Source organism: Lepidochelys olivacea (assembly GCF_965140295.1).
Source record: "Lepidochelys olivacea isolate rLepOli2 genome assembly, chromosome: 2".
Classification (NCBI taxonomy): domain Eukaryota; kingdom Metazoa; phylum Chordata; order Testudines; family Cheloniidae; genus Lepidochelys; species Lepidochelys olivacea.
The window spans coordinates 735,281-876,791 of NC_140412.1; the positions used below are offsets into that span (position 1 = coordinate 735,281).

A 141,511-nucleotide genomic window follows, 5' to 3' on the forward strand; every position below is an offset into this window, starting at 1 on the left:
TCTTTCTAGGAATTGTGTAGAGATTAGCTAACAAAATACACCACTGCAGAGCACAGCAAAGTCATTGGGAGGAAAAATCTCTGGAGAAATCAAGCTGTGACGTGTTGGTTATACAAAGAAATCACCAAGGGGGGAAAACCTAGGGGCCGAACTAAAGCTAATTGCTCCATCAGGGATATGAAGTAGGCACCGCACAAAGAAAGCTTTCAGCATTTCCATAGACTCAAGCCCAGACTTGCCCTGGCTTAAGTGGAAAGAGTGAGAAGCCCAGCTGAACTAAGCGTCCAGAGAAAGTTTCTCCATCTAATTTGTTCAGCGTTTCAGTGTACCTGACGTTCTGGATAAGCCACTTGGAACATAGAGGAAGCTACCTTACCCCTTCTTTGTGTAATGGGGAGAGCAGACAATCCACAAGGACTCTGAATGGGTCACTCAGTCATCATGTTTCGCAATGGAGTTTGTTCTTTTCAATCCATTTATTGAAACGTCAGTGTCCACAAAGTTAGCACAATATCAGCGCTTGGAAAACTCACGTAATTAAACAGCCAGGACAGCGTGGCAAAGCAGCTTAGCATGGCAAGCCCAGCACACCAGGGTACAGTCTGCACTGCGTGGCAAAGCATACGCAGCCAGTACTAGACAGGGAATCAGGCACGGTGTAAAAAAGTCAGCATGGCCCGTATGGCACAGTGTGAACTGTACACTCAGAGCAGCGAGGTGCAGGCAGAGCAGCATGGCACAGCTTTTGATACACAATTCCTATTTGCATAATATTCCAATCTTGAACCTGACAAAGCAGCAGCTATATTTGCCCCCATTCTTCCATCTAATGATGGAAATTCTACAGGAGAAATGGAAGGAAGAGACATCGAGGCTTTTCCCTACGACATAGCAAAATTTTGGAAGGCTAAGAGACAAACTCGGAAATGACAGAGGCTGTGCTCAGCACCAGGGGTTCTTCTGTTTTTCCATATTTTATGAACCACCTGATGGTTCTGGATTCCTGCAATTTCTTCCCATGCCATGTCAGTCAAGCTCACAATGTCCTCTCCTCAGCCTAGCAGAGGGAGTCCGGTTCTTATAAGGCATTGCAATGGCTCCTTTGCCCTGGGAGAACCCAGCAGAGCAGGAGGAATCAGGCCTGGAAAAGGGGTGGAATGTGGCAGACAAGAAACTACTCAAGATCCTCCCAAACCTGCACTCCCCCCAACCCGACTCACTCCCTGCTGTGACCATTTCCAGCTGAGGAAGCGAAGTGATGGCCCACAGTGAAGGTGCTTCTTGCTCCCAGAGGTAAATTTACCGATTGTGAGCTCTTGCAGCAGCTTTGCCTCTTCAAAAACCCGCCAGCCAGAAGCTTCCTGCATGATCCTCCACTCCTTAAACCACCTCACTGCTCGCCCTGGCTCCTTCAGAAGTGGGGACTAAAGAGCACGTTCTTGGCGGGTTCTTGGTAACAATGACGCATGTCTAATGCCTCATGTTTGCTGGTTCTTTCTCTTCTTGCCATTGTCTTTCTGAATCACAGGCCAGATGGACAGTAGAGATACAGACAGGAACAAATGGCGAGGTCACCTCTGCAGCAGAAAGTCTGATCAAGAGCCCCTTCTGGCCTGGGACAGTTCCCATCCTCCTTTGGGGGGCACCTGTCTGCCCAGAACTCATCGGGGTGACTCACAAGGGAGGAGACCGGTGCTTATGGAAAGCATTTTCTAGGAAGTTGGCCAGCATTTCACAGTCATCCTAGGAGAAAGGAATCAGCAGGTTAATTAGGCTTGGTGTAGCTGAGAGCACTCCCCACGTCTAACCCTCACCATCACCTCTCATGTCTCTGTGTTAGCAAGGAGAAGAGCAGGGCTGTGGAGATCCAGAGAGGCAAAGGTCAGATAGGCAGAGCAGCTGATGCTGTAGAGGGGTCATCAGTTTGCCAGGAGCCGCATAGTAACATTCTCCTACCCAAGCGAAGGAAGGGTTGGTTAATTTCCCTGCCGCGGAGGGTCACACACACCTCGACACCCACAAAATCTCCAGCTTGTGAAAGACATTTCTCTCTGCTTCTTAACAGAAAATTGTTTGACTTTGGAATCAACAGATTGTACCAGGAGCCATGTATTTTCCAGAAATGCTCTATCGGCGGGGACTCTTGTTCTCTCCCAAGTCTTCCCTGTTCATTTTGGCAGATGACCTCTGTGCTATATGGTCCATGTGCTTAAGAGGCCGTCCAGGAACGAAGTATAAATGCATCATCTTGTAAGTGCCCGGCAGATAAAGCTGTTTGCCAAAGGAGCTGACTAACTGCTCGGGTAGGGTCAGGATTCAGCTTGAGGAATTCTCCCAGACTTCACTTACGGTTTCCAAATTCCCAACTCATGGCCAAAACGCGACACCGTTTTTTGGCAAAAATAAGTGTGTCCGCTTCCTCCTAGCCAGGCTTCCTCCAGGATGCTCTGCTACTCGAAGCATCTGCATTCCCCTGGCTCTGGACTGCTGAACTAGCTGGACCCTTCCTAGCTCTGGGGCCACTGAAGAGAAATGTGCTGTGCACAAGTTTGGTGGTGCGGGAACTAATTCCATCTTCTGGCCAGGTAGAAAGCTGCAGTGTAGGCCAGTGACTGCTTTTTGGGGCAGCAGCAGGCTTGGATGCTTCTCTGGGGGAGGCAGGAGGTGGCAGAGAGTCTCATCTGGGCTCTTTGATCTAGGCAGCTTTTCTGGTTTCATACTTCAGAATCATTTTTAAATTTGGTCCCACTCAGTGTGTGACTTGTGCCATGACAGTATGGCTACTCCTGTCATTGCAGCAGCCTGGGGCCAGGCCTGAGCGAAGCAGATAGGCAAAGAATGGCATCATGGTAAAAAGCAGTGGGTTCATCATGCAGCCATAAACTGGCCCTGTCTGACCCTGGCCACAGTCATCAGAAAAAGCTTCTTTAAATGGGACAGTAAGTGAGTGGACTCCCCAGGCCTAGGTGCGCCCCCTCGGCAGCCCTCATGCCCCTGAGGCTTAGGGTGTTGTGGAGAATTAGAGAGCCCTGTGTTAATGTATTGGCAGCAGATCCCTGCCCGAGGGAGTCATGCAGATTCTAAAGGAGAGGGGAGGAGGCTCACCTCATGGATGAATCCGTAGTGCACCAACTCTGAGGCCAAGCCCTTGGAACTGTCAGCTGCAGAAACAGGGTTAACTGTGAGAAAAGGAAATTCGTGCAGCTCGCATTCCCTCCAGAGAGCGCTGCTCCTGGCACACAGCCCAGCTGGAAGCTTTTGCTGACGCATTTGGCTTTGGGAACATAGATGGAGTGAGCCTAGGGCTGGCTGAGCACTAGCCCATGTGATTATGGGGCAGACAGAGCATGTAGGTGAGCACTGAGTGGGCCTCACGCCAAGGGCCGGGTGGAATGAGCTTTGCAAGGTTCCACTCCCAAACCAGGCAAAGTGTAGTCATCTCAGCAGAACGCCCTTCTGACATTCTTGGCTCATTTCGCCTCAGAAACCAAAAAGGGCCTTTTATGATACCAAGCCCTGTGCAGGGAGATCCCTGGCCCTGGGCTTTTTGGCTGTCTGTGAGGCTGGGTAAAGACCTCTGACTGCAGGGTGCTAGATAAAGATGGCTGCACTTTCCTCCAGAGGGCTCCTGTCTTCCCCATGAGTTAGGCTGGGACTGGGCGTGCTCTGAAGAGAACCACCTCTGGGCTCTGCAGCAGAGCCAGGATGAATGGCCAGGAACTTCCACACCCTGCAAGGGCAGCTCACTCAGCCATGGACTTTCCTTTACTAAAGCTGCAGAAAAAGGCTGCTGTCTCAGGGGAGAAACGACCTATGGCTTCCCCTTCTCTTGACAGGTGTCACAGTATTGGGGTGCAGGGGTGAAATTCTAATCAGGATAACGTGAACCTTCCTAATGGCCATTCCACTATGCTCCCAGAGGCTGTGAGCTCTGGACACCCACTGCTCTGGGGGCTCAGGTGGGCAGGACCCTACACCTGGCTGGCAGGGTTCAATCTGCCTCTTCCAGTACAGAGAGGAAAGGAAACCAGGTTGTAAACAGACTGTGAGCTCTTTGGAGTAAGGACCACGTCCTCCTGTAAGTCTGAGCGTGGCCTTGTGCCATGGGGGCCCAACCCTGCTCAGGGCCCTCAAGCACGACTACTAGATCAATCATAGGTAATGGTAATTATAAATAAACCTACTTGGCAGCAGGTCATAGCTTAACTGTCGGTGCAGCTTGTCCTCCAGGGTTAGCAAGAGCGTGAGCTGCAGCAGGAAGAGAGAGCGTATTAGAAAAGAGCATCAGCTCCTCCTTAGGAAACAAAGGTGCAGCTCGCTCAGCCAGCACCAGAGGCTGCTCGGAGGAGCGGGCAGCCAGTCAGACGTGCCCTTTGAAGGCCCTGCCTGGAATGAATGTGCCCTTTCCTCTATCACGGCTAAAATGGTACATTACACTGGGAGAAGGGTAGGGTCGGAGGCACCCCACCCAGTGCAACAATCCCAAGTCTTTCCCTCTCCAGCCTCGCTCCAGGCTGCAGCGAGTGCTCTGGGAGTTCCCTGCAGAGGATAAAGGGCTCAGGATCCCTCCAAGGATCCCCCAGGAGAATGTTAGTCGAATTTATATGCTGGGGTTCATTTATAGAGCTACAAAGCCAAAAGCAAACATCTCTGTTTGTGAAACATTGATCTGTGTGGCTGTCTCCCTCCCCTCACACCCCATGGCCCAGCTGTCTTCCTAAAAATAGGGAGCTCTTTGGGGCACCCTGCTGCAACTCACTAGCTGGGACTGTTTCTGCACCACCCCACACCGTGGACCCCTGCCTGCTGCTGTAACAAACGTCCTACCGACCTTTGTTCTAGGGACAAGGGGAAGGACAGACCAAGAGGGTCAAGCTCTGGTACTGGCCCAGTGCTGGGCTCATGGCTTACATGCCACTGGGCCTTCTCTTCATTCATCTCCATGCTGCACTGCATCTGCACTACCTAGGAGAGACCAAGACAAACATCAGCCTGGGAGCAGCACTGGGGCACATGCAGTCTCCCCTCCTTCAGCTCGGCCGTATCCCTGGCCAGGCAGCTTGACTCCCCCCCTCTGACTTACATCCCACAACCCCAGCTGCCTATCTGCCACCTAAAACCTTTTCCCTTCCCTCCCCCATTTCTGTCCCATAGGAACTGCCAGACTGGGCCAGCCCAGGGTCCATCTGAGCTGGGCCCCTGCACAAACACACCCAGTCATGGTTGTGGGCCTGGCCAAGGAGCCCACAGTTCCAGTGGTCCCCAGAGGTTGAGGGGAGAGGCGAACAACGATACAATATCTGTCAACACAGAGACACCGGCACATTTGTCCCCTCCTGACTGTTATAAAGCAGCTATAGGTGCTGACTCCGTGGGTGCTGCATCCCTGGAGCACCCACGGGAGAAAATTAGTGGGTGCTTAGCACCCACCGGCAGCCACGTTCCCACCCCCCAGCGCCTCCTGCCCACCGGTGGCCCCACGCTGACCAGCTCCTCCTCCTCCCGCCCAGCGCCTTCTGCCTGCCACAGATCAGCTGTTCCGTGGCATGCAGGAGGGGGAGGAGCGGGGATGGGGCGCACTTGGGGGAGGGCGTGGAACCGGGCGGGAAGAGGCAGGGTGGGGGCAGAGTGGGGATGGGAAAAGGTGGGGGTGGGGACTTGGGGGAAGGGGTGGAGTGGGGGCAGGGCCAGGGGTGGGGAGAGGAGGGTTGGAGGTGGGGGCTAGGTAAGGCCTGGGGCAGAGCAGGGTTTGCGGAAGGGGTGGAGCGGGGGCAGGAAGAGGCAAGGCAGAGGTGGAGGCTTGGGGGAAGGGGTCGGGTGGGGCAGGACCTGGGGTGGAGCAGGGGGTTGAGCACCCCTGGGGCGCGGAGGAAACCAGCGCTTAGTGAAAGCAGCAATTATTTAGGCCCTAAAACTCCGATTGACTCACCACCCACAAATTGTTCCAAGCTCTTAATCGTTCCCCCCATCTCCGCCTCTCCTGCCTCCTTTCTCAATCGCTGTGGACAACACTTCCATCCTCCCCGTCACTCATGTCTGTAAGATGGGTGTCACCTTCCACTCAGCCCTCCCTCAGATCCTCACATCCAGGCCGGGTTCTAATCCTGCCACTTCTTTCTGCAAAACACCATTATGATCTGGCCTTTCCAGCTGCCCGATGCCCCATTCTCAGACAGGAAACAACGTTCAGCACCAGCTTATACTTGGGGCGGACTCCCACTCCTGACTGGGGTGTGACATGATGGCTGATCTCTTTGACCCACTTTGCTGTGGCCGCTCGTGCACTCCGGGACAAAAGCGCTACTGGCCCTTTGGCATGCATGGATGGTCCATGCCGCCAAGGAGCTGAAAACTATGTTCTTACACAATGGAAGCATCTGTGGGAAAGAGTCTGACGCCCTAGGGGCTTGTCTACACATGCAACACAGCAGTGGTGCAGTTGCGCCGCTGTAGGGCTTCAGTGTAGACACGAGCTATGCCAAGGGAACTCTATCTCCCAGAGAGGCAGTAGCTAGGCTAACGGCAGAATTCTCCCGGTCACCTAGCGCTGTCCACACCAGGAGGTAGGTCGGTTTAATTGCATCACTCAGGGGTAGATTTTTTCACATCCCTCAGCAACGGTTATACTTTCCTAGTGTAGGCCGGGCCTAAATAAATTCAGGAATCCATGAGTGAACCTGCCTCCTTGTCCATAGATACTAGAGCAGGCTCAGTAGACTACTCTCTGGGTCGTTCACAGGTGCCGCGGCCGTAAGAAGGGCCATACTGGGTCAGACCAAAGGTCCAGACCAGACCGTGCATCGGCTTGGCCTGGTTTCCTCCCCATGCCGTGTCCCTGGGGCAACATCGCAGACAATAACCTGTGGTAGAAGAGTGCCCAACCTGACAACTGGAGTCTGGTGTACAATGTCTGGCCTCCCTCAGGACAGAGGCTATCCCCTGGTGGCTGAACTCCACATAGAAGAGGAGGCGGAGGCCTCTAATCTCTGCCCACACAGCTAAATCTCTCATCCAGGCCCTCATCATCTCACTTACCTGCCACCTCCTCTTCTCTGGCCTTGACAGATGCCGTCTAGACTCACTTGTAGCCCTTAAAAACACGGCTACTTAGATTGTCAGCTCTTTGAGGCCAGGCCCTCTCTCTGGTCTGTGTTTGTCCCATGCCTAGCGCTGTTCTCAGTGGCTCGTAGGCAGGACGGCTTTACAAACAATAAGCACAGAAGTCCTCTTCCCGGCTTCTCGTTTTGATTCCCCGCTTTGTGTCCCTCTGCTAGTGCCTCTTCCACTTCAAAGACATGCACTATCTGTGCCTTCACTGCAGAGCAGCGGTGGGCAAACTACGGCCTGGGGGCCGCATCCGGCTCTTCAGACATTCTAATCAGGCCCTCAAGCTCCTGCCAGGGAGCAGGGTTCGGGGCTTGTCCTGCTCCAGCGCTTCAGCCAGGGAGCGAGGTTGGGGGCTTTCCCCGCCCCACGCGTGCCATGCCTCTGCACGGCTCCCAGAAGCAACAGCACGTCCCCCCTCCAGCTCCTACGTGTAGGGGCAGGCAGGGGGCTCCACACACTGCCCACAGCCCTGCCCCAAGCACCACCCCCGCCGCTCTGCAGTGAAGGCACATATAGTGCATGTGGCCGGGAACCATGGCCAATGGGAGCTGCAGGGGTGGCACCTGCGGACGGAGCCGTGCACAGAGCTGCCTGGCTGCGCCTCCGCATAGGAGCTGGAGGGCGGATGTGCCGCTGCTTCTGGGAGCTGCTTGAGGTAAGCGCCGCCCAGAGCCTGCACCCCCTGACCCCTCCCATGCCCCAACCCCCTGCCCGTGCCCCAGCCCTGATCCCCCTCCTGCCCTCCAAACCCCTTGGTCCCAGCCCGGAGCACCCTCCTGCACCCCCAACCCCTCATCTCCAGCCCCATCCCAGAGCCCTCACCCCCACCCCTGCACCCCAACCCCTCATCCCCAGCCCCATCCCAGAGCCCTCACCCCCACCCCTGCACCCCAACCCCCTGCCCCAGCCCGAAGCCCCCTCCCACATCCTGAACTCTTCATTTCTGGCTCCACCCCAGAGCCTGCCCTCCCAGCCAGAGCCCTCACCCCCTCCCACACCCCAACCCCCAATTTCATGAGGGGGCCCGCAATATAATTTCCATAGCCAGATGTGGCCCACCCCTGCTGTAGAGTCTTTGATGGCCTATCCCCAATTGCCCCATCTTTTTCATGTGCCATAGACATGTCGACTCCTTCATTCATTCAGGAAATGATGCCAGTCTTGATTGCCCATTTTAGCAATTTCCCCACAAGCCATCTCTCATTACACCCACTGTGCATGAGAGAAGCTCCCCGAAACACCTCTGCAAAGCCACCTCATTGTCCTCTTTCAAATCCCTCCTTAGCACTCCCCCTGCTGCCAGGCCCACAAAAACCTTAGCACTGCTTAGGCAGCTGGTGCGCTGTGACCTCTGCTTTTCATCCTGACCCGTATAGTCTCACTGTTTCCTTGTGCCTGCTCTGCCTGTTATATCCACCTACTGTCTACAGTCTTACACTTGGCCTGTAAGTGTTCTGGGGCAGGGGCTGTCTCTGTTACACATTTCTACAGCACCCAGTACAGCAGGGTCCTGGATCCAGAGCTACCGTAATACAAAGAATAGAGAGGAGTAAGAAAGAGAGTGTCTGTAACCATGCATCCACTCATGCTTGCCCCACTCCCCTTCTCCCTTCAACTGTTTGCTCTGCCCAGTTGGCAAGACTGTACCTTCCACTGGAGCATAAGCCACGTGGGGCAGGGATTTTTCTCCCTTTCTGTGCAGCACCCTGCACAACAGGGGCCTGATCTCAGCTGGGGTCTCACTGTAAAGTCAGTATCAAACAATAATCAATCCCTACCTCCCATCATGCCCTGGGCTTTAGTGCTGTCTGTGGACCTCCTGGGAAATGTACCGGAGACCAGCCCCAGCCCCAGCCCCAGCCTGGCTGCTCTGATGGGTCAAGGCTGAGAACAAAGTGCATTAGCTCGATCCCAAGTGGGGAGCCCACAGCACTCACTGTGGGCACTGGAAACGTCTCTCCCGTGCCGGCTGGAGACCTTGCAGCTGGGCTGGGGGGCCGCGCCAGACCAGTGGGAGGGGAGTCCACAGGGCAAGAGCGTAGCAGAAAAGGGCACTGTCTGCCTAGTTCCAGCAGGGGGTGCTGTCCCCAGGGTGGCATTTGAAATCGTCCCACTTTTGCCCTTACCTTCCTCGTCTCCACATCGAAGGGCTCCGGGGTGGGAGTCTTGGCTTTCTGGGGGTCCTCCTGAGGCTGGGAGAGCGCACGCGGGAGCAGCACGGGCCTGGTGGCCGCGAAGTTCATCAGGGGATAGATCCCGTTCCTGCCACAGAGAGACAGGTCAGGCGGAACAAGCCATGCCCAGGCCCAGCTAGCAAGGGGCGAGGGAGGGGTCATGGCCCCGGGGGAGCTGTGCTCTGCAGGGGGAGGAGAAGCCGGGCCCTGTTGATGTGGGGGAGGCAGCAGGGCACAAGCCCTTCCCCCTCACTCCAGACATGGCTGCCCTACGGCAGCCCAGGGCTTTAGCCTTGGGGGCCCCCGCAGTCCAGGGGCCGTGGACAGAACAGCAGCCAGCTCGGGTCGACCATGGGGAGGGGGACAAATCAGGAACTGACCCAGAAACCACTCAGCAGAAAGGAAACATTTCTGCAAAAGCTTCCCTGCAGTGTTCGAGAGGCTGGCAGCTCCATGCAGCCCAGGGACGAGGCATTGTCTGGCATCCAGGGGTCAGGACTGAACGAAGCCAGCCACCCCACTGGTGCTTGCACTAGGGAGCCTGAGCTGAGGCCCTGTCTGTCCAAGCCTCGCTGGCAGCATGTTATCCACACAAGGAGCGTCTGAACAGGCCTGGATGGTGTCCCACGGATCCCTCAGCCAACCCCAGCTCACCTGACGTCCTCCAGGAACTTATCTAGCTCCAGGAAGGAGACTTCTGAGTATCTGGAAGAGAAACAGGAGTGGAGAGGTTACTGGGGACAGTGGGGCAAGGAGGGGCGGAAAGAGGGGCTGGGGGAGAGGTGGGGCAGTGACACTAGGAGCACCAAGCCATGGTTGCTGGGTGTGGAGGTTGCAGGGTTTCCTGCCCATCCACACTCCCCGCTGCTGCTGCTGCCCCAAGATCCCCCTCCCCAGGGGTCTCACCTCCACTGCACTGCAGGCAGCCCCTCTCGCCGGATCTCCGCCATCACCATGTTCAGGTCCAGCTCCTTCGTCTTCTCCTCCACCACGTTCTCCGGCATCAGGTCTACAGCAAAGGCAAGAGAAGAACCTGTCAGCTGGGAGCACGGCACAAACTCTCCCCGCAGGTAGGGGCCAGAGACTGCCCCTTCCCCAAGGAGGGGCCCAGAGAGCCTCTCCCATGCCCTCGGCTGCGCTGGGGCAGGGATTTGGGTGGCTGCATCTGGTACCGCTCTGCTCAAGGCTCAGCTGAGTGCCAGGGTGCTGCGGCTGAGCGTCCCCATTCCTCGTCCCCGCTCACTCACATTGGCCGTTGATGAAGCAGTGCGCTGCCAGCAGTTTGAGGGAGTGGACCTCAAAGAGCACCTGGTGGAAGAGCAGGTTATGGGCTGTTGGCCGCTTGTCCGGGTTGAGGAGCAGGCACCCCAGAATGAAGTCCTGAGGGGCAAAACGGGGGGGGCATGAGTCCGCGGCAATGCAGAGACCTCCCCCCGCTGCAGCCCCACCACAGCGGCCCAGGAGAGCCAACGCATGCCCGTCCTCTGAGGGCTCCAGGAGCCTCGTGCCAGTTGGCAGCGACACCAGAGGGCTGTAGAGTGCGCAGACTTTGGTGCAATGATCGTGGGATTCGTGGTACCACCTTAAGGTGACGATGTTCCTGGGGGCCCTATTGCAACAGGAGTCTGGGCTCCCAGGAGCGCTGGCTCCTGGTGCTGCTGCGCAATGTGCAGGTGGAGGATGCAGGGGAAATTCAGCAAGCAGACTGCGAAAAGAGTGGGCGGGGGGTGTCTAACAGCCCGTCAGAATCAGCACCTGAGAGCCCTTCCTCTGCGCTCACAGGCTGGGAGACATCCTGGGGTTGGGACGAGAGGAGGATTCAAGACACAGCTGGACGGGGGAGCTGGAAACGCTTAATGGTGGCCTGCAGAGGGGAAAGGCTGGACGCGCGCCCTTTCCTGCTCCTCGGTGGAAAAGAAAGGCTGCGGAGGCGCTCTGCTCGGCGGCACTCTATGACCTCCCTGCTCTGCCCCTCTCCAGCTCCCCTCTCCCCAGAAACTTCTCTGCTGCTTTATCACCATAGGGAAGTCAGGAATGGCAGGTCCTACCTCCCGTTTCTGCTGGAGACCTGCGGGGAAGAGCAGGAGCAGGAGCTCTCAGCCCTAGGTGGAGGAGCATCTGAATCGCTCACAAAGAGCTTTGTACTGAACAGGTGTCAATAAAAGCCGATCAAAAACACCACCTTGAACTGAGCTCCACGGGGTGGCTCGGCGCTGCGTGAAGCAATGCTTCTGTTGGTTTGTTTTAAACCTGCTGCCTGCTCATGTCGCTGGGTGACCCCTGGCTCTTGTGTTCTGTGAAGGGGTAAATCACACTGCCCTGGTCACTTTCTCACCAGCAGTCATGATTGATAGACCCTCTGTCACATCCCCTGTTAATTGTCTCCTTTTTAAAATTGAAGTCCCAGTCTTTCAACTCTCTCCTTCTGCAGAAGCTGTTTCATACCCCTGTCATTGTCTGCACTTTTTCCCATTCTAATATATCTTTCTTGAGATGGGGCAACCAGAATGCACGCAGTATTCAAGGTGTGGGTGTACCATGAATTTATATAGTGGCATTATCATAGAACCATAGAAGATCGGGGTTGGAAGGAACCTCAGGAGGTCATCTCGTCCAACCCCTGCTCAAAGCAGGACCAAGCCCCAGTTTTTGCCCCAGATCTCTAAATGGCCCCCTCAAGGATTGAACTCACAACCCTGGGTTTAGCAGGCCAATGCTCAAACCACTGAGCTATCCCTCCCCCAATTATGATATTTTCTGTCTTATTATCTATCCCTTTCCTAATGGTTCCTAATATTCTTTTCACTTTTTTGACTGCCGCTGCACTAGGGTGACCAGATGTCCCGATTTTATAGGGACAGTCCTGATAGTCTGGGCTTTTTCTTATATAGATGCCTATTACCCCCCAGCCCAGTCCGGATTTTTCACATATGCTATCTGGTCACCCTATGCTGCACATTGCATGGATGTTTTCAGAGAACTATCCACAATGACTGCAAGATCTCTTTCTTGAGGGGTAACAGCTAATTTCGACCTCATCATTTTATACGTATAGTTGGGATGATGTTTTCCAATGTGCGTTACTTTGCACCTATCAACACTGAATTTCATCTGCCATTTTGTTGCCCAGTTCCTGAGTATCCCTTTTGTGAGATCCCTTTGTAATTCTTCACATTCAGCTTTGGACTTAACTATCTTGAGTCGTTCTGTATCATCTGCAAACTTTATCACCTCACTGTTCACCCCCTTTTTTCAGATCATTTATGAATATGTTGAACAGCACTGGTCCCAGTATAGATCCTTGGGGAACCCTGGTATTTACCTCTCTCCATTTTGAAAACTAACCATTCATTCCTACCCTGTTTCCTATCTTTCAACCCATTACTGATCCATGAGAGGACCTTCCCTCTTATCCCTTGCTTTGCTTAGGAGCCTTTGGTGAGGGACCTTGTCAGAGGCTTTCTGAAAGTCCAAATACACTATATCCACTTGTCCACATGTGTGTTGAAACCCCCAAAGAATTCTAATAAATTGGTGAGGCAGGATTTCCCTTTACAAAAGCCGGGAAAAGCTGGCTCTTTCCCAACATACTGTGTTTATCTACACCTCTAATAATTCTGTTCTTTACTATAGTTTCAAGCAGTTACCTGGTACTGAAGTCAGGCTTACTGGCCTCTAATTCCCAGGAGCCTTTTTTTAAAAATTGGCTTCACAGTAGCTGCCCTCCAGTCACCTGGTCCAGAGGCTGATTTAAGTGATCGGTTACACCCCACCGTTAGTAAGTTCTGCAGTTTCATATCAGAGTTCCTGCAGAACTCTTGGATGAATCCCATCTGGTTCTGATGATAAATTAAACAGTAATAAGTCAATTTGCTCCCAAACCTCTTCTATTGAGACCTCAATCTGGGATAGTTCCTCAGACTGGCCACCTAAAAAGAATGGCTCAGGTGTGGGGATTTCCCCCATATCCTCTGCAGTGAAGACCAATGAAAAAAATTCACTTAGCTTCTCCACAATGACCTTATCTTTTCTGAGTGCATTTTTAGCTCCTCAATTGTCCAGTGGCTCCACTGACTGCTAGGCATGCTTCCTGCTTCTGATGTATTTAAAAAAAATTGCTGTTAATTTTTGTGTCCTTAGCTAGTTGCTCTTCACATTCTTTCTTGGCCTGCTTTATATACTTTTATACTTGCCTTGACAGAGTTTCTGCTCCTTTCTATCTTCCTCACTAGGATTTGACTTACAATTTTTGAAGGATGCCCTTTTACCTCTAACTGCCTCTTTTACTCTGCTGTTTAGCCATGGTGGCATTTTTTGGTCCTCTTACTGTTTTTATTTGGGGTACACATTTAGTTTGAGCTTCTATTATGTGTTTTAAATAATCTCCATGCAGTTTGCAGGCATTTCACCCTTGTGACTCTTCCTTTTAATCTCCATGTAACTAGCCTCCTCACTTTTGTATGGTTCTCCTTTTTGAAGTTAATGCTACCGTAGTGGGTTTCTTTGGCATTTCCCCCACCCTCCAAGGATGTTCAATTTAATTATGTTATGGTTGCTATTACCAAGCACTTCAGCTATATTCACCTCTTGGACCACATCTTTGATCTATTTAGGATTAAATCAAGAATTGCCTCTCCCCTTGTGGGTTCCAGGACAAGCTGCTTCAAGAAGTAGTAATTTATGCTGTCTAGAAAATTTATTTTTGCATCCCATCCTGAGGTGACATGTACCCAATCAATTTGAGGATGATTTATTAATTAATTATTATTATTGCATTTTCTCCCTTTGTAGACTTTCTGATCTCCCTGAGCATTTCACAATCACCCTCACCATTCTGGCCACGTAGTCAGTAGTATATTCCTTCTGCTATACTCTTATTATTCAAACACGGAATTTCTATCCATTGAGATTCTATGGTATAGTTTGATTCACTAAAGATTTTTACTAATTTGACTCCATGCTTTCTCCACGCCCCCACCAGCACAACCTACTCTGTCATTCCTGTATATTTTGTACCCTGGTATTACCGTGCTCAACTGGAATATTGTGTCCAGTTCTGGGCACCATATTTCAGGAAAGATGTGGCCAAACTGGAAAAAATCCAGAGAAGAAACAAAAATGACCACAGGTCTAGAAAACATGACCTATGACGGAACACTGAAAAAATTGGGTTTGTTTAGTCTGGAGAAAAGAAGACCGAGAGGGGACATGAGAACAGTTTTCAAGTACATAAAAGGTTGATATACGGAGGAGGGAGAAAAAATTGTTCTCCTTAACCTCTGAGAATAGGACAAGAAACAATGGGCTTAAATGCAGCAAGGTTGGACATTATGAAAAACTTTCTAACTGTCAGGGAAGTTAAGCACTGGAATAAATTGCCCAGGGAGCTTAGGGAATCTCCATCATGGGAGGTTTTTAAAAGCAGGTTAGACAGACGCCTGTCAGGGATGGTCTAGATAATACTTAATCCTGCCATGACTGTGGGGGACTGGACTAGATGACCTCTCGAGGTCCCTTCCAGTCCTGCGATTCTATGTCCAATGAAGTGGGTTTTAGCCCATGAAAGCTTATGCTCAAATACATTTGTTAGTCTCTGAGGTGCCACAAGTCCTCCTGTTCTTTTTGCGGATACGGACTAACACAGCTGCTACTCTGAAATATGTTCCATTGATTATCCTCATTCCACCAAGTTTCTGTGATGGCTTTTGTATCAATATTCTCATTTAATACCAGGCACTTTAGTTCACCCATCTTAGTATTTAGACTTCTACCATTTATATATTTTGTCAATATTCATGTGTTACATTTAAATGTGATACTTGTATGTTTGACTGTTCCTCACTAGCTCCTGCCTGGACTTTACCAACTTCTTTCCTATACTCTTTTCTAGGATACAGAGTTTCCCCTTTGATAAACTCATCCCTAAGAGATGTCTCTGCTTGAACTGCATGCTCCTCTGCGCCTATCAGCTTTCCTCCTGTCCTTAATTTAAAACATCCTCTCCAACCTTTTTAATTTTACGTGCCAGCAATCTGGTTCCATTTTGGTTTACGTGGAGCCCATCCTTCCTGTATAAGCTCCTCCTTTCCCAAAACGTTCCCCAGTTCCTAATAAACCTAAAACCCTCCTCCCTGCACCAATGTCTCATCCGTGCATTGAGACCCTGCAGTTCTGCCTGCCTAATGGCCCTGTGCGTGGAACTGGAAGCATTTCAGGTCCTGGGCTTTAATCTCTTATCTAGCATCCTAAAGTTGGTCTCCAGCATCTCTCTCCTAGCCTTCAGGACCTGCCGCACCGAGCTTGGGGACTCTATATATAATCTCCCTCCATTCAGAGGGTTGGGCTGTAGGGAGATTGGGGCAATGGGGGGACCTGAGCCCCATGGACCCTTAGAAGGAGACTGCAGTGGGGATTGGGAGCCCCATAGTTCCTGAGAGGGAGATTTGGACTGCGAGGGCATGTGGGGGATTCCCAAGCTCTGCAGAGCCTGAGAAGGAAACTGAAGTGGGGGGAGCCCCAAGTCCTGTATGTGTAAGATGGAGGGTTGGGGAGCCCCAAGCCCCATAACAGGTGACTGAGGGGAGCCCTGAGCCCATCAGCGTGTGGGGCGTTGTGGCCAGGACTCTTTGCAATGTCCTTGGTGTTCCCTGGTGGGGCTCAGCCCGCCTTGCTCACCCGCATGTTGGGATCATCCAAGGAGTGCCTTGCCCGAGCAATCGCCTCCTCTGAGACTCGGCTGTCCCCATTGGGCTGGATCTCCAGCACCGCCATCTGCCGGGGAGATCAGAGCTTAGCCCCCGCCCCAACACGGATCCCCAGCCAGACTGGCCAAGCCGCAGCCCCTCTGCTCTCACAAGGGAGCTCCTACTCAAGACATTCTCAGGGCAGGAGGACGGTGCTCTGGTGCCCCTCTGGTGGGATGGGAACAGGTGTCAGGCCAGGTCAGTGACGGTCTCTCAGGCTGGAAGTCTGGGTTCCCCCTAGCTCCACACAAGCTGTAGTCATAATGAACAGGTCGGATTATGAACAGGAGGCTGCCAGGCAGCTCTCCAACACCACATTCTACAGGCCACTATCCTCCAATCTCACTGAGGAGTACCAAAAGAAACTACACCATCTGCTCAAGAAACTCCCTGCTACAGCACGGGAACAAATCTACACAGACACACTCCCAGAGCCCCGACCAGGTGTATTCTGTCTGCTACCCAGGATCCATAAACCTGGAAACCCTGGGCGCCCCATCATCTCAGGCATTGGCACCCTGACAGCAGGATTATCTGGCTATTTGGACTCTCTCTTCAGACCCCACACTACCAGCACTCCCAGCTATCTTCGAGACACCACAGACTTCCTGAGGCAACTACAATGCATCGGTGATCTTCCTGAAAACACCATCCTGGCCACCATGGATGTAGAAGCCCTCTGCACCAACATTCCACACAAAGATGGACTACAAGCCGTCAGGAATGGTATCCCCGATAATGTCACGGCTAACCTGGTGGCTGAACTTTGTGACTTTGTCCTCACCCATAACTATTTCACATTTGGGGACAATGTATACCTTCAGATCAGCGGCACTGCTATGGGTACCCGCATGACCCCACAGTAAGCCAACATTTTTATGGCTGACTTAGAACAACGCTTCCTCAGCTCTCGTCCCCTAACGCCCCTACTCTACTTGAGCTACATTGATGACATCTTCATCATCTGGACCCATGGAAAAGAAGCCCTTGAGGAATTCCACCGGGATTTCAACAATTTCCACCACACCATCAACCTCAGACTGGACCACAGTGCAAATAAGTGATAGTCACATAAACACCACCCTATACCAGAAACCTACTGACCGCTCTACTTACCTACATGCCTCCAGCTTTCATCCAGGACACATCACACGATCCATTGTCTACAGCCAAGCTCTATGATACAACCGCATTTGCTCCAATCCCTCAGACAGAGATAAACACCTACAAGATCTCTATCAAGCATTCTTACAACTACAATACCTACCTGGGGAAGTGAGGAAACAGATTGACAGAACGAGATGGGCACCCAGAAGTAACCTACTACAAGTCAGGCCCAACAAGGAAAATAACAGAACACCACTGGCCATCACATACTGCCCCCAGCTAAAACCTCTCCAACACATTATCAACGATCTACAACCTATTCTGGAAAATGATCACTCACTCTCACAGTCCTTGGGAGACAGGCCAGTCCTCCCTTACAGGCAGCCCCCCAACCTGAAGCAAATACTCACCAGCAACCAAATACCACACCACAGAAACACTAACCCAGGAACAAATCCCTATAACAAACACCGTTGCCTACTCTGTCCCCATATCTACTCTAGTGACACCATCAGAGGACCCAACCACATCAGCCACACCAGCAGGGGCTCGTTCACCTGCACGTCTACTAATGTGAAGATGCCATCATGTGCCAGCAATGCCCCTCTGCCACGTACATTGGCCAAACCGGACAGTCTCTATGCAAAAGAATAAATGGGGACAAATCAGACATCAGGAATGGTAACATACAAAAGCCAGTCGGAGAACACTTCAATCTCCCTGGACATTCAATAGCAGATTGAAAAGTAGCCATCCTTCAACAAAAAAACTTCAAAAACAGACTTCAGAGAGAAACTGCAGAGCTACAATTCATTTGCAGACTTAACACCATCAATTTGGGCTTGACCAGGGACTGGGCGTGGCTGGCTCACTACAAACACAATTTTCCCTCTCTTGGTATTGACACCTCCTCATCAATTATTGGGAGTGGACCACATCCACCCTGACCGAATTGGCCCTGTCAATACTGGTTCTCCACTTGTAGGATAACTCCCTTCTCTTCATGTGTCCGTATATCTGTGCCTGCATCTGTAATTTTCACTCCATGCATCTGAAGAAGTGGGGTTTTACCCACGAAAGCTTATGCCCAAATAAATCTGTTAGTCTTAACGGTGCCACCGGACTCCTGGTTGTTTCTGTGGCTACAGACTAACACAGCGACCCCATAATACTATTTCCAGTCAGGGCTCCGGGTCCTCTCTCCACCCCATTGTGGGGAGGATGACGCGCTCGATCTGTTCCTGAAGCTGGTTTGTGGGGCCGGGGTCAGGGGGTGGGGCTGCAGTGGGAGGCATTTGCAGCCCTGCTCCCTGGGGCCCCGAGCTCACCAGTACAGGTTGCAGTGGACAGCCACTCCCTGGGTACATCCCCTGGTGGGTGCAGCAGTGCAAGTCCCCCTGGTGAGCAGCTTCTCCCACTGGCCAAGGGAAACCTCACACCCATGTGTGTAACAGGCCCTAAGGGGTAAGACCAGTATCAACCGTGCCCTCGGGCCAGGCAGGGCCTCAGTCTGGACAGAGATGGCTGAGGGAGGCGTCTCACTCTGAGAAGGGGAGTCATAAGTGGGTGGGGCCAGTTCTCCCACCGCTCCCCAGGGCGGGTAGCCGGGACAGCAGGAAATGGTCACCCCAGGAGCAGAGCCTCCATCACAGCCACGGGGGATGGCAGGTCCACAGAGCCTTCATCAGAGAAGAGAGGGCACAGAGCTGCCCTCACAGGGGCAAGTGGAGGGCACCCAGACTCCATTCGACAGGGAGCTCCTGGACTGAGCTGAGATCCCCTTCTTCCTGAAGGGTCAGGGGAATGAATTCACTCTGCCCCAAGCAAGGGAGGACTAGACAACCCTTCGGGGAGTTCCTGGGATCTGTAGGGGGGGTCTTCTGGCTCCTTACCTCCAGGGCGCACATTCCAAAGGAGAAAATGTCCACAGCTGTCCCATCAGCTACATCTGCAAAACCAAACCAGAAACAAACCAGACTGGTGTTCCAAGCCACCACCGCTGCTGGGAACACCCCAATACACACCTGCCCTGTGCCCCACACACACACACATACCCCTGCCCCATGCATCAGCATGCCTCCCACATCTTCCCCATTTCCCCCTCCGCCATGAATCTGCCCTGTGGTCCCCTTTTTCACCCTACACACCTGTCCCATGCCCCTCCCCAATACCTACTCCATGCTACCCCTCTGCCCTCTGCTGCAGAGGGGATCTGAACTTACGGCCATACTCTGGGGGGAAGAAATGCAAGTTGCGCTGCTCCTCTCTCTCAATCCTGATGGGGCTTCGGAGGTCATCAGGGATGGCTGCATGAGGAGGACAGAGTGTTCGGCGTAAGAAACCCCTAGCCCACAGCTTGTCCCCCAAGCTGTATTCAAAGATCTAGATACAGGGAAAGAACAGGAGACTGCAGGGGTCTCTGCATTTGCTCCTCACTGCAGCCTGCCCAGCTCCCAGGCAGCCAGAGCCCCCATGGCTCCTGCTCCCTTGGAGAGATTCCTCTCCCGTATCTGCAGGGGCAGAAAGGTCCATGACAGAAAAACCAACTCTCACAAGGAAGAAGATCTTCCCCAAAGGCCTTCAGAGACGTCCCTCCACACACAGTATCAGTACAGGCCCCTCTTGTCTATTGTGCTTAATGGACCTAAATACTTAACCCCAATTGTAAGATCAAATGCAAAAGATACGTGCCAGTTCATAAAATGTCACAATAACCCACTGTGACATTCTATATCTTGGGGGAGCGTGCTGTAACCCCCATAGTCCTCATTTTCAAATAATCATGATCTTATGTATAAAGCAGGCCTTGTAAGGTCTCAGAGGAAAGGTTATGATCTGCTGGAAGTCATTTCTCTGTCCATAGATGTGTGTCATTCATGCATATTGTGACAGGGTCGGGCCGGGTGGCTACAGGAGAGTAATAGAAGGCAGATATATTAGCCCCAGGTTAAGTAGGTCCCTTTTCCCTTGGTAAGGTAACAGGGAAGGTTTTTTTTTTTTTTTTTTGAAACAGAAAGGAAATTTATTTGTAACAGTTACAAAGAATACAAAAGGATAAAAAAAACTTAGCAACAAAACAACGCAATCAAAAGGTATAACACAACAGCTTTCAGGAGGGAGAGGTGTTCAGGTTAGCCCAGGCCCAGAGCGGGGGGGCTTCCTCGACACTCGTGGTCTTCCACCCTCCTGAGTTACCTGGTGGCCTAGAGCGGGGGGGCTTCCTCGACACTCGTGGTCTTCCACCCTCTCGAGTTACCTAGTGCCGCGCCCAGGGTCACCGACCCTCCCTCTCCTGAGAGTGCCCGACAAGATGGGCACGGCTGCGGGGTGGGTGGTTGGGAGGGAGGGGGGTACACCCATGTATTATAGGACCCCTCCTAGAAGACAGTAATGATGGTATTCACAGCAACTAACGGCTGTGACTGGCGGCTCTCGCTCTTTCCCTCAATCAGAGGGTCAGACGGAGGGAACCGGACGGGGTCACCGAGCAGAGAACCCCGGACAGCGCCCACCGCTCCTCGAAGGTGTCAAGGGAGTCGGTGGACGCTGCCCAGAGGAACTCCGCCCGGATACGTGAATGTACTGAGAGTCGGAAAACGGCCTCACAATCGCAGGACGCCTCATGAGCCAACCTCCGCTCTCTGGTCTTATAAATGGCTGTTTTAGCCAAGGCTAGGAGGAGGCTAACCAGGAGATCCCGCGACTTGGTGGGGCCACGGATGGGGAGTGTATAGATAAAGAGGTGGGGAGAAAAATGAAGCCAAAAGCGCAAAAGAATATTTGTGAGGAGCCGAAAAAGAGGCTGCAATCTGGCACACTCTAAATAGACGTGCGCCAGGGTTTCCCTCACGTTGCAAAAAGGGCAAGTCTCCGGAAGGGAGGTAAAACGTGTCAAAAACACGCCCGTGCTCACAGCCCCGTGAAGGAGCCGCCAACTGATGTCCCCGACGGGCCTCGGGACCAAGGTGGAGTACAGGCTGGCCCACCGAGGTTGCTCACCCTCCAAAGGTGGTAAAAGATCTCGCCACTTTGTATCGGGGCGGGACACCAGGGTGCGGGCATGAAGGGTATGGAGCGTGAGTGTATATAAATATTTCCGTGATGCAACTTGAAAACCGACCGGTTGCAGTTCATGCAGCCGGCTCGCAGTGAAAGGATGAGGGGTGTGTTGGGATCGGCAGGGTAGGGGCCCGATGGAAAGGTCCGGCGGGCCTGGGGTAAGGGATGGGCGGGGCGCGCCCTCGCACAAGGCTCGGCTAACATAAGCCCGAGCGGCGGGGGTCAAAGCGGCCCCCACCTCCTGAAGCACGCGCCGGGGGGTGCGAAGGCTGGAGAGCCCCATGCGTCGAGCGAGCGTCAGGGGATCCAGCCAGTCCCCCCGGTCGTAGTCCAGGAGGTCCCCGACCCTCGTAACTCCCGCCAGGACCAACCTCTGGCGCACCGTGCGGGACTCCGCCGCCTGCACACAAAGTTGGGGGTTGTGTAGCAGGGGCTCCGTGAGGAGATCTGCCCCCACGATGGCCGCCACGGACCTGGTCGTTGAGAACAGTTTCCAGGCCCGGAGGAGGTCCTGGTAGAAATCCGGTAGCCCAGAGAGGTCTCGCGGAAAACCTCTCGGACAAAGATAAAAGAGCTGTCGGTCATATCGGAGCCCATGGAAGCGGCGTAAAAAGGCATGCGCCAATATGCTCCACGTCGAACTACCTGCACTATAAAGGAGCCTCTGCAGGGCCTGGAGGCGGAAAACGCGGACCTGAGTGTACAGACACTTCAGGCCCTGCCCTCCTTCCTTCAGGGGCAAGTGGAGAACTCCAACAGGGGCCCAGTGCAATCCTGACCAAAAGAACTCCAGAATCAATCTCCGGAGGTGGGACAGGAAACCCGGGGCCGGGGCTAGGGTGTTGAGCCGGTACCAGAGCGTGGACAGGACTAGTTGGTTAAGCACCAGTGCTCTCCCCCGAAGGGAGAGACATCGGAGTAGCCTCGTCCATTTCCTGATCCGCTCAATCACACCGCCTTCCAAATTTTGCCAGTTCTCCGGCGGAGAAGGGTGCGTGGCAGAAAGGTAAACGCCGAGATAGAGCAGAGGGCCGGCACTCCACCGGATGGTCTGAAGCGCGGGTGGGAGGGGGCTTACCTGCCGCCAGCCCCCCACCGCCAAGCCAGAGCTCTTGACCCAGTTGACTCGGGCGGAGGAGGCTGCCGAAAAGATGGCTTGGCATGCCTCCACTCGCGCCAAGTCGCCCGGGTCCTGGACCACGAGGAGGACGTCATCGGCGTACGCCGACAGGACCAGTCGCAGCTCCGGCTCCCGCAGCACCAACCCCGTCAACCTCCTGCGGAGGAGACAGAGGAAAGGCTCGATCGCCAGAGCGTACAGCTGGCCTGAGAGGGGACACCCCTGCCGCACCCCTCGCCCGAAGCTGACCGGTTCGGTCAGGGTCCAGTTGAGCCTAACCAGACACTCCGCGGAGGCGTACAGCACCCGGAGAAAACTCACAAACTGAGGTCCGAATCCAAACGCTCGCAGGGTGCTCAGGAGGTACCCATGATCCACCCTATCGAACGCCTTCTCTTGATCGAGAGACAGGAGGGCGAACGACAGACCGTCTCTCCGCCCGAGTTCCAAAAGGTCTCGGACTAAAAAGAGGTTGTCAAAAATGCTGCGACCCGGGACAGTATAGGTCTGGTCTGGGTGAATCACGTCCGCCATCACGGACCCTAGCCGCAGCGAGATTGCTTTCGCTACGATTTTGTAATCCGTGCTAAGGAGTGAGAGGGGACGCCAGTTTCGTAAATCGCGGAGGTCCCCCTTCTTCGGCAGCAAGGCGAGCACCGCTCGTCTGCACGAGAGAGGGAGGGCCCCGCTCTGCAAGGACTCAGCCCAGACAGTGACTAGGTCTGGGCCAAGGATGTCCCAGAACGCGCGGTAAAACTCCACGGTCAGCCCGTCCATGCCCGGAGATTTATTGGTGGGCATGCGACGGAGGGCGTCCGAGAACTCGGCCAGGGTGAGAGGCAGCTCTAGCCGGTCTCGGTCGCCCACGCTGACCGTGGGGAGTTCCTCCCAGAGCACCCCGCAAGCGCCAGGATCGGTCGGATCCGGGGAGAAAAGATTTGCGTAGAAGTCACGGGCCCTCCCACACATCTCCTCCGGATCCGTGAGGGGGGTGCCGTCTTCCGCTAGAAGGCAGGTGACGTGTTTTTTGGCCCCCCTCGTTTTCTCCAGGGCGTAGAAGAAGCGGGAGCCGCGATCCATCTCCTGAAGGAGGCGGATGCGGGACCGGACAAAGGCACCTCGGGCCCGGTGGTCCTCGAGGGCTCGAAGTTCCTCCCGCTTCTCCCGGCACGCTCCGCAGAGGGACGGGTCCCCGGGGCTGGCGGCCAGGCGCCTCTCTAGCTCTAAGACCTCCCGTTCCAACTGCTCTATCGCCGCATTTCTCCGTCGGCTGGTGCCCCGAGTGTAGTTGCGGCAGAAGAGCTTGGCGCGCACCTTCCCTAAATCCCACCAGCGCCGCACCGAGGGAAAGGCACGCCACTGCTCCCGCCAGGCCAGCCAAAACTCCCGGAAGGACATCACAAAGCTCTCGTCCTCCAACAGGCTGTTGTTAAAATGCCAGTAGGCCGGCCCCGGTCCCTCTGCACGGAGGGAGACCGTGACGGCAACCAAATGATGGTCGGAAAAAGGGGCCGGCCGAATGGTGGAGGAGTGGGCCTGTGAAAGATGGAGACGGGATAGATAAATACGGTCTAACCGAGAGTGGTGCGACCGACGGGCCTCCACCCGAACGAAGGTAAACGTGGAAGTATCATCTGGGTGATGGTCACGCCAGACGTCCACTAGGGAGTGATAATCGACTATGTCTCGAAGAATGGTCGCGGCGGCCGGGCTCGGCTCGGCCCCCGAGCGGTCCCGTTCCTCGAGGGTGGTGTTAAAGTCCCCTCCCAGGATCAGGCACTCGTGTGAATCCAGGGTGTCGAGAAATTCGGACACCTGCTGGTAAAATTGCGGCCGCTGTGAGCTCACTTGCGGGGCATAGATATTAACAAAATTGACCACAAGCCCCTCCAAACGAACTCGGAGGTGCAACAAGTGGCCCGGCACGGCCTCAGTGACTCCGAGCACCTCGGGCCGCAGGGTGGGGGAGAACAGGGTCGCCACTCCAGCTTGCCAAGCCGTGCAGTGGCTAAAGTATACCCCGTCCCCCCATTCCAGCCGCCACCTATCCTCGGCGGTTGGGTCCGTGTGGGTCTCCTGCAGGAAAACCACAGAGTACCTCCCCTCCCGAAGGTAGGAGAGCACCTGGGACCTGCGGAGAGCCATCCTACAGCCCCTGGTGTTCAGGGTTACAATGATGAGAGGTGTCATGCGGAGGGCTGGGGGGGTGGGGAATTCTCAGGGGTGGGGGTACTCATGGCCCCCGGCGGGTCGCGTAGCAACCCGTGTCCCATCCCGTGAGTAAGTAACTCTTTCCGGAAGCTGCGGGCCCGCTCGTAGGCCGCGGCACCGCCCTTCCCTTGCCCTCTACCCTCCCTCATAAGGGCTCTCGCGGCCCGAAGGAGTCGATCAAAGTCCCCCCATTGCTGGAGAGCCAGCTGTGCCCTATCGCGGGCACCACGGCATCGTTTCAAGAACTCCCGTAATGCATGCTGCAGCTCATGGGGGGGTAGGGTTACAACTCCCAGAGCAGTCCCTGGTGGGGCTTTTGATGCAGCGTCGTGGTCCGCTAAGGCGGGTAGGCAGGGTGCGGACCGCCGACGGGGTGTCTGACAGGCTGGGGTTACTAACTCCATCTCGTGCCTTGGGGCGGACGGGGATGGCAGGGGGAAAGGTGCAACTCCTGGGGAGTCGCAACTAGAAAACATAAAGACTGCTCCCTGGGGGGAATCTGCAAAAGGCGGAAAAGAAATAACCCCAGGGGCGGCGGTAGCCTTGCAGGAGGAGGGAGACTGAACCGGAATAGGGGTGGGGGCAGGGGCAGAGGTAAGGCCCTGGGCTTCAGGAGGCGCACAGCGAAAAGAAGGCGCCTCCCGAGCAGGGTCGGGGGTGAAGGGGCAAGGGAGGGGGCTCCGAGGAAAGCTAGGTACCGGCTCCGGGGTGGTCGTGGCAGCCATGGCCCCAGGCGGTAAACCACTTTCCGTGGGGTGCTCACCCGGAAAGGCAGTCAGGGGGAAAGGGCATGGGGAGAGGGGGCCTGGGGTGAGATTGCCCAAATCGAGGCCGGCCGGCAGTAAATCATCCCCTCCCTGGGTGACCGGGGTCAAATCCAAGGCTTCAATCTCTGCGTACACAGAGGAGAGGCCGACTCCCACCACCCCAGGGGCCTCTCCGCTAGGGCCCGCCTCGGCGGTCACGTCGGGGTTCGTTGGGAGTTCAGGTGGTATCTGGTTAGAAGGGGCTTCCCCCGGGGCTTCGGAGGGGAGGGTCCCCCGCGGAGGGGGGATTCCACCCTCCAATGCTGGTCTATCTTCACCTCCCGACACCAGCGAATGGATCTCACTCGTGGCCGAGGCGGGAGGCTCAGGGTCGGTACCTCCCTTCCTGGTCTTCCGGGGGGCTTCCGCGTCAGATGAATGCAGCGGAGCTCGAGCCCTCCGCTTGCCTCGCTTCCCCTGGACTACAGTCCAGCCCTCCATGGCATCGTCCGGGGGTGGAGTAGCAGGGGACGGAGCGGGGCGCGGAGGCAGAGGTTCAGGGGTTTGGGGGGGTAGCGGTAAGGCAGCATTAGGGGCGGGGGGTTCTCCTTGGGGCGAGCCCTCTCCTGCACCCGGTAAAAGCTCTGCCACACCCCCCTCCATAGGCTCTGCCGAGGTGGTTACGGCAAGAGTGGGACTCCCGTGGTCGCCCGGGCGTTGTTGGAGGGGTGCCTCTTGGGCCCGGACGGGGGCAGCGGTGGATCGGGTGGGAGGGGGGGTGGTATCGGGTGCCGGGTGGCCAGGGGTGTCGGCAACAACAGGGCCGATATCCCGCCGGGTCTCGGGGGTCTCAGGTGCCCCTCTCCCCCGGGCCAAAGGGCAGTCCCTGCGGACATGCCCTGCCGAGCGGCAGAGGTAGCACCGGGCCTCTCCGGTGGAATAAAAGACCCTATAGCGGGCTCCTTGGTAGGGAACTAGGAAGGACCCCTCGAGCGCCTCTCCGTCACGCACCCCCGCCGGCAGTAAAATCTGCACTTGCCGGCGGAACGATAGGACGTGACGGAGGGCGGGGTCCTTGCAGCCTAACGGGAGTGGGCTAATAACAGAAACAAGCTTCCCCAGGGCAGAAAGAGCAGGTAACAGGGCAACATTAGGTAAAAAGGGAGGAACGGAGGTGAGGACGAAGCGAACGCCCAGATCTTCTAGCGGTTCCAGGGGGAGAAACACCCCCCCCACCACTAGGCCCGTCTCCACCGCCTCCTGGGCGGCAGTCTCCGAGGCCAGAAAGAGAACGACCTTCCCATACATCTTGGAGGCCGCCACAATGGCCATGGGTCCTACCACTTTCGCCAACGCCTGCACGTATGCCTCCACGTGGGGCGAGGCGGGTACTAGGAGGCAACGAACACCGTGCTTCCTGGTCAGGGCGGGAAGAGGGCCCCGACTACTAGTAATGGCAGCGGAGGCAGTGGGAGGGCGAGATGAGGAGGCGGCAGGTGAGGGGGGGCCTGTCGCCACCCGGGCATACGTCCTGGGGGCCGGGGGAGGGATGGTCGCAGAGCTGGTGGAGGGAACAGCTGGGAGGGGTGCCGCGATCGATGACGAGGCCACTGTGGTGGGGGCGGCCTCTGCCACGAAGGGTCCAGCGGCATTTGCGGGGCCCTTCCCTTTTGGCCCGCTTCGATTTTTCCGTCTAACTGGGGGGGGGTTCCTAGAATCTAGTGGGGCAGGAACCAGAGCAGCAGTAGTAATCGCCCCGGTGCCTCCCACTGCCGATGCCCCAGCGGGGGCGGTGGCAGGGGTTCTAACAATGGAGGCGGTGGGGAAATCTTGAGGGGTGGGCAGGAGGGTAGATGGGGAAGGGGCAACCAATTTCGGTGGAGGGGCCTTGCGTCCCTCCTTCTCTGCCATTGTAAGCAGGGAGAGACAGGGAAACACTGGGAGGGGGGGGGGGGCAAAAATCGGGGTCCGGTAGTAGGGGTAGGCTATGGGGTAAACAATCCGGGGGGGGGGGTGGGGGGAGGACAACCCACCACAAGTGTCCAAAGAGTCTCGCTTGGTTGGGTGTTATGCCTGGTCCAAAAGGCAAAGTCCAAAGCAAACAGCTGGATCCGAAGGCAGATGGCAGATTGCCAGCAGGGACGAAGCAGCGGGGGCCGTGATAGTTGTAATAGTGGTGGGGGGGTTGGGGGCACCGATGGATCCGGGGGTAGCTCCCTGCTACACCCCTGTGCCGCCGCAGGCGCAGCTGAAATGCAGTCAACTCCCCCCCCCGAGGGTAGAAATTCAAAAGAAATCCCTCAGTCTTACGGCCTCTCTCCACGATGATTCATAGCTGCCCGGGAGTTCTCCGGCCTCTGGCGTCTGCTACAGCTGTTGGCTCTGTCCCAAGGCTCTCGGAAAAAGTCCAGGCAAAAAGCAAAACAGCTGGGTCTGGGGGGGTCCACTCCCCTCTCCGGACAGCAGGTTGGCAGTCCTCCCCCCCTCCTCCGGGGGTTTCAAGTAAGCAAGGAGCAAAGTCCAAAAGCAGGCATCGGGGGGGGGGGGGGGGGTGCTGGCGACTGGCCAGCACACTGACGCAGCTCAAAAGAACGAAAAAAAACGAAACCAAAAAAACAAAGCGTCCGGCCCAAACGCGGGGGGGGAAACTAAGCAAAAGGAAAAGTGTGAAAAATCCGGGCCGGGGGGCTTTAGGAAAGAAAGGAAAGCAAATAGCTCAGGAGCGAGTGAAGAACGATTCCGGCTCCTTAACAGGGAAGGGTCCAGAACAATCAGAAACCTTCTGGAGACAATTAAGACAGGCTGATTAGAACACCTGCAGACAATCAAGAAGCTGCTAGAATCAATTAAGGCAGGCTAATCAGGGCACCTGGGTTTAGAAAGGAGCTCACTTCAGTTTGTGGTGCGCGTGTAAGGAGCTGGTAGCAAGAGGCACTAGGACCTAGAGTGAGAATGCGGACTGTTGGAGGACTGAGGTGTACAAGCATTATCAGACACCAGGAGGAAGGTCCTGTGGTGAGGATAAAGAAGGGGTTGGGAGGAGGCCATGGGGGAGGCCAGGGAGTTGTAGCTGTCACACAGCTGTTCCAGGAGGCACTCTAGACAGCTGCATTCCACAGGGCCCTGGGCTGGAACCCGGAGTAGAGAGCGGGCCCGGGTTCCCCCCAAACCTCCCAACTCCTGGTCAGACAGAGGAGGAGTCGACCTGGACTGTGGGTTCATGAAAACAGCCAAGCTGAGGGCTGCTGAGAATCTCCAAGGTGAGCAAATCCGCCAGTAAGTGCAAGACCCACCAAGGTAGAGGAGGAACTTTGTCACAATATGAAGTTATGAGATTGTGTTGTATGGTGGTCACTAAAACATGCTGTAAATTGGGGAATCAGGCAGATATTAGCTTCCCAGGGGCAACAGCAAGAAAAGTCACCAATACCTGGGCAGGGTGTCAATCAACCCACCAAGAGCCATTGTCCAGCAAGGGAGTGACAATGCAGTGACTCACCTGCGTAAGGTCACACCAGGGGAATTGCTCAACCTTGCTGGGAGAGACTCAGGCTACGTCTACACTAGAAACTTCAAAGCACAGTCACGGGAGCGCTCCCACAGCAGTGTTTTGAAGTATGAGTGTGGTCACACGCAAGCACTGGGAGAGAGCTCTCCCAGCGTGCCTGGTAATACACCTCCACGAGGGGAATAGCTCCCAGTACTCAGAGCTTATCCACACTAGCAATTTAAAGCGTTCCAACTTGCTGCACTCGGGCAGGGTGATTTTTCACACCCCTGAGCCAGCAAGTTAGAGCACTATAAAATTTAAGTGTAGACAAGTCCTAAGTAATGCTCACCTGACACTCAAGGGGCGGGGGTGGGCAAAGCCAAGAGGGAAGAAAAGACCTGATAAAAGGGAGAGACATTTGGCATCTTCTCTCTCTCTTCCACCTACATCTACAGATACCACATCAAGTGACTGAAGTGCTGATCAAAGGGGAGAATTGGAGTTGCAACTAGCAAGGGATGTAGATGTAGGTGGAAGAGAGAGAGAGAGAGAGGATGGCAAATGTCTCTCCCTTTTATCAGGTCCTTTCTTCCCTCTTGGCTTTGCCCACCCCCACATCAGTGTCAGGTGAGCATTACTTAGGACTTGTCTACACTTACATTTTATAGTGCTCTAACTTACTGGCCCTCAGCAAGTTTGCAGATGACAATAAACTGGGAGGAGTGGTAGATACACTGGAGGGTAAGGATAGGGGCCAAAGGGACTGAGACAAATTAGAGGATTGGGCCAAAAGAAATCTGATGAGGTTCAACAAGGACAAGTGCAGAGTCCTGCACTTAGGAACGGAAGAATCCCATGCACCGCTACAGACTAGGGACCGAGTGGCTCGGCAGCAGTTCTGCAAAAAAGGACCTAGGGGTTACAGTGGACGAGAAGCTGGATAGGAGTCAACAGTGTGCCCTTGTTGCCAAGAAGGCCAATGGCATTTTGAGCTGTATAAATAGGGGCATTGCCAGCAGATTGAGGGACGTGATTGTTCCCCTCTATTCGACATTGGTGAGGCCTCACCTGGAGTACTGTGTCCAGTTTTGGGCCCCACACTACAAGAAGGATGTGAAAAAATTGTAAAGCGTCCAGCGGAGGGCAACAAAAATGATTAGGGGACTGGAACACATGATTTAAGAGGAGAGGCTGAGGGAACTGGGATTATTTAGTCTGCAGAAGAGAAGAATGAGGGGGGATTTGATAGCTGCTTTCAACTACCTGAAAGGGGGTTCCAAAGAGGATGGATCTAGGCTGTTCTCAGTGGTAGCACATGACAGAACAAGAAGCAATTGTCTCAAGTTGCAGTGGGGGAGGTTTAGGTTGGATATTAGGAAAAACTTTTTCACTAGGAGGGTGGTGAAGCACTGGACTGGGTTACCTAGGGAGGTGGTAGAATCTCCTTCCTTTGAGGTTTTTAAGGTCAGGCTTGACAAAGCCCTGGCTGGGATGATTTAGTTGGGGATTGGTCCTGCTTTGAGCAGGGGGTTGGACTAGATGACCTCCTAAGGTCCCTTCCAACCCTGATATTCTATGATTCTATGATTCTAAGAGCAACCAGCCAGCCTGTGGTGGGAAGCATCGGAGTTTGTAAGGGCACTGAAAGTGTTACCATCAGCTTAGAATGCGTTTTGCTTTTATTTCAATTGACCAAATCTGACTTGTTGTGCTTTGACTTATAATCACTTAAAATCTATCTTTATAGTTAATAAATTTGTTTGTTTATTCTACCTGAAGCAGGGCATTTGGTTTGAAGTGTATCAGAGGTTCCCCTTGGGACAACAAGCCTGGTACATATCAATTTCTTTGTTAAATTGATTAACTCATATAAGCTTGCAGCATTCAGTGGGCATAACTGGACACTGCAAGATGGAGGTTCCTAGGGTTGTGTCTGGGACTGGAGATATTGGCTAGTGTCATTCGCTTGCAAGTAGCTGGGAGCAGCTTACATGACAGAGGCTGTGCGTGAACAGCCCAGGAGTGGAGGTTCTCACAGCAGTGCATGGTAAGGCTGGCTCCCAGAGTCAATGATTGGAGTGGCCTAGCAGATCACCGGTCCAGATAACACCAGAGGGGAACGTCACAGTGGCGCAGCGAGCAGGGTATATGTATGGCTTGTTACTCCAAGTGAAGTTCACACTTTAAGCACTGATATTTGTGATTGTAAGTGAGTCTTAAGTGCAGTGGCTAAGAACAGTCAGGAGGAGGTCACAGTTTTGTTATTTTCTGTTTGTGTATTTCGGGTGAGGGAAATAAGCATAAGAAAGCAGAAAAATGACTACCAGTGAGGCAGCTACAAAACTAGAGCTGGCCAGACTGGAAGCAGAAGAGAACGCAAAGGACCGCGAGTTTCAAATGTGGCAGGCAGAAATGAGGCTCAAAGAAGAGGAGGCTGCACACAGAAGAGCCATGGAAGAAAAAGAGCATGAAGAAAGAGTAAGAGAGCGGGAAGAAAGAGAAAGAGAGAGAGTGAAAACACCAACTGGACCTGCTAGACAAGCAGAACCAGAGCTCCCTGACCCCAATGACTCCCATCACTGCAAAAATCCACAAATGGGAACACTTATGTAGGGGCAAGGTTGCGGAAGATTGGCGAGGAGCTAAGTGGTGGACTGAGTATGTGACTGGATGTAAGCGGAGGATGCAGGCAGTTTCAATTAACTTTGTCCGACAGATCCTGCCAAAAGACATTGTAGCATAGCTCAGCATATTTTTGCCTGTAAACGAGTCAGTTTATGTAATAAGCATAAATCGTACATATAAGAATGTAGCCAGCTGTTGACCCCATGTAGCCCTGAGATAAGAGCAGAGAATATAGTGCTGCAGAGGACTCCCCCCCCGGCGGAGTCCTGCCTGGTCAGCTGTCCCGAACAGCTAGAGTCCCCTGCAGCCCCTCTGCGCATCCTAGGGGCTCCCCGCGCAGATTGGAGCGTAAGTTCTTCCTTCCTTCAATAAAGCATAGTTTACTATTCTTAGGCCTGAGTGTCCTCCTTTCACTGGTATCTTCCCCCCTAGCCATTGCGGGCACAACTTATGTCCTGCATACAGTGAAGAGGATGTTGTTGCTGAATATCTGACCACCATCAAAAGGCTGTGTGTAATACATGAAATCCCTGATGATGAGAGAGTTCCTACCCTGATTGCGAAATTAACTGGTAAAGCTCAAAACGTATTCAATGGAATGCCTACTGAAGATGCTTTAGACTGTTGTAAATTTAAAGATACTGTTTTGCGAAGTTTTCAGTTTACCCGTTAATCATATCAAGTTAAATTTAGGAATCTTAAGCATATTGGTATCAGTAATGGGGAGTATGTAAACAAAATGAAAGATTTGTTGGGAAAACGGGTGAGGGGTAAAGAGGTGGCAGGTTTGAGGGAATGCTGGATCTTGTTGCTCAAGAGCATTTCCTAGGTGTGTGTCAGGTGGATGTGAAGCAGTGTCTGTGGGACAAAGATGTAAAGTCTGGGGATGAGCTGGCCCTTTTAGCTGACGCCTTTGAACAGAATCAGGCATCTATTGAGGGCAGGCCACGGAAAAAGGGGTTTAAAACTGGTGGGAAGGGAGAATCCCATTTTATCCCTGGGAAGAGAGAAGGGGGCTAGAAGCCTAAACATTCCCTTCCCAAAAACACTTTTCTACTGGTAACTCCTATCCCAAATCTCCTGTAAAAGCAGAAGAGCCCAACAGGTGCTATCAGTGTAATTCCATTGATCACCTGAGAATAAATGCCCTGTTCTAGGAGGAAGCAGGCAACCAATAGCTCATCTGAGTTCTGCTGCCCTCACCACAGAACCCCCCAGGCAATTGGAACCGATCATATTGGTTTGGTGAGGTTAGCCTTTGCAGAACCAGATATGGAGCATGTTAAGGCTGTCCAAATTAATGGCAGGGAGTACTTGGGGCAGAAGGGGCCCAGATCTCTCTGGTTAAGCAGAGTGTGGTCCCAAAGGCCAGTAAGTCGCCTGGCCAAATGGCAGAGATTGTGAGGCTGGGCGAAAGCAGATTCCTCATACCACTAGCTAAAATCCATGTGGTGTGGGAAGGTTTGGAAAGTGTTCTGACTGTGGGGGTAATGGAACATCTCCTATTCAACCTGCTCCTTGATTACGATTTTTTCCGTGTAGCTCAGGTTAAAGTATTTGCCTGCAGCAGGAGGGAGTTTTATGCTGGGACCCCCGAGGGAAAGGGGAAGGTCTCAGGAACTGCTAAGAGAATGGGAGGGAGTCTCCTTGATTCTTCTGCAGCTGGGCGAAGCCACACGCTTACAGGCGGGAGGGTGAGACCAACTCCTGCATTGCAGCTGGAGGCAACACCACATCAGGAAGGGACGGGGTGTGATGCCTGCCAGGGAGAGAACTACCCAGGTTAACTGCCAGCAGGTTGCAGCTGAACCAGAATTCTGCAGCTGAACAAAGGATAGAACCCTTCCCAGGGAGCACAGAGAAATGTGTCTTCGGAGGGAGCCCAGAGGAGGAAACTGTGGAAGGAATAGTGGGGGTACAGGAACGTCTCCTCCCTAGTCACTCGGGGCAGGATGCCCAGGACACTCGGAGGATGGCTGGCTCAGCGTCTGTGCACCCAGGCACTCAGCCTGTGACCCAGATTTTGAGAGGGAACTGTGTAACTGACCTCGTGGAGGGGAGCAGTCACACCGCTGACTTCTGAGGGACAGAGAAAGGGTGGCGGAGGGCGCCCCAATCCAGGTCCCATTTTTCAGGATGCTATTTCTGATAAGTTTTTGGAAAGTAACTGTGTCTCCTTACATCAAGATGCAGCTCCAATGCCTGTGATAACAGAGGAGTTGGGACCAGGAAGTTGCCAGGGGGTCGTTTGTGAGAATACAAATAGCCCAACTGAGGGGGGGGGGTGTTTTCCCACAGGCTGGTGAGAGGCAGGGAGCAGTTATGGGAAAGCTGCTGGGAAAAGGTGAATCTGATCAAAGGTTAAACACTCCTAGCCCAGAGAGCACAGATCACAGCTCTCTAGGGGGCGGGGAGGACTCAGTGCTGGGAGGCGGAAACACAGGGTAACCCCTAAAGGGGAGCTGGATTTCTACATTTGTACAGTCCTGGGGTTGGGAGACCACTCCCCAAAGGGCCAGACAATGTGCAAGATCCCCTGAACACCTACATTGCCGGACCCAGAGGCACCAAAATTCCAGAAACATGATTAAATTAAGAGCCCACACAGAGGGGAACACTGGGGGGAAGGAAAAGCCAGTGACTGATTAAATGGGAGAGAGTCAAAGGACACCATGGGTAATGAACAAACTAAACTCAAACTACACTATCTGAACAGAGGGCGTGGTATCATAAAGATACTTGTAAATGCACATCTGAGATAGACATTTTAGTATTAATGTTAAGTTTTGGGGATAAGAATTTTGACACAGATGTTCAACCTTATGATAATACTACTAGATCGCATGCCCTGATTCTCATGGGTGACTTTAATTTTCCTGATATCTGCTGGGAGAGCAATACAGCGGTGCATAGACAATCCAGGAAGATTTTGGAAAGCGTAGGGGACAATTTCCTGGCGCAAGTGCTAGAGGAGCCAACTGGGGGGGGCGCTTTTCTTGACCTGCTGCTCACAAACCTGGTAGAATTAGTGGGGGAAGCAAAAGTGGATGGGAATCTGGGAGGCAGTGACCATGAGTTGGTTGAGTTCAGGATCCTGACGCAGGGAAGAAAGGTAAGCAGCAGGATACGGACCCTGGACTTCAGGAAAGCAGACTTCGACTCCCTCAGGGAACGGATGGCCAGGATCCCCTGGGGACTAACTTGAAGGGGAAAGGAGTCCAGGAGAGCTGGCTGTATTTCAAGGAATCCCTGTTCAGGTTACAGGGACAAACCATCCCAATGAGTCGAAAGAATAGTAAATATGGCAGGTGACCAGCTTGGCTTAATGGTGAAATCCTAGCGGATCTTAAGCATAAAAAAGAAGCTTACAAGAAGTGTAAGGTTGGACATATGACCAGGGAAGAGTATAAAAATATTGCTCGGGCATGTAGGAATGATATCAGGAGGGCCAAATCGCACCTGGAGCTGCAGCTAGCAAGAGATGTCAAGAGTAACAAGAAGGGTTTCTTCAGGTATGTTGGCAACAAGAAGAAAGCCAAGGAAAGTGTGGGCCCCTTACTGAATGAGGGAGGCAACCTAGTGACAGAGGATGTGGAAAAAGCTAATGTACTCAATGCTTTTTTTGCCTCTGTTTTCACTAACAAGGTCAGCTCCCAGACTGCTGCGCTGGGCATCACAAAATGGGGAAGAGATGGCCAGCCCTCTGTGGAGATAGAGGTCGTTAGGGACTATTTAGAAAAGCTGGACGTGCACAAGTCCATGGGGCCGGACGAGTTGCATCCGAGAGTGCTGAAGGAATTGGCGGCTGTGATTGCAGAGCCATTGGCCATTATCTTTGAAAACTCGTGGCGAACGGGGGAAGTCCCGGATGACTGGAAAAAGGCTAATGTAGTGCCAATCTTTAAAAAAGGGAAGAAGGAGGATCCTGGGAACTACAGGCCAGTCAGCCTCACCTCAGTCCCTGGAAAAATCATGGAGAAGGTCCTCAAAGAATCAATCCTGAAGCACTTGCATGAGAGGAAAGTGATCAGGAACAGCCAGCATGGATTCACCAAGGGAAGGTCATGCCTGACTAATCTAATCGCCTTTTATGATGAGATTACTGGTTCTGTGGATGAAGGGAAAGCAGTGGATGTATTGTTTCTTGACTTTAGCAAAGCTTTTCACACGGTCTCCCACAGTATTCTTGTCAGCAAGTTAAGGAAGTATGGGCTGGATGAATGCACTATAAGGTGGGTAAAAAGCTGGCTAGATTGTCGGGCTCAACGGGTAGTGATCAATGGCTCCATGTCTAGTTGGCAGCCGGTATCAAGTGGAGTGCCCCAAGGGTCGGTCCTGGGGCCGCTTTTGTTCAATATCTTCATAAATGATCTGGAGGATGGTGTGGATTGCACTCTCAGCAAATTTGCGGATGATACTAAACTGGGAGGAGTAGTAGATATGCTGGAGGGGAGGGATAGGATACAGAAGGACCTAGACAAATTGGAGGATTGGGCCAAAAGAAATCTGATGAGGTTCAATAAGGATAAGTGCAGGGTCCTGCACTTAGGATGGAAGAATCCAATGCACCGCTACAGACTAGGGACCGAATGGCTAGGCAGCAGTTCTGCGGAAAAGGACCTAGGGGTGACAGTGGACGAGAAGCTGGATATGAGTCAGCAGTGTGCCCTTGTTGCCAAGAAGGCCAATGGCATTTTGGGATGTATAAGTAGGGGCATAGCGAGCAGATCGAGGGACGTGATCGTTCCCCTCTATTCGACATTGGTGAGGCCTCATCTGCAGTACTGTGTCCAGTTTTGGGCCCCACACTACAAGAAGGATGTGGATAAATTGGAGAGAGTCCAGCGAAGGGCAACAAAAATGATTAGGGGTCTAGAACACATGACTTATGAGGAGAGGCTGAGGGAGCTGGGATGTTTAGCCTGCAGAAGAGAAGAATGAGGTGGGATTTGATAGCTGCTTTCAACTACCTGAAAGGGGGTTCCAAAGAGGATGGCTCTAGACTGTTCTCAATGGTAGCAGATGACAGAACGAGGAGTAATCGTCTCAAGTTGCAGTGGGGGAGGTTTAGATTGGATATTAGGAAAAACTTTTTCACTAAGAGGGTGGTGAAACACTGGAATGCGTTACCTAGGGAGGTGGTAGAATCTCCTTCCTTAGAGTTTTTTAAGGTCAGGCTTGACAAAGCCCTGGCTGGGATGATTTAACTGGGAATTGGTCCTGCTTCGAGCAGGGGGTTGGACTAGATGACCTTCAGGGGTCCCTTCCAACCCTGATATTCTATGATTCTATGATTCTACTTTTCAATTAATAGCTGTAAACAGGTTTAAAACTTATAGCAGAAAAACCTGGTTTGCTGTGTGTGAATGGGGAAACTGAGACATGCTGCCTCATGGCTTGATGGCTGGGTGCCTAGAGAACTATAACATAAACTGCCTTTGAGCTAGTCAGTGAGTAACCTGCTTCCAGTAAACTAAGGGGGGAGGTGTGACATTATATACCTTGGGGGAGCGTGCTGTAACCCCCATAGTGCTCATTTTCATATAATCATGATCTTACATATAAAGCATGCCTTGTAAGGGATCAGGGGAAAGGTTATGATCTGCTGGAAGTGATTTCTCTGTCCATAGATGTGTATATCTTTAGTGCATATGAAGTTACTAAAACATGCTGTAAGTTGGGGAAATCAGCCAGATATTAGCTCCCCAGAGGCAACAGCAAGGAAAGTAACCAACGCCCGGACAGGGTGTGAAACAACCCATCCACAGCCCTTGTCCAGCAACGGAGCGACAATGCAATGACTCACCTGCATGAGGCCACACCAGGGGAATTGCTCAACCTTGCTTGGAGAGACTCAGTAATGCTCACCTGACTCTGAAAGGGGGGGAGGGGCAAAGCCAAGAGGGAAGAAAAGACCTGATAAAAGGGAGAGACATTTGCCATCCTCTCTCTCTCTTCCACCTACATCTACAGCCACCACCACCAAGCGACTGAAGCGCTGATCAAAGGGAAGAGCCTGGCTGAAGAGCAACCAGCCAGCCTGTGGTGAGAAGCATCGGAGTTTGTAAGGGCACTGAAAGTGTTACCATCAGCTTAGAATGCGTTTTGCTTTTATTTCATTTGACCAAATCTGACTTGTTGTGCTTTGACTTATAATCACTTAAAATCTATCTTTATAGTTAATAAATTTGTTTGTTTATTCTACCTGAAGCAGGGCATTTGGTTTGAAGTGTATCAGAGGTTCCCCTTGGGACAACAAGCCTGGTACATATCAATTTCTTTGTTAAATTGATTAACTCATATAAGCTTGCAGCATTCAGTGGGCATAACTGGACACTGCAAGATGGAGGTTCCTAGGGTTGTGTCTGGGACCGGAGATATTGGCTAGTGTCATTTACTTGCAAGTAGCTGGGAACAGCTTACATGCCAGAGGCTGTGCGTGAACAGCCCAGGAGTGGAGGTTCTCACAGCAGAGCAGGTTAAGGCTGGCCCCAGAGTCAAGGATTGGAGTTGCCTAGCAGATCATCTGTCCAGATAACACCAGAGAGGAACGTGACATCCATCACTTTTTATCTACTTGGAAATTAACCATGGAAAACAAGTCGAATTGTTTTCAACAAATGAATGATATGAACAAGTGCAAGAGAATCAGACAGAAATTGGATTAGTCCAAACAAAAAGGACCCACTGATATGATTCAAGAACTGCTGAAATCATGCTTGCTAACAATAGAGGATGTGGAGCCAGAAATTAATGAACCAGAATTGGTGTGGTGGATATTAGGCCTAATTGGTGAACAAAATAATGAGGGGATGGGCTATGCCACCCCCTTTTTCCCTTTGTGGGGTTCTTAAAAGGAGATTTTGAAAAAAAACCCAAAACCTCATCGCCCATCCCACCTAGTATCCCAGCTCATCTTGTCTCACCTAGGGTTTCTATATTTCAGGTCCCCAAGGGTAAAACGGCCGCCCCCATTCCACCTCTTCCCCCAGTGACCCCGCACTCACCAGCAGCAGCGGGAATCGGAGCAACGCGGCCCCAGCCTGCTCCATTCCACCAGCTCCCAGCCACGTCACTCCGCTTCCCGCCACCGGTGAGTGCAGGGAGGTTGGGGAAAGGATGCCCCCGGCACTCACCGGCGGCGGGAAGTGGAGCGCCGCAGCTGGGAGCTGGCGGAGTGGAGCGGGCTGGGGCCGGGCTGCTTTGCTTCCCGCCGCTGCTGGTGGGTGGGGGAGGGATCCCTTCCCCAAGCCCCCTCCCCCGAGCAACACAGCTGGGGCCAGGGCGAGGGAGGCGGAGCAGGCTGCTCCCGGTGCCCCGCTAATCCCCCGGGCCATTCTGGGCCTGTGGGGCCCCCAAAAGTGCCCCCTCACAGCTCCTGCCTCCCAGACCCTGGGCAGAGGGGAGGCCTGGGGCCCCACATAGCCCCCCAGCGAGGGAGGGGGCTGCATAGGGCACCCAAATGGCTAGGAACGGCCCTGGCCACAGCACTGTGTTGGCACCAAGCAATGACCTGTCCACCAGCCTGCCCTGGATCAGGAGAAAAGACCCAGCCAAATGACATTTCTGACTGGTGGGAACCAGGGTCCAAGCACCAGACTCTGTGGGCCACCCATGGCTGACCAGCCATCCCGAGTTAGTTCCACAGACATCAACAAAAGCCGGATTCCCCCCCTTTGCTATCATAGAATCATATCGAACCACAGGGTTAAAAGGGACTGCAGGGGTCACCCAGTCTAACCCCCTGCCACAGTGCAGCATTCGTTGGGTCTAAGCTATCCCAGACAGACGGCTCTCCAGCCTCCTTTTGAAAACCTCCAGCGAAAGAGCTTCCACAACCTCCCTTTCCTACTTCTCCTCCAACTTGTATCAGTCTGTCTGTTAGAAGCAGGAGAAGTGCATACCCTTCCCACATCAGGGCAGAGTAAAGTTAGCCCTTCCTTTTCATCAAGGAAAGATTATTCTGGAAATAAGACGCTCTGATATTTTACTTCCAAAAGGAGAGAGACATTTGATTGTTTTGCATAATCACTCAATTTCAGCTTCAATATGAAATGCTTGTTTAAATTTCTTGTTCTTTCTTGTGTTTGACCAAATAAATGTTCAACTTTAGAATGAACACTTTTGGGTGTTTGGCAAGCAGCCGAGTAAAACCAAAGCCTCCGTAGAACTCCTCCCCCAAACCTGAATATCACTATTTTCATGTTGGACAGTGAAAAAGTTCATAAACACCTCTAACTCTTCTGGCCCTTGAGATTAATACAACATGTCCCACCTGTGGGGTCATGCCCCATCGGGGGGTCAGATTTGAGAAGAGGGACACTCAGGATCTAAAGCTGAAGGGATGGACAGGCTAGGAGAGATGACAGGGGAGATACTCACCATTTGCAAATACCCTGTGCCAGACTGCAGGGTGGGAGCAGGTCCAGACCAGGAAGAGCAGAGAGATGGCAGGAGGGGAGACAGGCGGAAGGGAGATGTTAACTCCAAATAATATCATTCAGTGATGCACCCAGGTCACCCCCCTCACCCACCCAGGGTAGAGCCAGCCAGCCACCCACCCTGCCTGCAGGTCACTCCCCTCACCCACCCGGGCCAGAGCCACCCACCCACCCTGCCTACAGGTCACTGCCTTCACCTGCCCAGGCCAGAGCCACCCACCCACCTGCCTGCAGGTCACTGCCTTCACCTGCCCAGGCCAGAGCCAGCCAGCCAGCCACCCAGCTGCCTATGGGTCACTCCCCCACCACCACCTGGGGCAGAGCCATCTAACACACCTGCCTACAGAACACCCCATGCACCCACCTACCTGGCTTCCTGCTGGTCACACACCCCCACTCCTACCCGGGCCAGAGGTCCCCCCCCGACCTGGCTCCCTGTGGGTCACCTGTGACGGGGTCGTCACCTCACACAAGCCAGAAAAGACCAATTTACCTCACATGCTGGAGATGAAGCCCAGGATTATTAAGCTGATGTGAAAGCGGTAGGCAGCTGCAGAAAGGGAGCTGGTCAGGAGGAAGGGGGAAGTCCAGGGGAGAGATAGCCCTGGCCTCATGCCTTGAACTAGAGCAGTGTTTCTCCACCGGGAGGCCTGGGGGTGGCGGGAGAGGTTTGAGGAGCGGAGTCGCAAGCAGGGCTGGCATTAGGGGGTAGGAAGCAGGGCAATTGCCAGGGGCCCCATGCCACAGGGGGCCCTGCAAAGCTAACTTACAGGTTTCAGCCCGAAGCCCCAAGCTTAAGGTAGGGGTAGCAATTTTTTTCTAGTAGGGGGTCACGAGTTTTTTTAAGTCCTCAGGGGGTCACCAGCACAAAATGATGAGAAACACTGGACTAGAGAATCTGGCAAGAGGTTGAGAGGGGAGAAGTAGCCGCAGGGAGCAAGGGAAGCTGCAGTGGCAAACCCCGAGATAGACCAGGAGATAGAGAGGTGGGGTAGGAAGGAGCTCAGGGAAACAGCAAGAAGGACTGAGACTGAGCAGACCTGGATTGCTAGTCAAAGAGTCCTGGGGCTGGAACCTGGAGTTGTGGGTGGGCCCAGGTTCCCCTACCAGCCAATGGGATACAACTGAGGTCTGTAAAATCACAAACAGTATATGGAGAAAGTGAACAAGGAAGTGTTATTCACCCTTTCGCATAACACAAGAACCTGGGGTCACCCAGTAAAATTAACAGGTTTAAAAGAAACAAAGTGTTTCTTCACACACCACACAGTCAAGCTGTGGAATTCGCTGCCAGGGGATATTGTGAAGGCCAAAAGTATAACTGGGTTCAAAAGAGAATTAGATAAATTCATAGAGGACAGGTCCATCAATGGTTATTAGCCAAGATGGGCAGGGATGCAACCCCATGCTCTGGGGTCTCTAAACCTCTGACTCCTAGAACTTGGGACTGTACCACAGGGAACGGATCACGTGGTACATTGTTCTCTTCACTCCCTCTGAAGCATCTGGCACTGGGCACTGTCAAAAGAGAAGATACTGGGCTAGATGGACCATTTGTCTGACTCACTGTGGCTATTCTTATGTTCTTGCCCAATATTTGCAGATGGATCATCCGCTACACTGCAGAAAAAGCAGGAAGAGTAGAGACAGCGTATTGAGTACCAGAATTAGGAACTGGTGTATTTAAAAGAATATCTGACTTTATAGCTGCCACGGCAGCGGAACCAGTAGCAATAATGTTGGCATTAATTTGTACGTCCAGCAGCAGCAGCCGTTTTTCTGAGTAAGGGAATAAAAAGGATCAGAGGGGCAGCCGTGTTAGTCTGGGTCTGTAAAAGCGGCAAGAAGGGGGTGTTCACCCACGAAAGCTCCTGCTCCAATACGTCTGTTGGTCTAGAAGGTGCCACAGGACTCTCTGCCGGAATAAAAAGGGTGTCTCCGTATGTAGAAGTGATGTAATCAATTAAATGATATGCACCATGTAGCACTAGCCTGGATCCCAGTGTACGTCGAGGGAACGGGATGAAATGGCAGACAAAAGAGCTAGGCAAGCATGGTAAAAAATGGAAGGATTGCCATAGAAATATCCTTGAATAAACAGGAATTTGAAAACTTAGGACAGGAAAAGTTAAAAGAGGAATGGCCAAAAATTTGGATCAATGGGAAAAAAAGGCATAAGACTTTCTGAGTTGTGCCCTAGAGTTGAGGATAACAACACGCCTCAGGGTCTGGGCAGGAAAAATGAAGTAATTTTGTTTAGGGCACTACCTGGCCATTCTGGTTTAAACAAAAAATTTTTTTGACTACATGAAACACAAAGATGGACTATGGGAGCACGGGAAGGGAGAGGAAACATCTGATCACCTGTTATGGTACGTCAGGGCTTTGAGAAAGAAAAGGAAAAGCTTTCTGAGAAATGTCAATGTCTTACAGAAAGAAGTTACATGAGGTTATTAAGTACAAATATCAGGAAATGGGGGGTAGCATGAGAAAGGCAGCGGACGGGGCGGAATGAGAGAATACAAACAGCTAGGTATTTAGTAACTGGAGTTGGTGGCAGCCAGTGACCACACAGCTAAGTCTGTTTCGCTGGCTGGGAAGCAGGGGCAGAGAAAGGAGGAAGCTGCAGAGAAGGGGCCTACAGGCACTTGCTAGGGAGAACAGGAGCTGTACAGGTACCAGGAGGAAGTCCAGGGTGAGTAAGCCATGGGGCCATGCCCTGGACTAGGGAGTCTGGCAAGAGGCCAGAGGGGTGAAGTAGCCACGGGGGCAAAGGTGCCTCAGAGCCACCCACTCAACCCCCTGAGTTCACATCTCTTAGCTGGGGGAAGCCTCTTCACAGTGACCATTCACCCTGGCAGCAGAGGGGAAGGGGCCCTCTGCCCGGTACCTGAGCCAATCTTTATGAGGCCATTGTGCTGGATGAAGATAGTGTCACTCGTCAGGTTGCCATGGATGATGGGCGGATCACAGGAATGCAGGAAGCTGTAGAAAGAGCAGAGCCCCCCTGAAGTGTTACCAGTCTGCTGAGCACGAAGTGGCAAGCCAGGCAACAGCACGGGTGGGGAGGAGGCTCACCTGAGAGCAGAGAGGATCTGTGTGCACCAGCGCTTCCAGGCCTAGAGGAGAGATCAGAGCGCCCTGTCAGATAGGGAAGCCCCATCACAGCCTGCCTAGTCCCCAGAGAGGAGAGCAGGATCATTCCCTACAATCTGCTCCACAGGGCTTTGTGTGAACATCCCCTGTGCAAGGCCCCCAGGCCCCTTCTCCCCCAGGGAGGGACCACTCGCTAGCAGCAGGGTCCCAGATACGGTCCCTTTGGAGAAGGCCTGTTTCAATCAGGAGACCAGAGCACACAGATGGGCCACCTTAATCTCCCCTACAGCAGCTACCTGAAAAAATCCTAGCTAGGTTGAGAACCTAGCAGGCGTGATTCTTACCTGTAGGAACTGGGGGGCCTGGGACAGCACTCAGAGAAAACAAGGGGCTCAAAACCCATGTGACTTGGTTCTTCTTTGGCCCCATTGCCGGAGCATCACAGACCCCAGTGGATTTATCCTCACCCCTAGGGAGGTATTACCCCCATGTCGCAGGTTGGGAACTGAGGCACCGAGACAAGAGACTTGCCCATGCTCATGCAACAAGTCATTGCCACAGACGGAAACAGAACCCAGGGCTCCTGTGTCCCAGGCCAGTGCCATAACCACAAGCCGTTTTTCAGATTTGAAGGATTGGGGGTGGCCTCTTCCCTTTCCTGAAGTCTAAGGCTGTCTCCACGGGAAGGCTCCTGATTGAGAGTCCCCTCCCTACGGCATGACTCTGGGGTTGCTGAGTTCTGCTCTAGGAGGTGCCAGAGTTAGCAGTGGGTTGTCAGAGTCCTGGCTTTTATGGCTAGATCTTGCTCAGGTTGGACGATAATGCCCCTGGCTATGGGTCCAAAGACTTCACACTGATGAGAGCCACAGGTTCTGCTTAGGGACCCTGGATGTTCCTATCCCCAGATGCCCCTAGGGAAGCTCTGCTTTTAGTCCCCAGTTCTGATCAAGCTGCCACCCCCAGCAGCAAGCAGAGGGTTTGTGCTGCTCACAGGTTATCCCTACATGCCCATCTGTACCTGACACCTGTTCCACAGAGGGGGTCTTCGCGTCAGGGGCCTGGGGCACTAAGCAACCCGCCCATTACAGACCCTCCCAGACAGGGTGAGGAATCCTACCCGAGCGTTCATGGCCTTGTGGTTTTTCTTGGTTTTCTTCAGGAACTGTTTCAGGCTCCCTGAGGACACGTATTCTGTGATGAAGATCACCTGGTGGAGGGGGAGGGAGGTGTCAGCTCAGCCACTGCCCCAGAGGGTCAGAACAGCCATTAGGTCCCAGGGCTTAAAAGCCGCACCCCTTGGCGCAGCGCTGCCCAGGGAAGAGAGCAGGAACCAGACCTGGATTTCCATGCACCGCTGGGAAGGGGGAGGAGGAGAAGCACCTGAGCCAGGATCCCCGTCCGGCAGGGCACTGGCATCCCCGCCCTCGGGAAGCTCCCCTGCCCCCTTGCCCCGGTACCCCCTTACCCGGGCCTTGGAGTCCTTCACATCCAGCCAGTATTTATGCAACTTCACAATATTGGGATGATCCACAACCACCAGCTGCTCAAACATGGTATTGATCTTCTCCTGTGGACAGGGGGCAAGGTGAGCAGGGGGGCATCGGCTGGCATGTCGGGGTGGGGCAGAGGCCATGATGGGGAGTGAGCTTCAGGGCAGCAGTCTGGGGGTGCAGGGCACACCAGGACCTACCTGAGGGTGCACAGGGTACTGTGGGGCTGTCTGCAAAGGATAAGGGGAGGAGGTACAGGGCACTGTCTCAGAGACAAGGGGAGGAGCGACAGGAGAGCTGTCTCTGAGCATGCAGGAGGCAAGGGGAGTGATCGCTGATGTTATGGAGGGACTGTCTTTTAGGGGAGGAGATGAGCAACATTTCAAGGAGAATGTACAGGCAGAAGGAACGTGAGCTGTAGCCAGCGGGGAGCTGCAGGTCTGGGGTTTCAGGGAACTGGTGAGTGGAGGAAGGGGCTTTTCCAGCCAGCTGTGTCCCCACAGGGCACGGGAGCAGGAAGGAGCCACTCACCTCGTGGGCCTTGAAGGCCTTCTTGTCTGTGAAGTGCAGCTCATTCCACACCACCTCTACGCCCTCCTCCGTGTCCATGGCCAGGAAGGTGCTCTGGATCCCCGGCATGTTCCCCTGGTTCACCTGCAAGGCACGCACAGGGGATGAGACAGCAAGAGGCACTAGCCAGGCCTTCAGGCCCCCAGCGTCTCGCCAGCACACAGAGCGAGCCGGGGAGAGGGGACGGGGGAGCTCGCAGGTCATGTGCAGGCCAGGGGAAGGATGCAGCCGGCCAAGCCCGGCAGTACAGAAAGCTTGTGCATCCCCAGCCAGCCTCCCGCTCCCTTTCCCGCACATGGCAGCCGCCGTGGTGCAGCTGCTCTGGCTCCCAGCTGTAAAACGGAACTGTTCTGCTGCCTCCGGTGGCTGGAACGTAGTGTCCATGGCACTAGGCCTCTATGGCCACAGCCCGAGGGGGGGCTACAGCCACAGCCCGAGGGGGCTACAGCCACAGCCCAGAGGCTACAGCCACACCCTGGGGCTACAGCCACAGCCCAGAGGCTACAGCCACAGCCCGGGGGCTACAGCCACAGCCCAGAGGCTACAGCCACACCCTGGGGCTACAGCCACACCCTGGGGCTACAGCCACAGCCCGAGGGGGCTACAGCCACAGCCCGGGGGCTACAGCCACACCCTGGGTGCCACAGCCACACCCTGGGTGCCACAGCCACAGCCCGAGGGGGCTACAGCCACAGCCCGAGGGCTACAGCCACACCCTGGGTGCCACAGCCACAGCCCGAGGGGGCTACAGCCACAGCCCGAGGGCTACAGCCACAGCCCGGGGGCTACAGCCACACCCTGGGGCTACAGCCACAGCCCAGGGGGCCACAGCCACAGCCCGGGGGGGGCTACAGCCACAGCCCGGGGGGGCTACAGCCACACCCTGGGGCTACAGCCACAGCCCAGGGGGCCACAGCCACAGCCCGGGGGCTACAGCCACACCCTGGGGCTACAGCCACAGCCCGGGGGGGCTACAGCCACAGCCCGGGGGGGCTACAGCCACACCCTGGGGCTACAGCCACAGCCCAGGGGGCCACAGCCACAGCCCGGGGGCTACAGCCACACCCTGGGGCTACAGCCACACCCTGGGTGCCACAGCCACAGCCCGGGGGGGCTACAGCCACAGCCCGGGGGGGCTACAGCCACAGCCCGGGGGCTACTGCCACAGCCCGGGGGGGCTACTGCCACAGCCCGGGGGGGCTACAGCCACACCCTGGGGCTACAGCCACAGCCCGGGGGGGCTACAGCCACACCCAGGGGGCCACAGCCACAGCCCAGGGGCTACAGCCACAGCCCGGGGGCTACAGCCACAGCCCGGGGGGGCTACAGCCACACCCTGGGGCTACAGCCACAGCCCGAGGGGGCCACAGCCACAGCCCGGGGGCCACAGCCACAGCCCGAGGGGGCCACAGCCACAGCCCAGGGGGCCACAGCCACAGCCCGAGGGGGGGCTACAGCCACAGCCCGAGGGGGGGCTACAGCCACAGCCCAGGGGGCTACTGCCACAGCCCGGGGGCTACAGCCACAGCCCGGGGGCTACAGCCACAACCTGGGTGCCACAGACACAGCCCAGAGGCTACAGACACAGCCCGGGGGCTACAGACACAGCCCGGGGGCTACAGCCACAGCCTGGGGGCTACAGCCACAGCCCGAGGGGGCTACAGCCACAGCCCGGGGGCTACAGCCACAGCCCGAGGGGGCTACAGCCACAGCCTGGGGGCTACAGACACACCCTGGGTGCCACAGACACAGCCCAGAGGCTACAGCCACAGCCTGGGGGCTACAGACACACCCTGGGTGCCACAGACACAGCCCAGAGGCTACAGCCACAGCCTGGGGGCTACAGACACACCCTGGGTGCCACAGACACAGCCCAGAGGCTACAGCCACAGCCCGGGGGCTACAGCCACAGCCCGAGGGGGCTACAGCCACACCCTGGGTGCCACAGACACAGCCCAGAGGCTACAGCCACAGCCCGGGGGCTACAGCCACACCCTGGGGCTACAGCCACAGCCCGAGGGGGCTACAGCCACAGCCCAGGGGCTACAGCCACACCCTGGGTGCCACAGCCACAGCCCAGGGGCTACAGCCACAGCCCAGGGGCTACAGCCACACCCTGGGGCTACAGCCACACCCTGGGTGCCACAGCCACAGCCCAGGGGCTACAGCCACAGCCCAGGGGCTACAGCCACACCCTGGGTGCCACAGACACAGCCCAGGGGCTACAGCCACAGCCCGAGGGGGCTACAGCCACAGCCCAGGGGCTACAGCCACACCCTGGGTGCCACAGCCACAACCCGAGGGGGCTACAGCCACACCCTGGGGCTACAGCCACAGCCCGGGTGCAGCCTCTGGCCAGCCTGTCCCCTGCAGAGGGAGATGCAGGCGCAGAAGGGAGGAATGACACAGCAGTCCTAGGAACTCATTAAGAAGGAACCATGGAGCTGGGCAGGCAGCCGATTGCCCCGCTCCCGCTACAGGCAGACAAAGCGCCTCTGTTATCCCCTAGGGTCTCACAGGCTCCATGTGCTTTACACAAAGACCAGCACAGAAACCCAGGAATGCCGCCAGTCAGCCTGGTCCCAGGGTCAGCTTCCTCCTCAGCCCACAGGCAGCAGGCAGAAGGGCACTGGAGAGCACAGCATGGAGGCTCCAAAACCTGGCAGGGGAAGGGTGGAGGATGCATGGACAGACACTGCCCTCTGGGCCTGAGCTGCTTGATCTAATCTCACGTCCTCCAACAGCAGCCAGAGCTCACTTGGAGGCTCAACCCCTGCTCTCCGCTGGGTGCTCTGGGTGATCGCAGAGGGTCAGCTCCCAGGGGAGTCACAGGGGTTCGGCTGGGAGCACTAGGGGGAATGGGCAGGATGCCCTGTCTAGGGAAAGGCGGCGGGGTGCTCTACATCATCAGCACCTCCCCTGACTCATTCGAGGTGCCACGTTCATTCATACATTTGAACCTGGGATGAATAAACACAGACCAAGCGACTCCCAGAAAATGGGGACGATGCCGGGAAGTAACAAAGGGAGATGGATGGAGGTGGTGAGGAGCTGTTCAACAGGAGCCATGCAGACTCGTACCAGGCAGCTTCCATCTGCGGGGGCAGGAATCTCCCAGTATCCCCCCCCACACACACACACACACCCCTTCCCAGCCAGTGCAGCTTGAGCAGCTTTGGGGATCCTAACAGAGGCTGTTCACAACTTGGGCTCAGAAAGTAAATGTGGGCCTGGCTCTGCCTGCATCCTAGCAGACAGCCCTCCCTCGGTGACGGGGCCTGTCACACCAGAGCTGGCTCTGCCCTCGTCCCAGTGTAAGCAGGGTCTGAAGGCGTTCTCCCCTGACAGCTAGCTGGGAGGGGGAGAGACTTCAGGAGCAAACGGTATTTACATGAACACACCTACTCTGCTTAGATATCCAACAGACAGAGCGGTGTTGGGTGTTGGGGCACAGATCACTTTAGTACCGAATGCAGGGGTAGTGACATGATGTTATCAATGTTGTTGTCTTTATTGTATGAATAAAGGGGAGCAGAACTGTGCTTAACCTGGCCCAAATGAGGGGGTCACCCTCAGCTGGAAGGACCTTGTTAGGCCTGGGGCTCAAATGCCAGAGCCCAGAGAAAGTAAAAGGGGAGGGGACAGGTATCTCAGCTAGGTGGTATGGACTCTCCCTAGGGGTCCCTAGTCTGGTTCCTCTGCACTGTCCAAAGATAGAGCTAAATGGAGCCTCATTAGGAGCCTTTTGTTATGTTAAGTGTTTAATAACAGCTGAAAACACTTGTGGTGGGGCAGGGTTTCTACCCAGCCTGCTGAGAGCTAAGAAATCACTGAGAGACTGATCTACAGCGGTAGCAGCAGAAGGTGACTGACGGGTGGCCAGCAGGAGCAGCCAGCAAAAGTGGTGAGCAGCAGCTGACAGGGCAGCCAGGTAGCAAGGAGCAGCGGCTGGCGGGGCGGCCGGGCGGCGAGGAGCAGCGGCTGGCGGGGCGGCCGGGCGGCGAGGAGCAGCGGCTGGCGGGGCGGCCGGGCGGCGAGGAGCAGCGGCTGGCGGGGCGGCCGGGCGGCGAGGAGCAGCGGCTGGCGGGGCGGCCGGGTGGCGAGGAGCAGCGGCTGGTGAGGAGCAGTGGCTGGCGGGGTGGCCGGGCGGCGAGGAGCAGCGGCTGGCCAGGTGGCGGGGCGGCCGGGCGGCGAGGAGCAGCGGCTGGCCAGGTGGCCGGGCGGCCGGGCGGCGAGGAGCAGCGGCTGGCCAGGTGGCCGGGCGGCCGGGCAGCGAGGAGCAGCGGCTGGCGAGGAGCAGCGGCTGGCAGGGCGGCCGGGCAGCGAGGAGCAGCGGCTGGCGAGGAGCAGCGGCTGGCCGGGCGGCCGGGCGGCGAGGAGCAGCGGCTGGCGGGGCAGCCGGGCGGCGAGGAGCAGCGGCTGGCAGGGCGGCCGGGCGGCGAGGAGCAGCGGCTGGCGGGGCGGCCGGGCGGCGAGGAGCAGCGGCTGGCGAGGAGCAGTGGCTGGCGGGGCACCGAACCAGAGCAAGTGCTCAGATGGTGGAGCAAGTCAGGTGCCTTCTTCCCCGTGTGGGAGGTGAACTCACACAGATGCACCTCTGCATCCTGGGTCCTCACTGACCAAGGACAGATACTGCGAGTGGGGTATGGTGAGAGAACAGAGAGGGGCATGGTAAGGGAACTCAAGAACGTGAGGCAGAAGAAGACTCTGCCTCATGCTGTGACGAAGTGGGCCTGTTCTTAATGTTTCCTCCGAATAGTGTGGGGGTGCCTCAGTTTCCCCTAGGCAGTTCTTAAGTATCTAGGTGGTGGGGTAAGGGTGTATGATCATTGCAGAGCCCTAGAGGGCCGGTGTGTGCAGGAGTCTGGACACAGAGAATGGCCGACACCCTGTTTCCTGGCAACTGATGGCCTGGGCCCTTCCCCCCTGCGAGGTGAGAGCTAAAGGGTTGGAGAACAAAGGAATCAGGTGACCACCTGGCCCAGGAAAGGAACAAAGCCCAGAGGAGGAGGGGCTGGAGGGAGTTTCAGTTTGGGGCTGGCTGGGACATGGAGTGAAGTGCAGACGTGGTTGTCTGGCTCACTGCCCCCCAAAATGGACCCAGCTGAGGGGTCCCGTTCTCTGCACCTACAAGCTCTGTGTTAGACCATGTTCCTGTCGTCTAATAAACCTTCTGTTTTACTGGCTAGCTGAGAGTCACGTCTGACTGCGAAGTTGGGGTGCAGGACCCTCTGGCTTCCCCAGGAGCCCTGCCTGAGTGGACTCGCTGGGGGGAAGCGCACGGAGGGGCAGAGGATGCTGAATGCTCCGAGGTCAGACGCAGGAAGGTGGAAGCTGTGTGAGCTGTGTGTCCTGAAGACAGGCTGCTCACAGAAAGGCAACTACCCCAGAGTCCTGACTGGCTTCATGGGGAGCAGTTCCAGAGCATCGCCCAGGGACTCCGTGACAACTGGTGGCAGCGGTGGGATGTACTGCACCCCGTGGATGGCACTTCCTGCAGTAAGTGACTGGGGAGCAGTAACACGAAGGGGGATTGCCGAGGACCAGGCATGCTGAAGGCTCAGAGAGGAGTGGTTTCGGGGGGCGGTTAACCCCTGGGAGTGTGTGACTAGCGAGAAGGACTGTGCAGTAATGGGGTCCCCCTAGGGACTGCAGTGAGCAGTCTCAGGGGCGGAGGAGCCTGCAGCTTGGCGCGGGGAGAGAGAAGGACTTTTGCAGTAACAGGGTTCCCCTGGGGATTGCAGCGAGCAGTCTCAGGGGCGGAGGAGTCTGCAGCTCGACCCTGGCAGAGAGGTGGTGACCTCGAGAAGGGCTGGCACACTAGGGGTTCTCCCTGGAATCCGTGGGGAGCTGAGAGCACACAGGCCTGTGATTCCACAACAACTTGGGAGGAGCGGAGTGATGGTCTGTCACCGTCTCCTTAAGAAGGACATTGTAACCCTGTGCAAAAAGAGAGGGTTGAGCGTTGGAAAGTTCACCAAAGCACAGTTAATCGTGCAGCTGGAGGAGGATGACCGCTCTAAGGAACAGATTCCTGACCCCCAATGGGGCTATAGCAGGATCTGGGAGCAGCTGGAGTGGGAGCCAGGCATCCCCAAGACTCCTGTCCCCGACCAGACGAGGGTCTTCACGATCGGGTTCCCCATCGGGGGATCGGAGACGGACGGGATTGGAGCTGAGTCCGAGGGAGCAAGAGGACTGTGAGAGACAGCGAGAGCCCGAGAAAGAGCTGCAGAAGCAGCAGCAGCATGAACTGGCGGTGGGGGAGCGGAGAGGCCTAGGGGACCTCCCCGGGGTGAGTGGGGATAGACCCCGGGGGGCCAGTTCCGCAGGGAACCTCGAGAGTAAATTGCTGCCCCTGGTTAAGGAGCGGGGGGGTGTAGATGCCCACCTCACTGCCTTTGAGCAGGCTGGCGATTTGAACCAAGGGGACCCTGCGGAAAAGCCCCGGTGTCTAGCTCCCTTGCTGGGTCCCAAGGCCACAGACTCCATCAGCCAGATGGGTGGGGAGGTGGACACGCTCCCACTCCTGACCCCAACCTATGTGTCTGTGTGGAGTTTCCTGGGGCCAGGCCCCTCGGACCCCCAGTGGGAGCGGAAGGTGATGGTTAATGGGGAGACATTCCTGGGGTGGCGAGATCCTGGGACAGAGAGAACTGGTGTCAGACCCTGGGTGGTGCAGCCTCAGATGCTGAGGGGCTGTGTGAGCTGGGTGAGGGTCCCAGGGATGAAGCCCCTCGCCTTCCCTATGGTCCAGATCCCTGTGCAGACCCAGGAGGAGTGGGGCTGGCTGGTCGTTGGGGTGCCCCAGGACACCAGCTGCGAGACCCTGTTGTGGGGTGACTGTGTCTCTTTGGGACAGGATCCAGGCCCTGTTCCTGTAACTGCCAAGGGTTTGAATTTGAATCCAGGGAACCAATCGGCGGAGAGGGAAATGGTCAGTGAAAATGCAGATGACCTGGCTGGCAGCAGGGAGGAGCCGCTAGGCTCAGGATACCTGCCTGCCTGTAACCAGACCCCTGGGGCTGGGTGGGACAGAGAGATGCTCCCTGCCCCCTTGCACACAAGAGTGGGGACTCTCCCTGGCTCTGATGCATTGAGGAAAGCAGTGGCCTGCCCCACTGGGACAGCAAGGGCAGCGCTGAGCACAGTGGGAGCTGAGACCCCAGCAGAGTGGGGGGAGACACAGACAGGGCAGGGGATCTGTGGGGAGTGGCAAGGTGCTTGGTAAGGAAAGTTTGGATGAGCCTAGGCAGCCTTGTGATCTGATGGCTGTGTCCAGTCAGCAGGGTGGGAAGGCGAGGAGAGCGGAAGATGAGAGTCCCTGGACCTTACCTGTTAGCTGGGTGGAGAATTGGGACAGTGAAGGAAATGGGTCTCTGTCTGTCAGGGGTATTGACTTGCCTATGGAGGGAGCTACCCTGATCTCCAAGCAGTTGTCTGTGACCAGCCTTGTGTGCTGGGACCAGGGGAAAGAGATCCCAACCTGGGTGTCTGGTAAAGGAGAAAGTGTGTCCGGCTCTTCTTGGTCTGTGGAGCAGACAGAAGGGGCCTTTCAGCCTGTGATGGTTGAGGGTCGTGCAGTTGTCTCAGAGCTGGTTCTGGATTCAGCTAAAGCCCAGGAAGGGAAGGGTCCTAAGTTTCTGTCTGCTCGGGAGAATGGCCCTGTAACTAGGTCGCATCCAGTTAGGGTCTATGTAAAATCCCCGAGACCAGACAATTCTGGTGCTTGTATTTTGCCTGTTGCTAGTGTGTTGTTGGAAAGGGTGGAGCAACTCTGTCTAATCAGGGTGAGATCCTAGCCAGGGCACAAGGAGAGCAGGAAGGTGTGTGATTGTGTTACCTACTGAGGGTGTGGAAACCTGTAGCAAGAAGGAAAAGATTCCTGAACTTGTGTGTGGCAAAGGGAAGGAGAATGCTTCTAACCTTTTATCTAGGAAGTCTGTAAGTTTGCCTCAAAGGGGATTATGTAGGAATCCGCCTGATGGGCCAGAAATGATTCTGGATGTAAGGGAGACCCAGAAAGAGTCTGTTGTTGCTCAGGAAAGTGTTCCCCTAGAGCAAGCCCTAGGTAAAGAGGGTAAGAGCAGAATTTCTGGGAGGGGTGAATTGTTGCATAGAAAAGCCCTAGGGAAAGGAATCCTCATGGAGTCTTTGCAAGCAGTTTACTGCAACTGAAGGGTGTGAAAATGATTTAATCAAGAAAGTTTCAGTTCCTAACAGCCAGAAATTTTCTGTTGTGAATGGATCCACTGACTGTCCTGTTGAAAGATCCAGCGTGGATAGCTTTGAGAAGGTCTCTCAGATGGAGTGAAAGCTGTTAAGAAAGGTATACCGTCCTATAACCAAGTGGCTGTGTTTGGCCAGCTTGTTGGGGAGACAAGGTTGTGGAGAAAGGGATGTCTCCATGCTAGTTCTGTAAGTGACCAGTATGTGGCCCAGGTCAAGATGGGGGCCCTTAACCAAGAGAGCCCGAATTGCAGCCCTCCAGACTGGAGCACTTGGAGAAAACCCAATCCCAGTTTGACCCCCTGGGGTTTTGGGGTGGCCAAAGGGCACGGGCTGCAGAAACCTTCCCACATGCAGCCTGCTAGTGCTATCGACCACCCCCGACCTAAGGGAGGGCGTGAAACGGGAAGGGCCTGGTGTAACTCCTACCAAGGAATGGGAGAGATGCTGGGGCATCCATGAGAACATTGGTGGCTTTGAACTTCCCCAGGTCACCGGGTAAAGTGACCCCGCTCAGTTCGATCTCGAAGGGGGGAGAGATGTGACGAAGTGGGCCTGTTCTTAATGTTTCCTCCGAATAGTGTGGGGGTGCCTCAGTTTCCCCTAGGCAGTTCTTAAGTATCTAGGTGGTGGGGTAAGGGTGTATGATCATTGCAGAGCCCTAGAGGGCCGGTGTGTGCAGGAGTCTGGACACAGAGAATGGCTGACACCCTGTTTCCTGGCAACTGATGGCCTGGGCCCTTCCCCCCTGCGAGGTGAGAGCTAAAGGGTTGGAGAACAAAGGAATCAGGTGACTTCCTGGCCCAGGAAAGGAACAAAGCCCAGAGGAGGAGGGGCTGGAGGGAGTTTCAGTTTGGGGCTGGCTGGGACATGGAGTGAAGTGCAGACGTGGTTGTCTGGCTCACTGCCCCCCAAAATGGACCCAGCTGAGGGGTCCCGTTCTCTGCACCTACAAGCTCTGTGTTAGACCATGTTCCTGTCGTCTAATAAACCTTCTGTTTTACTGGCTAGCTGAGAGTCACGTCTGACTGCGAAGTTGGGGTGCAGGACCCTCTGGCTTCCCCAGGACCCCGCCTGAGTGGACTCGCTGGGGGGAAGCGCACGGAGGGGCAGAGGATGCTGAATGCTCCGAGGTCAGACGCAGGAAGGTGGAAGCTGTGTGAGCTGTGTGTCCTGAAGACAGGCTGCTCACAGAAAGGCGACTACCCCAGAGTCCTGACTGGCTTCATGGGGAGCAGTTCCAGAGCATCGCCCAGGGACTCCATGACACATGCACTCTGCGGTGGTCGTCCTGCTCACAGTTTATGTTTATGAGTCCTGCTTAATGTTGGGTGACATCTCTCCTTTCATGAATGTTTCTTTTGTATGCTCAGACTCTGCGCTTGCAAGTGGGGACGTACTGCCTCTCAGAGGCACCCAGGGGTGGTGTGTAATTTTCCCAGGTTCCTGGGTGGGGGCTCGAGCCAGTTCTGTGTTTTATCGATGGAAAGGAACCCCTAGTTACTGAACCCGGGCCTGGTTGCTGCTGGCTCCACCGGCAGAAGGGTTACACCAGCCTTCTGCCTCCCTCAGTGATGTGGAGGATGTGGAAGGATTGGAGAGAGTCCAGTGGAGGGCAACAAAAATGATTAGGGGATTGGAACACATGAGTTATGAGGAGAGGCTGAGGGAACTGGGATTGTTTAGCCTGCAGAAGAGAAGAATGAGGGGGGATTTGATAGCTGCTTTCAACTACCTGAAAGGGGGTTCCAAAGAGGATGGCTCTAGACTGTTCTCAATGGTAGCAGATGACAGAACGAGGAGTAATGGTCTCAAGTTGCAGTGGGGGAAGTTTAGGCTGGATATTAGGAAAAACTTTTTCACTAGGAGGGTGGTGAAACACTGGAATGCGTTGCCTAGGGAGGTGGTGGAATCTCCTTCCTTAGAAGTTTTTGAGGTCAGGCTTGATAAAGCCCTGGCTGGGATGATTTAATTGGGGATTGGTCCTGCTGTGAGCAGGGGGTTGGACTAAATGACCTGAGGTCCCTTCCAACCCTGATATTCTATGATTCTATGGGGCCTGTCACATCAGGGCTGGCTGTGCCCTCATCCCAGCCAGCCACTCTCCCCCTGCGACGGGGTCTGTCACTGTGGGGCTGGCTCTGCCCTCGTCCCAGCCAGCCGCCCTCCTTCGGCGACGGGACCTGTCGCACCAGGGCTGGATCTGCCCTCGTCCCAGCCAGCCACCCTCACTCAGCGATGGGGTCTGTCACGGTGGGGCTGTTGCTGCCCTCATCCCAGCCAGTCAGCCACCCTCCCTCAGTGACGGGGCCTGTCACTCTGGGGCTCACCTCAATGATCCGAGTGAACATTGGCAGAGCCAGGGATTTGTTATTGTCAGCAGCACGGAGCATTTCCAGCTCCCACAGGCTTCAGCTTTAGCTCTGGGGAATACTGTGACAAAGCTTGGCTGAGGGAGCTGGACCTGGGGCTCAGTAAAGCGACTCACAATATCTTAACTGGAAAATTAATTCTAAATGGCCTAGAGACAAGCAACGCCATCGGACGGAGAACTGGATACAAGGCTGTAAACAAGGGGCCTGGGTACACAGCAATACTGGCTCTGTGGGAGGTGTCAAGGGGTGCCCACAGGGATGGAGGCTAGAGCTGCTCTTATATAGCAGCCTCATTAATGGCATCATAGGTCATGTTTTCTAGACCTTTGGTCATTTTTGTTGATCTCCTTTGGACTTCTCCAATTTGTCACACTTTGGGAAAGAAGTGAGTGCCCAGAACGGACACAGTACTGCAGCTGAGGCCTCTCACCAGTGCTGAGTAGAGTGGAAGCAGCCGGGGAGCTACACACAGAGTAAGGATAAAACAAAATATTGAACAGCTGTCTCCTTCCAGGAGCACAGCCCGCCCTGTGCCCTGCTCCCAGAAACACTCAGTCTGTGACCATGAAGGGGGAAAAAAATCGGTCTGTAATTTAAATACTGCGTCATGGCGCAGAAAGAAGGTTACAATGGTCATCTTTTTAATCTCATTTCCCAACATTTCAGGGCCTCACTTTGTAAGTTCACTGTTCTGCTAATATGCATTTTTATCTGGAATTAGAGATGCAGCCAGATTAATAGGCTTCACATTCCAGAGCAGGAGGTGGCGGGAGAGTCCCCTTGTTTACAGCTCTGGAAAGATCCTGGTTGGGAACTTGCATTCAGGTGTGAGCCTCTAATGCTGAGCAACTCCCTCGAGTCAAAAAGGGGTTTAAGAGCTCCTGTGGGCTCAGCCAGCCCTGACCCACTGCAACTGCAAGGCTTGTCAATGCTGGAGAAGGGCAGGTCCTCAGAAGGGGGATCTCAGCTCAAGCTGGGAGGCCTTCAGGAGCAAACAGCTAATTTGGAGCTCCCTGGCCCCAGGGACCAGGGGCTGCCTCCTGGGGAAGTGGCTTGAGAACACCAGCTAATTTGGAGCTCCCTGGCCCCAGGGACCAGGGGCTGCCTCCTGGGGAAGTGGCTTGAGAACACCAGCTAATTTGGAGCTCCCTGGCCCCAGGGACCAGGGGCTGCCTCCTGGGGAAGTGGCTTGAGAACACCAGCTAATTTGGAGCTCCCTGGCCCCAGGGACCAGGGGCTGCCTCCTGGGGAAGTGGCTTGAGAACACCAGCTAATTTGGAGCTCCCTGGCCCCAGGGACCAGGGGCTGCCTCCTGGGGAAGTGGCTTGAGAACACCAGCCAGCCAAGCTCTCTGAGGAAATGAAGGGACCTGCTTTTCTTTATTTTTCTTTTTGGAACGCTGGACTCGGGCTATGTCTACGCTACCGCGTAAGTCGACCTACGCTATGCAGCTCCAGCTACATGAATAACGTAGCTGGAGTCGTCGTACCTTAGGTCGAGTTACTGCGGGGGGCGACGGGAGAGTCGTCTTACCTTACTCTTCTCATCGGGGGTAGAGTACAGGGGTCGACTGGAGAGCGATCTGCACTAGACCCACTAAATCTCACAGCCTCAATCCCTGCCATTGTGTAGACCTGCCCTGCCTTGGTAGTTTGGACACAAAAGTGATGAGGACCTCCACCCACTCCCACGGCCCTTACTCTGCGTGAGACTGCAGAGTCAAGGCCCTGGAGGTATTTTTCCTTTTTCTGTTGGATTACTCTAACCACCCCCCCTCCCCCGCGACAGGTGCAGTCGTCATCCAGGGAGTAGGGTGGCCACTCGTATGTTCCCGGAATGCTGGTTCTGGGACTTCTGGAATTGGCGTGACTCTGCCCCTCTCAGTGTGACCTCACATACAGCATGCGGGCGAGGTGCACGGAGGGCACCATTTCGGAGATCACGCCGCTCTGTCCCCACCGGCGTGATCTCACGCTCCATCCAACACTACATAACACCATGTCTGCTTCTGTCTCAGGACCAGACAAGGGAGAAACCTCCCAAAAGGCAGGCTGTCCAGTTTATAACCAGACAAATGGCCTCCCTATTAGGGAGGGCGGCTGGCCGGGACGAGGGCAGAGCCAGCCCTGGTGTGACGGGCCCTGTCGCTGAGGGAGGGCAGCTGGCGGGGACGAGGGCAGAGCCAGCCCCGGTGTGATGGGCCCCGTCGCTGAGGGAGGGCTGCCTGTTAGGATGCAGGCAGAGCCAGGCCCATATTTAGTTTGTGCCTGTTTGCTGGTTGCAAACAGCCTCTGTTAGGATCCCCAAAGCTGCTCAAGCTGTGCTGGCCGGGACGGTGTGTGGGGGGGTGCGGGAGGAGAGGGCAATACTGGGAGTGGGAGCTGCCTGGTACGAGTCTGCATGGCTCCTGTTGAACAGCTCCTCACCACCTCCATCCATCTCCCTTTGTTACTTCCCGGCATCGTCCCCATTTTCTGGGAGTCGCTTGCTCTGTGTTTATTCATCCCAGGTTCAAATGTATGAATGAACGTGGCACCTCGAATGAGTCAGGGGAGGTGCTGATGATGTAGAGCACCCCTGCCGCCTTTCCCTAGACAGGGCATCCTGCCCATTCCCCGTAGTGCTCCCAGCCGCACCCCTGTGGCTCTCACTATTGCAACCCTCGGCTATTCTGCAGCAGCTTCAGCTGAGTGCAGCTGTGAGCCATCCAGGCAACCAGAGACCTAGAGGCCAGGACCATAAGCCAGGGACCCACACTCCTATCTGTGCTAGTGAAACTGACGAAGATGGGGCCAGGGAATGATCCCAAAGCCTTCTTCACCACCTCTGATCTGAGTCCCCTAGCCTGCAGGCAGGACCAGGAAAAGCCACTAAAATTTAAAGTGACGGCCTACAATTTTAACACCATTTTCAGTACACCACGAAAGGAGCCCGGCATAACATCAGCATAGAAGCATTACAGCCTGGGAAAGGCAAGACCCGAAGGCACATGACCGTGGGGGAAAGGGTCCGTCAGTAACCTGGCTGCTGCAGGGTCAGCCTCTTGTGGATGTTGGGGGAGACAACAGGAGTACAGGGTATTAACGGGCCTTGGAGATACCGTGAACAGCTTTGAGGGAAAGCGAGGAAGTGTGAATGAGGAGTGAGAAGGTAGATCAAAAGTTTGGGAGAGTTTGACCCTGAACCTGTGTGTCCCCAGGCAGGGCAGGGAGGAGCAGGGCTGGAGAAGGGGGCCAAAGACCCACTGTGGCCCCAAAGCAGGTGCAGAGCTGGGAGAGGGGGAGTGCTGGAAAGCCCCCAGGCAAGCCTGAGAGCATGGTGGCTCTGATAAGCCTACAGAGCAACTCCACCCCAATCTTAGGCGAGACAAGAGGCAGTTCTCTGTACTGTCACATGAGCCCAGAAGCAGCCTGGTCTCTGCGATAACCCCCAGCTCCTGCCTCAGCCCATGGATGTGATGCTCCTTGACAGCTGTCTCCTGCCTCCCCCTCTGGCCGTGCTGCCAGGACTTGCTCCACCCCTCTGCAGTGAGCTCCGCTTCTATCAATGGCTCTGCAATAACCCCAGGACCTAGGTGCCTCTCTGTGAGGCTGCACAGCCCAGAGATAGGGCAGCCACTGCCAAATCCTAGAAACAGCCTCCAGGGGAGGGACTCTAGAGGGCCCAGCATGCCCTCCGGAGTAGCATGGAGGAAAAGGGGGTTTCACAGACATTCCACGCTGGAGCCCAAGGGAGAAAGCTAATCCATCAACCAGGAGAAGATGGAATTAATCCCTCCAGATGCCTCCCTGAGCAGCCCGTTGCTATGACATATGGGACCTTGATCTCAAACTGTTTCAGGAGACACTTCTGAGGCCTCATCAGCCTAGGCATGCAGCATGGTAAAGTCCCGTCAACACTACACATTACCAAGGTGTAAATGAGCAAATGAGGCACCCATTTTCCAAAAAAAAAAAGCATACGGGGACTGCCACACTAGGTCATATGCTGAGGTAATTCCCAACCTGCGCCTGCCCCGGCAACCAACAGTTCCAGCTGCTTCAAAGGAAGATGAAAATAACTCTGAAGTGGGCAATTATGGAATAATCCTTTTCTGAATCCTGCCCAGCTCTGGGTCACAATTATACCTTGAGGCATAGAGTTCCACAGGCTAGCTAGAGACTGTTTAAAAAGATTGAGATTGATCTTGGTAATTACCACACGGTACGGCTACCTCCACCCCCTAGCAAAGCAACAGACCAAATCTGTAATGGCCATTGAGAAAGCAGAAACAAGCAGCAATATTAGCCAGGCTGGCCTGCTCTGTGTGGTCACATTACACAGTCAGCAGGCGAAGAGACAACACAAGAAGGAAAATATTTTGATTTCAGTGACGCATTTGATCCTGCATCTCATGAAAACATTCTCAGCAATAATTCAGATTGGCTTGGATACAGCATGGTCATGCAAGTGCAAGGTCCCAAACAAAGGGTAATAAAAACCAGCATAAAGAAAAGGAGGACTTGTGGCACCTTAGAGACTAACCAATTTATTTGAGCATGAGCTTTCGTGAGCTACAGCTCACTGCATCGGATGCATAAAGTGGAAAATACAGTGAGGAGATTTATATACACACAGACCATGAAAAAATGGGTGTTTATCATACACATTGTAAGGAGAGGTTTCAGAGTAACAGCCGTGTTAGTCTGTATTCTCAAAAAGAAAAGGAGGACTTGTGGCACCTTAGAGACTAACCAATTTATTAGAGCACAAGCTTTCGTGAGCTACAGCTCACTGCCTCAGATGTGATCACTTAAGATGAGCTATTACCAGCAGGAGAGTGGGGTGGGAGGAGAGAAAACCTTTTGAAGTGATAATCAAGGTGGGCCGTTTCCAGCACATTTCCAGGAGTTAACAAGAACTTCTGAGGAACAGTGGGGGGAGGAGGAGGGGGAGGAATAAACAAGGGGAAATAGTTTCACTTTGTATAATGACTCAACCACTCCCAGTCTCTATTCAAGCCTAAGTTAACTGTACCCAATTTGCAAATTAATTCCAATTCAGCAGTCTCTTGTTGGAGTCTGTTTTCAAAGTTTTTTTGTTGAAGAACAGTCACTTTCAGATCAGAAATTGAGTGACCAGAGAGATTGAAGTGTTCTCCGACTGGTTTTTGAATGTCTGACGTCTGATTTGGGTCCATTTATTCTTTTACGTAAAGACTGTCCAGTTTGACCAATGTACATGGCAGAGAGGCATTGCTGGCACATGATGGCATATATCACATTGGTGGATGTGCAGGTGAACGAGCCTCTGATAGTGTGGCTGATGTTATTAGGCCCAGTGATGGTGTCCCCTGAATAGATATGTGGACACAGTTGGCAACGGGCTTTGTTGCAAGGATAGGTTCCTGGGTTAGTGGTTCTGTTGTGTGGTTGCTGGTGAGTATTTGCTTCAGGTTGGGGGGCTGTCTGTAGGCAAAAAACCAGCACGGTATTGAGCTGAGGGGAGGTGTCTAATGGGGACCAGCAGGGATCGGAGTTAGCTCTGTTGTGATTTAACATCTCCACTAATGATCAGGAAGAAGAGGGGTAAACAGCCTGTTGGTGACATTCACACACAGGCAGTACAGAACTGGGAGGAGCAGCGAATCCAGTGAGGCCACCGAAATAGCAGGGTTAGAGCCAAGGCCAGGAAATAACAGGATGGGATTCAACCTTCAGCAACGCATCCCAAACACCAAGCACCCAAACTCCAGTGGGACAGAGACGCTGGAGAGCAGGAGAGTCCGAGAGAGGGAGCAGGGTGGGCCTATGCTGCAGTTAGACCCCCGTTGGCTCTGGCTCCCGGGGTTCAGGCTCAGTTGAACTGCAGTGTAGCGGGTTTGGGCTGCAGCCCGATCCTGGAACACTCCCCCTCAAAGGGTCTTTGAGCCTGGCCTCCAGCCCGAGTCTGAACAGCTACACTGCAATGAAACAGCCCCTTCGCCTGAGCTAGCAGGCACGGGCCAGCCGTGGGTGTCTAACTGCAGTGCAGACGTACCCCCGAAGGCCTTCCCTCTTGGGGCAGGGAGGAGTGCGTATCTGTCCGGCTCTGAGGAAACACCCCCACCCTAAAGCTCAGCTCCAGGCTATCAATCCGGAGCAGGGGGGCAGAGTCCCTCACTATCCAGTTTTGGGGAGCCCCCAAACCCCTCAATTTCCAGATGGGAAAGTAACATCCAGAGGCTGATGGGAAAGAGGAGCCATCTTCCAGTGGGGCTGGGGCAGCTCCCAGTGATAACCCCACTGCTCACCTCCATCCTTCCCCTTGGTGCAGAGTGGGAGGGCTGGGACCTTCCCTCTTTATATCCTTTCTCCCTGTGCCCCCAGCTGCCGCAGGAGACCTCTCTATTGCCTGGTGGCTGCTGGAGAAGGGGACTGCGCCTCACTCTCTCCCTTACTGGTGAAACACAGGGGGCATGGATTTGCCTGCTCTCCTCCCTTTCGCCTGCTGGTAAGGACCCATGAAGTGGAGGTGGTGTGAGGGGAAATGTTCCCCGTGCAGTGCAGTACAGCACAGCAGCCCCGGCTTTGGGACAAGGACTGGCCAGGGAGCCCCCAGCAGAGGCAACTGGGGTGGCTCCGGGGGCACTGCGAGGGATCTGGCATTGTGGAGACAGCTCTGGGATGGGTGTTGGGAGATGTGGTTAAACAGGGTCTGGGCCCAGCTAAGCACCGTCAGAATCCCAGCTCCCACCATAGAGCCAGGCCCAAGCGAGGAGCCTGCCAAGGGCCAAATCCTAGGGTGACCAGATGTCCCATTTTTAAAGGGACAGTCCTGTTTTTTGGGACTTTTTCTTGTATAGGAGCCTATTACCCCCCATCCCCTGTCCCGTTTTTTCACAGTTGCTGTCTAACCACCCTACCAAATCCCCTGGTGGGGAAGGATGATCCCACCTTGGGATGTCATAGAATCATAGAATATCAGGGTTGGAAGGGACCCCAGAAGGTCACCTAGTCCAACCCCCTGCTCGAAGCAGGACCAATTCCCAGTTAAATCATCCCAGCCAGGGCTTTGTCAAGCCTGACCTTAAAAACCTCTAAGGAAGGAGATTCTACCACCTCCCTAGGTAATGCATTCCAGTGTTTCACCACCCTCTTAGTGAAAAAGTTTTTCCTAATATCCAATCTAAACCTCCCCCACTGCAACTTGAGACCATTCCTCCTCGTTCTGTCATCTGCTACCATTGAAAACAGTCTAGAGCCATCCTCTTTGGAACCCCCTTTCAGGTAGTTGAAAGCAGCTATCAAATCCCCCCTCATTCTTCTCTTCTGCAGGCTAAACAATCCCAGCTCCCTCAGCCTCTCCTCATAAGTCATGTGTTCCAGACCCCTAATCATTTTTGTTGCCCTTCGCTGGACTCTCTCCAATTTATCCACATCCTTCTTGTAGTGTGGGGCCCAAAACTGGACACAGTACTCCAGATGAGGCCTCACCAATGTCGAATAGAGGGGAACGATCACGTCCCTCGATCTGCTCGCTATGCCCCTACTTATACATCCCAAAATGCCATTGGCCTTCTTGGCAACAAGGGCACACTGCTGACTCATATCCAGCTTCTCGTCCACTGTCACCCCTAGGTCCTTTTCCGCAGAACTGCTGCCTAGCCATTTGGTCCCTAGTCTGTAGCTGTGCATTGGGTTCTTCCGTCCTAAGTGCAGGACCCTGCACTTATCCTTATTGAACCTCATCAGATTTCTTTTGGCCCAATCCTCCAATTTGTCTAGGTCCCTCTGTATCCTATCCCTGCCCTCCAGCGTATCTACCACTCCTCCCAGTTTAGTATCATCCGCAAATTTGCTGAGAGTGCAATCCACACCATCCTCCAGATCATTTATGAAGATATTGAACAAAAGCGGCCCCAGGACTGACCCTTGGGGCACTCCACTTGACACCGGCTGCCAACTAGACATGGAGCCACTGATCACTACCCGTTGAGCCCGACAATCTAGCCAACTTTCTACCCACCTTATAGTGCATTCATCCAGCCCGTACTTCTTTAACTTGCTGACAAGAATACTGTGGGAGACCGTGTCAAAAGCTTTGCTAAAGTCAAGAAACAATACATCCACTGCTTTCCCTTCATCCACAGAACCAGTAATCTCATCATAGAAGGCGATTAGATTAGTCAGGCATGACCTTCCCTTGGTGAATCCATGCTGGCTGTTCCTGATCACTTTCCTCTCATGTAAGTGCTTCAGGATTGATTCCTTGAGGACCTGCTCCATGATTTTTCCAGGGACTGAGGTGAGGCTGACTGGCCTGTAGTTCCCAGGATCCTCCTTCTTCCCTTTTTTAAAGATTGGCACTACATTAGCCTTTTTCCAGTCATCTGGGACTTCCCCCGTTCGTCACGAGTTTTCAAAGATAAAACTGGACTTTGGCTGCCTAGAGCCGACCACGTCTTGTGTGGCATGGAGCCCCTTTGAGCCTGTCCCTTACGCTCTAACTTTCCCTGGCTGTGTCAGCCAGGCTCCAAACATCCCGATCACACCCCAGTGTCGCAGGCCCCTTCTTCCACAGGGTCCCATCTCCCCTTTTCCTGCTGCTGCCCTGCAGGACTCCTGGCTTCCCCCCAGCTCAGAACTCTGCTGACAGGAGTTAGGGTGGCTGAGAGCTTCCCCAGCATGCTACAGCTGGGGAGCCTGTGCTGAAACCCATGCTGGCGAGGCACCCAGGATACAGGACGCAGGCCTGGGCACCAGGCACCAGAGGTGAGGACCTCCTGACCTGGCTCTGGGAAGGACAGCAACAAAGATTGGCCCAAGAGGTTAAGCGCTAATGGTATTTGGCAAACCAGAGGGGACCTGGGGGATTAGTGAGGCTGACACACAGGGGTAGGACGACTGTGGGGAGCCCTGCCAGAGCCTGAAGGATACACTGCTGGGAACGCTTCTGCCCATAGGCACCATCTCCATGGGTGCTCTGGGGCTGAAGCACCCATGGGGAAAAAATGGTGGGTCTGGAGCACCCACTGGCAGTCACAGAGCCAGAGACGACCAGGGTGGGCAGGGACCTCAGGAGGCATCTAGTTCAGCCCCCTGCTCAAAGCAGGACCAATCCCCAGTTTTTGCCCCAGATCCCTAAATGGCCCCCTCAAGGATTGAACTCGCAACCCTGGGTTTAGCAGGCCAATGCTCAAACCACTGAGCTATCCCCCCTCATCAGCTACCCCCAGCGCCTCCTACCCGCCAGCGGGCCCTGCGGATCAGTGCCTCCCCGTCCCTCCCCGTGCCGCCCACCCGCCACGATCAGCTGTTTCATGGCATGCAGGAAGCTGGGGGGGAGGGGGGAGAAGGGAGGACATGGCGCCCTCGGGGGAGGGGGCAGGAAGAGGCGGGGTGGGGCCTTGGGGCAGAGCCAGGGGTCGAGCACCCCCCAGCAGTTTGAAAACTTGGCGCCTGTGTTTCTGCCCTGACCCCGGGGCTGAGGAGATAGACCAGGCAGATCCTTATCCTCTCCTTTGAGAGGGGCCGTGCAGGGAGCCTGGGGCTGGCCAGACCCAGGATGGTGGGCGCTTTCCTGCTTTGCTGGAATGCGAGGTGTTTTCGTCTGAGGGAAAATCATAGTTTTAATCCCAGGTGTGGTTTATGTGGGCACCTGTGGCTCCCGCAGGAGCTGCCAGCCAGCCCCGCGATCAGGGGCAGTCTGAACAGCGCACAGCAGGGAGGTAAAGCCTGCAGAGAAACTGGGGAAGAACCAGGGCAGGGCTCAGTGCCTGGGAGAGGGGCAGGGCTCCAGGACGGTGCCTAGGGGAGGGTCAAAGTCCTTGCAACAGTGCCCAGCTGGGGAGGGCAGGCTCCTATGGTGCCCAGGGTGAGGTAGGCCCAGTGCCCAGGGAACAGCGCCCCTAGGACCATGCCCTGGGAAGCTGGGAATGAACCTGGATTCATTCTGTCCTCACTTTGGTACCAAAGCCTGTGTTTCACACCCTGGCAGAGTCTGCTGCATTAACAGACAGACAGACAGCAGCAGGCTCAGTCTGTCTGCCCCGGTACACAGACCTGCCCGAAACAGGCTTTGCCAACGTGCTGATTAAAAGGCCACGCTGGCTAGAGCGTACTACTGCTCCACCGCTCCCCTCGGAGAGCAGCACCCACACTAGCAAAAGCAGCAAAGTCTGAGATAATCTGCCCATGTCTGCCCGGCCTCGGGATGAACACCCCTCTCAGGGACTGATAACGCCAGCCAAGGTCCTGCGGCATGACTACGCAGAGCACAAGGCAAACACCCCCTGCAGCCCCCTTATCGGAGCTGGAGCCAGCTGGGCTGGACAGGAGAGATCACAGGGCCAGCCGCAGGTACTGAGGGAGGGGACTCTGGAAGCCAGGCGAGCAGATCAGAGGGTGGCCAGGGTCAAGGAAACCCCAGGTGCTATTAGGGCATCTCACGGAACCCGCAGAACAGCTACCTCGCTTTGGGGTGAGCACTGGGTTACGGGCCTGCGTAAGGGAGGGGCACCACTTTCAGAGGGGAGCTGCCATTTTGCGTTCCGTTTGCAGGCACGATGTTGGAGTCAGTCGCTGGGCACACCTGCTCACACGCACTCCTTTGGCGTCATCGGTGCTGAGCGTGTTCAGGCCCCTCTATTAACCCCTTATGCTCCCTTTCATCCAACTCCTGTGCCAAACAACAGGCTTTATACATGCCCCCTTCCCCCACCACTGTTAGGGAAAGCTTCCCTTGTCCCGCACTCCAGTGCCATTTGCCTCTGCACAAACACGCCTCCTTCACTACACTGAAACCCTTACGTAAGGGGCCATGAAAGCAGACGCTCCCTTGTGAGGAGTTCTCTGGAAACACCTACTCAGTGTGCCATGGCAGTCAAAAAAAAAAAAGCTAAGAGAATGTTAGGAACCATTAGGAAAGGAATGGATAATAAGACAGAACATATCGTAATGCCACTATATCAATCCATGGTACGCCCACACCTTGAATACTGTGTGCTGTTCTGGTTGCCACATCTCAAAAAAAAAAAAAAAAAGATTAGAATTGGAAAAGGTATAAATAATGGCAACAACAATGATTAGGGTATGGAACAGCTTCATAGAATATCAGGGTTGGAAGGGACCTCAGGAGGTATCTAGTCCAACCCCCTGCTCAAAGCAGGACCAAACCCCAACTAAATCATCCCAGCCAGGGCTTTGTCAAGCAGGGCCTTAAAATCCTCTAAGGATGGAGATTCCACCACCTCCCTAGGAAACCCATTCCAGTGCTTCCATATGAGGAGAAATTAAAAGAGACAACTAACAGGGGGATATGATAGAGGGGTTGGCTCGCTTGATAATTGCCCTGTTCTGTTCACTTCCTCTAGGGCACCGGGCATTGGCCACTGTCGGCAGACAGGATACTGGGCTAGGTGGACCACTTGTCTGACCCACTATGGCTGTTCTTATATTCCCATCCTGTACCATAGAATCTCTATGGACAGAAAGTCCATGCTTGAATAATAAGAGTACAGCAGTGGGAATATGCTACTGACCACCTGCCCAGGATCATGACAGTGATTGTGAAATATAAGGGAGATTCCAGAGACTAATCCTGCATCTTGGCGGGGGTTAGAACAGATGACCCTGGTAGTCCCTTCTGACCCTATGGTTCCATGATTCTGTGACTACTAAACCAGCCAATGCAATAATAATGGGGGATTTCAACTACCCTCCTATTGACTGGGTACATGGCACCTCAGAGCACAAGGCAGACATACAATTTCTAGACACCATTCATGGCTGCTTCTTGGAGCAGCAAGTCCTGGAGCCCACAAGAAAAAGAGGCAATTCTTGGTTTAATCCTAAATGAAGCACAGGATCTGAGCCAAGAGATAACTACAGCTGAACTGCTCAGTAATAGTGACCATAATTAATTAAATCTGGCATCTTTTTTGGTGGGGGGATACCAAAAAAACTCACCACAATAACATTTAACTTTAAAAAGAGGAATTAACTCAAGAACGAGGATGCTAGTTAGACAGTAATTAACAAGAGCAGTCAAAGGTACAATGCCTGCAAACTGCCTGGAGACCGCTTAAAAACACCTCATAGAGGCTCAGACTAAACGTACATCCCAAATCAAAAAAAGAGGACCAAAAAATGCCACCACGGCTAAACGGCGGAGTAATGGAGGCTGTTAGAGGCAAATAGGCATGCCTTAAAATTTGGAAGTCAAATCCTAATGACGAAAATAAAAAGGAGCAGAATCTCCGGTAAGTAAAATGTAAAAGTATAAGGTAGGCTAAAAAAGAATTTGAAAAGCAACTTGCTAAAGATAACAATAGTAAAAAAAATTGTATTTAAGTCCATCAGAAGCAGGAAGCCTGCCAAACAGCCAGTGGGGCCACTGGACGAGAAAGGTGGCAAGGGGGCACTCAAGGAAGTTAAGGCCATTGTAGGGCAGCTACCTGAACTCTTTGCATTGATACCCACATCTGAGCCATTCTTTTTCGGTGACCGATCTGAAGTACTGTCCCAAATTGCTGTCTCACTAGAAGAGGTTTTGAAACAACTTGATAAACTAAACAGTAATAAGTGACCAGGACCAGATGGGATTCACCCAAGAGTTCCAAAGGAACTCAGATATGAAATTGCAGAACTTCTAACTGTAGTATGTTACAAATCACTGGAAACAGCCTCAGTACCAGATGACTGGAAGGTAGCTACTGTGACACCAATTTTTCAAAAGGGCTCCAAACGCGATCCTGGCAATTACAGGCTAGTAAGCCTAATGTCAGTTCTGGGCAAATTGGTAGAAACTATAATAAAGACCAGAATTATCAGACACATAGATAAACATGATTTATAGGGGAAAAGTCGACATGGCTTTTGGAAAGGGAAATCATGCCTCACCAATCTCCTAGAATTCTTTGAAGGAGTCAACAAGCATGTGAATAAGAGGGATTCAGCTTATACAGTCTACTTGGATTTTCAGAAAATCTTTGACAAGGTCCCTCACCAAAGGCTCTTAAGCAAAGTAAGCTGTCATGGGATAAGAGGGAAGGTCCTTTCATGGATCAGGAACTGGTTGGAAGATAGGAAACAATGAGTAGGAATAAATTATCAGTTTTCACAATGGAGAGAGGGGAACAGGTGGGTCCCCCAAGAATCTGTACTGGGACCAGTGCTTTTCAACATAGTCATAGAATCATAGAATCTCAGGGTTGGAAGGGACCTCAGGAGGTCATCTAGTCCAACCCCCTGCTCAAAAGCAGGACCCATACCCAATTAAATCATCCCAGCCAAAGCTTTGTCAGGCCTGAACTTAAAAAGCTCTAAGGAAGGAGATTCCACCACCTCCCTAGGTAACCCACTCCAGTGTTTCACCACCCTCCTAGTGAAAAAGTTTTTCCTAATATCCAAACTGCACCTCCCCCACTGCAACTTGAGACCATTACTCCTTGTCCTGTCCTCTTCCACCACTGAGAACAGTCTAGAACCATCCTCTCTGGAACTACCTCTCAGGTAGTTGAAAGCAGCTATCAAATCCCCCCTCATTCTTCTCTTCTGCAGGCTAAACAATCCCAGCTCCCTCAGCCTCTCCTCATAAGTCATGTGTTCCAGACCCCTAATCATTTTTGTTGCCCTTCGCTGGACTCTCTCCAATTTATCCACATCCTTCTTGAAGTGTGGGGCCCAAAACTGGACACAGTACTCCAGATGAGGCCTCACCAATGTCAAATAGAGGGGGACGATCACGTCCCTCGATCTGCTCGCTATGCCCCTACTTATACATCCCAAAATGCCATTGGCCTTCTTGGCAACAAGGGCACACTGCTGGCTCATATCCAGCTTCTCGTCCACTGTCACTCCTAGGTCCTTTTCCGCAGAACTGCTGCCTAGCCATTCGGTCCCTAGTCTGTAGCTGTGCATTGGGTTCTTCCGTCCTACGTGCAGGACCCTGCACTTATCCTTATTGAACCTCATCAGATTTCTTTTGGCCCAATCCTCCAATTTGTCTAGGTCCCTCTGTATCCTATCCCTGCCCTCCAGCGTATCTACCACTCCTCCCAGTTTAGTATCATCCGCAAATTTGCTGAGAGTTCAATCCACACCATCCTCCAGATTATTTATGAAGATATTGAACAAAACCGGCCCCAGGACCGACCCTTGGGGCACTCCACTTGATACCGGCTGCCAACTAGACATGGAGCCATTGATCACTACCCGTTGAGCCCGACAATCTAGCCAGCTTTCTATCCACTATAGTCCATTCATCCAGCTCATACTTCTTTAACTTACTGCCAAGAATACTGTGGGAGACCGTGTCAAAAGCTTTGCTAAAGTCAAGGAATAACACATCCACTGCTAGTTATCCCTAGCCTGATTCTTGCTTGCATATTTATACCTGCCTCTGGAAATTTCCACTACACACATCCGATGAAGTGGGTATTCACCCACGAAAGCTTATGCTCCAATATGTCTGTTAGTTTAGAAGGTGCCACAGGACTCTTTGCCGCTTTTACAGATGCCGACTAACACGGCTACCGCTCTGATACTTGAAAATGGCAGATGAAATTCAATGTTGATAAATACAACGTAATGCACTTTGGAAAACATAATCCCAACTATACATATAAAATGATGGGGTCTGAATTAGGCGTTACCACTCAAGGAAGAGATCTTGGTATCACAGTTTAGAGTTCTCTGAAAACTTCCACTGCGTGTGCAGAAGCAGTCAGAAAGGCTAACTGTATATCAGGAACTATTAAAAAGGGATAAAAATGAGAACAAATATAATGCCACTGTATAAAGTCATGGTGTGTCCACATGAATCACCACATGGTATGTCGGGTCACCCCATCTCAAAAAGGATATAGTGGAGCTGGAAAAGGTTCAGCGAAGGGCAACAAAGATGATCAAGGTCATGGAACAACTTCCACATGAGGAGAGACTAAAAAGATTAGGGCTGTTCATCTTAGAGGAGAGACAACTCAGGGGAATATGACAGAAGTCTACAAACTGGTGAATGATGTGGGAGAAGGGTTGTTTACAGAGGCCTGCAAATCCGCAAATATCCGCTTTATATCCGCGGACCATTTTTGCAGATCATGATCAGTTGCAGATTCAGATTCTGGACCCATGAAGGGCTCTAGTTATTTACCTCTTCACAAATACAAAAGCCAAGAGTCACTCAATGAAATTAACAAGCAGCCGGTTTAATATAAACAAAAGGAAATATTTTTTCCGCTGAATGCACAACTAACCTGTGGATCTCATTCCCAGGGGATGCTGTCATCGCCAAAAGTATAACTGGTTCAAAAAAGAACTGGCTAACTTAAGGGAGGCTAGGGCCATCAATGGACATTAGCCAGGATGGGCAGGGATGCAGCCCCATGCTCTGGGTGTCCCTAAATCTCTGACTGCCAGAAGCTGGGAGTGGAAAACAGGGGTGGGCCACTCCATAATTGCTCTGTTCTGTTCACTCATCCTGAAGCTCTAGGTACCAGCCACTGTCAAAGGCAGGATACTGGGCCACATGGACCAGGGTCTGACCCAGGACAACAGCTCTTACGATCTTATCCTCCTGGCTCTCCCGTTTTCACAGCCAGCCCTCCTCACCAGACGGCTTATTCTCCCCCCGCCGCTCCCGGACCCCAGACCTGCCCCTTTGGCCTAGATGAATGCATGCGACTGGGGGAGGGCAAGAAGGAGCCAAGTCTCCCTGGGCAGAGCGCGCAGCGCCCCGGCCGAGTGGCAGAGCAGGAGGCCCGGCGCAGCGGGAAGGAGCCGAGCCCCGGCCATCTCCATCAGCGGGGGCAGCAGCCGGGCCAGCCCGTAACCTCGCGTGCTGGGGCCCCGCGCTCCCCAGCCCGGCTCGGTGCGGGATGCGCCCCGCGCTCCCCAGCCCGGCTCGGTGCGGGATGGGCCCCGCGCTCCCCAGCCCGGCTCGGTGCGGGATGCGCCCCGCGCTCCCCAGCCCGGCTCGGTGCGGGATGCGCCCCGCGCTCCCCAGCCCGGCTCCCGGCTCAGCCCCGCGCCCCGGCCGGCCCCGCAGCCCCCGCGCCCACCTGCTCCCGCCGCTTCTGCCAGCGCCCGCAGGGGCTCTCCTCCAGCACCTCGCTCTCCTCCTCGCTCTCCTCCTCCTTCTCCGCCGGCAGCGCAGCCTCCAGCCCCGACATGCCCGGCTGCGGCTCCCTCCCCAAGCCCGCCCGCGGACGGCCCGCAGCGCCGAGCGCCCCAGTCCCGCTTCCCCGGCTCCAGGGCCGGCGGCGCAGGGCAGAGCCCGGGCGTACCTGGCACGCCCCGGGGGCCGGCCCGGGCCGCCCCCCGGCCGCCTCCGGGGGCCCCGCACCGCTCGGGAGGCTGGACTCGGAGCCGCCTTCGGGAAGGTTACGGGCAGCTCCGTGTCACGCCCCGGCCCCGGGGGAGCGGGTTCAAGGCTCGCCGCCCTCCTGTCGCCGCGGGGGCCGGGTTCTCATGGGGCCGGGTCTGGCGCCAGCTCCCGGCGCTTGCCCGGCTCCCCGCGGGCTCCCGGGGCCCTCCCGCCGCAGCCCTAGCCCCCGGGGCGCTCGCACGCGGCGCCAGGCGGCTTCCCGGGGAGCTGGGCTCCAGCCGCCGCCTTCCCAGCCGCCCGGAGTCCTGCGTGTGGCTCTCAGCCGCCTGCTCTCAGGCCTGCCCTGCAGCAGCGCTGGGCGTGTGAACACACACGCTGCCCCTTGGCGGGTGAGGGATCCCCTGCCCCTGCCCCCAGGCCCGGGGCTGCGGGGAAGTGGGCACCGCGCTTCTGTCTTCTCGGGCCCCCAGTCTGCGAAGGGCCGGGCGGAGGCGAGAGCAAGGGAGGGCACGGGGTACCGGAGACTCCCGGCCAAGGAGGGAGAGAGCCTGCCCCGGAGGGACCCAACGGTGTCAGCAGGGAACAGGACAAAGATCCGGTGTCCCTTTCTCTCCCTGGCAGGCAGCACCCACCCTGAAGTCACAGACCGCCCCTAAGGCTAGAATGAGGATTTTACTGTTCGTTAAGGAAGGGATTTGCAGGGGAGAGGTGGTGTATTGGAACCAGCGCTCAAGGTGCAGAGCTATCCATTTAAATGTCAGGGGTTCTCCTGTCTGGCTTGCAGCCGAGGCACCTCTGTTGGGAAAGATGCCCTCTGGGCCCAGAAGCAGGCTGCCTGGAAAGAGCCGGCCGGGAACAAGGTGGGGTGAGCTGGGCATCGCTGCCTTTAGGGAGCCGCCTTCTCTGTCTGTTCACCCTCATTGAAACAAAATCTTAAGAACAAAACCCCAAAGTTACAGTCACGGTTGGTTTCGGATCAGCAGCCGTGTGAGTCTGTATCCGCAAAAAGAACAGGAGGACTTGTGGCCCCTTAGAGACGAACCAATTTATTTGAGCATCAGCTTTTGTGAGCTACAGCTCACTGCATCGGATTATTCACAGATACAAACCAAAACCATCCGAACCCTCCTGCCCTGGACTCTTTGTCCTGAAAACTAGGAGGTCAGCCCGGTATGGGGAGCCCCGCTAGGGCCCACCGCTCCCCCGAACTCATTCATGTTCCTCTGCCATCGCCAGCAGCTGAACAACTGCACAACCTGTGCGGCCCTCATTGTCTCTCTCGGTGTCTTTGGGTCCCTGTGTGGTAAGGGTCTGGATTTTAAGAAATAAAGTAGCGTTACATTGTAACCATCCAGAAAGAGTCATTCAGGGCATCTCCACTTGACCAAATTAAATCCGACTAATTTCCATCTGCACCCAGCCGCCGTAGCAACTACGTCACTGCTGCACGCCCCTACCTCGCTCCTTGTGTTCGTGGTGCGCTCCCGCACCAGGAACATTGCACCGAACATACCATCAGTGAGGAGCATTGCATGAAGCCTTCCTGACACTTTTCCTCAATGGCCTCTGAAGCCTCTTTCCTCTTTGCAGCTGGTAAATGGCGAGCTGGCTGCATAATGGGCCACATTCCCCCAGTGTCAGTCTTATGCTGGACCAGTGCAGGACAGCCAATGTATTTAGTGGATCAAGTGCCACTCTCGATTCCTAACCAGAAAAGTCTTAGCCTATCCTGCTGTTCCTCACTTAAATATACAGCACTGTGCTGGGGCAGCTCCAGCTGAAACTCGGGAAGCTCACTTTCACTCTCTTGCTTAGGCCTTGTCTATATGAGCACTTCCTGCATAGCAGGCGGGGGTGTAAATCTGCCTTGGACTAGCCTGCCACCCACTGACTGCCAGTGTCCCTGCATTAGAAGTTCCCTTGGCCCTTTGATCTGCTCCCATTTCAAAGTGCAGTAGATCAAAGCTCACAAGGAACTTTCAGTGGGGGGCAGGAGGAAGCACACAGATAGTAAGCGCGCTTCAGGCTAGCGGGAGGTGGGCTGTTCGGCTAAACTAGCCCCTGTAGTTTTCTCCTTTACCAACATGTGCAAAATGGGAACTACTGGATCTAGTAACTGTGATTGCTCTTTGTCCTCTCTGCAGTCTGTAAGAAACATTCAGCAAACGAACAAAGTCTATCCCTACTTCAGATCCACAAGCACTTTAACAGATTTAATAATTTTATTAAGATGATGTTAAAATTAAAAAAAAATGGTACAGATTTTAAGCGTAGAAGTTTCTGGTAGCTAATTCCCCCAAGACCCTGAGTCTCAAAGTAGGTCTCAGCCTCTCCCCACCTTTCCCTTGCTGGAGAGCAATCGCAGCCTGTTGCTGTTCTGGTTTTTGCCCCTGGAGGCAAGTGCTGCAAACCAATTGACAAGAAATAATTTGTTTCACCTGGGCCATGTCTTTAAATTGAATTTCTACAGACTGAATTTGTAAGACACCTTCATTACTTAGTTGTTAGCCTTAAAGAAATCCAGACTGGTTATTAGCTCATCCACTTTCTCGGTTAGCCGGACCTTCCTGCCTGAAATCCAGAGGCCCAATTTCCAAACCCCGTTTTTCCAATTTGGAGGCATTTGCATATTCTCCAGAGTGTCTCCATTTGAGACTAATTAGGGGATTCCTTTTTCAGTCCCTTATTCCCCAGCAGCATCAGCATGGCCGAGCTAATCACTGTTGTTTGAGCCCGAGTCCACTGTTCTTGTGCAGCTCCCCTTACACATTCAATAGCCAACTCCTGTGTTTGCTGATTAACTGCCCAGGTCTGAACTAAACCTGTCAGGCTGCTTCTTGTGCTTCCAGGCTGTGCCCCTGCTGCGCTGTGCCCCTCTCCTGTTTCCTGAACTTGATGAGGGACTTTTATAGATTCCAAGGCCAGAGGGGACCATTGTGATCATCTGCTCTGACCTCCTGTGTCACACAGGCCAGAGAACTCCCCCAAAATAATTCCTAGAGTAGAGCTTTTAGAAAGACATTCAATCTTGATCTGACAATTGTCAGTGATGGAGAATCCACCATGACCCTGGGTAAATTGTGCCAATTGTTGATTACTTTCACCATTAAAATTTAGCATTATTTCCTGTCCGAATCTGTGTAGCTCCAACTTCCAGCCATTGGATTATGTTAGACCTTCCTCTGCTACATTGAAGAGCCCTTTATTAAATATTTGTTCCCCACATAGATACTGACAGACTGTGATCAAGCCACCCCTTAACCTTCTCTTTGTTAAGCTAAGTAGATACAGCTCCTTGAGTCTACCACTGTACGGTAGATTTTAACAATCTGTTCCAGTCACTCAAACAGGTCGTGAACCAGATTAGATTTCCCTTTTGCATCATGCATATTACCACAGAGCTCAGAGTAACAGCCGTGTTAGTCTGTATTCGCAAAAAGAAAAGGAGGACTTGTGGCACCTTAGTGACTAACCAATTTATTTGAGCATAAGCTTTCGTGAGCTACAGCTCACTTCATCGGATGCATACTGTGGAAAGTACAGAAGATCTTTTTATATACACACAAAGCATGAAAAAATACCTCCTCCCACCCCACTCTCCTGCTGGTAATAGCTTATCTAAAGTGATCACTCTCCTTACAATGTGTATGATAATCAAGTTGGGCCATTTCCAGCACAAATCCAGGGTTTAACAAGAACGTCTGGGGGGATGGGGGGGTAGGAAAAAACAAGGGGAAATAGGTTACCTTGCATAATGACTTAGCCACTCCCAGTCTCTATTCAAGCCTAAGTTAATTGTATCAAATTTGCAAATGAATTCCAATTCAACAGTTTCTCGCTGGAGTCTGGATTTGTCTCTCTCAAACCAGAGAGATTGAATGTACATTGGTCAAACTGGACAGTCTCTACGTAAAAGAATAAATGGACACAAATCAGATGTCAAGAATGATAACATTCATAAACCAGTTGGAGAACTGGTTCTCCCTCAGGGAACGGATGGGTAGGATCCCCTGGGGGACTAACATGAAGGGGAAAGGAGTCCAGGAGAGCTGGCTGTATTTCAAGGAATCCCTGTTGAGGTTACAGGGACAAACCGATGTGTCGAAAGAATAGTAAATATGGCTGGCGACCAGCTTGGCTTAATGGTGAAATCCTAGCGGATCTTAAGCATAAAAAAGAAGCTTACAAGAAGTGGAAGGTTGGACATATGACCAGGGAAGAGTATAAAAATATTGCTCGGGCATGTAGGAATGAAATTAGGAGGGCCAAATCGCACCTGGAGCTGCAGCTAGTGAGAGATGTTAAGAGTAACAAGAAGGGTTTCTTCAGGTATGTTGGCAACAAGAAGAAAGCCAAGGAAAGTGTGGGCCCCTTAATGAATGAGGGAGGCAACCTAGTGACAGAGGATGTGGAAAAAGCTAATGTACTCAATGCTTTTTTTGCCTCTGTCTTCACGAACAAGGTCAGCTCCCAGACTGCTGTGCTGGGCATCACAACATTAAGTTGTGATGTTGTGCTGGGTATCACAACTTAATGGTCTCAAGTTGCAGTGGGGGAGGTTCAGTTTGGATATTAGGAAAAACTTTTTCACTAGGAGGGTGGTGAAACACTGGAATGCGTTGCCTAGGGAGGTGGTGGAATCTCCTTCCTTAGAAGTTTTTAAGGTCAGGCTTGACAAAGCCCTGGCTGGGATGATTTAATTGGATATGGGTCCTGCTTTTGAGCAGGGGGTTGGCCAGCCCTCTGTGGAGAAAGAGGTGGTTAGGGACTATTTAGAAAAGCTGGACGTGCACAAGTCCATGGGGCCGGACGAGTTGCACCCGAGAGTGCTGAAGGAATTGGCGGCTGTGATTGCAGAGCCATTGGCCATTATCTTTGAAAACTCGTGGCAAACGGGGGAAGTCCCGGATGACTGGAAAAAGGCTAATGTAGTGCCAATCTTTAAAAAAGGGAAGAAGGAGGATCCTGGGAACTACAGGCCAGTCAGCCTAACTTCAGTCCCCGGAAAAATCATGGAGCAGGTCTTCAAAGAATCAATCCTGAAGCACTTACATGAGAGGAAAGTGATCAGGAATAGTCAGCATGGATTCACCAAGGGAAGGTCATGCCTGACTAATCTAATCGCCTTCTATGATGAGATTACTGGTTCTGTGGATGAAGGGAAAGCAGTGGATGTATTGTATCTTGACTTTAGCAAAGCTTTTGACACGGTCTCCCACAGTATTCTTGTCAGCAAGTTAAGGAAGTATGGGCTGGATGAATGCACCATAAGGTGGGTAGAAAGTTGGCTAGATTGTCGGGCTCAACGGGTAGTGATCAATGGCTCCATGTCTAGTTGGTAGCCGGTGTCAAGTGGAGTGCCCCAGGGGTCGGTCCTGGGGCCGGTTTTGTTCAATATCTTCATAAATGATCTGGAGGATGGTGTGGATTGAACTCTCAGCAAATTTGCGGATGATACTAAACTGGGAGGAGTGGTAGATACGCTGGAGGGCAGGGATAGGATACAGAGGGACCTAGACAAATTGGAGGATTGGGCCAAAAGAAATCTGATGAGGTTCAATAAGGATAAGTGCAGGGTCCTGCACGTAGGACGGAAGAACCCAATGCACAGCTACAGACTAGGGACCGAATGGCTAGGCAGCAGTTCTGCGGAAAAGGACCTAGGAGTGACAGTGGACGAGAAGCTGGATATGAGCCAGCAGTGTGCCCTTGTTGCCAAGAAGGCCAATGGCATTTTGGGATGTATAAGTAGGGGCATAGCGAGCAGATCGAGGGACGTGATCGTTCCCCTCTATTCGACATTGGTGAGGCCTCATCTGGAGTACTGTGTCCAGTTTTGGGCCCCACACTACAAGAAGGATGTGGATAAATTGGAGAGAGTCCAGCGAAGGGCAACAAAAATGATTAGGGGTCTGGAACACATGACTTATGAGGAGAGGCTGAGGGAGCTGGGATTGTTTAGTCTGCAGAAGAGAAGAATGAGGGGGGATTTGATAGCTGCTTTCAACTACCTGAGAGGTAGTTCCAGAGAGGATGGTTCTAGACTGTTCTCAGTGGTGGAAGAGGACAGGACAAGGAGTAATGGTCTCAAGTTGCAGTGGGGGAGGTGCAGTTTGGATATTAGGAAAAACTTTTTCACTAGGAGGGTGGTGAAACACTGGAATGCGTTGCCTAGGGAGGTGGTGGAATCTCCTTCCTTAGAATTTTTTAAGGTCAGGCTTGACAAAGCCCTGGCTGGGATGATTTAATTGGATATGGGTCCTGCTTTTGAGCAGGGGGTTGGACTAGATGACCTCCTGAGGACCCTTCCAACCCTGATATTCTATGATTCTATGATTCTAACACTTCAATCTCTCTGGTCAAGCGATTACAGACATGAAAGTTGTGATATTACAACAAAAAAACTTCAAATCCAGACTCCAGAGAGAAACTGTTGAATTGGAATTCATTTGCAAATTGGATACAATTAACTTAGGCTTGAATAGAGACTGGGAGTGGCTAAGTCATTATGCAAGGTAACCTATTTCCCCTTGTTTTTTCCTAACCCCCCCACCACCCCCAGACGTTCTTGTTAAACCCTGGATTTGTGCTGGAAATGGCCCACCTTGATTATCATACACATTGTAAGGAGAGTGGTCACTTTAAATAAGCTATTACCAGCAGGAGAGTGGGGTGGGAGGAGGTATTTTTTCATGCTTTGTGTGTATATAAAAAGATCTTCTACACTTTCCACAGTATGCATCCGATGAAGTGAGCTGTAGCTCAGGAAAGCTTATGCTCAAATAAATTGGTTAGTCTCTAAGGTAGCACAGAGTTGTATTTACAAGGTATTGCAGGGACCTCTGCTCATGGCTAGGGCCGCCTCCTCCTTGCCACTTGGGGGGGATTAGCTCTTTCAGCCTGACACCCTCTTCTTGTTGTTCGTTGGCCCATTGTCCTGCTCTGCCACCCCTCTCTTACTCCTCAGGAGCTGCAGCACCTTGTCTTCATGGCTTAGCCCTCTGGCCAAGTCATGGCATCCCTCCCCTTCCAGGGCACTATCAAAGTCCTCCACGCTCTCCCAGATATTTCTTAAATCCACTGCCCTGGCTAAGCCAGTCCCTCAGTGACTGGAGCAAACCGTCCCAGACAGTCTTCAAGTTCACTGCCCAGATTGTGCCACTCACTCAGTGGCTGGAAGGGGAACATACTTCTCAGTCTCAATTCATATGGGAAGATCCCCTAAAACACACGCACAGGCCAGCCCTATGTAACACCTCTATCTCAACAATCACTACCCCCACATTTAACCAAGGAGACTCTATCTATCTATCTATCTATCTATCTATCTATCTATCTATCTATCTATCTATCTATCCCCAGACACCCCCCCACTATCTCTCTACCTTCCTTTGGCACACGTATGTCCCCCTTACTGTAGTATCCACCCACCTGACAATCTTTAATGTATTTATCCTCTCACATGCCTGAGAGGCGGGGCTGTTATCCCTATTTTACAGGAGGGGATGGAGGAGCAGAGAGACTCAGACTTTGCCTTCACTGCAAAAAGGTAGGTTTTTCCATGGGGATAGGTGTCTCCAGGTAAAATCCTCCTGGAGAAAAGACACAGATAGCTTTTGCCTTGATGTAGTTAGTCAATGGCGACTCTGTACCCCACACCTGGTGTTTACCCAGGAGACAGCTGCATTCAGTTCAAAATACGCCTTTTTTGCAGCAGTATCCTGCCCAAACCGCACAGAGAGTGCTGCAGCAGGGGATTGAATCTGCATCACCTAAGTCCTAGACTCACAACCACATCACGGGGCCATCCTTCCTCCCGGATCGCCAGCCACTGCTAAAGCGTAGCAGGGAGACGCAGCCCTCAGGTCCCTGTCAAATGGACAGGGCTGCGCTCCCTGTGCAGGGTTTGGTTGCTGGGTGCGCTCCTGCTCCCTGCGCAGGCCGCTCACCCTGTGAGGCCGTCTCTCCCCAAACGCAGGCTGAGCAAAGCTTCCCTCATCACTTTTCCATGGAAAGTCTCTTATTCTGACTTCTTCTCCCCTGGCTCTCTGCAGTAACAAATGACCCTCTGTCACCATCGCTGCTCCTTCCCGTGGGCCACACAGTGGTTCCTTTCAGGGTCTGTGCTTGGCTTTGTGTCTTGCCTTTTCCACCACTAATTGGTGGTCACAGATTCTGTGTTTGGGGACCGTGTGCCCTGGCTTTGCCCAGGTTGCTGTGGTGAGGGCTCTGTGAGCGGGGCAGGTCTGGAGCCATCCAGCCAGTTGCTAGCTTTGATCTCTTCTCCCCAGGGACTTGTGGAGTGGTGCTTTAAGCGTTGCAACATCTCGGGTTGTTTGCTGCCCTGTCTGGGAGGTTGCAGGGACTGAGCCCAGGCAATACTGCTGTAGGTGTGGCTCATGCTTTCTTTTGGACTTGATTTTTGATCCCCTAGTGTCTGTGGTGCAGGGAGCTTTGATGGAGGAAGCACTAGGCACTGAATGTTCTTTTCTGCCTGTTGATGAACAGAGGACATGCCAGCTCTGCTCGCTCCCTGTCAGCGCCGTGGTTCATGGGCACACAGGGACCTGTCTGTGAGGGGCTGGGTTTCCTACCTCGGTCAGTGTAATCAGTTAAAGATGGGCCCGGACTTCACCCCCACTAGCAGACTGGGCTGGATTATACCATCAGAGGCTTGGCAATAGCTTGATTGGAGTGGGGGTTGTATCTCTCTCAGGATTTCTTTGTGGTGTAGAGATTCTTAGCCAGCCTGCCGTGGCCCATGGGCAGCCCCTGGCACTTATCACAGAATCACAGAATCTCAGGGTTGGAAGGGACCTCAGGAGGTATCTAGTCCAACCCCCTGCTCAAAGTAAGACCAACCCCCAACTTGCCGCAGGACCCCAGTTGCACATCTGGCGGGGGAAGTGTTTGATTTATCACGCCCCATGCAGGCTCCGGGGCGGCCGAGGAGGCCGTATGTGCTACTCAGCTTCCCGACTCTCTGGACTCCCGGGAGATGACTGATGAACCCAGGAAGCTGAGTAGCAGAATCTGCCTCCGCAACTGCCCGCAACCTGCATGGGGCAGAGCAAAAGCAGGTTCCTCTTCAGGAAGAGTCGCTCTCACACTGCGGCTTTTCCCGGGTGGCTTGGGGTCTTGGGAGGCGCAGCGGCTGGCCTGGGGCTCCTCCGAGCAGGTGTGTGTGGGGGGGGGTCTCAGGGCTCCTCCCAGCAGGGGGGGGGGCTCTGTGTCCGGGGCTTTGGCCAGCCTGTGGCTTCTCTGGGTGGGGATCACAGGGCTTCAGGAGTGGGGGGACTCGTTGCTCCAGCTGTGGGGGAGAGCAGGGGGGCTCACGGCTCCTGCTATGGGGGGGCCTGGGGGCTCATTGCTCTGGCCAAGGGGGGATGGTTTGAGGCTCCAGCAGTGGGGGGGCTTGGGGCTCCAGCAGTGGGGGGCTCAGGGCTCCGGCTGTGGGGGGGCAGGGGGACTCAGGGCTCCTGCTCTGGGGAGGCCTGGGGGCTCAGGGGGAGGTGGGGCTCCAGGGGTGGGGGGACTCATTGCTCTGGCCACTGGGGGGGGGGTGGCTTGGGGCTCCAGCAGTGGGGGGCTCAGGGCTCTGGCTGAGGGAGGAGGTGTGGGGCCTTGGGGCTCTAGCTGCTGGGGGAGGGATAAGGGGGCTCGGGGCTCCATCTGGGGTGGGTGTAGGCGGAAGGGGCAGAGCTGCGGGCTAGCCTCCCCAAAGGGGGGCTCCACTCTCCGCCCATGTGCAGTGCCTTGCTGTGTTTGGTACAAAGTCTGTATATTTACAGTGGGATTGATCTCCATGCCTCTAGAATGAAAGCGAGTGTCTTGTGGTTGGTCTGTGGCTCTTTCTGCAACCTCTTGTTCAGGCCCTTTCCAGGGCGCCTGTTGCAGCAGGGCTCTCCGCCGTGAGCAGGACACCAGCAGAATCAGGGCCTTGTTTTCAGTCTGGGGATTGCTGCGGGGGCTGGAAGTCACTTATGTTTATGGCACAGAGGCTTGGGCTGAGTCTCCTTTTGGCCTGTAGTTTATTTGTTTTCTGCATCTGAGGGGTAGGAGCAGGGATTTAGTGACGTCATATGTTTTGACACCAAGCTGCGTGCACTTTGTCACAGTTTGTGTCAGCACGGCTGGGTGCCAGACTGTGTCAAATGCTCTGAAACTCTACAAACCAGGCAAACACCCTCCCCTGTGGGTTTGTTAGTGAGCGTCTGCAGGGTAAACACGTGATCGGGGCAGTTTCTCGTGAGTCTGTTTCAGTCTCATGGGTATGGTCTGAGTCTCCATCCTGCAAACACGTATGCATGTGCCCCACCTTCCACCATGAATAAGCGTGTGTGTGTGTGTCTAGGGGCAGGATGGGGCCTTACTGAGGATGGTACAGTACACTCTGCTCAAGCTGCTAACATAGATACCTCTGGAGTTCTAGAACTAAGGGGATGTTGTTAGGGGGCTTATTTCTTTGAGTAATGGTGTCTCAAAGGCAAAGTAATGCAGCTTTGACTTGAAGTAATCCCAGGCCTCCTCTGCCTTTAGATCCACAAGATTTTCAGTCCAATCCACTTCCCTAACCAATTTCCTTAATTTTTTAAAGTCAGCCCTTTTGAAATCAAAAACCCTAGTCACAGATCTGTTTTTGTTTATCCTTCCATTTAGTTTGAACTGAATTACCTCATGATCACTTGAACCAAGGTTGTCCCCTACAACCATTTTTTCTATGAGGTTCTCACTGCTCACCAAAACCAAATCTTAAATGGTTGGTCATGGGTTCTGAGCAGAAGGGATGAGTGCTGGGTGGGTGAACTGAAGGCAGTGGGGGTCGATGGGGTAGGGGGGCTGAAATGATGGGGGCTGGGGGCTGAGCTGCTGGGGGGTTGAACTGAGGGGGATTGGGTGGGAACAGAATTGATGGGGGACTGGAGAACAGGATTAATTGCTGGTCAGGTGATGGGCAGATGTGGGGGTGAGAGCTCCTGCTGCGGGGGCCAGTACATGTGAGGAGCGGGACCACGAATTGTCACACGCACACATCCAATTAAAACACACCGAGCGGATTTCAGCTATGAACATGCCCTGCCATCGCATTGGCATGCCAACAGCCCGAAGCCGTCCAGTCCGTACCAGGCCATTGGTGCCACCTTGCCTGGTTTTATGAAGAATTTTATGTAACAGGCTGAGCGGGACTTTTGCTGCTTTGGACAACTTAGAGCCCAGGCCTCTGCCCAGTGGCCCCTGGGGCTGGTGTCGGCCTGGGTGGGGAGGGAGGGCCGGCTGCACCCGCAGGTGCTTCGCGGGGAGCAGTGTGTAGCCATGTCACGGGGCAAGCGCGCCCCATCACATGCCAACACACAGGTTGCCCCCAGGCTTCGCCCCGACACGCTGCTGTGTGCTGTGGCCGCCGTCACCGGTAAGAACACGTCTCTCCGGCGAGGGGGAGCCGCAGAGGGGAGGAGTGGCTCTGGGGAGGTGTGGCTGCTGTGAGAAGGGCAGGCAGGCGCTGTGTGGGATTGAAGGGGTGGCTGTTTCTGGAGGGGGGTGTTGTGGTTACTGGGAGGGGGATTGGCTTCTGTGGAGAGCAGACATGGAATGGCTGGCCCTGGGGTGGCCGCGGGCTGTGCCAGATGTTGCTAGGGGGAGGGAGGTGTTACTGGGGCCGGGGAGGGGTGTAGTTGCTGCTGTTGGGTGTTGTTCTGCAGGGGTGGGTGAGGGTTGTTACCAGAGGGGTGGATGCGGGTTGTTCCTGGGGGGATGGCGGTTGTTATGGAGGTTGTTACAGGGGGGGTTGTTCCTGGGGGGACATGGGGGTTGTTCCTGGGGGGGTGGATGAGGATTGTTACTGGGGGGGATTGGGGTTGTTATGGGGGTGTGGATAGAGGTTGTGACTGGGGGGTGGATGAGGGTTGTTACCAGAGGGGTGGATGAGAGTTTTTCCTGGGGGGTGGATGGGGGTTGTTCCTGGTGGGGTGTGTTGGGGACACTGGGGCATGGCCACTAGGTAACTCGAGGGGATAAAAGACCACGAGTGTCGATGAAGCCCCCTCGCACTAGGCCCAGGTGTCCTTGGCCCCCCCTCCCGCCTGGAGGCACTCGCAGCAGCTCTGCGTACTAGGCCCAAGTGTCCTTGGCCCCCCCGCCCGGAGGCACACACAGCAGTTATGCTGAGAATCTGCAACAATATGCTGCGAAGTCAGACTGCCTAAAACTAAGCAAAGCCAAACAAAGCAAATATAAAAAAACAATGCTAAGTAAAGCAGTGTTGGGAACACTGGGGCATGGCCACTAGGTAACTCGAGGGGATGGAAGACCACGAGTGTCGATGAAGCCCCCTCGCACTAGGCCCCTGTGTCCTTGGGCCCCCCCCTCCTGCCTGGAGGCACTCGCAGCAGCTCTGTGTGCTAGGCCCAAGTGTCCTTGGCCCCCCCGCCTGGAGGCACACACAGCAGTTATGCTGAGAATCTGCAACAGTATGTTGCAGAGTCAGACTGCCTGAAACTAAGCAAGGCCAAACAGGGCAGATATGGAAGAACAATGCTGAATAAAGCAGCTTTATGTATAGTTTAACAAATGATACAGAGAATCAGGGAACTAGCTGGGAACTGGATTGGCTGGCTATATGGATACTTGGAGCAGCTTGCTATTGGATAAGTATGCTGGGAAAAAGGATGTATAAAAGCCTGTGTAACTTCCTGCTCTGTTGTACAGGATTTGAGATTCAAATCTCCCTGTACCTTTTTGAAGCTTCAAATAAACTTTTCTGCTTCTCCACCCCGTTGTGATTATTGGGTGCAGCACACCGGGTAACGAACCAACTCAAGCTGTTGTTCAGCCTCTCGGCACTGGGTGCCGGCAACAGCTTTTGGCGTCCCTGGGTGGGCTCGAGGCTGCAATTTAGCCTTGTCCGGACCCCTCCTGGAGGTCGAGGATTGCGGCGAGAACCGACGCCCAGCGCGTACCGGTGAGTTCATCGGGGGCCTCGGAGGAGACGCGATTTGATCGACCCCAGAGGGCACAACGGTGCAACGCACTCATATAGTGGAGAAGCTGTTGTGGACCACGGTGAAGAACCGGTCCCTTAGACGTGGGGGAGGAGCAGCTGCAGGCCACGGTGAAGAACTGGTCCCTTGGATCAGGTAGGATCCTTTTAAAATCCGGATTATATGCTCTGTTGGAACCTGGGGACGCCCAGAGTTACCCTGTAGGTATGGGACAGGGACAGAGCTCAGAGGTTAGGGCACGGTGTACGCCCCTAGAGTGCATTCTAGCAAACTGGAAGGTATTTGGTGCGGATCCGATGACTAAGAGCCAATTAAAACGATTCTGTACAGTTGACTGGCCTCAATATCAACTAGAGGACCAGGAGTGGTGGCCACCAGGAGGGTCAATTAATTACAACACGATCCTTCAGTTACTCCTGTTCTGTCAGAGAACAAGGAAATGGAATGAACATATGTATGCACATTTGTTTCTGACTTTATGTACTCGACCAGATATTTTACAGCGCTGTAATCTGACTCCGACTGGTTCGGTAGCAGCTAATGTTAGTCCCCAGACCCCCACCCCCACTGTAATGGCAGAGCCAGTGTCCCCTTCGGCCCCCACACTCCCACCTTATAAGGGTAGGATGCCTCGGGTTACAGAGATTGCCCCCTCGGTGGTACTCTATCCTTTGCTTACCGAGACGGTTGTGGCTTGCCCAGGGGCAGACGGACGTCAGGCTACCACTATGCAAGTTTATACCCATGTGCCATTCAATCCAATAGACTTAGCAGCTTTTAAAACACAGGCTGGGGAATTCTCAACGAACGCAAGCAGGTTTATATCTGTCTTTAAGGGGTGCCTCAGTAGTCACAAGCCGATTGAGACGACTGTAATATCCTCCTGAAAACCCTGTTGTCTGAGGTGGAGAGGGATCAGGTTACAGCTAAGGCAAGGGGAGCGTCAGCTTTCAAGCGAAAGAAAGGAAGCTATCTGTCAAGTTCCTACCCCAAGTAACCGTAAGCGGCTCAGGGCATTTCTGGGTATGGCAGGCTTTTGCAGGATATGGATCCCAGAGTTTGGACTGTGGGCTAAACCCCTGTACGACTGTGTAAAAGGAGCAGATCATGACCCCTTCTATTGAACCCCAGAGGCTGACAGGGCATTTAAAATCCTGAAAAAAAAATTGATGGAAGCCCCGGCTCTGGGCCTGCCAGATCTCTCTAAGCCGTTTCAGTTGTATGTACATGAACGAAGCGGGGTGGCCCTAGGAGTGCTTACACAGCTGTTAGGAGCATGGAAGCGTCCTGTGGCTTATTTTTCTAAGCAATTGGATCAGGTTGCAAAGGGTTGGCCGGCATGTTTACGGGCGGTCGCAGCTACTGCCCTATTGCTTGAGGAAGCCGAGAAGCTAACATTGGGAGGGGTTATGCAAATCTATACTCCCCATATGGTCCGAGCCTTATTGGATGCAAAGGGAGGGCTTTGGCTCACCCAGGCTCGGATTGCTCGGTACCAGGCTAAGCTGTTAGAGAACTCTGAAGTCACCCTACAGCCTTGCCCCTCCCTTAACCCAGCCACTCTCTTGCCAGAAACAGAGGAACAGAAACATAACTGTTTAGAGATTATAAATGTCCAGTACTCCAGCGGTCCGGATTTAAAGAATGTACCCCTCCCAAATGCAAATTATGAGTGGTACACTGATGGTAGCAGTACTGTAATAGATGGGCAAAGGAGGGCGGGTTATGCTGTTGTGACCCTCCATGACACTGTGGAAGCTGAAGGTTTGCCTGCTGGGACCTCTGCCCAGCTTGCCGAACTGATAGCCCTGACCCGTGCACTTGAACTGTCAAAAGGAAAGCGGGTCAACATTTTTACTGATTCAAAGTATGCTTTTGGTGTGCTGCATGCTCATGCTGGCCTATGGAAGCAAAGGGGAATGCTGACAGCCCAAGGCTCCCCAGTCAAGTACGGGCCCCAAATCCTCCGGCTCCTAGAAGCCGTACAACTCCCCTCGGAAGTGGCGGTGGTACACTGTAAAGCCCATCAAAGGGAGGATCAAGATGTGGCCAGAGGTAACGCCCGGGCAGATAGAGAGGCTAAGCATGCTGCCACCCTGCCATCCCCTCAGGCTGAGAACGCCCATATGCATGCCCTTATCCCATCAGTAGGGGAGCTTCCAACCCCTCAGTACTCTGGGGAGGAGAGACAGCTAACTGACAAACTCGGTCTCCGGGAAAAGGAGGGATGGCTCCATTCCCCAGAAGGGAAGGTCCTCTTACCAAAGGGCCTGATCCGGCCAGTGCTGCAGAAACTACATCAAACCACTCATGCTGGCAGGGAAGCACTTATCCAGCTAATGGGAAAATACTTTATCACTTCCGGACTCCGACCCCTGGCTGCCCAGGTACAAGTGGACTGCTTAGTCTGCCAAAAGAATAACCCCCGACCGGGACATCCTGTGCCGCCAGCTGCCCTAGAACCCACTCCGGGCCCCGGACAAGTGAGGCGAATAGACTTTACTGAGTTTCCCCGGACCCAAGGGTTCAAATATCTCCTTGTTATAGTGGATCGGTTCAGCGGATGGCCAGAAGCCTTCCCATGCCGTAACTGCACTGCCAGGACAGTGGCCCTCAAGTTTGTTAAGGAGATCGTTCCTCGCTTTGGACTCCCCCTGTGGATGGAATCTGACAACGGGACACACTTCACGTCAAAAATCATTCAAAGCATCTCACATGCCTTACAGATCCCCTGGAACTCCATATGCCCTGGAGACCGCAAGCCAGTGGGGTAGTGGAGCGTATCAATCAGACCCTTAAACGGCATCTCTCAAAAGTGTGCCAAGAAACCTCACTGCGATGGCCTGATGCTTTGCCCCTCGTCCTACTCCGTATCCGTGTTCTCCCAAAGGGTAGATTAGGGCTCAGTCCCTTTGAAATTATGTTTGGAAGAGCATGGCCCATGAATGGCACCCCGGTTCTGTCAGGGAAATGGGAGTTGGGTAATGGTTTTTTGTCACAGTATATGTGTTCCCTGTCTGCTGTTCTCTTGTCTCTTCACAGGTATACCAAGGATTCCCAGCCTCTCCCCTTGGACTCTCCCGTTCACTCCTTACAGCCCGGTGACTCTGTGCTTGTTCGCACCTGGAAAGACGAGCCTCTCCAGAAAAAGTAAAAAGGACCCTATACCGTCCTGCTGATCTCCCATACAGCGGCAAAAATCGAGGGACACAAGAACTGGATCCATCACTCTCGTCTGAAGGCAGTACCTGCCCCCTCGTCAGCAGAACCGTGGACCATCCAACCTGCTAACTCCTCATCTAGTGACAATCTCGGGCTAAAGCTACTGTTTAAAAAACACAAATAGCGGGCACCTTAATGCTAAAATGGGCCCACCCAGGTTCTAGAGACCCTGGGTTGGAAAGACTCGGGTGATAATTAATTGGGTAACATTGTTATTCTCTGTATTGGTATTTCCAAATTGTGCATATCGGGAGCATAACTCCTTTGTTTTGCTTGCGCACCATGTTGCTACTTTAACAAACCAGACTGATTGCTGGGTGTGTGCTCCAACTCCACTGTCCCCCAAAACGGGAATGCCCCTTGACATGCTGCCCTTGACCCTAGCAGAATTAGCCACCACCAAAGAGCAAAAAAGAACGAACTCACCGTTCTGAAACAAGACCTCTTTACAGCAAGCCACCTATCAGGACCAGAAGTATTCAGTTGCAGTACTCACTAAGAAAGTGTTATGTTTTACCCAAAACCAATCTGATCCCTATGGGCATCCTGTGAAAAAAAGCTCCTGTGTTATTACACAGTGGGCTAATGGGTATTGGATAAAAACCAACAGGGGAGGCCAACGGTGTGGGTGTAATGGTTCCTCCCCTTTTAGGGAAACACTTACAAATAATCTTACCACAAAAAAGGGGTTTGAAAATGTAACTTGCCGTCCAGTTAATATCTCCAATGTAGCAAGCCCAAGTAATAAACTCAGAGCCAAGGCTGTTGAGTGTTCTCAAAGGGGGGAGTTGTTGGGAACACTGGGGCATGGCCACTAGGTAACTCGAGGGGATGGAAGACCACGAGTGTCGATGAAGCCCCCTCGCACTAGGCCCCTGTGTCCTTGGGCCCCCACCCTCCTGCCTGGAGGCACTCGCAGCAGCTCTGTGTGCTAGGCCCAAGTGTCCTTGGCCCCCCCGCCTGGAGGCACACACAGCAGTTATGCTGAGAATCTGCAACAGTATACTGCAGAGTCAGACGCCTGAAACTAAGCAAGGCCAAACAGGGGAGATATGGAAGAACAATGCTGAATAAAGCAGCTTTATGTATAGTTTAACAAATGATACAAAGAATCATGGAACTAGCTGGGAACTGGATTGGCTGGCTATATGGATACTTGGAGCAGCTTGCTATTGGATAAGTATGCTGGGAAAAAGGATGTATAAAAGCCTGTGTAACTTCCTGCTCTGTGTGCAGGATTTGAGATTCAAATCTCCCTGTACCTTTTTGAAGCTTCAAATAAACTTTTCTGCTTCTCCACCCCGTTGTGATTATTGGGTGTAGCACACCGGGTAACGAACCAACTCAAGCTGTTGTTCAGCCTCTCGGCACTGGGTGCCGGCAACAGCAGCTTTATGTATAATTTAACAAATAATACAAAGAATCAAGGAACTAGCTAAAAACTAGATTGGCTGGCTATATAAATACTTGAAGCAGCTTGCTATTAAATAAATATGCTAAAAATATATATATATATATAAAAGCCTGTGTAACTTCCTGCTCTGTGTGCAAAATTTAAGATTTTATTCTCCCTGTACCTTTTTGCAGCTGCAAATAAACTTTTCTGCTTCTCCATCCCGTTGTAATTATTGGGTGTAGCACACCGAGTAACAAACCAACTCAAGCTGTTGTTCAGCCTCTCGGCACTGGGTGCCAGCAACAGCTTTTGGCGTCCCTGGGTGGGCGACGAGGCTGCAATTTAGCCTTGCCCGGACCCTTCCTGGAGGTTGAGGATTGCGGCAAGAACCGACGCCCAGCGCGCACCGGTGAGTTCATCGGGGGCTCGGAGGAGACGCGATTTGATCGACCCCAGAGGGCACAACGGTGCAACGCACTCATATAGTGGAGAAGCAGTTGTGGACGGCGGTGAAGAACCGGTCCCTTGGATAAGGTAGGAACCTTTTAAAATCCGGATTATATGCTCTGTTGGAACCTGGGGACGCCCAGAGTTACCCTGTAGGTATGGGACAGGGACAGAGCTCAGGGGTTAGGGCATGGTGTACGGCCCTAGAGTGCATTCTAGCAAACTGGAAGGTATTTGGTGCGGATCCAATAACTAAAAGCCAATTAAAACAATTCTGTACAGTTGACTGGCCTCAATATCAACTAGAGGACCAGGAGTGGTGGTCACCAGGAGGGTCAATTAATTACAACACAATCCTTCAGTTACTCCTGTTCTGTCAGAAAACAAGAAAATGAAATAAACATATGTATGCGCATTTGTTTCTGACTTTATGTACTCGACCAGACATTTTACAGCGCTGTAATCTGACTCCGACTGCTTCGGTAGCAGCTAATGTTAGTCCCCAGACCCCCACCCCCACTATAATGGCAGAGCTGGTGTCCCCTTCGGCCCCTATACCCACACCTTGTAAGACTCCAATGGTTGGCCTATACCCCTTAATCACCGAAACTAAAGTCGCCCGGTCTGGATCAGACAGGCGTCCAGCCACAACTATGCAGGTTTATACTCATGTGCCCTTTAATCCTGTGGATTTGGCTGCTTTCAAACCACAGGCAGGAAAGTTTTCCACCAACCCAAGCAGGTTTATTTCAGTCTTTGAGGGGTGCCTCAGTAGTCACAAGCCGAATTAAAATGACTGTAATATCCTCCTGAGAACCCTGTTGTCTAAAATAAAAAAAATCAGGTTACAGCTAAGGCAAGGGGAGCGTCAACATTCAAGCAAAAAAAAAAAAAAAATCTATCTGTCAAGTTCCTCTCCAAGTAATTGTAAGCGGCTCAGGGAATTTCTGGGTATGGCAGGCTTTTGCAAAATATGAATCCCAAAGTTTGGACTGTGGGCTAAACCCCTGTACAACTGTGTAAAAAAAGCAGATCATGACCCCTTCTGTTGGACCCCAAAGGCTGACAGGGCATTTAAAATCCTAAAAAAGAAATTAATGAAAGCCCCGGCTCTGGGCCTGCTGGATCTCTCTAAGCCGTTTCAGTTGTATGTACATGAACGAAGGGGGGTGGCGCTAGGAGTGCTCACACAGCTGTTAGGAGCATGGAGACGTCCCGTGGCTAATTTTTCTAAGCAATTGAATCAGGTTGCAAAGGGTTGGCCGGCATGGGCGGTCGCAGCTACTGCCCTATTGCTTAAGAAAGCCAAGAAGCTAACATTGGGAGGGGTTATGCAAATCTATACTCCCCATATGGTCCGAGCCTTATTAGATGCAAAGGGAGGGCTTTGGCTCACCCAGGCTCGGATTGCTCGGTACCAGGCTAAGCTGTTAGAGAACTTTGAAGTCACCCTACAGCCTTGCCCCTCCCTTAACCCCGGACCCAAGGGTTCAAATATCTCCTTGTCTTAGTGGATCGGTTCAGCGGATGGCCAGAAGCCTTCCCATGCCGTAATTGCACTGCCAGGACAGTGGCCCTCAAGTTTGTTAAGGAGATCATTCCTCGCTTTGGACTCCCCCTGTGGATGGAATCTGACAACGGGACACACTTCACATCAAAAATCATTCAAAGCATCTCACATGCCTTACAGATCCCCTGGAAACTCCATACGCCCTGGAGACCGCAAGCCAGTGGGGTAGTGAAGCATACCAATCAGACCCTTGAATGGCATCTCTCAAAAGTGTGCCAAGAAGCCTCACTGCGATGGCCTGATGCTTTGCCCCTCATCCTACTCCGTATCCGCGTTCTTCCAAAGGGTAGATTAGGGCTCAGTCCCTTTAAAATTATGTTTAAAAGGGCATGGCCTATAAATGGCACCCCGGTTCTGTCAAAAAAATGGAAGTTGGGTAATGGTTTTTTGTCACAGTATATGTGTTCCCTGTCTGCTGTTCTCTTGTCTCTTCACAGGTATACCAAGGATTCACAGCCTCTCCCCTTGGACACTCCCGTCCACTCCTTACAGCCCGGTGACTCTGTGCTTGTTCACACCTGGAAAGACGAGCCTCTCCAAAAAAAGTGAAAAGGACCCTATACCGTCCTGCTAATCTCCCATACAGCGGCAAAAATCAAGAGACACAAGAACTGGATCCATCACTCTCGTCCGAAGGCAGTACCCGCCCCCTCGTCAGCAGAACAGTGGACCATCCAACCTGCTGACTCCTCATCTAGTGACGATCTCAGGCTAAAGCTACTGTTTAAAAAACACAAATAGCGGGCACCTTAATGCTAAAATGGGCCCACCCTGGTACTGGAGACCCTGGATTAAAAAAACTCTGGTAATAATTAATTGGGTAACATTGTTATTCTCTGTATTGGTATTTCCAAACTGTGCATATCGGGAGCATAACTCCTTTGTTTCGCTTGCGCACCATGTTGCTACTTTAACAAACCAGACTGATTGCTGGGTGTGTGCTCCGACTCCCCTGTCCCCCAAAAACGGGAATGCCCCTTGACATGCTGCCCCTAACCCTAGCAGAATTAGCCACCACCAAAGAGCAGGAAGGAACGGACTCGCCATTCTGGAATAAAACCTCTTTACAGCAAGCCACCTATCAGGACCAGGAGTATTCAGTTGCAGTACTCACTAAAAAAGTATTATGTTTTACCCGAAACCAATCTAATCACTATGGGTGTCCTGTAAAAAAAAAAGCTCCTATGTTATTACACAGTGGGCTAATAAATATTAAATAAAAACCAAAAAAAAAAGCCAGCAGTGTGGGTATAATGGTTCCTCCCCTTTTAGGGAAACTCTTACAAATAATCTTGCCACAAGAAAGGGGTTTAAAAATGTAACTTGCCGTCCAGTTAATATCTCCAACATAGCAAGCCAATGGTAGGTTTGTAGTGGTCCCTATAGCAAGTGTAATTTAAACGGCACAATTAGAAATGCCCCCACTTGTACCCAATCAAAAAAATAAAATGCCCCCCTAGGGGCATATAAACTGTTTAAAAAAGCAGCCTTAAATATCCCAAAAATCCCCTTAAAAAACAGTCCTTACTGGGCCCTACAGGGTCACTATTTTGAATGTGGCCGAAAGGCTTACAAGGTGCTACCAGCCAACTGGACAGGTAGCTGTTATATAGCTCATAAAGTTCCTCATCTTTCCATAACTGCCACACTGCCCAAAAATAAAAAATTAAAAATGCCCAAGACACCTCTGTTAAGTCACAAAAAAAAACCCTGCGGCAACTGACTAAGGCATTAAAGGGCAATATAAAAAATCCCCTCACAACCAAGAAGCTTGTAAGATGCTCTGTACTGAAAATAGCGCCACTAATTTCCAGACCAGCCATGGCATGCATAGGCCGTTATACTATAAAGCTGCAAATAGTACTTAAAAAGGTATCCTTAAAATTAAAAAACTCAGTAATTTAAAATCAGCAATAAAAACATTAAATAAAAAGGTACAGCAGCTCAAAATGTTTTCCCTCCAAAACAGGCTGGCTTTAAACTATCTCTTGGCATCCCAAAAAGGGGTTTGTGCCCTCATCGGGCCCCAATGTTATATATATGTAAATGATAGCAGTTATAAAATCTATAAAAAGATGGTACAGGCTAAGGCCCATGCCCGAGCTGAAGCACAGGTTGCCTATACTGCCCCAAAAAACAATTAGTTGCAAACCTTGTTTTCAGTCTGGGGTTTGTCGTCTTGGCTTGGTGGTTTATTTAGCCTGCTACTGAAACTTCTCTTTCCTGTATTGCTTGTATTACTGGTATTATGCTGTGCAGTATCATGTGTTAGGGCCCTTTTGCAAAAATTAATAAGTCGTTCTCTTCAGGGTTATCACAAAGTGCTTATGCAAAGTCCTATTGTAAAAAAATAAATAGCCCAAATAAAAAAACTCAAAGCCAAGGTTGTTAAATGTTCTCAAAGGGGGGAGTTGTTGGGGACACTGCGGCATGGCCACTAGGTAACTCGAGGGGATGGAAGACCACGAGTGTCGATGAAGCCCCCTCGCACTAGGCCCAGGTGTCCTTGGCCCCCCATCCCGCCTGGAGGCACTCGCAGCAGCTCTGCATACTAGGCCCAAGTGTCCTTTGCCCCCCCGCGCGGAGGCACTCGCAGCAGCTCTTCATACTAGGCCCAAGTGTCCTTGGCCCCCCCGCCTGGAGGCACACACAGCAGTTATGCTGAGGATCTGCAACAATATGCTGCGAAGTCAGACTGCCTGAAACTAAGCAAAGCCAAACAAAGCAAATATAAAAAAACAATGCTAAATAAAGCAGCTTTATGTATAATTTAACAAATAATACAAAGAATCAAGGAACTAGCTAAAAACTAGATTGGCTGGCTATATAAATACTTGAAGCAGCTTGCTATTAAATAAATATGCTAAAAAAAAAAAATATATATATATATATATATATATATATATATATATATATATATATAAAAGCCTGTGTAACTTCCTGCTCTGTGTGCAAAATTTAAGATTTTATTCTCTCTGTACCTTTTTGCAGCTGCAAATAAACTTTTCTGCTTCTCCATCCCGTTGTAATTATTGGGTGTAGCACACCGAGTAACAAACCAACTTAAGCTGTTGTTCAGTCTCTCGGCACTGGGTGCCGGCAACAGGTGGATGGAGGTTGTTACGGGGGGGTTGTGATTGGGGAGATGGGGGTTGTGACTGGGGGGGGTGGATGAGCATTGTTACTGGGGGGGATGGGAGTTGTTATGGGGGTGGATGGAGGTTGTTACAGGGGGGGTTATGACTGGGGGGGACATGGGGGCTGTGACTGGGGGAGTGGATGAGGATTGTTACTGGGGGGGATGGGGGTTGTTATGGGGGGTGGATGGAGGTTGCTACAGGGGGGGTTGTGACTGGGGGAACATGGGGGTTGTGCCTGGGAGGGTGGATGAAGATTGTTACTGGGGGGATGGGGATTGTTATGGGGGGTGAATGGAGGTTGTTACGGGGGGGTTGTGACTGGGGGATGGGGGTTGTGACTGGGGGGGTGGATGAGGATTGTTACTGGGGGGATGGGGATTGTTACGGGGGGGGTTGTGACTGGGGGGAATGGGGGTTGTGACTGGGGGGTGGATGAGGATTGTTACTGGGGGGGATGGGGGTTGTTGTGGGGGGGGTGGATGGAGGTTGTTACAGGGGGGGTTATGACTGGGGGGGACATGGGGGCTGTGACTGGGGGGATGGGGGTTGTGACTGGGGGGTGGATGAGGATTGTGACTGGGGGGGATGGGGATTGTGACTGGGGAGGTGGATGGAGGTTGTGATTGGGGGGAATGGGGGTTGTGACTGGGGGGTGGATGAGGATTGTGACTGGGGGGGTGGATGAGGATTGTGACTGGGGGGTGGATGGGGGTTGTGATTGGGGAGGTGGATGGGGGTTGTGACTGCGGGGTGGATGAGGATTGTGACTGGGGGGTGGATGAGGATTGTTACTGGGGGGGATGGGGATTGTGACTGGGGGGTGGATGGGGGTTGTGACTGGGGGGTGGATGGGGGTTGTGACTGGGGGGGATGGGGATTGTGACTGGGGGGTGGATGGGGGTTGTGACTGGGGGGTGGATGGGGGTTGTGACGGGGGGGTGGATGAGGATTGTGACTGGGGGGTGGATGGGGGTTGTGACTGGGGGGGGTGGATGAGGATTGTGACTGGGGGGATGGGGATTGTGACTGGGGGGGTGGATGGGGATTGTGACTGGGGGGGATGGGGATTGTGACTGGGGGGTGGATGGGGGTTGTGACTGGGGGGGATGGGGATTGTGACTGGGGGGTGGATGGGGGTTGTGACTGGGGGGATGGGGGTTGTGACTGGGGGGTGGATGGGGATTGTGACTGGGGGGGATGGGGGTTGTGACTGGGGGTGGATGGGGGTTGTGACTGGGGGGGGATGGGGATTGTGACTGGGGTGGATGGGGGTTGTGACTGGGGGGGATGGGGGTTGTGACTGGGGGGTGGATGGGGGTTGTGACTGGGGGGGATGAGGATTGTGACTGGGGGGGATGGGGGTTGTGACTGGGGGGGATGGGGGTTGTGACTGGGGGGGGATGGGGATTGTGACTGGGGTGGATGGGGGTTGTGACTGGGGGGGATGGGGGTTGTGACTGGGGGGTGGATGGGGGTTGTGAGTGGGGGGGATGGGGGTTGTGACTGGGGGGGGATGAGGATTGTGACTGGGGTGGATGGGGGTTGTGACTGGGGGGTGGATGGGGGTTGTGAGTGGGGGGGATGGGGGTTGTGACTTGGGGGGGATGGGGGTTGTGACTGGGGGGGATGGGGGTTGTGACTTGGGGGTTGTGAGTGGGGGGGATGGGGGTTGTGACTGGGGGGGTGGACAGGGGCTGTCTGCTGCTCCTGGGTGTTCGGGTCAGCCTCTTGCTGCTGCTCTCCAGCTGCGGTTGCCTTCAGGGGGGTCTCTCCCAGCTCCCCCAGGGCTGGCGCCCCAGCTCTGGTCGTCGGGCATTGTTCACCCTGTGCCTGCTGCCCAGCAAGCCCCAGCCATTGCGGGGCTGCCACCTGACGTCCTGGCTGGGCTCCGCTTGCAGGCCTCAGGGCTCTCCCTGGGCGTGCCCAGCCTCTGCCCTGAGCTGGTACCTTCTCTCTCCTACCCCACCCCGCTGGCGCTCTCCGGCGGGGAGCAACCAGGCAGAGATCCCGGAGTGGCAGCCAGACCTGTTAAAATCATGCCCGGAGAACAAACACAGTGTGGAACCAAGAATCAATGAACCCAAACTGATGTGTCAGAAATACAGTCCAATCGCTGGAGAAAGTAACGAGGAGCTGGACTGTTCCGCTCATCACTCCCTTTTGGGGTCTGTGGCAGGGTGAACTCGGCTCAGAGGTCTTGCAGTCCTACCACACCCCGCCCCAAAAAAGAACAGTAGAGATGGGTCCCCCCCCCCAGTTGCCTAGGGAGGCTGTGGAGGAAGCCGCCCATCAGAGCCCGGCAGGCTCCTGTTAAAGGAGTTGCTGGACAGAGCCGTTCGGTTGCTGGTGGAGCCAGGGGAGCAAGGCTGGTGCTCCTGGCTGGCTGCTGGGACTCGAGCAGGACATCAGCCCGAGGGAAGGGTGAAGCTGAACCTGCTGGGGCCAGGAAACAGCAGCAGCAACAAGTTAGTGGAAAGGAGGCAGCAAGTGGCTACTTATAGAGTCCCTGGGTTGGGACCAGAGCAGTGGGTGGGCCTGGGTCCCCCACACCAGCCACTGTTGGGGGCAGAGGGGCTTAAGCCCCGAGCAAGGAAGCAGTGCTGGGAAGGGGCTGACATCCCGGAAGAGGGCCAGCATTTGCTGAACTTTGCTATCGCCCCTGGAAGGGGAGCGAACTGAATGGTGACAGTGACTCAATGGGCACAGTGTCCAGGGAGGAAGCCCTGAGTGCACCGCTCCTTTCCAGAGCGGGGACGATGAGAGAGAGCCCAGTAGGAGCTGAGAGACTGCTGAGGAAGCAAGTCCAGGAGGGGCTAGAATCAGGGTACTGTAATCGGACCTGCTGGGCTGTTTAAGGACTGAGCTCCAGATAGAGACCAACATGGGTCCTGAGACAGGCCCTGCTGGATGGTTTCCCCCAGAAACCTGTGTGAGAGTCGGCCGGAGGCTCAGTCACTGAAGACCCACCTGAAAAGACAAATTGCCAGAGTGAGCAGGCACCCGGGAGGGGTGCTCACGTGCGGTGAGTGGCCACCCATTACAGGGGCTTTAAAAGGAAAAGAAAACTCTGGGAGGTAAAAATTATCGGAGGAAAAATGCTGCTGACCAGAACAAGAAAGGGAGACCGGCTGCCACCCCTGCTGTCTCCTGGCCCCCCAAATGTTCTTCAGCTGGAAGCTGTCCTGGCCAGACTGGGCCAGAGCGAGGAACCCAGAGATACCACCTCCACTGGCTCTGGCTGAATCCCAACCCGGCATGAGAGACTTTGTCAGCTCAGCTCCCCGCGTGGCCTTTTCCTTTCCTCCCTTATTTCTTTTCTCTCCTCTCCTTTTTCCTCTGTCTCGGTCTGGCTGCGACCCTCTGTTTGGCAGCACTGCTATGAGCCTGTAACCAAAATGGCAGTGAAATGCAGTGCCCTAAACTGCTCGCTGCTGGTGTGAATTTGCCAGGTCTCAAATTGGCTAACAAGGCCATGTGCTGGGCCTGTGTTTTTCCAGCAGTGTAAAAGTAAAACACCAAAACCAAGAGCTGCATTTTCTACCTTTGTTCTTTTCTCTTCCCTCTTATGTGTCTTTAGTCTTTAAAAAAGATAAAATTAAACTGCAATGACAGCAGCTCCAGCCCATGTCAGCGAACCTCTTTTCATCCCCCCAGTACATACCATCTTTAATACTGCCTCAAACCACTGTCCGACAAGGGGCTTTTTCCTTCTAAAAACTCTCTTCAGCTTAAAAAAAGAGTGAGACACCAGTATGTTGTTCGAATAAAACCCTTCCTTAATTTCAATACTGTTGGGGACACTGGGGCATGGCCACTAGGTAACTCGAGGGGATGGAAGACCACGAGTGTCGATAAAGCCCCCTCGCACTAGGCCCAGTGTCCTTGGCCCCCCCCTCCCGCCTGGAGGCACTCGCAGCAGCTCTGCGTACTAGGCCCAAGTGTCCTTGGCCCCCCCGCCTGGAGGCACACACAGCAGTTATGCTGAGAATCTGCAACAATATGCTGCAGAGTCAGACTGCCTGAAACTAAGCAAGGCCAAACAGGGGAGATATGGAAGAACAATGCTGAATAAAGCAGCTTTATGTATAGTTTAACAAATGATACAGAGAATCAGGAAACTAGCTGGGAACTGGATTGGCTGGCTATATGGATACTTGGGGCAGCTTGCTATTGGATAAGTATGCTGGGAAAAAGGATGTATAAAAGCCTGTGTAACTTCCTGCTCTGTGTGCAGGATTTGAGATTTTATTCTCCCTGTATCTTTTTGCAGCTGCAAATAAACTTTTCTGCTTCTCCACCCCCTTGTGATTATTGGGTGTAGCACACCGGGTAACGAACCAACTCAAGCTGTTGTTCAGCCTCTCGGCACTGGGTGCCGGCAACAATACCCTCATTTCAAATGTTTAACTATTTTTCTAGTTTCAGAGTAGCAGCCGTGTTAGTCTGTATTCGCAAAAAGAACAGGAGGACTTGTGGCACCTTAGAGACTAACCAATTTATTTGAGCATGAGCTTTCGTGAGCTACAGCTCACTTCATCACATGCATAAAGTGGAAAATACAGTGAGGAGATTTTATATACACAGAGAACATGAAACAATGGGTGTTACCTTACACACTAAAAAGAAAAGGAGTACTTGTGGCACCTTAGAGACTAACCAATTTAACCAGAGTGATCACTTAAGGTGAGCTATTACCAGCAGGAGAGTGGGGGTGAGGGGCTGGGAGGGGAACCTTTTGTAGTGATAATCAAGGGGGGCCATTTCCAGCAGTTGACAAGAATGTCTGAGGAACAGTGGGGGTGGGGGGGGATAAACATGGGGAAATAGTTTTACTTTTTGCAATGACCCATCCACTCCCAGTCTCTATTCAAGCCTAAGTTAATTGTATCCAGTTTGCAAATTAATTCCAATTCAGCAGTCTCTCGTTGGAGTCTGTTTCTGAAGTTGTTTTTGTTGAAGAATTGCCACTTTTAGGTCTGTAATCGAGTGACCACAGAGGCTGAAGTGTTCTGTTCTCCTAACAGTTTTTGAATGTTATGATTCCTGCTGTCAGATTTGTCCCCATTTATTCTTTTGCGTAGAGACTGTCCGGTTTGGCCAATGTACATGGCAGAGGGGCATTGCTGGCACATGATGGCATCTATCACATTGGTGGATGTGCAGGTGAACGAGCCTCTGACAGTGTGACTGCTGTGATTAGGCTGATGTGATTAGCCTCTGACAGTGTGGCTGCTGTGATTAGGCCCTGTGATGGTGTCCCCTGAATAGATATGTGAGCACAGTTGGTGCTTTGGAAAACAGGCTGCAGGGGCCCATCCTGCACTGGGGCTGGACTCAAGAGCATTTTCCTCTCAATGTCTATAAAACCTTCAGCCACCCATTCTGCAATTCAGATTGAAACCAGAGCGATCTGGTTCAACAGGGTTCAAAAAAGAGCTCGATAAGTTCATGGAGCATAGGTCCATTAATGGCTATTACCTGGGAATGGGTGACAGGGGATGGATCACTTGATTCCCTGTTCTGTTCATCCCTCTGGGGCACCTGGGATTGGCCACTGTTGGACGACAGGATACTGGGCTAGATGGACCTTTGGTCTGACTTAGTATGTCTGTTCTTATGATCTCTTCTGGGAAGCCTGGTGTGTTTTTCTTTTGTGGGGAGCGGGGGAGAATCGCCTTTTCCCCTCCCCACACTGCTTATTGCTCTGACCCCACTGCCTTGTAGCCACTTCGAATTTCAGGGACCTGAATGCGGCGCCATGGTGCATGCACGTCGAGCAGATTTGCTCCTGGCCCCCAGCGGGTCACGCAGCAGAGCAGCCACTCGCAGAGTGACTCCCCTCGAGGCCCTTGCACACGTCACATGCACAGAGGTTAAGGCAGGAAGTGACCATTAGATTGTGACTTCCTGTGTCGCAGAGGCTGGAGAATTGAAGCCAGTGACTCCTGTACTGAGTGAGCCCAGTAACTTGTGTCTAGCTAAAGCCTCAGCCAGAAAGGCATTTTCAGCCCTGAATGTTTGTGACCTCTCTGCTCTGCCCCAGCTCTCAAGTGGTGCCCGTAACTAGTATCTAGCAGCTGCTGCGAGCCCTTGGCCCGCAGTAAAAGCTGAGCGGCAGCTCAAAGGGTCTGACCAGCCTGGGAGGCTCTACCCTGCAGCGGGCTCTGGGTGTGAATCCCTGGGGCTACTCGGCCGGAGCAGTAGCCTGGGGTCTAGGGGCAGCATCCTCACCGCATGGTGCTTCCGTGGAGTGTGCCGCCATCTAGTGGAGGAAACACCACGTGGGCTGCCCGGGCCAAGGTCATTCCCTGGCTGCAAGATGTCAGCCCAGCTCCCCACTCTTGCTATCTGTATGTGCTTGGCTGGCCAGCCCCCTGTCTCCCCTGCCACCATAGTACTGAGCAGCTGAGCTCCAGGTGGCTGGTCTTTGCACCTGGGTGTATTACTGCAGGGCCCCTGCATGCTGGGTCATGCATGGATTCCGTGAGAGACAGGCCCTCTCCTGAAGAGCTCACAGGGCCGTCCTTACCCATACGCAAAGTACGCAGCTGTGTCGGCCTGTAGGGCACCAGGAAATTTGGGGCACCATATTTCCTGGTGCCCAACGCAGCTGCGTGCTGCTCCAGCCCATGCTCCGGCTCTTCCCCAGGGTCCCATCCCGCCCCCACTCCCCTGAGGACTCCAGAAGCTGTCGGCCTGCACTCACCAGAAAGTAGAGCGACCCGGCCCCAGCCTGCTCTGCTCCCCTGGTTCCCAGCCGGGCCACCGGCGAGTGCTGGGGGGTGGTTCCCTCCTCCCCCCCAGCCTGGGAGCCAGGGGAGCAGAGCAGGCTGGGGCCGGGTCACCCCACTTCCTGCAGGAAAGGCCCTGAAAGAACCAGCCACACACAGGGACTCAGCCAGGCTAGCCACTCCTGTGTATCCTCTTCCATGCCCCCGGGGCCCACCGCTTGCTCATGGCCTGCTGCAGAGATGGCAGGAAGCTGAGCTCCAGGGATCAGGCCCCACGCTGCGCTGCGAATGGCAGGAGTTCCTGGGATGCTGGAACAAGCGCTGGTAACCCCACAGGCAGGAAAGGGGACCAAGTCAGGGATTTCCCTAGACTACCCCCCAGGGGGAGTATATAACCCGCCCTGAATTTCCACAACCCTTCTCCCCCCCCTTCCCCTAGTTACATGCAGCCTTGCCAGTTTAGTCATTGGTTGGAAATTTGAATTGAAACATTAATAAACAATTTAAAAGCATATACAGTATATGAGAAAATACTTGTACCTGAGAAAGCATAATGGGTTTGAAAAGTATGAACAAAGACTAGCTTCCTCATACAGCTATTATTTATGACAATGTCGGCACATTTGTTTCGGCTATATTGGCCGACCTAATCATTTCAAATGATTACTTTATAAGCAAGATCTGAATGAGCTCTCCCTTGACAGCTAGTGATGAGCCAGGGGTGGGTGGAAAGGCTTCAGGACCAGACTGTATTTACATGAACACGCCCACTCTGCCTAGGTATCCGACAGATAAAGCTGTGCTGCCCATGTGATCAATTTTGGCTGGTGTTGGGTTACAAATCCCTGTAGTATTCAATGTGGGGGTCATGAAATGTTGTTATCCTGATTGTAACCCTTCTGCCCATCAGAGTTGGCAGCAACAAGGGCCGGGTTCAGTATCTAGGGGTTCCATTCCAATAACACAATGCGAACCGGCTCGAGCCCCCACCCAGTGACCTGGGACAAATATATACCACCCCGCTGGGCGCCTCCAAGAGGCAATACTTCCCCTCTCGCAAGCACATAGTCTGAGTGTAGCAAAAAGCCTTTCAATAACAGAGAGAAACAATGTGGCATTATGTTGGGGAAACACCACCAACTGGATTCATAACAACCCATGAGCAAAAAAACCCACCCCAAGCAAATTGGGGCATGCCCCTTTCCCTTTGGTTCTTGAGTCCAGCAACCCAAAATCACCCAAAGTCCCAAAAGTCCAATGACCCAAAAGTCTCTGTCCCTGGTCAGAGCAGCCCCCGAGTTCAAAAGTTTATCTGCAGAGTTTTACCGCCCAACCTGGGTGGAGATGGGGGGTGGGGGCGGGGTTAAGGGGCACCTTATGTGGTCCAAAGCTGATGGCCCCACTTCTTTATGGGGCTCCGCTCTGCCAGCCACCCCATGAGCTGCTCTAGGCATCCGACAAGCAACTCTGCTCTGTGTCCCGCAAACTGCTCCACCATATATCTTCAGGCTCCCCCACTACTTAACACAACGCTCAGTGATTTCAGCTCTGCATCCGATGCAGTGAGCTACTGCAGCTCACGAAAGCTCATGCGCAAATGAATTGGTTAGTCTCTAAGGTGCCACAAGTCCTCCTTTTCTTTTAGCTCTTTTGTGATTTCAGCTTGTAGGAGGGGAGCCTCAGGGCTGGTGCACTATTGACCCAAAGTGAATTCAGCTCAGCAGCCTGTAACTAGACTCCTAATGGAATCAACATTAGCTCTGACATTCCACAGTGGAGAGAGGAGGAAGTGCAATTAGCATGTAAGGCCCTCACAAGTGGGCCCATGCCACCAAGTATTAATACCTATCCCCAGCCTCTCTCCATTCACAGAGTTTTGGAACCCATGTCCCTTGCCTAGCGAGTGCTACTGAGTTGATGGCGAGTCCCTCCATCATAACAAAAGGCCACGTACAGTTCCACTGTCCTTGATTCCCATAATCAGGGTAATAACAATTTATTCTTCCTGCCCCAATAACAGAGAAACTGGGGATCCCACAGCAGCCAAAGTGACCATTTGGGCAGCTATGGGCTCATTCTGGGCGGGGTGGGTGTGCCTATGCAAATGAGATCGGCCCCTGAAGTTCTTTTCCACAACTCACCACACCTCACCACCAGATGTCAGGGTGGAGCTCATCCTGACTCTACTTACATCATTGTAGGAGTAAAGGGCAGCAGAACTGTATTTAGCCTGACTGAATGAGGGGGTCTCCCTCATTAATTCATGTCAGAGCTTGCCAGAGTTGAGCCCCAGCACCTCTAGGCTTGGCAGTTCAGAGCCTGGGGACCTCTGAGCTTGTCACATCAGTTATGAAAGTAACAAACTTGCTTGAGCCCCGGCACCTCTTTCAATACAAATTAAGCACTGGTCACTCTCAGCTGAACAGCACTCTCGAAGCAGGAGGTTTGGATGCCAGAGCCACCCTCTCTCTTTTCACTAGGGGTATGGGTGTTTTGCTGGGTGCTGTGGGCTCTGCCTAAGTCACAGGCACTATTGGATCTGCCCCTCTCTCCTGTTTAGGAGGAGGAGATGATTCGGCTTCACAGAGTCTTTTGGTTTGTTAAATGACCTCTAGAGCTGATGTCACTGATAATCAGGTCTAAGTGCTTAGACTGGCTGTGGGATGATGTTTCTGTGGAGGAGACAGCCCAGCCTACACTAGCAGTGAGGTTCCTGCCCTGAGAGTTGAAATTGCTGAGAGCCCGTGGAACTGCAAGAGACCGACTCACAGAGGTCACAGTGGCAGGTGGCAGCACAGGGCTATTGGGGACGGAGCATTGGACTATGATTTAGTGACTTATTGGAACAACAGCGGCCAGAGCATTGGACTATGATTTAGTGACTTTGCTCCAGGTGCTAGATTTGTGACTGGCAAACTTATACAAATATACATTTCCTAGTAGGCCAAGATTTTTAAAATGCATTATTTGCCAAGGTCATTATCTCACATCATCGTTATCTCAAGAGGTCATTATCTTGGAGTTTCTGTACTAAACTTTATTATAATTTTTTTATGTAAGAACGGCCATTTTGGGTGAGACCAATGGTCCATCTATCCCAGTGTCCTGTCTTCCGACAGTGACTATTCCAGGTGCTTCAGAGGGAATGAACAGAACAGGGAATCGAGTGATCCACCCCCTGTCGTCCCTTCCCAACTTCCGGCAAACAGAGGCTAGGGACACTCAGAGCATGGTGTTGCATCCCTGCCCATCCTGGCTAATAGCCATTGATGGACCTAACCTCCATGAACTTGCCTACTTTTTTTTTTAACCCTGTTATAATTTTGGCCTTCACAACATCCCTGGCAAAGTTCCATGGGTGACTGTGCATTGTGGGAAGAAATACTTCCTTTTGTTTTAAACTTGCTGCCTATTAATTTCATTGGGTGACCCCTGGTTCTTGTGTTAAGTGAAGGGGTAAATAACACTTCCTTCTTCACTTTCTCCACACCAGTCAAGTTTTATAGGCCTTTATTATATCCCCTCTTAGTTGTCTCTTTTCCAATCTGGAAAGTCCCAGTCTTATTAATCTCTCCTCATATGGAATCTGTTCCACACCCCTAATAATTTTTGTTGCCCCTCTCTGAACCTGTTCCAATTCCAGTATATCTTTTTTGAGATGGGGTGACCAGAACTGCATGCAGTATTCAAGATGTGGGCATATCATGGCTTTATAAGAGATATCCATTGAAAATGTATTGGAAGAAACAAAAGCTTCAGTCCAGATGTTGACTAATGAAGGTACTTATATTGACTCCTTTAGTGAAGAGGGCAAGAAGAGTTTGTTAAGCCAGCTGAAAAAGTACACAGACTTGATTCTTACAAATCTACAATAGCAATTTCTGGATTCTACTCAACCCCCATGTAGCTTTTACAGATGCCTGTCTTATAAAACACGGACAGTTGAGTGGAGTGAGGTACGACCAGCAATAGGGCTGCTATGTGATCAGGACAGACTAGACAATTTTGAACACAGACTGGAATATCATACGACAAACAAATGAAGATTTAATTTCAACTTCTTTATCATCACGAGTGATTCGACCCGATCTTTGTGTTGTTTCCTGGGATGAAAGAAGTAGGAATTCACCTCTTGCTACTCCCAGTCACAACAGCTACAGTTGAGCGTTTTCCCCCCTCATTGACTAGAATTTTGTGTTCTGAAAGAAGTTAGTTGCCTTCTGCCTGATCATGAGCATGAGCATATCAGGAAGGACTGGACGTCACAGACACACAAGAAGACACCAAAGAGTGCAAAATTACACCAAGAAACCAAGAAGGAGGTAGACATAGTGCTTGATAGTAGGCTTGATAGCCAACTTTAATTTCTGTGATTTTAAAGCATGAGTTAAATCTAATAAAATGGTTGTGAAACATTTTTCAGTTTTTTACTATGGTGCCATACAGCCCACCTTCACCCTCACAGTCTCAACCCTCATTGGCCTACCCCCCATCCCCCCACATATTAGACTAATAGACTTTAAGGTCAGAAGGGACCATTATGATTGTCTAGTCTGACCTCTTGCACAACGCAGGCCACAGAATCTCATCCACCCACTCCTGTGAAAAACCTCTCACCTATGTCTGAGCTATTGAAGTCCTCAAATCGTGGTTTAAAGACTTTGAGGTGCAGAGAATCCTCCAGCAAGTGACCTGTGTCCCATGCTACAGAGGAAGGCGAAAAATCCCTAGGGCCTCTGCTAATCTGCCCTGGAGGAAAATTCCTTCCTGACCCCAAATATGGCGGTCAGCTAAACCCGGAGCATGTGGGCAAGACTCACCAGCCAGACACCCAGGAAAGAATTCGCTGTAGTAACTCAGATCCTACCCCATCTAACGTCCCATCACAGGCCATTGGGCATATCTACCGCTAATAGTTGAGGATCAATTAATTGCCAAAATTAGGCTATTCCATCATATTATCCCTTCCATAAACTTATCAAGCTTAGTCTTGAAGCCAGATATGTCTTTTTGCCCCCACTGCTTCCCTTGGAAGGCTGTTCCAGAACTTCACTCCTCTGATGGTTAGAAACCTTCATCTAATTTCAAGGCTAAACTTCCTGATGGCCAGTTTATATCCATTTGTTCTTGTGTCCACATTGGTACTGAGCTTAAATAGTTCCTCTCCCTCCGTGGTATTTACCCCTCTGGTATATTTATAGATATCAATCCTATCTCCCCTGAACCTTCTTTTGATTAGGCTAAACAAACTAAACTCTTTGAGTCTCCTTTCATAAGACAGGTTTTCCATTCCTTGATCATCCTAGTAACCCTTCTCTGTACCTGTTCCAGTTTGAATTCATCCTTCTTAAACATGGGAGACCAGAACTGCACACAATGTTCCAAATGAGGTCTCACCAGTGCCTTGTATAACGGTACTAAAACCTCCTTATCCCTACTGGAAATACCTCGCCTGATGCATCCCAAGACCGCATTAGCTTTTTTCACGGCCATATCACATTGGCGGCTCATAGTCATCCTGTGGTCAACCAATACTCCGAGGTCCTTCTCCTCCTCTGTTACTTCCAAGTGATGCGTCCCCAGTTTATAACAGAAATTCTCGTTATTAATCCCTAAATGCATGACCTTGCACTTTTCACTATTAAATTTCATCCTATTACGATTACTCTAGTTTACAAAGTCATCCAGATCTTCCTGTATGATATCCTGGTCCTTCTCTGCATTGGCAATACCTCCCAGCTTCGTGTCATCCACAAACTTTATTAGCACATTCCTGCTTTTTGTGCCAAGGTCAGTAATAAGATTGGTGCCAAAACCGATCCCTGAGGAACTCCTCTAGTAACCTCCTTCCAGCCTGACAGTTCACCTTTCAGTGTGACCCACTGTAGTCTACCCTTTAACCAGTTCCTTATCCACCTTTCAATTTTCATATTGATCCCCATCTTATCCAATTTAGCTAATAATTCCCCATGTGGAACCATATCAAACGCCTTATTGAAATCGAGGTAAATTAGATCCACTGCGTTCCCTTTGTCTAAAAAATCTGTTACCTTCTCAAAGAAGGAGATCAGCTTGGTTTGACATGATCTACCTTTTGTAAAACCATGTTGTATTTTGTCCCAATTACCATTGACCTCAGTGTCCTTCACTACTTTCTCCTTCAAAATGTTTTCCAAGTCCTTGCATACTACAGATGTCAAACTAACAGGCCTGTAGTTACCCGGATCACCTTTTTTCCCTTTCTTAAAAATAGGAACTATGTTAGCAATTCTCCAGTCATACGGTACAACCCCTGAGTTTACAGATTGATTAACATTTTTTGCTAACGGGCTTGCAATTTCATGTTCCAGTTGCTTTAATATTCTTGGATGAAGATTATCTGGGCCCCCCGATTTAGTCCCATTAAGCTGTTCGAGTTTGGCTTCTACCTTGGATGTGGTAATATCTACCTCCATCTCCTCATTCCCATTTGTCGTTCTACCATTATCCCTCCGCTCCTCATTAAAGACTGAGGCAAAGTATTTGTTTAGATATTGGGCCATGACTAGATTATCTTTAACCTCCACTCCATCCTCAGTGTTTAGCGGTCCCACTTCTTCTTTCTAACACACCTCCGACTTTCAATTCCTGGGGAAAAGACTGGACCAAGGGAAAGCAAGCACATGTCTGTACCTCTCCCCTCAGTGCAGGGCCTGAGCTCCCGCAGCACTGAAGCGTTGGAATCTGGTGGGGGGAACAGGGGCAAGCACAGCAGGGCCAAAGGAGAGAGAAGAGGGAACAAAGAATGGAAAGCTAATGCACATCTTAGATGTTGCTAATGCAAGAATTACAGGGAATAGACAGAACCAGAAATGCCAGTGAATAACCACAATTACAAGATCCCTGGTGTCATGGAGTGTGGGGGAGTCCAGGCCCTGCACCCCTCTTCCTGGGATTCACTGAGACTCTCAGCCAGCCAGTAAAACAGAAGCTTTATTGGACAACAGGAACACAGTCCAAAACAGAGCTTGTGGGTACAACCAGGACCCCTCAGTCAATTCCTTCTGGGGGAGCAGGGAGCTTAGACCCCAGCCCTGGGGTTCCCTGCGTTCCTCCATCCAGCCCCAAACTGAAACTAAACCCCCCACAGCAGGCTCTATCCTGCCGCCTCTGTTCCCATTCCTGGGAGAGGTGTTACCTCCCCCTCCCCCTCCTGGCTCAGGTGACAGGCTCTCAGGTCTCTCAACCCCAGGGCACATTCCCAGGTCAACACTCCCCTCTCCCTGCTGCGTCACATCCTCACATCTCTCCCCCCTTTGAGACTGAACTGAGCGGGGTCACGCTGACCAGTGACCTGGGGAAGTTCAGGGCCCCCTCTCCGGGACATGGGCTGGATGAATGGTATGGGCTGGATGAATGCACTATAAGGTGGGTAGAAAGTTGGCTAGATTGTTGGGCTCAACGGGTAGTGATCAATGGCTCCATGTCTAGTTGGCTGCCCGTGTCAAGTGGAGTGCCGCAGGGGTCGGTCCTGGGGCCGGTTTTGTTCAATATCTTCATAAATGATCTGGAGGATGGTGTGGATTGCACTCTCAGCAAATTTGCGGATGATACTAAACTAGGAGGAGTGGTAGATACGGTGGCAGGTAGGGTTAGGATACAGAGAGACCTAGACAAATTGGAGGATTGGGCCAAAAGAAATCTGATGAGGTTCAATAAGGATAAGTGCAGGGTCCTGCACTTAGGACGGAAGAACCCAATGCACCGCTACAGACTAGGGACCGAATGGCTCGGCAGCAGTTCTGCGGAAAAGGACCTAGGGGTGACAGTGGACGAGAAGCTGGATATGAGTCAGCAGTGTGCCCTTGTTGCCAAGAAGGCCAATGGCATTTTGGGATGTATAAGTAGGGGTATAGCGAGCAGATCGAGGGACGTGATCGTTCCCCTCTATTCGACATTGGTGAGGCCTCATCTGGAGTACTGTGTCCAGTTTTGGGCCCCACACTACAAGAAGGATGTGGATAAATTGGAGAGAGTCCAGCGAAGGGCAACAAAAATGATTAGTGGTTTGGAACCCATGACTTATGAGGAGAGGCTGAGGGAACTGGGATTGTTTAGTCTGCAGAAGAGAAGAATAAGGGGGGATTTGATAGCTGCTTTCAACTACCTGAGAGGTGGTTCCAGAGAGGATGGTTCTAGACTATTCTCAGTGGTAGAAGAGGACAGGACAAGGAGTAATGGTCTCAAGTTGCAGTGGGGGACGTTTAGGTTGGATATTAGGAAAAACTTTTTCACTAGGAGGGTGGTGAAACACTGGAATGCGTTACCTAGGGAGGTGGTAGAATCTCCTTCCTTAGAAGTTTTTAAGGTCAGGCTTGACAAAGCCCTGGCTGGGATGATTTAATTGGGGATTGGTCCTGCTTTGAGCAGGGGGTTGGACTAGATGACATCCTGAGGTCCCTTCCAACCCTGATATTCTATGAGTCTATGATTCTATGACAGCGCATCTGCTATCATGTTGACACTTCCCTTCACGTGGACCATGTCCATGTCGTAATCCTGCAGGAGCAGGCTCCACCTCAGGAGTTTGGCGTTGGCTCCTTTCATCTGGTGCAGCCAGGTCAGGGGAGAGTGGTCGGTGGAGACGGTGAAGTGTCGCCCGAAGAGATAGGGCTCTAGTTTCTTAAGGGCCCACACCATGGCCAGGCACTCCTTCTCGATGGCCACGTAGTTCTGCTCCCGGGGTAGCAACTTCTTGCTCAGGTACACGATGGGGTGTCTCTCCCCCTTTTCATCCTCCTGCATTAACACCACCTCCAGCCCCGTGTCTGAGGCATTGGTGAACACCACAAAGGGCTTGTCAAAGTCTGGGTTTGCCAGAACTGGGCCTGACCAGAGCCTCCTTCAGCGCCCGGAAAGCCTCCTGGCACTGCTCGGTCCAGACCACCTTGTCTGGCTTCCCCTTCTTGCATAGCTCGGTGATGGAGGCGGCTAGGGTGCTAAAGCGGGGCACAAAGCTTCGGTAGTATCCTGCCATCCCAATAAAGGCTTGGACCTGCTTTTTGGTGTGGGGAGCGGGCCAGTCTCTGATCACCTCCACCTTGGCTGGTTCCAGCTTTAGGCAGCCACTCCCCACCCGATGGCCCAGGTAAGATACTTCCGCCATCCCCACCTTGCACTTCTCCGCTTTTACAGTCAGCCCAGCCCCCTGGAGTCGGTCCAGCACTTGTCTAACCTGGGACACGTGGTCCTCCCAGGTCTGGCTAAAGACCCAGATGTCATCAATATACACCACGGCAAAACTCTCCATCCCCCTCAGGAGCTGGTCCACTAGGCGCTGGAAGGTGCCCGGCGCTCCCTTGAGGCCGAAAGGCAGGGTCAGGAACTCATAGAGCCCCAGAGGGGTGATAAAGGCCGATTTCAGTCGGGCATCTGCATCCAGCGGCACTTGCCAGTAGCCCTTTGTAAGGTCCATGGTGGTAAGGTACCGAGCTCCTCCCAGCTTGTCTAGGAGCTCGTCAGGCCTGGGCATGGGGTAGGCATCAGATACAGTGATGGCATTGAGCTTCCGATAGTCCACACAGAACCGGACTGACCCATCCTTTTTGGGGACCAGCACCACGGGCGAGGCCCAAGGGCTGGCAGATGGCTGGATCACCCCCAAAGCCAGCATGTCCCGGACCTCTCTTTCCAGGTCCTGAGCAGTTTTCCCTGTGACTCGGAAGGGGGAGCATCTTATCGGCAGATGTGACCCTGTCTGCACCCGGTGGACAGTCAGATTAGTGCGTCCAGGCTGGCTGGAAAACAGCTGTCGGTACGGATGCGGCACCCCCCTGACCTCAGCTTGCTGGGCAGGGGTTAGCTGATCCGAGAGGGGAATTGTTTCCAGTGGGGAACCAGCTCTGGTCCCAGGGAATAGATCTACTAAAGGGTCATCTCCCTGCTCCTTCCACTGTTCACACACGGCCAACACCACATTCCCCCTGGCATAATATGGCTTCATCATATTCACATGGTACACCCGGCGGTGGTGCGCCCGGTTCGACAGCTCCACCACATAGTTTACCTCATTGAGCTGCTTGACAACCTTGAAAGGGCCCTCCCAGGCGGCCTGTAGTTTGTTATTTCTCACGGGGATGAGAACCATCACCGGATCCCCGGTGGCGTAGGCACGGGCCCGTGCCGTGCGGTCATACCAGACCTTCTGCTTCCTCTGGGCTCTGGCCAGATTCTCCCTGGCCAGGCCCATGAGTTCAGCCAGTCTCTCTCGGAAGATCAGGACATACTCCACCACTGACTCTCCATCGGGAGTGGCCTTCCCCTCCCACTCGTCTCTCATCAGGTCCAGGGGGCCCCTCACCCTCCTGCCATATAACAGTTCGCCAGGCGAAAATCCGGTCGACTCCTGGGGCACCTCCCTGTACGCAAACAGCAGGTGAGGTAAGTACTTGTCCCAATCCTGCGGGTGCTGGTTCATAAAGGTTTTCAGCATCATCTTTAGCGTCCCATTGAACCTCTCCACCAGCCCATTGGACTGGGGGTGATAAGCTGAGGCCCAGTCGTGCCGGACCCCACATTTCTCCCACAAGCACCGGAGCAGGGCCGACATGAAGTTGGAGCCTTGGTCTGTCAAGACTTCCTTGGGGAGCCCCACTCAGCTGAAAATGGTCAGGAGCGCATCGGCCACGGAAGCTAAGGGCACTGCCTCGGGGTAGCGGGTGGCAAAATCTACCACCACCAGAATGTATTTCTTCCCCGACCGGGTCGTCCTGCTGAGAGGCCCCACGATGTCCATGGCCACCTTCTGGAAAGGCTCCTCTATGATGGGCAAAGGTCTCAAAGCCGCTTTCCCCTTGTCCCGGGCCTTCCCCACCCTCTGACAGGGGTCACAGGATCGGCAATACTGCCGGACCGTGGTAAAGACCCCGGGCCAGTAAAAGTTCTGTAGCAACCTCTGCCGGGTGCGCCGGATTCCCTGGTGCCCTGCGAGGGGGATGTCATGGGCCAGGTACAGGAGCCTGCGGTGATACTTCTGGGGGACCACCAGCTGCCTCCTGATCCCACAGGACTCTACTTCCCTTGTGGGAGCCCATTCTCGGTACAGGAACCCCTTCTCCCACAGGAACCTCTCCTGGCAGCCTCTCCTCATGGTCCGTACCACACTGAGGTCGGCCAGGTCCCTGAGCTTCCGCAAGGAGGGATCTTTCCTCAACTCGGCCTGGAACTCAGCGGCTGGGGAAGGGACGGGGCCCGGTTCCCTCTCGCTGGCCAGGTCTGAGGCCTCCGCCTCTCTGAGCCGTGCCCCTCGGCCCTCCCTCCCCACCAGGGTAGGGTCCTGCGCCTCCGGTGTGGTACCCTCCCAAAGGTCAGGGCGTAATGCCCCTCGCCGGCTCTGGCTACGGGTCACAACCAGGGCGGTCTGGGGCTTGCTTGGCCAGTCCTCTAGGTCTCCCCCCATCAAAACTTCAGTGGGCAAATGGTGGTGTACCCCCACATCCTTGGGGCCCTCCTTGGCCCCCCATTTCAGGTGTACCCTTGCCACGGGCACCTTAAATGGGGTCCCGCCCACCCCCGTCAGGGTCAGGTAGGTGTTGGGCACCATCCGATCTGGGGCCACCACCTTGGGCCGGGCCAGCGTCACCTCCGCGCCCATATCCCAGTATCCATTGACCTTCCTCCCATCCACCTCCAGGGGAACAAGGCACTCTCTCCGGAGGGACAGCCCCGCGCCCACCCTGTAAACCGAGCACCCTGAGTCCAGAGCCTCCAGCCCTCTGGCGGAGCTGGCCTGGGGTACTCTTCCCTCCTGAGCAGGTGGTAAGCTGGCAGCCCCCCTTGCCTGGGCCGTCTGCCCCTCGTCCAGCTGGGTCCCTACCCAGTTAACCCTGGGTAGGTTGGGTCTGCTCAGTTTGTCCCTGAGCCCGGTGCACTGGGTCCGTACGTGGCCTCTCTGGCCACAGTGATAGCAGCTCAGGTCACGTTGGTCCCCTCGAGCGGGTCAGAGGGGCCCGACGCCAGGCGTTCCCCGTGGGAGGGGGTTCTCCCTATTTCCCCGCTGGGAGGCCCCCTGGTGACTCTCTCTCTGCATCGGGGGGGGGGTCTGTTCTTTTGGGACTCCTCCCGGCTACCCCCTGACCGACTGTTCACAAACTCGTCGGCCAGCTGCCCTGCGTGCTGGGGGTTCTCGAGCTTTTTGTCCACCAACCACAGCCTCAGGTCGGAAGGGCACTGATCATACAGTTGCTCCAGTACGATTAGGTCAAGCAGGTCCTCTTTAGCTTGGGCCCCAGCTGTCCACTTGCGGGCATACCCCTGCATCCGGTTGACCAGTTGTAGGTAGGTGACCTCAGGCGTTTTACACTGACTCCGGAACCTTCTCCGGTACATCTCGGGGGTCAGCCCAAACTCACGGAGCAGGGCCTGTTTGAACAGTTCATAGTCCCCTGCCTCCGCCCCTGTCATCCGGCTGTACACCTCCACGGCTTTGGGGTCCAGTCAGGGGGTGAGAAACTGGAGCCTGTCTGCAGGGTCAGCCCTGTGCATCTCACAGGCATTCTCAAAGGCCGTCAGGAAGCTATCTGTGTCCTCCCCCTCCTTCCGCTGGGCCAGGAAGCACTTATCAAAGCTCCTTGCAGTCTTGGGTTCCCCCTCACTCCCCGCAGCTGGGGCCCCACTGCTCCTCAGCCTGGCCAGCTCCAGTTCATGCTGTCTTTGTTTCTCCTTCTCCTGACGTTCCCGCTGCTTCTCCTCCTGCTCATGTTGATGTTGTTTTTCATGATCCTCCAGCTCCCTCATTTTCATCTCCCTCTCCCATTCCAGCCGCCTCCGCTCCAGGGATGGGGAGCTCCGCCAGGAGGATCCCCCGCTGGCTGCCGGGGTCAGGGTGCCCTCGGTATTCACTGGGCTTCCCCCAACCCCTCCCCCAGGCCTACGTAGGAAGGGTCTCGGGATGTCCTCGGCAGCAGTCTGACCCCTCCCAGCCCGGTCAGGCCCCAGGGCCCACGCTGCGTCCCCCGGGCAGCTTCCCTCAGGGACAGGGATCGGGTCATCCAAGCGATCCCTCTCCTCCAACTGGGCAATCAGCTGTTCCTTGGTGGACCTCCCGATGCGCAGCCCCCTCTGCCTGCACAGCTCCACCAGGTCGCTCTTCAGGCGTTTAGCGTACATCTCCCTGCTGGCCACTCGCAGGCCGGGCAGCTGCCCACGGTTTCCAGGAAAAACCCCTCGTGTGCCAGTCCTTCTCGAGGTCACCACCTCTTTGCCAGGGTCAAGCTGCAGACTCCTCCGCCCCGGGACCGCTCACTGCAATCCCCCGGGGGCCCCTGTTACTGCAAAAGTCCTTCTCTCTGGTCACACACTCCCAGGTGTTAACTGCCCCCCAAAACCGTCTCTCTCTGAATCTTCAGCACGCCTGGGCCCCGTCAATCCCCCTTCGTTTTACTGTTCCCCAGTCACTTACTGCAAGAAGCACCGTTCACGGGGTGCAGTATATCCCACCGCTGCCACCAGTTGTCACGGAATGTGGGGGAGTCCAGGCCCTGCACCCCTCTTCCTGGGATCCACTGAGACTCTCAGCCAGCCAGTAAAACAGAAGGTTTATTGGACAACAGGAACACAGTCCACAACAGAGCTTGTGGGTACAACCAGGACCCCTCAGTCAATTCCTTCTGGGGGAGCAGGGAGCTTAGACTCCAGCCCTGTGGTTCCCTGCATTCCTCCACCCAGCCCCAAACTGAAAACTAACCCCCCCCCCCCCCAGCAGGCTCTCTCCTGCAGCCTGTCTTCACATTCCTGGGCAGAGGTGTTACCTCCCTCTCCCCCTCCTGGCTCAGGTGACAGGCTCTCAGGTCTCCCATCCCCAGGGCACATTCCCAGGTCAACACTCCCCCCTCCCTGCTGTGTCACATCATCACACCTGGTGTCACAGAGACTTGGTGGGATAATTCCCATGGCTGGAATGTTGGTCTGGAAGGGTATCATAGAATCATAGAATATCAGGGTTGGAAGGGACCTCAGGAGGTCATCTAGTCCAGCCCCCTGCTCAAAGCAGGATCAATCCCCAATTTTTGCCCCAGATCCCTAAATGGCCCCCTCAAGGATTGAACTCACAACCCTGGGGTTAGCAGGCCAATGCTCAAACCACTGAGCTATCCCTCCCCCTATACAGCTTGTTCAGGAGGCACTGGCAGAGAAAAGGGGGAGGAGGTGTTGCCTTGTATCTCAGAGATGTACACACTGCAGTGAGGTTGAGATAGACGGAGGCAGGGAGGCAGACCTGTTGACAGTCTCTGGGTAAGGATGAAAGGGATGAAAAACCAAGGGTGATGTCGTAGCAGGTGTCCACTCTACACCACCTCACCAGGGAAGAGGTGGGGGTGGCTTTTTTTGAAATCACTAACCAAATTATCCGAAGCACAGGGCTTGGTGGTGATGGGGGACTTCAGCTACCCAGACAGCAGTTGGGAAAACAACACTGCAGGGCACAGATCATCCAGCAAGTTCTTGGAATGCTCTGGAGACAACTGTTTATTACCAAAGGTGGAGAAAGCGACTAGGGGACAGGCTGTTCTGGATTTGATTCTGACAAACAGGGAAGAACTGGTTGAGAATTTGAAGGTGGAAGGCAGCTTGAGTGAAAGTGATCATGAAATGACAGAGTTCATGATTCTAAGGAATGGTTGTAAGTGGGAAAACAGCAGACTAAGGACAATGGACTGCCAGAAGGCAGACTTTAGCAAACTCAGAGAACTGGTAGGTAGGACCTCATGGGAAGGAAGTCTAAAGGAAAAAAGAGTTCAGGAGACTTGTCTCCTTTAAAAAATTGCTGTTTTTAAGGGCACAAGAGCAAACTATCCCAGTGCATAGGAAAGATCAGAAGTATGGTAAGAGACCACCTTGGCTTAACCAGGAGATCAACAGCCCGAAACTCAAAAAAAGAGTCATACAAAAAGTGGAAAGTAGGTCAAATTATGGAAGGATGCATCTAAAAACACACATGCGTGTAGGGACAAAATTAGAAAGGTACAAAATGAGGAGATAAGGGGTAACAAGAAAAGTTTTTTACAAATACATTAGAACAAAGAGAAAGAGCAAGGACAGGGTAAGCCCATTACTCAAGGAGGAAGGAAAGATAATAGAAGAAAATGCAGCAATGACCAAAGTGTTAGATGCCTTTTTTGTTTCAGTTTTCACCAAAAAAAGTTAGCAGTGATCAGGCTACTAACACGATGAACATCAGCATAAATGGGGTAGGGTCTGAGGGTAAAATAGGGAAAAAACAAGTTAAGAATTGCTTGGGCAAGTTAGCTGTCTTCAAGTGGTCAGGGCCTGATGAAATACATCCTAGTGTAAGCGGGGCAATGGTCTTGCTATTGTGCGGAACTTTCCTGGCTTATACACTACCCTGGTGAAATGGGTTAGTGAAAGGATCTGAGTCTTCACTCCCACTTCCTTTACCCAGAGGCCTGCCTGACCTCGAGGGCTCCCCTTCCACTCTCCGGTGCGGCAGAGTCCTCGTAACCCCAACAAGGCTGGGCCCAGGATTCCTGGGGGGCTTGACTCCCAACCATGTCATGGTCACTTAGGGCAGGGGCTAGGGTGTCCCTACTCCGGAGTACTCTCTCTGCACTGGATGCTTCCCTGACCCACTGATCATTACATACAGTTCAAAGCAAATACAATTTATTAAACAGCAATCAATTAAAAAAAATAAGGAAAAAACAGGAAAGGTGACAGGAAAACCCATCACTCCACTCTGTGGCACGGGGATGTCACAACCAGTATCTCTGGGATGTCAGGGCAGTTCACAGACTGTTCCTCATGAGTCCCAGGCCCCTGCCCAGGCCCTGGCTGTGCTGCAGGGATGCTGCGGGTCAGACGCTTGGTCTGACGGTGGCCACACGCTCTCAGGCTCTAGGTGGCAGGACCTTTCTTCCCTGCATCACCACCGCCCCGTCAGGGCTACAATTCTCCTCCAAGTCTGGCCTGCAAGGCCTCTTGGCTGGGGGTGGCTGTTGGGGCTTACTGCAAGTTACCTTTGGCTGATGCTACAGAATGGTTTGGGGGGATCTAGTAGTGAACTGGCTTTGACTGCCTGAGCTGGCTTGCAGCCACTTGACTAAATAAATAAGTAAAAAAATAAGAAAGGCCCGAGACTGTAAAGTGTGGGAATAAAAATCAACTGTGTTTTCTGCCAGAGCCTGCTTGTAGGTAAATAAGCCCCCCCTTAAAAGGAGGTGATAATTAAAAGCAGCTCTGAGAATTGCTTTCGACAAACAGTCTCCCCTGCGGACCTCTGCCTTGTGGGTGCCCGGGAATTCCCCACGCTGGAGCAGCACCTGCTACGAGCCCTCAAGGACAAGGCTGGAGGGTCCGGGACTGTCCATAGCAGAAGGGGCGTGCGCATTGATTCTTGCTTGCTGGAAAGCACGTATTCAGTAATGCGTAGGGCCGTCCATACCCCTACGCAAAGTATGCAGCTGTGTAGGGCACCAGGAAACTTGGGGCACCACATTTCCTGGTGCCCTCCAGCCCCTGCTCCGGCTCTTCCCCAGGCCCCCGACCGCACTCCCCTGAGCTCTGCAGCAGGGCTGGGGCTGCACTCACCGGCAGCAGGAGTGCAGCGACCCAGGCCCAGCTGCACCGCCGGTGACTCCTGTGGGGTGGTTCCCCTCTGCCCCCCAAGCCAGCCCCCCCATGGAGACCTGGGGTCAGCCCCCCCGCTCCTCCCCCGCAGAGGCCTGGGGCCAGCCCCCCCACACTTTACCCCCCTGCAGAGGCCTGGGACCCCACACGCACCCCTCGCAGGGGTGCTGCGTAGGGTCCCAGAATGGCTAGGGACAGCCCTGGTAACGTGTGAAAGCTGGGAGGCTTATTACTTTATCCACACCGTTATGCGGCAGGCCACCTTGCTTCACCGTGTCACCCTTGACGACACCAGCACCGGATTCTATGTGGCCTGGAGATGGCTCACCTCCTGGCTGCCAGACTTGGGGGCTTGGGGAAGGCGTATTTTGAACCTCATTCTTATGGCTGTTTCTGTTTTTGTATCATTCTTTGTATGCCTACAATGCTGTAGTATGTGCTGCCGGCAAATTTGAATCTTGCATCGAGGTTATTCTGCCCCGGTATAGTTTACTGACGTACGTCAGAAAAGGAGGGACTGTCAGGGGAAATCAACCTAGTTAGCACATGTGACTCCATTTTGGGTTTCCTCTCAGCCATTGACTAGAAGCAAGCACATCACGTACCAAGGAAGGAAGGATCCTTCAGGGTGGGCAGCTGGACAGTTTCAAGAAAAGAAACAAACCTGGTGTGACAAAGTGGGACTGTTCTTAATGTTTCCTCTGAATAGTGTGGGGGTGCCTCAGTTTCCTCTAGGCAGTTCTTAAGTATCTAGGGGGTGGGATAAGGGTGCATGATCATTGCAGAGCCCTAGAGGGCAGGTGTGTGCAGGGGTCTGGACACAGAGAACGGCCGACACCCTGTTTCCTGGCAACTGATGGCCTGGGCCCTTCCCTTCTGCAAGGTGAGAGCTAAAGGATTGGAGAACAAAGGAATCAGGTGGCCTCCTGGCCTGGGAAAGGGACAAAGCCCAGAGGAGGAGAGGCTGGAGGGAGTTTCAGTTTGGGGCTGGCTGGGACATGGAGTGAAGGGCAGACGTGGTTGTCTGGCTCACTGCCCCCCAAAATGGACCCAGCTGAGGGGTCCTGTTCTCTGCACCTACAAGCTCTGTTTTAGACCATGTTCCTGTCATTTAATAAACCTCTGTTTTACTGGCTGGCTGAGAGTCCCGTCTGACTGCGGAGTTGGGGGGCAGGACCCTCTGGCTTCCCCAGGACCCTGCCTAGGCAGACTGGCTGTGGGAAGCGCACGGAGGGGCAGAGGATGCTGAATGCTCCGAGGTCAGACCCAGGAAGGTGGAAGCTGTGTGAGCTGTGTGTCCTGCAGACAGGCTGCTCACAGAAAGGATACTGCCCCAGAGTCCTGACTGGCTTCATGGGGAGCAGTTCCAGAGCATCGCCTGGGGACTCCGTGACACCTGGAGACAGGGACCAGCCGACATGACTGAAACAGTTGCCACTTCAGCGTTTTTGCAGGGGGAAGGTGGCTGCAGGGGCTTGGCGATCGAGAAGGAGAAGGCCTGTTTAGTGCCCCCCGAGGCGCACAGGCAGGGTGCTTTGCCCACCGTGTATAATCTGTGTGTCGCCTGTAATCAGGGTACCGTTCTGCTTAACAGAGTGGTACCACGCTCGAGCGGAATAAACCTACAAACTTTGAGACACGCTGCAGTTTGTCTTTATTTGGTTGCCTCAGCCTAGAAACGAACTGTACGTGTCCTAACTGGAATAATTTGTAACGTGGATTGGTAACTGGTTAAAAGACAGGAAACAAAGGGTGGGAATAAATGGTCAGTTTTCAGAATGGAGAGAGGTAGGTAAATAGTGGTGTCCCCCAGGGGTCTGTACTATTTTAACATATTCATAAATGATCTGGGAAAAGGGGTGAACAGTGAGGTGGCAAAATTTGCAGATGATACAAAACTACTCAAGATAGTTAACTCCCAAGCAGACTGCAAAGAGCTAAAAAGGATCTCTCAAAACTGGGTGACTGGGCAACAAAATGGCAGATGAAATTCAATGTTGATAAATGCAAAGTAATGCACATTGGAAAACATCATCCCAACTATACATACAAAATAGTGGGGTCTATATTAACTATTACCACTCAAGAAAGCGAACAGAATGCTGGGAATCTTCAAGAAAGGGATAGATAATAAGACAGAAAATATCCTATTGCCTCTGTATAAATCCATGGTACGCCCACAGCTTGAATACTGCGTGCACATCTGGTTGCCCCATCTCAAAAAAGATATATTGGAATAGGAAAAGGTACAGGAAAGGGCAACAAAAAGGATGAGGGGTATGAAACGGCTTCCATGTGAGGAGAGATTAATAAGACTGGGACTTTTCAGCTTGGAAAAGAGACGACTAAGGGGGGATAAGATAGAGGTCTATACAATCATGACTGGTGCGGAGAAGGTAAATAAGGAAGTGTTCTTTACTCCTTCCCATAACACAAGAACCAGGGGTCACCCAATGAAATGAACAGGCAGCAGGTTTATAACAAACCAAAGGACGTATTTTTTTCACACAACGCACAGTCAACCTGTGGAGCTCTTTGCCAGAGCCACCAAACGGGGTCACTGCTTAGCGTTGTGTTCCTGGCTGGCGCTGCAGCTTGTCGACTCTTTGGGGCACAGACAGTGGCTTTTGGGGGTGTCTGTACAGGGCCAGGCGAAGAGCTGTAGCTGTAGATATGTTTAGTAAACAAGAAGAGTGGAACCCCTGTGCTGCTCCTGTTAAACCACAGACTGTAACTATAATGCTCAGTACGGTAACCACCCACGGGGACCAGGACGGGACACTGACTCCCATTCTCTGCACACCTCATTGCTGGGTTAAGACTTCCTGCTCTCCTATTCCCTGCTGCGAACTGTAGAAAATGGGAAGAGCCAGCTGAGCTCTTTGCAGGTGTCCATCTTGTGTCCTTCTGGGAAGGGGCAGTCCCAGCCTTATGCCACCTCCTGGCTAGGGCTATTCACCGTTCCTGGCAGCCCCTTTCTTACCCTCTGATCCTGTAATGACGGTGGTGGTGATTGTAATGTCATTAACAGCTAACCTCCCTGCATTGTATGTATCCAAGTGCACCTCTCGATTGTACTGGGAGACACATTTAGAGGAGAGAAGCTCCCAGACAGAAACCCTTTGGTCCTGGAACTGACCAACTGTCACATAGGATACCTCCGATTGTAGGAGATTCAATATTTGTTGGTTATCTGGAGAGAGACCCTCCTCCAGAGTGTGTGAGATGATGGTGGTGAGGCTGGTTATCATTTTCTCAGTGGTGAGCATCCCTGCTCTGTGTTTCTCTAGAAGCTCTTGTCTTGTTTCCTTAGGGACGTATTTGGAGAAGAGCAGATCCCACACAGAGACCTTTGGCCCTTGGAACTTGCCCACCGGCCCAACTGTTGTGGACTTTAAAGCCATTTCCTGATTTTCATTTCTCTCTGAATAGGCAGTGTCAGCTTCCCTCTCTGCACTTGGACTGTGCACATTTGTTGCTAGTTTTCTCCTTGTTACTCCTATTTTGGTTACAATACTGGTGATGACAGTTATCACCTGGTCCATGGTTAATATCCCAGCCCTGTACAGCTCCAGGAGCTCCTGTCTCTTCTCTTCAGGGATGTAGTTAGAGAAGAGCAGGTCCCACACCGAGATCTTTTGCTCATGGAACTCACCAGTCGGCACATCAACCATGGTAGACTTTAAGGCCTTTTCCAGTTTTTTATCTTCATGTAATTCAACGTCCTCAGCTTCCTCTAAGGTCATCTTGTCTTTGCTGGGAGTTTTCACATTAATCACAAATTTCCTGCTTGTAGCTTCTTTTTTCTTAATGAGGGTGGTGACCACTGTTATCACCTGGTCCATGGTTAATATCCCAGCTCTGTACAGCTCCAGGAGCTCCTGTCTCTTCTCTTCAGGGATGTAGTTAGAGAAGAGCAGGTCCCACACCGAGACCTTTTGCTCATGGAACTCACCAGTCGGCACATCAACCATGGTAGACTTTAAGGCCTTTTCCAGTTTTTTATCTTCATGTAATTCAACATCCTCAGCTTCCTCTAAGGTCATCGTGTCTTTGCTGGGAGTTTTCACATTAATCACAAATTTCCTGCTTGTAGCTTCTTTTTTCTTAATGAGGGTGGTGACCACTGTTATCACCTGGTCCATGGTTAATATCCCAGCTCTGTACAGCTCCAGGAGCTCCTGCCTCTTCTCTTCAGGGATGTAGTTAGAGAAGAGCAGGTCCCACACCGAGACCTTTTGCTCATGGAACTCACCAGTCGGCACATCAACCATGGTAGACTTTAAGGCCTTTTCCAGTTTTTTATCTTCATGTAATTCAACGTCCTCAGCTTCCTCTAAGGTCATCGTGTCTTTGCTGGGAGTTTTCACATTAATTACAAATTTCCTGCTTGTAGCTTCTTTTTTCTTAATGAGGGTGGTGACCACTGTTATCACCTGGTCCATGCTTAATATCCCAGCTCTGTACAGCTCCAGGAGCTCCTGTCTCTTCTCTTCAGGGATGTAGTTAGAGAAGAGCAGGTCCCACACCGAGACCTTTTGCTCATGGAACTCGCTGACAGGTCCATCTATGGTTGTAGCTTTTAAGATGTTGTCCAGTTGTGTATCTTGTGGAGAATGGGCAGCTACGGCTTCCTGCAAAGTTATCTCCTCTCTGTTTGGACTTTTGACACTTGTCATGGGTTGCCTACTTGTAGCTTCTGTTTTTGTTATGATGCTAGTGATGATGGGTATCATCTGTTCAATGGATAAAACTCTTGCTCTATACAAGGCCAGGAGCTCCTGCCTCTTCTCTTGAAGGATGTATTTGGAGAAGAGAAGATCTAACAAGGAGATATTTTGCCCTTGGAATTCACCAGCAGTCACATAGATGGTCACACGCTTTAAGGACTTTCTCATGTGTTGCTCTTGTGAATGGGCATCCTCAGCCTTGTCTGATATTACCCCCCCTTCACTGGCAGCTTTTGTGTTTATACATAGATTCCTGCTCCCCGTTTCCACCTCAGTGATGCTGGTGGTGAGGATGGTTATCATTTCCTGAGTGGTTAGCATCCCTGCTCTGTACTTCTTCAGGAGCTCCTGTCTTTTGGTATCAGAGATGTAGCTAGAGAAGAGAAGCTCCCACAGGGAAACTTCCTGCCATTTGAATTCTCCGACAGGAATGTCAACAGTCTCTGACCGCAAAGCTTTTTCCAAATGTTTGTCACGGGGTGAGGGGGGAGTCTCAGCTTTCTCTGATGTTGTTGTCTCCGCACTGGGACTTTCCCTATGTCCTGGTAGATGGTGACTTTCCTCCTCTGTTTTGCTTACGATGGTGGTGACGATGGTTTTCATTTGGTCCGTGGTTAATATCCCAGCTCTGTGCAACTCCAGGAGCTCCTTCCTCTTCTCTTTGGGGATGTATTTGGAGAAGAGCAGATCCCACACAGAGACTTTTTGCCCATGGAACTCACCCGCCGGCACCTCCACAAGGGTAGACTTCAAGGCCTTTTCTGTTTCTTGTTCTTCATGGGAGGGGGCATCTTTGTCTTTCTCAGATGGCTTCCTCGTCTCTTTGCTGGGGGGTTTCCTAGTTGTGGGGAGTTTTCTGGTTTTCTCTTCGGCCTCAGTAATGCTGGTGGTGAGGATGGTTATCATTTCTTGAATGGTTAGCGTCCCTGCTCTGTACTTCTTCAGAAGTGCCTGTCTTTTGGTATCAGAGATGTAGCTAGAGAAGAGAAGCTCCCACAGGGAAACTTCCTGCCATTTGAATTCTCCGACAGGAATGTCGACAGTCTCCGACCGCAAAGCTTTTTCCAAATGTTTGTCACGGGGTGAGGGGGGAGTCTCAGCTTCCTCTGATGTTGTTGTCTCCGCACTGGGACTTTCCCCATGTCCTGGTAGATGGTGACTTTCCTCCTCTGTTTTGCTTATGATGGTGGTGACGATGGTTTTCATTTGGTCCGTGGTTAATATCCCAGCTCTGTGCAACTCCAGGAGTTCCTTCCTCTTCTCTTTGGGGATGTATTTGGAGAAGAGCAGATCCCACACAGAGACTTTTTGCCTGTGGAACTCTCCTGCCGGCACCTCCACAAGGGTAGACTTTAAGACCTTTTCTGATTCTTGCTCTTCATGGGAGGAGGCATCTTTGTCTTTCTCAGATGGCGTCCTCATCTCTTTGCTGGGGGTTTTCCTAGTTGTGGGGAGTTTTCTGCTTTTCCCTTCAGCCTCAGTAATGCTGGTGGTGAGGATGGTTATCATTTCTTGAATGGCAAGTGTCCCTGCTTTGTACTTCTTTAGAAGCTCTTGTCTTTTCTCTTCAAGGACATATTTGGAGAAGAGCAGATCCCTCACAGAGACCTTTCGCCCTTGGAACTCGCCCACTGGCCCATCGACTGTCATAGTCTTTAAGGCCTTTTCCCATTTCTCATCTCTCTGCGAATGGGCAACCTCGGCTTTCTGTGACGTTACCCTTTGTGTGCTCAGACTTTTCACGTTCCTGGGCTCCCTGTTGCTCTTTTGCTCTGCCTCGGTGATGAGGGAGGTGATGATGGTTGTCATTTCCTGAATGGTTAGCATCCCCGCTTTGTACTTCTTCAGAAGCTCCTGCCTTTTTTGGTCAGGGACATATCTGGAGAAGAGAAGCTCCCACACGGTCACGTTCTGCCCCTGGAAGAGTCCCACGCTGACAGTGGCAGGGGCAGACTGTAAGGAGATTCGTGTTTGTTCATCTAGCTGGAAGAGCACGGAGCCTTTGTGCATCAGCTGAAGCATAAGGAGCCCCGTGTCTGGGTCTGGGACGCATCTGCTGAGGAGCTGCATGTAGGTGAGGTTCTCGTGAGTGTTGGGGTCGAAACAGCTTCTGCTGTGTTTTTGGGGGTCAGAGAGGATCCGGTTCATCTCTTCGTCGAAGTAGCCCCGCTTGTAAGCCACCTCCACGGGGAGGCGGTGACTGTGCATGGGGTCGATGATGCCGCCGGTGGCGATCTGGGCCTCCAGCAGGCGGATGCCGTGGTCTTTGACGAGCAGGTCTTTCTTCATGGCCTGGAAGAGGGAGATCTTGTTGCCTGTGTAGGGGTCAGTGTATCCGGTCACTGCTCTCTCTGCAGAGAGCAGCTTCCCGTAATAATCTCCACCAGTCAGCCCAGCAGCGAGTGCGTCTCTCACCGGCACCTTCTTGTTCTTCACTGGGTCAATGATGAACCCTATGGCAGCCTGCGCCTCCAGCAACACCAGTGCGGTGCCCTGTGTCAGGACGCCTCTCATCATGGCCCGGTAGATGCTCATCTTCTCCTTGCTGGACTGAACAAGGACTCCAGCGATGGCATTAACCCCTCCCAGACCCATTTCTCCAGAGGCAGTCGCTGCCTGCCAGCTCTCCATCCGTCTGTCTAGTTGCACAGGATTAACCGTTTGGGAAGCTGTCTCCTCACGCTTTGCTGCTTCGGTAGTGGGCAGATCCTCTCCTATCTCCTGGGGCAGTGCGCGGCTCTGCAGGGAGAGAGAGGGCTCCGTGAGACACAGGCATTGGTACAAAGTGGAAAAGAGAACTATCTGCCCAGAGAAAACAGCAAACGTTCAGATAGAGACAGGGAGCCGCGCTCTGCTGCCCCTGCTGTGATCAGCTTTCTCTGAAGAACATGCACCAGCCAAGCACTCCCCCTCTTCCCCACCGCCCCCCCATGCCAGTGCCTTCTGCAGGAGTGTCTCCTGGGAACACTTGCCCCTGGGCTCCTCGGACAACAGGACACAGCCAGGCTCAGGCAGGTTTATTACACCGCCCTGTGGCCGACATCATCTGTGGGGTTCCTGTCAAAAGCTAAGAATTGGCTGATTGTCGTGGTTATTGCAAGATGTTTGTAGGGGAAACAGTTTTAGAGCTCCGTAAAGTGTAGAGTATCATGTTCTAAATGTGTTGGGAGAGACGCCTATATCACCTGAGGAGGGAAAGTCTGAGAGCTGACCCAATCAGACTGAGAACAATGGATGTCCCTTGACTGAGCCGGTTTGTGTTTCCAGCCTGGGCCACATGCAGCCTTCACTATTTACAAACCCAAAGACCTGCAATAAACGTCTCTGCCCTGGGGACCTCTGGGTTGTCGTGGGACAATAGTCTGTAAGCAAGAGAACTGGATACTCCTGGGGGAATTCTGCGCACCAAAATTAAAAATTCTGTGCACAATATTTTAAAATTATGCAAATGTTATTTGTCAGAATAGCACTGTATAATCACACCAGTTTCAATTATTTTGCTAATTTTATTTCAAAATACCTATCAGCAAGTATGTCTGTAACAATACAGAGACAAACATTTCCCCAGGAATAGAGAGTTACAGAAATTCATATGACAACCCAGTTCCTGCTTCTCCGCCCCCTCCCCCCAGAGCCCAGCCATGTCCCCCCCAGCCCAGACATTCGTACCGCCTCCCCACCAGACCCCAGCCGTGGCACCTCCCAGCCCAGACACTCACAGCCCCTCCCCCAGAGCCCAGCTATGCCCCGCCCCGCTCAGACAATCTCACCTCCTCCCTCACAGAGGCAAGACAGGGGGCCAGACACTCCCCCGCCCGAGACCAGCCACGCCTCCCCACCTGGACACTCACACCCCTACCCCCCAGAGCCCAGCTGCACCCCCCGCCCAGCCCAGGCACTCACAGACCCTAACATGCCAGAGTCCAGGGATCCAGAGGGAGAAACAGCCTGATGCTGGGTCCCGGGCTTGCATGAAGTTTCCTGCGCGCTGCCACCTCCTTCAGGGCATGCGGGAAACTGCAGCTGCTGGGAACCCTCCAATTGTCTTTCCCTCCCCCTGGCCTTGTCGTCTATTTGCAAGCTGGGCTCTGCCAGGTCCAGCGACCCCTAGTGGCAGCCAACATCTCTGCAGTCTATTTCTATGGAGGGGAAAGGAAATTCTGCATGGCCAACATTAATTTCTGCAAAATTCTGCATTGCGCAGTGGTGCAGAATTCCCCCAGGAGTAAACTAGGAGGCATCCATTACAAAAGAGTAACTCTGCCAGCAGGAGCTGTCTCATGATGGGGGGAGCCCAACTTGCCAGACGGGGCCAGCTATGTAGAACTGATTTACATAAGAACATAAGAACGGCCATACTGGGTCAGACCAAAGGTTCATCTAGCCCAATATCCTGTCTTCCGACAGTGGCCAATGCCAGGTGCCCCAGAGGGAATGAACAGAACAGGAATCATCAAATCATCCATGCCCTGTCACCCATTCCCAGCTTCTGGCAAACAGAGGCTAGGGACACCATCCCTGCCCATCCTGGCTAATAGCCATTGATAGACCTATCCTCCATGAACTTATCTAGTTCTTTTTTGAACCCTGTTATGGTCTTGGCCTTCACAACATCCTCTGGCAAGGAGTTCCACAGGTTGACTGTGCATTGTGTGAAGAAATACTTTCTTTTTTTTGTTTTAAACCTGATACCTATTCATTTCATTTGGTGACTGCTTGCTCTTGTGTTATGAGAAGTAGTAAACATCCTTATCAACTTTCCTTATCAACTTTCTCTACACCGGTCATGATTTTATAGACCTCAATCATATCCACCCTTAGCCATCTCTTTTCCAAGCTGAAAAGTCCCAGTCTTATTAATCTCTCCTCATATGGAAGCCGTTCTATAACCCTAATCATTTTTGTTGCCCTTTTCTGAACCTTTTCCAATTCCAATATATCTTTTTTGAGATGGGGTGACCACATCTGCACACAGTATTCAAGGCGTGGGCGTACCATGGACTTCCATAGAGGCAACGTGATATTTTCTGTCTTATTCTCTATCCCTTTCTTAATGATTCCCAGCATTCTGCTCGCTTTTTTGGCTGCCGCTGCACATTGAGTGGATGTTTTCAGGGAACTATCCACAATGACTCCAAGATCTCTTTCTTGAATGGTAACAGCTAATTTAGACCCCATCATTTTGTATGTATAGTTGGGATTATGTTTTCCAATATACATTACTTTGAATTTATCAACATTGAATTTCATCTGCCATTTTGTTGCCCAGCCACCCAGTTTTGAGAGATCCCTTTGTAGCTCTTTGCAGTCTGCCTGGGACTTAACTGTCTTGAGTAGTTTTGTATCATCTGGAAATTTTGCCACCTCACTGTTTACCCCTTTTTCCAGATCGTTTATGAATATGTTGAATAGGCCTGGTCCCAATACAGATCCCTGGGGGACACCACTATTTACCTCTCTCCATTCTGAAAATGGACCATTTGTGCCTACCCTTTGTTTCCTGTCTTTTAACCAGTTACCAAGCCATAAGAGCACCAGTCCATGAGAGCATTTGGGGTAGATATAGCGAATGAGACAGGAAAGGAACTTGTTAATGAGTAGAGGCCATCGAGTGCGTCTTCGGTTTGTCTTTCACCTCCAATATTATGTTTCCAAATCCTTTTACTTGTCCTTAGTTTGAGTCCTTATCTCAAGCGCTGTTAAATCAACTTCAGGTTGCTTTTTCTAGAGACATGTCTAAGTGCCTTGGAGCTTATGACACTGAGGTGCAGCCACGGACCGGGGGTGCCCTGCCTCCACAGAGGCAGCAGATCGATGTGCGCTGCAGGTGTCCAGAAGGAAGGGACTGGGGACTTGAATGTAACAAAGTGGGGTGTATAAATCACTAGCCTGCAGGGGGAAAGAGCAGGGCTCGGGGGTCAGAGCACAGCACCTGTGTTGGCAGCACCTGGTGGCTGAGGACAGCGTCCCCTGCTGGGCACAGCCAGGGCTCCCTTTCACTGCGGGCAGGTGGAAGCGATGCAGCCCAGACACCTCTGTAACCCCCAAGGCAGTAGCAGAGGGAGGCTGGGAGGGCACTTGGCTCCCTCCTAGTGGCAGAGCGGGTTCCTGACATTCCCATAGGGCTGTAGCTTTGCAAAGAAGGACCTAAGGACCTAGGGGTGACAGTGGACGAGAAGCTGGATATGAGCCAGCAGTGTGCCCTTGTTGCCAAGAAGGCCAATGGCATTTTGGGATGTATAAGTAGGGGCATAGCCAGCAGATCGAGGGACGTGATCGTTCCCCTCTATTCGACATTGGTGAGGCCTCATCTGGAGTACTGTGTCCAGTTTTGGGCCCCACACTACAAGAAGGATGTGGATAAATTGGAGAGAGTCCAGCGAAGGGCAACAAAAATGATTAGGGGACTGGAACACATGACTTATGAGGAGAGGCTGAGGGAACTGGGATTGTTTAGTCTGCGGAAGAGAAGAATGAGGGGGGATTTGATAGCTGCTTTCAACTACCTGAGAGGTAGTTCCAGAGAGGATGGTTCTAGACTATTCTCAGTGGTAGAAGAGGACAGAACGAGGAGTAATGGTCTCAAGTTGCAGTGGGGGAGGTTTAGGTTGGATATTAGGAAAAACTTTTTCACTAGGAGGGTGGTGAAACACTGGAATGCGTTACCTAGGGAGGTGGTAGAATCTCCTTCCTTAGAAGTTTTTAAGGTCTGGCTTGACAAAGCCCTGGCTGGGATGATTTCATTGGGGATTGGTCCTGCTTTTGAGCAGGGGGTTGGACTAGATGACCTCCTGAGGTCCCTTCCAACCCTGATATTCTATGATTCTATGATAAGAAATGTCCAAAGGTGTCATAGCATCGCCAGTGGCAGAGTTATTATGTGTTTGTTCCTGGTAGTGCAGGGGGCACTTTTCCAATAGATGAGAAGACCTGAGGCCTGCCCTGACGAGCTGAAGACAGAGAAGCAGAGAGCTGGACTGTGGCCAGGGAGGGAGTGGCAAACCAGTGAGGCGGCCCTGCGGGACTCCCCACCTCATGCACTTGCAGTCAGGCAGAGGCATGGATGGCAGCTGCTCCACATCCCAGGCAGTGAGCAGTGTCATTCATGTGCGTGTGTGCATGCTGTTTATGAGATGATCGCACTGTCACATTCCAGGGTGCAACCCAGACAGGTGAGGGGCTGTGTCACCTCCTGCCCCATAACCCTGGGGGCCTCCCAGGGCTTTGCTATTGTAGCTCCCAGCCTGGGCAGCTCACAGCCAGCCAGCCAGCCAGTCACAGCCAGCCAGCCTGAGTGTGTAGCCACAGCCCTGGACCAGCAGCTCTGATCCCAAAGTCCATTGGCAAACACCAGCCACACGCTGGCTCCCACCAGCCTCGGTTACTGCCTGCAGGGTGATCCCAGCACACTCCCCATCCCAACTTTCCCCAGCCCATCTCTGCAGCCTCCTCCCTAATTCCTCCCTCAACCCTGCCGCCTCCTCCCCAGCTCCTTCCCCGCCCCCATCTCTGCAACCTGCTCCCTAGGTTTTTTGCCTCTGTCTTCATGAACAAGGTCAGCTGCCAGACTGCTGCACTGGGCAGCACAGCATGGGGAGGAGGTGACCAGCCCTCTATGGAGAAAGAAGTGGTTTGAGACTATTTAGAAAAGCTGGACGAGCACAAGTCCATGGGGCTGGATGTGCTGCATCCGAGAGTGCTAAAGGAGTTGGTGGATGTGATTGCAGAGCCATTGGCCATTATCTTTGAAAACTCATGGCGATCCGGGGAAGTCCAGGACAACTGGAAAAAGGCTAATGTAGTGCCCATCTTTAAACAAGGGAAGGAGGAGGATCCAGGGAACTACAGGCCAGTCAGCCTCACCTCAATCCCTAGAAAAATCATGGAGCAGGTCCTCAAGGAATCAATTCTGAAACACTTCGAGGAGAGGAAAGTGATCAGGAACAGATAGTATGGATTCACCAAGGGCAAGTCATGCCTGACTAATTTAATTGCCTTCTAGGATGAGATAACTGGCTCTGTGGATGAGGGGAAAGCAGTGGGCGTGTTGTTCCTTGACTTTAGCAAAGCCTTGGACATGGTCTCCCACAGTGTTCTTCCCAGCAAGTTAAAGAAGTATGGGCTGAATGAATGGACTATAATGTGGATAGAAAGCTGGCTAGATTGTCAGGCTCAACGGGTAGTGATCAATTGCTCCATGTCTAGTTGGCAGCCGGTATCAAGCGGAGTGCCCCAAGGGTTGGTCCTGGGGCCGGTTTTGTTCAATATCTTCATTAATGATCTGGAGGATGGCGTAGATTGCACCCTCAGCTAGTTTGCGGATGACACTAAACTGGGAGGAGAGGTAGATACGCTGGAGGGTAGGGATAGGATACAGAGGGCCCTAGACAAATTAAAGGATTGGGCCAAAAGAAATCTGATGAGGTTCAACAAGGACAAGTGCAGAGTCCTGCACTTAGGATGGAAGAATCCCATGCACCGCTACAGACTAGGGACCGAATGGCTTGGCAGCAGTTCTGCAGAAAAGGACCTAGGGGTGACAGTGGACGAGAAGCTGGATAGGAGTCAACAGTGTGCCCTTGTTGCCAAGAAGGCCAATGGCATTTTGGGATGTATAAGTAGGGGCATAGCCAGCAGATCGAGGGACGTGATCGTTCCCCTCTATTCGACATTGGTGAGGCCTCATCTGGAGTACTGTGTCCAGTTTTGGGCCCCACACTACAAGAAGGATGTGGAAAAATTGGAAAACGTCCAGCGGAGGGCAACAAAAATGATTAGGGGACTGGAACACATGACTTATGAGAAGAGGTTGAGGGAACTGGGATTGTTTAGTTTGCGGAAGAGAAGAATGAGGGGGGATTTGATAGCTGCTTTCAACTACCTGAAAGGGGGTTCCAAAGAGGATGGCTCTAGACTGTTCTCAGTGGTAGCAGATGACAGAACGAGGAGTAATGGTCTCAAATTGCAGTGGGGGAGGTTTAGGTTGGATATTCGGAAAAAGCTTTTTCACTAGGAGGGTGGTGAAGCACTGGAATGCGTTACCTAGGGAGGTGGTGGAATCTCCTTCCTTTGAGATTTTTAAGGCCCGGCTTGACAAAGCCCTGGCTGGGATGATTTAGTTGGGGATTGGTCCTGCTTTGAGCAGGGGGTTGGACTAGATGACCTCCTGAGGTCCCTTCCAGCCCTGATCTTCTATGATTCTATGATCACTGCAGCATTCTCTCCTTTCACTTCCGTCTGCCTGTCACTGCAGGCTCCCCGCCTCTCACCTCAGCACTGAACCAGTGAGTGTATCTGGAACAGTCCTGCCCAAAGCCCTGATGTGAGTGTTGCTCAAAACCTCTGCCCACAGGACCAACTAGAAAAAGAACTGGTGGTACTAGCCTGGTTGCACCCACTCCCGGCTCTACCAGGAGCCGCCGCTCCCAGACGATTGTGCCAATCATCACAGTATGACCCTCCCTCTTGTTTGGAAATTGTTACGTGGCCATTTAATTTGTCCCACTTAGGAGTCAGAGCTAACGTCCCCCAGAGACGGTCTCCCTGAGCTATTGTTTCAGGCTCCCTACAGACTCAGGCAGACACCAGACATCACAACATCGGTTACACTTGGGGTGAACAGTCTGAAGGTTTCTTCACTTCCATAAGGACTAGAGATGTAACTTTTTAATGAAAGTTGAGATTCCAGAGCACAAGATAGCATCTCCCAAGGAAAGGTACCGTCTCATGAAGTAGCTCCCCTCATCCCCGCCCTGGGGGCTGGTGTATGTGAGACCCCATGGCACAATGGGAAAATGGCAGACGCTCTGTTCTCCCAATCCCCTTGGCCTTGTCAGTCTTCTCCCTCCCACTGCAAGGTTCAGGGGAAGAGGCAGCAGGGCGAGGTCAATGCCAGCTTCTTCACCTGCCCCCATAACTACGCAAACACCCTTCACCAGGCACAGTGCTGTCCCCAGCCCCTTGTCCCCACTCTGCTGGGTGCTGTCCTACCTGCGAGTGTGTGGAGATGCTCTCAGTCCTGCTGCTGCTGTGTCTCTGCCAGGCTGAGCCACGGGGACAGAGCCTAATTTAAACCCATCCCTTCCCCGCCCCGGGGATGACACGTCAGCCCAGCCCGAGCCCTGAACACAATTCTAAATCCAGATGACCTGACAAGCTGCGCGGCTGGGCTAATGAGCGGGGTTGTGCCAGGAGCCAGTGTGTGCCGGGCTCTTTGCAAAGCAAACAGCCAGGTACAGCCCGTGCCCAGGGAGCTCCCAGCCTGGTCCGCTGGGAGGGGCCAGGCTCGGTAGAGGATGGGGCTGGCAGGGTGGGGGTGCTAAGCCTACAAAAGATGGGGGTCAGGTGAGGCCTGTGCACAGCCTGGTGGATCTTTGGCTAATGAGGACGTGGAGGTGGAGAACCGTGAGGGGGTTTCCAGAAGCCCCCCCCCACGGTGGGTACTCAATGTCTCTTCCCTGGCCGATGCATGATGTTGCTGTCACTGACACTTGTGTCCTGCCTGTAGCCCCCTCCCTGGTCCTCTCTCTGACTCTCATCCTCCCCACTGACTCCTGCCGCTCAGTGCAAGCTGGCCTGGGTCTCCATGGGACCTCACCCACTCCTCCCGTCGCCTCCCAGCTCACTGCACACGCCCTCTCCAAGCATTGCCTCCCGGGCAGGGCCGGCTCTAGGGGCTTTGCTGCCCCAAGCTGAGGTGGGGCTGGGGCTCGCGGATGGCGCTGGAACGGGAGGGAGTGACGTCACCTTCCCCCCTGCCCGGCCGCGCAGAGAAGCCCCGAGATAAGGGGTGGCACAAGGCAGCGCATCAGCCAGGGCGCAGGTGAGATGGCAGGACTCACCCTCTCCTCCCCAGGGAGCGGCTGGGCCCTGGCAGCTCCACACCCCGAGGCTGGGGCTTCCCCTTCCTGTTGCGGCCGGGGGCGCGGTGCCCTCGCCCCGTCTAAGTGGTGCAGCTCTGAGAGCGCCACTGCCCCGAAAAAATAGGCCGGCCGGAACGCCGCCCCTGGAAACGCGCCACCCCCAGCACGTGCCCGCTTTGCTCGTGCCTCGAGTCAGTCCTGCTCCCGCGCCTGAATCCCTGCACTCTGCCCCCACTCCACTGGCATGATGCTCGCTAAAGGCCCTGCTGGCCTCTTCCCAGCCAGCCTCAGGGCCTTTCCCCCATGACTGACTAATCTAATCGCCTTCTATGATGAGATTACTGGTTCTGTGGATGAAGGGAAAGCAGTGGATGTATTGTTTCTTGACTTTAGCAAAGCTTTTGACACGGTCTCCCACAGTATTCTTGTCAGCAAGTTAAGGAAGTATGGGCTGGATGAATGGACTATAAGGTGGGTAGAAAGCTGGCTAGGTTGTCGGGCTCAACGGGTAGTGATCAATGGCTCCATGTCTAGTTGGCAGCCGGTGTCAAGTGGAGTGCCCCAAGGGTCGGTCCTGGGGCCGCTTTTGTTCAATATCTTCATAAATGATCTGGAGGATGGTGTGGATTGCACTCTCAGCAAATTTGCGGATGATACTAAACTGGGAGGAGAGGTAGATACGCTGGAGGGGAGGGATAGGATACAGAAGGACCTAGACAAATTGGAGGATTGGGCCAAAAGAAATCTGATGAGGTTCAATAAGGATAAGTGCAGGGTCCTGCACTTAGGACGGAAGAATCCAATGCACAGCTACAGACTAGGGACCGAATGGCTAGGCAGCAGTTCTGCGGAAAAGGACCTAGGGGTGACAGTGGACGAGAAGCTCCATATGAGTCAGCAGTGTGCCCTTGTTGCCAAGAAGGCCAATGGCATTTTGGGATGTATAAGTAGGGGCATTGCCAGCAGATCGAGGGACGTGATCGTTCCCCTCTATTCGACATTGGTGAGGCCTCATCTGGAGTACTGTGTCCAGTTTTGGGCTCCACACTTCAAGAAGGATGTGGATAAATTGGAGAGAGTCCAGCGAAGGGCAACAAAAATGATTAGGGGTCTAGAACACATGACTTATGAGGAGAGGCTGAGGGAGCTGGGATTGTTTAGCCTGCAGAAGAGAAGACTGAGGGGGGATTTGATAGCTGCTTTCAACTACCTGAAAGGGGGTTCCAAAGAGGATGGCTCTAGACTGTTCTCAATGGTAGCAGATGACAGAACGAGGAGTAATGGTCTCAAGTTGCAGTGGGGGAGGTTTAGATTGGATATTAGGAAAAACTTTTTCACTAAGAGGGTGGTGAAACACTGGAATGCGTTACCTAGGGAGGTGGTAGAATCTCCTTCCTTAGAGGTTTTTAAGGTCAGGCTTGACAAAGCCCTGGCTGGGATGATTTAACTGGGAATTGGTCCTGCTTCGAGCAGGGGGTTGGACTAGATGAGCTTCAGGGGTCCCTTCCAACCCTGATATTCTATGATTCTATGACTGGATGTGTTGCTCCAAATCGCTTCCTTCCCCTGTGTGGGGTGAGCAGCCTCCGTCTGACACTCGCCGGCCCCGAGTGTCTGGCACAGCTCTGCCTTGCTCTGGGTTTGTGGCTCCTCCTTTCCACATGGGATCTGTGCCCGAGGAAGACGCAGCTGTGCAAATGTCACCGCGGTGAGAGCTCTGCCTGTGGGCTGGTTCTGGGCGGGTAGCTGGAGCCAGCCAGCTTGCTGTTGTCTTTGATCGGCCGTCCCAGTGACTCGTCTGTTGACCATGTAGGTGTTGGTCTCCCGTCTTTGGTTGGGGGTGGGGTTGTTGGCCCCGCTGCTCAGGAGGCTGGAGGAGTCATTGTGACCAAAGTGGGATGCTACATAGGAGTGAAGTGTGCTTTCATTTGGCTGCGATGTTTGATCCCCTAGGAGGTGTTTGCTGCTTCCATTGAAGTGGCACCAGGAGTTAAATGGTCTTCTCTAGCTGTTGCTCACTGCGGAGAACTGGCCCAGTCCAGCTGCCATGTGGGAGTTCCTGGGTGCGTAGGGAATTTGCTTGCAAAGTGCTAGCAGTGTGGGATTTGTACGGGGGCTTTGTCCCAGGTCGGGTAACAGAGCCCCTGGCTTTGCTCCTGGGTGGCAGAAAGGGCTGGATTGGATTGGTGAATAGTTTTATTGCTAGGGAATGGGAATTTAGTGTTCTACGGCCTGGAAAGCCAGCTGAGCCAGTCTCTGCTTTTCAGAGCAGGCTCCATTGCCTTGCTTCCAGAACAAAAGGTGACTTTGTTTTGGTGTCCAAGGCTCTGTGTGTGGCTCTGTGTATCTGCGTAATTGTGTGTGCTTGTCGAAGATCATATGCAGTGTTGTTGTCGCCATGGTGGTCCCAGGATATTAGAGAGACCAGGTGGGTGAGATATGTCTATTATTGGACCAACTTCTGTTGCTTACAGACCTACAGAAATTGGTCCAATAAAAGCTATTACCTGCCGCACCTTGTCTCTCCTGATGTTTGTCTTTTCCAAGGTGACCTATAGGACGCACCCATGCAGGAGCTTTTCTAGCAGGTGAACACGCCACCCTGCGAGGGTGACAGCATGACCTGATCCCAGTACATGGCAGGCACGTCAACGGATTGCTTAGCAGTTGGGACTGCAGGGTTGGAAGGTCACTAATGTTTCTGGTGCAGAGGACAGGCTGAGGCTCATCACAACGGCCACTTTGGGTCAGACCCATGGTCTAGGCCAGTGTCCTGACAGTGGCCAGTGCCCGATGCTCCAAAGGGAATGAACAGAAGAGGTTTCAGAGTAGCAGCCGTGTTAGTCTGTATCCATAAAAAGAACAGGAGGACTTGTGGCACCTTAGAGACTAACATTTATTTGAGCATAAGCTTTTGTGAGCTACAGCTCACTTCATCGGATGCATTCAGTGGAAAATACAGTGGGGAGATTTATATACACAGAGAACATGAAACAATGGGTGTTACCTTACACACTGTAACGAGAGTGATCAGGTAAGGTGAGCTATTAAAATCATAGAATCATAGAATCTCAGGGTTGGAAGGGACCCCAGAAGGTCATCTTGTCCAACCCCCTGCTCGAAGCAGGACCAATTCCCAGTTAAATCATCCCAGCCAGGGCTTTGTCAAGCCTGACCTTAAAAACCTCTAAGGAAGGAGATTCTACCACCTCCCTAGGTAACGCATTCCAGTGTTTCACCACCCTCTTAGTGAAAAAGTTTTTCCTAATATCCAACCTAAACCTCCCCCACTGCAACTTGAGACCATTACTCCTCGTTCTGTCATCTGCTACCATTGAGAACAGTCTAGAGCCATCCTCTTTGGAACCCCCTTTCAGGGGTAGTTGAAAGCAGCTATCAAATCCCCCCTCAGTCTTCTCTTCTGCAGGCTAAACAATCCCAGCTCCCTCAGCCTCTCCTCATAAGTCATGTGTTCTAGACCCCTAATCATTTTTGTTGCCCTTCGCTGGACTCTCTCCAATTTATCCACATCCTTCTTGAAGTGTGGGGCCCAAAACTGGACACAGTACTCCAGATGAGGCCTCACCAATGTCGAATAGAGGGGAACGATCACGTCCCTCGATCTGCTGGCAATGCCCCTACTTATACATCCCAAAATGCCATTGGCCTTCTTGGCAACAAGGGCACACTGCTGACTCATATGGAGCTTCTCGTCCACTGTCACCCCTAGGTCCTTTTCCGCAGAACTGCTGCCAAGCCATTCGGTCCCTAGTCTGTAGCTGTGCATTGGGTTCTTCCGTCCTAAGTGCAGGACCCTGCACTTATCCTTATTGAACCTCATCAGATTTCTTTTGGCCCAATCCTCCAATTTGTCTAGGTCCCTCTGTATCCTATCCCTCCCCTCCAGCGTATCTACCACTCCTCCCAGTTTAGTATCATCCGCAAATTTGCTGAGAGTGCAATCCACACCATCCTCCAGATCATTTATGAAGATATTGAACAAAAGCGGCCCCAGGACCGACCCCTGGGGCACTCCACTTGACACCGGCTGCCAACTAGACATGGAGCCATTGATCACTACCTGTTGAGCCCGACAATCTAGCCAGCTTTCTACCCACCTTATAGTGCATTCATCCAGCCCATACTTCCTTAACTTGCTGACAAGAATACTGTGGGAGACCGTGTCAAAAGCTTTGCTAAAGTCAAGAAACAATACATCCACTGCTTTCCCTTCATCCACAGAACCAGTAATCTCATCATAAAAGGCGATTAGATTAGTCAGGCATGACCTTCCCTTGGTGAATCCATGCTGACTGTTCCTGATCACTTTCCTCTCATGCAAGTGCTTCAGGATTGATTCTTTGAGGACCTGCTCCATGATTTTTCCGGGGACTGAGGTGAGGCTGACTGGCCTGTAGTTCCCAGGATCCTCCTTCTTCCCTTTTTTAAAGATTGGCACTACATTAGCCTTTTTCCAGTCATCCGGGACTTCCCCGGTTCGCCACGAGTTTTCAAAGATAATGGCCAATGGCTCTGCACTCACAGCTGCCAATTCCTTCAGCACTCTCGGATGCAACTCGTCCGGCCCCATGGACTTGTGCACGTCCAGCTTTTTTAAATAGTCCCTAACCACCTCTATCTCCACAGAGGTAATCTCCATTACCAGCAGGAGAGCGGGGGGAGGGGGGAACCTTTCGTAGTGATGATCAAGGGGGGCCATTTCCAGCAGTTGACAAGAACGTCTGAGGAACAGTGGGGGGTGGAGGTGGGGAAATAAACATGGGGAAATAGTTTTACTTTGTGTAATGACCCATCCACTCCCAGTCTCTATTCTAGCCTAAGTTAATTGTGTCCAGGTGATTTCAAGTGATCCATCCCCAATCATCCAGTCCCAGCCTCTCTTTGCCTGCAGTTTGTTTGTGTCCTGCAGTTGATGGGTTGGGGCAGGGGTTTAATGACCTCATACGTTGTTCTACTAAGCGCACTTTGTTGCATTTAAGGTTCAGTCCTGGACTCGGGCAGAGTCAAATGCTGGCCGAGGGCCAGACCCTGAGGCCTGGAGACAGAAGCTTGATGCAGGACTTGCTGGGCAAGGTCCTCTGGCTTGTGGCACATGGGAAGCCAGACTAGTTGGTTGTGATGACCCTGTCTATTACTATGATCTTTAGTACTCTGCATTCTGGTCCTTACCCAGGCCAGGCCTTTGTGGCTGGAGGCCCAGAAAAGCAGCTCGTAGGAACATAGGAAGGGCCGGACTGGATCAGAGCAGCTCACCCTCCTCTTTCTTTCCAGTGCCAGGTGCTTCAGAGCACAGGGTGAAGAGCCCTGCAGCAACGGCGGTGCCATGATCTGCATCCCACGCTAGATCTCACGCCATCACCTTTTGTTAGAGACAGGCTCGCGCTGTGAAGCAGGAGGTTGGAGAGCCCTTCCAAAATCTGGGCCAGCAGTAACCATTCTAACTCTTGCTGTCCACAAAGATGTCCAATCCCTTGCTAAAGTCTTGGCCTCACCGACTCTCTGTGGCAGCGAGTTCCATAGACCAATCACGGACTGTGTGAAGTGTTTCCTGGCATTGGTTCTGAATTGCCCACCTTTAATGTGATAGATTCTCCCCTTGTTCTTGTGTTATGAGACAAAGAGAACCAAAGTTCTTCAGCCAGACCATTCATCCTTCTCTAGGCCAGTCATTACTCTGTAGACTTTTATCATGTCTCCTCTTATTGGTCTCTCTCTGTAAGGGAACAATCCCAGTCTTTACAATCTCTTCAGATGAGAGCTTTTCCAGCGACGGATCTTCCCTGTTGTCCTGTTTTGACCTCCTCTAGTTAAGCGATGCCCTTCCTGGATGACCAGTACTGCACAGGGTCCTGATGAGGCTGCACCAGTGATGATAAGAGGCATTGCACTGTGCTCTGCAGTGTTCACCGTCCCATTCCTTATGCTGGCTCACTTCTTGTTACTGTTCTGGCTGCACACTGAGCCGAGGTCTCCATAGAGCTTCTGTAGTGTTGCCCACGTCCCTTCTTGAGTTGATGCAGTTTATTTAGAACCTTAAACGGGTTCAGTAATTCATCTGTCCCCCACCATGGGGCATTACTTTGTATGTATCAACACTGAATTTAATTTCTGAGCCTGTGCCCATTCACCTAGCTTGGGTAGGGCTCTCTGAAGGGCCTAGCAGCCCTCTCTGGTCCTGCCTGAGACCTGGTCTACACCAGGCATTTACATTAGCACAGCTGTGTCTCTCTGGTGTGAAAAACCTGAGTCATGGCCACTGACCTAGCCCCTGGTGTAGACAGCGCTAGATCGATGGGAGAATTCTTCCATCCACCTAGCTACCGCCTGCCGGGGAGGTGGAGCGCCCGTGCCGACAGGGGAATTCCTCCCCCGGCACAGGCGGTGTCTGCACTGAAGCACCGCAGCGATGCGTCTGCAGGGCCGGAGCGCTTGAAGCGTGGACACACCCTAACTTACACAGTGGTGTGTCTCCTGCGGAGTTTTGCTATCTCCGTGCACCTCCCGGTCCCAGCTCCTTCCTACACCGAGACCAAGGGGGGATCCTGCGGCTCCCCTGTTAGCATCTGGCCATGAGAAAAGTGGCCCATTCGTCCCAACTCTGTGTTTTCTATCTCCTAGCCAGACACTTCGCCTCTCACCCCATGACAACTTAGCTTTTCTAGTAGCCTCTTGTGCAGGACCCTGTCAGGGACCTTTAGAAAGGCTGAATAACGTGTATTATTTGCAGTGATGTTGTAGCCATGTTGGTCCCAGGATATTAGAACGACAAGGTGGGGGTGGTAATATCTGGTACTGAACCAGCATCTGTTGGTGAGAGACAGGAGCTTTCGAGCTACACAGAGCTCTGCTTCATGCTCGGAAAGGTACTCAGAGGGTCCCAGCTCAGTACATGGTGGAACAGATTGTTTGCATAAGTAGTTAAAATGCATTGTAAGAGACAATTGAAGGTGAAGTGGCCCATTAACACCCCTGGAGTCAGATGGCAAAAAAAGGGGGGGTTAATGGGTTAGTGGATTATTGTAATGAGACATGAAGCCAGTATCTTTATTAAGACCATGATTTTTGGTGCCTAGGAAAGTCTGAATTTAAGTTCCCTGGCTCGTCTTTGGAAGGTGTGCGGTTTCCCTTTGAGGATAAGGACAGAGAGGTCAGATGCGGAGTGATCACTTTGTGAAGTGTGTTCACCCCCGGGTGATAGGGTGTTTTTGTCTTTTGTCATTTTTCTGTATAGGTTCATTCAAGAGCATAGTGATTATCTGGTTTCACTCGCTTGGTTGTTGTTGGGGTATTTAGTGCACTGGATGAGGTACACTACATGTGAGAGGTATGTGTAGGATCCATGGATCTTGAAAGCATGTTGCGTGTGAGGGGATTAATCATTGTATCAATAGAAATATGTCTGTAGGTTTTGCATCTGTTGTTCTGGCAGGATCTGGTGCCGCTTTGAGTTTGTCTGTGGGTCTGTGGGGAGCTTGCTTCTGATGATGAGCTTGATGAGATTGGGGCATTGTGTGAAGGCCAGAAGAAGGGGTTGGGAAAGATTTCTTTCAGGCTGTGGTCTCCATCGAGTATGGGTTGTAATTGTTTGATGATTCCCTGTCTGGGTTCCAGTGTGGGGTGGTGGGTAACTACTAGGGGTGTGCGGTCGGAGGGTTTTTGTTTGTTTTCCTCTACTGAAGCAGGTTCTCTCATGGGTGGCCCCATGTGGATCACATCATGGCTGAGTTTTCTTGTTTGGTGAAGGCAGTTTTAAGTGTTTTTAAAGAGTGTATCCTGGACTTTCTCCTCCTCTGTGGTGTCTCAGAGCCAGGAGGTAGATGACAGATTTTTTTGGTGTGGTTACCAGATCTGTGGAGGTAAGTGTGGTGATCTGCAGGTTCCTGTATATGGTTGTATGTAGGGTC

At 52.9% G+C, this 141,511-nt stretch overlaps 2 protein-coding genes across 5 annotated transcripts; both read right to left on the bottom strand.

Annotated features, from left to right (window-relative positions):
• Positions 1-457: 457 nt before the first annotated feature.
• On the bottom strand, positions 458-72,233 carry NRBP2 (nuclear receptor binding protein 2). Of its 4 annotated transcripts, none has more exons than XM_084618401.1 (18): positions 71,602-72,189; positions 44,941-45,063; positions 44,385-44,486; positions 44,037-44,126; positions 42,902-42,942; positions 42,714-42,808; positions 39,765-39,788; positions 19,354-19,437; positions 19,024-19,079; positions 15,957-16,052; positions 10,529-10,661; positions 10,188-10,290; positions 9,936-9,986; positions 9,234-9,369; positions 4,912-4,965; positions 4,185-4,248; positions 3,106-3,179; positions 458-1,743 (listed from the first exon to the last, which is right to left on the bottom strand). In XM_084618401.1, the coding sequence occupies exons 1-18, from the start codon at positions 71,710-71,712 to the stop codon at positions 1,675-1,677; spliced, it is 1,506 nt and encodes a 501-aa protein (XP_084474527.1). In that variant the 5' UTR covers positions 71,713-72,189; the 3' UTR covers positions 458-1,674. The 4 variants fall into 4 exon arrangements, with proteins under 4 accessions (XP_084474527.1, XP_084474528.1, XP_084474529.1 ...); XM_084618402.1 differs by having other exon boundaries at positions 3,106-3,161; positions 71,602-72,108; XM_084618403.1 differs by lacking the exon at positions 4,912-4,965 and having other exon boundaries at positions 71,602-72,233.
• A 47,398-nt stretch (positions 72,234-119,631) lies between these two features.
• Positions 119,632-132,747, bottom strand: LOC311516611 (epiplakin-like). Its single transcript, XM_084620846.1, has 2 exons — positions 132,715-132,747; positions 119,632-125,463 (listed from the first exon to the last, which is right to left on the bottom strand). Exon 2 carries the CDS (start codon positions 125,353-125,355, stop codon positions 120,946-120,948), a length of 4,410 nt encoding a protein of 1,469 aa, XP_084476972.1. The 5' UTR covers positions 125,356-125,463; positions 132,715-132,747; the 3' UTR covers positions 119,632-120,945.
• Positions 132,748-141,511: the final 8,764 nt, after the last annotated feature.

Excerpts from the sequence above, each read along its gene's own strand:
- LOC311516611 (XM_084620846.1), bottom strand. The coding sequence starts at position 125,355 with ATGGAGAGCTGGCAGGCAGCGACTGCCTCTGGAGAAATGGGTCTGGGA.
- NRBP2 (XM_084618401.1), bottom strand. The coding sequence starts at position 71,712 with ATGTCGGGGCTGGAGGCTGCGCTGCCGGCGGAGAAGGAGGAGGAGAGC. Across the intron at positions 4,966-9,233 it reads TCGATGTGGAGACGAGGAAG|GTAGTGCAGATGCAGTGCAG; the intron begins GTAAGGGCAAAA and ends GGTCTCTCCTAG. Across the intron at positions 4,249-4,911 it reads AAGAGAAGGCCCAGTGGCAT|CTCACGCTCTTGCTAACCCT; the intron begins GTAAGCCATGAG and ends TTCCTGCTGCAG.